The sequence below is a fragment of the Cryptomeria japonica genome, chromosome 1, assembly GCF_030272615.1.
Source record: "Cryptomeria japonica chromosome 1, Sugi_1.0, whole genome shotgun sequence".
Taxonomy (NCBI): domain Eukaryota; kingdom Viridiplantae; phylum Streptophyta; class Pinopsida; order Cupressales; family Cupressaceae; genus Cryptomeria; species Cryptomeria japonica.
This window is the reverse complement of record NC_081405.1, coordinates 682191051-682335229: the sequence shown is the minus strand read 5'-3', so window position 1 is coordinate 682335229 and position 144179 is coordinate 682191051. Positions and strand designations below refer to the sequence as shown.

At 36.7% G+C, this 144179-nt stretch overlaps 4 protein-coding genes across 12 annotated transcripts; 2 read left to right on the top strand and 2 right to left on the bottom strand.

Moving 5' to 3' along the window:
* Positions 1–13951: 13951 nt before the first annotated feature.
* LOC131044851 (uncharacterized) lies at positions 13952–16519 on the bottom strand. Of its 5 annotated transcripts, none has more exons than XM_059207738.1 (9): positions 16178–16519; positions 15559–15633; positions 15434–15470; positions 15223–15273; positions 15031–15114; positions 14778–14838; positions 14641–14678; positions 14247–14312; positions 13952–14071 (listed from the first exon to the last, which is right to left on the bottom strand). In XM_059207738.1, exons 2-9 carry the CDS (start codon positions 15585–15587, stop codon positions 14060–14062), a joined length of 378 nt encoding a protein of 125 aa, XP_059063721.1. In that variant the 5' UTR covers positions 15588–15633; positions 16178–16519; the 3' UTR covers positions 13952–14059. The 5 variants fall into 5 exon arrangements, with proteins under 5 accessions (XP_059063721.1, XP_059063707.1, XP_059063709.1 ...); XM_059207724.1 differs by having other exon boundaries at positions 13952–14155; positions 16178–16518; XM_059207726.1 differs by having other exon boundaries at positions 13952–14155; positions 14641–14675; positions 16178–16518.
* A 19729-nt stretch (positions 16520–36248) lies between these two features.
* LOC131044837 (pentatricopeptide repeat-containing protein At3g48250, chloroplastic-like) lies at positions 36249–36932 on the top strand. Its single transcript, XM_057978284.2, has one exon. The coding sequence runs from the start codon at positions 36249–36251 to the stop codon at positions 36930–36932; it is 684 nt and encodes a 227-aa protein (XP_057834267.2).
* A 1664-nt stretch (positions 36933–38596) lies between these two features.
* Positions 38597–40706, top strand: LOC131057874 (DNA-directed RNA polymerase subunit beta-like). Its single transcript, XM_057992010.2, has one exon. It carries the CDS (start codon positions 38597–38599, stop codon positions 40658–40660), a length of 2064 nt encoding a protein of 687 aa, XP_057847993.2. The 3' UTR covers positions 40661–40706.
* A 17595-nt stretch (positions 40707–58301) lies between these two features.
* LOC131044847 (uncharacterized) lies at positions 58302–141482 on the bottom strand. Of its 5 annotated transcripts, none has more exons than XM_057978300.2 (7): positions 140983–141482; positions 127625–127705; positions 103076–103151; positions 102317–102526; positions 69207–69374; positions 59099–59149; positions 58302–58747 (listed from the first exon to the last, which is right to left on the bottom strand). In XM_057978300.2, the coding sequence occupies exons 1-7, from the start codon at positions 141375–141377 to the stop codon at positions 58679–58681; spliced, it is 1050 nt and encodes a 349-aa protein (XP_057834283.2). In that variant the 5' UTR covers positions 141378–141482; the 3' UTR covers positions 58302–58678. The 5 variants fall into 5 exon arrangements, with proteins under 5 accessions (XP_057834283.2, XP_057834284.2, XP_057834286.2 ...); XM_057978301.2 differs by having other exon boundaries at positions 103076–103130; XM_057978303.2 differs by lacking the exon at positions 102317–102526.
* Positions 141483–144179: the final 2697 nt, after the last annotated feature.

The window sequence follows — 144179 nt, the reverse complement described above, 5'->3', positions numbered from 1 at the left end:
GAGGAAGGAGAGGAGGATGACACAGATAGAGATGATGACAAGGATGCGGGCAAGGAGGAGGATGACGAGGAGGAGGAGGATAGAGATGACGAGGAGGAATCAGATGCAGCTCCCCACCATTTTGGGGATGATACCATAGCCTTGGATCCTCCTCATATTCCTCAAAAGGGGGAACACGAGGTGATATGGAGACCTGCACCCATCGTGCACAGATCATTCGAGCGTGGGGAGCCTAGCAGTTCCCAGTCATAGATGCTACCATATCACGATCCCTACTGGCGCGAGGGAGATCCAAGTATAGTAGGTTTATATTGATTGATTAATGTTTTGATGATATAGAATGGTATTAATACAAAATCTTTTCTACTGCTACAGCTAATGTGCAGGAGTGGCACTCCTTGATCCAGCAAGCAGTGATAGATATTTCCACGAGGGCATAGATCCCTAGTTCCTCACAGGTTGCTTATAGGCCTCAGGGGAACGTGGGTCGGCATGAGGACTTATTTTCCCCATTTTGAGTACAGGTGGAAATATGGAGGGAGAGAGAGAGAGTTCTATCAGAGAACCTTCAGCAGGCACAGCGTGACCTAGTAGCAGCTCAGGCCGAGGCTACCTTGTATCGCACGATCCTTATGGATAGGGATCGTAGGAGTTCCTCTCGGAGTCATTCACGGTCTATATCACGCTATACACCTATGGGTCCACCTTCACGGCCGGATTAGGAGGGAGCGTCTAGTCATCACTCTCCAACCACTAGCCCTAGGGATAGGAGATGATCTCATGATGTAGGATAGGTCACATTTTGGATGTATAGTGACCTACTTTTGTATCATACGAGTCACATATATATATATATACACATGCTTCTCTTTGTCTCAAACGTGTTATCTTTTAATGCCTAAAACAACGTATGTTTTGCTTAAAGTTAATACATTTGGTAGATGTACATGTATGTTCTGAATTTAATTTCCATGTGATTGATTTCTCAATGCTCCATGATTAAATTGATACATGTGTGACTTAATTAAAAAAATTTAATCAAGTACTACATTGATGATAGGGAAGAAATATGTGTTAAGCCTAAGAATCATATAAGTAATGTGATTTAATTTAAACACAACATGATACAATTCTACTTAACACATAAAGACATTATATAATATGCCAACATAATGAAAATGTAAATCTTTTACAATTTACATAAATGAATTCAAGACAAACTAGAGAGTAAAGAAACACGCTTGTCAGGAACAAAGCAATATAGATTAAACAACATATCATTTAATTCTAATTGCTCTAACAAAGATATGCTAACATATTATCCAATTTTGAAGAAGTGAAAAGGAAATAGATGAATGATAAGGAATGAGGAATTAAGCATAGTATCTATGTAAGTGCATAGCGTTTATAGGTTCTTTAAGAGGCGTACCATCTACATCCGCTATTTTGTAAGCACCTGATCCATAATCTTCAATAACAATATACGGTCCGAGCCAATTAGGACTAAATTTTCCTTTTTCTTCAGGTAAGGCATTCACATTGCGCTGATTCTCATAGAGAACTAAGTCACCTACTGAGAAGGAACGTTGAATAAACTTATCATTATAGCTTCGTTGTAGAGTTTTGTGATACACTTGAATATGCTCAAGAGCATTTATACGCTGCTCATCAAGCATCTCAAGCTGTTGAAGTCTTTGCTCTCTATAAGAGTCATCATCTACTATACCTTTGAGAGAAACTCTAAGTGATGGAATCTCTAATTCTAAAGGCATAATAGCATCAGCACCATAAACAAGATTATAAGGGGTAGTTCCGGTAGCAATTCGTACACTCGTTCGGTAGGCCCAAAGAGCATAGATTAGCTGAGTACTCCAATCCTTACCATGCTTATTCACGGTTTTGCGAAGAATTTGTTCAATTATCTTATTGGATGATTCGGCTTGACCATTTGATTGAGGATAGTATGGTGTAGAAAATCGATGTTTGATATGATATTTCTCAAGGAGTTTCTTCACGTGTTTGTTCTTAAATGATGTCCCATTATCTGAGATTATAGTGGAAGGTATCCCGAATCGAGAAATAATGTTTTCTAGAAGAAATCGACAAATCACGTCAGCAGTAGTAGAGCGAAGAGGAACAACTTCTACCCACTTTGTAAAGTAATCTGTTGCGGTTATAATGAAAGTATGTCCTTGAGATGAAGGAGGAGAGATTTTACTGATGAGATCCAGCCCCCATGCAGAGAAAGGCCAAGAGGCTACCTAAGAACGGAGTTCTTGGGCAGGAGCATGAATCAGATTATTGTGTTGTTGACATTGATGACATTTCTTAACAAATGAAAAAGAATCCTTCTGCATAGTTTGCCAATAATATCCCATACGAAGCAATCTTTGAACCAAGGATTTGCCTCCAAAATGCCCCCCACAGGCACCTGAATGTGCCTCTTCAAGAGCAACAGGGATTTTCGATTTGTTATGACAACGAAGGAGAAGACCGTTATAACCCCTTCGGTAAAGAACATTATAAAGAATGATATATCTAGCAGACAACTTGCGGATTCTAGCCCTAGTGTTTCTATTGGTGGAATCAGGAAAGGTACCATCGGTCAAGTATCTTACGATATGTGAATACCAGTCATCTGAGTCTATAAAGTCGCAACATGTCACCAAGCTAGAATTATCTACAATAGCTGGAGAAATAAGGTTGTGAATAACAAATTTAAGATCAACCATAGGGTCCTATAAAGATACAAGAGAAGCCACACATGCCATTGCGTCCGCATGTCGATTATCTTTTCGAGGAACAGGTTCCATGGTATAAGAACCGAATTTTTGTAACAAAGAGATAGCAAGGTCTTTATATTGTGATAGTTTGTCTTGTCTTGCTTGATATAGTCCTGTTACTTTTCTTATAATTAATTGAGAATCTCCATAAATATGTATGTGCTTTACATTCAGAGCCAAGGCTGCCTTTATTCCTGCTATAAGAGCCTCATACTCGGCAATGTTATTGGTACATAGGAAATTGAGACGATAAGATAAGGGAATGGATTTCTTTGTAGGAGAAATCAGAACAACACCTGCCTCCGATCTCGTACGACACTTAGAGCCATCAAAGTACAGCTCCCAAGTTTCATCTTTCTTTGTACACATAATGAAGTCGTCAGGAAAAGACTCAGGGTTAGGGAAGGAGAAAGGTGAAGGGGCCTCAACTAAGTGATCGGTCAACGCTTGGCCTTTAATTGCTTTTTGTGAAACAAATTTAAGGTCAAATTCGGTTAACATCATAACCCACTTAGCTAGGCGCCCTGATAAATCAGTTTTAGAGAAAAGATGCTTCAGAGGATCAAACTTTACCATGACGTGGACTTCTGAATTCAAAAGATAATGTCTCAATTTCTGAGTCGCAAACACCAAGGCCAAGCATTGTCTTTCTATCACAGAATATCGAGTCTCATAATCGAGTAAGGTTCGACTTATATAATAAACCGGACACTCTTTACCATCTTTATCATGTTGTGCCAATAATGCTGCGAGAGCATGAGAGGAAGCAGCTATATAAAGAAGGAAGGGTTTAGAAAGTTCGCCAAGTTGAAGGATAGGGGGATTAGCCAAAGATACTTTTAAATCTTCAAATGCTTGCTGACAATCTTCATTCCATTGAAAAGTGATATTCTTTTTGAGAAGTTGAGTAAAAGGAAAAGTACGATCCGCAAGTTGTGATACGAACCTACGAATAGCCTGAATCTTTCCTTGTAAGCTTTTGAGTTGAGACACATTTCTAGGAGGTGGCATGTTGACAATAGCATCTATTTTCTTAGTGTCCACCTCAATCCCACGATGCGAAACTATGAATCCTAATAGTTTTCCACTATCCACACCAAAAACACATTTTCGGGGATTCAAGCGCATGTGATATTTACGAATTCTTTCAAAGATTTGACGAAGGATCTTAATATGTTCTATACGGAGAATGGATTTGGCTAAAACATCATCAACATAATCTTCTAAAATCTTATGCATATAATCATGAAAGATAAGGGTCATCGCTCGTTGATAAGTTGCGCCTACGTTTTTAAGTCCAAAAGGCATCATCACCCAACAAAACGTACCCCAAGGAGTGGTGAAAGCAGTTTTGAATTGATCTTGAGGATTAATGAAAATTTGATTGTATCCTGAAAAACCGTCCATGAAGGATAACAAAGCATGTCCTGCTGTAGAATCAACTATCATGTCAATGTTTGGGAGAGGGAAATCATCTTTTAAAGAAGCCTTATTTAAATCTCGAAAGTCGGTACACATTCTTATCTTATTATCTGATTTAGCCACAGCGACAATATTCGAAATCCACGGGGAATAATCAATAGGGCGGATAAATCCAGCCTCCAATAATTTTTCAATCTCAGCCTTAACAAGCAAAGCTACCTTAGGATTCATTTTTTGAATCTTTTGTTTCACAGGCTTAGCATCGGGAACTAAGACAATATTATGAGTAACAATCTTAGGATCTATACTAGGCATGTCAGAATATGTCCAAGCAAAGATCTCAGGGAATTCATGCAATAAATCTGCATATTGTTTTTGTTCTTCTTCATCCGAACATTTCCCAATTCTAATAACTTTTTCTTCATTGCAAGGATCCATCTTAACATCAATGGTGTCACTTATAAGAAGATTAATTTGTTGAGGAGTATCCTTTAACTAAGGGAATTCTTTCACAATCTCATCATTATCAATCTCTTTTCCAAAATAAGCTTCAGTGTTCAAACAATAAGGAAGTCCCCTATTGTGATGATAACGAGGGAGAGTATCATATGCTCCTAAAAACTCAGCTAAAGCATCGTCGGTAGGAAAGACATCCAAAGTGTAGGCACATGAAGGATCCCCATCAATATACTTAGGGTGTCTCATTGGTAGAGATGTAGAAATAGTATTAACACTAATACATGGTCTCTTAGAAGCTTTAGTGCGCTTGTAAGGATTAAAACCAAGTCTAAAGGTCACATCATAAAGATTATTCTCTAGAGGAACCTTTATCCCTTGTTCGTGAGCACCACAACCATTTCCATGATACACATGCTTAGCTAGAATATGAAAACCACGGCCATAACGATCAGCCATTTCAGAAAGAGAAGGTGGTTTTTCATAAGACAAAGAATCAAATCCTTCAGAATTAGAGGTTTGAGGAGAAGAAGTTTGAGAGGCGGCCACAAAATTATTGCTCATAGGTTCAGGTAAGATTGATTGATTTTTAGTCTCTTCCTTCTTTTCAACTTTAAGCTCTCTAGAAGGGACCCTATACTCACCTACAAAGGTGGGATTAAAATCAAGAGATCCCTAGTCGTCTTCTACGAGAACCTTTTCAGGATCAAGAGCCTTTTCATGTGTCGATTCAAGTTGAGAAGAATCTTTTTCAGGAACTTCAGGCTCATCCAAAGAACTTTGATTATCAGAGGGTGATGATTCATCCATAGGTAAAGAGTCATCACTAGAAGAGGAAGGCTTAGAAGAACTCCCTTTGGAAGTAGATGTTTGCAAACAAGCTTGAAACTTAGTATCACCTATCAAGGTATATGTCTTATTGTTATAGATAAATTTAACTTGTCTATGCAATGTAGAGGGGACAGCTTGCATACTGTGAATCCAAGGTCTCCCTAATAACAAGTTGTATGTTAGATTTCCTGACATAACATGGATAGGAGTAGGCAAAGTAACAGGTCCCACCGTGATGGGTAAGGTGATAATACCTAATGAAGACATAGCCACATTATCAAAGCCTCGAATGGGACGAGAGTCAGGCTCAATAAGGGATGTATCCACATTCATCTTATGCAATAGATTAATGCTACACACATTAAGGCCAAAGCCATTATCTACCAGTGCTCGTCTTATAGCAGTGTCTTTTATGATAACCACAATCATCAAGGGATCATATTGATGTTGAATTTCACTAGTAGGCAACTCGTCTTGAGTAAACACAATTTGAGCTTTAGGATTCATCGCAGAGTTAACTAAAGATACTATATTGCTAGATGCATTAGGTGGAGGAACATTCAAATCTTTCAAGGCATCTTGTAACATTCCATGATAAGCAGAGGAAGTTTGGATCAAATCCCAAAGGGAAATCTTAGCAGGGGTAGCTTTAAGTTGTTCTATGAGATCATATTCCTTGCCAAGAACTTGTGAAATACGTGGAGCTTGCGGAAGGGTTGGTTGAGGATTAGGAAGAGAAACTAGAGTTACAGGAGGAGGATAAGGCTGCCTATTATTTCTAGTATGATAAGTATGGGCAACCGCATGATAACTCTCTCTGGTTAATTGCTTGGCATAACTATAAGGACTTATAGGTTTCCTTCCTTGCACAGTGATGATAGGTTTATTCGGAGTAAGAAAGGAATCATGACCATACCCTCCTTGGACAGTAAGGAGAGGTGATTTAGGAGAAGGATAAGCACCTTGGACTTCAAGGAGAGGCTCATTATGCTCATTCAGGTTTATCATGTTAACTAATTTAGAAGTTTTGTTCTTGTTTAAAGATTTTGATAAAGCCACAAAGTCATCAAGAGCATCATCCAACAAAGCATGATCATATCGATTAAAAGGTTTATCTTTTGATTCAAAAGGAGACATCTCTTCATAGAGGGGTCCATTGAAAACAACCATGTTACTAGATTCAGTGGAAGAGTTGATAGAAATGTACCCTTGAGAGGAATCATTCAACTTATCTTTCTCATCACAACGAAATGGCATAGTAACAAGGTTTATGAGTCTTTGGTAAAATGAAGGTTTGGTATCTTTAGGGTTCAAAAAATCATCTAAAGCTTCATCTAATTCATCTTGGCTATACTCATAATCAACATAATTGCATACATCATCATGGATATGAACATCTTGTAAATAGAAATCTGACATTTTGAAATAATGAAGGCATAAAACTTAAACATACAATGCAAAGAAACAAAGAAACACACCTTTCCCTTTTTTTTTTTCTTTTTTTTTGAAAATGAAACTTAAATGAAACACACTAAATCTAGATCTAGATCTAACAAATGCAATGCAAGAGAAAGCAATAATAAGATTCACGTCGGGTTCACCAAAATGTGTAGGAGAAAAGGCGAGACTAGGCTAACATGTCCTAATCCTACCTTTTGACACACATTGTGGAATACGAAATAGCCTAGAGGTATCACACAATTGGCTACTTCTTTTTGTGAAAGAGAGAGCCACGGGCTACCTATTAGGATTTCTATTCCTTTGTTGTAATTGAAAGATAAAATGATGCAAGTTCAATCCCTAACCCCAAAGTGCAAGTATGAACTAATAACAAGATTGCAGAATTGAACTTAAACTATGGAAAGTTGTAAACACAGGGAGAAGACAAGAATGCAAATGCATACCTGGAGTCAAAATCTGAGTAAGAATGTTTGGGACGGGGGCACGGGCGCCACTGTCCTGATTCTGCCCCTGAAACTGCTCCTGAAACTGTTGTTTTGCAACCTGGAAAGCTGTCCAAACTACTGAAAACTTGTTGTCTGACAGGGGGACCAGGGCGCCCAGCGCCTTTGTCCCAGGGACCAGGGCACCCAGCGCCCCTGTCTTGGCAGGACTAGGGTGCCCCACGCCCCTGTCCTGGTCTTCTGTTCTGAAACTTGGTGTATGGTTCGGTCTCCGTCTGCTTCTCCCGGATCTGCAACTTGCGGTGTCGTCTGAATCCCGAAATCTGCACTTATATCTGAAAAGGTGTTTTGGACGGCTATATAGGGTTTTGCCTTAGTCAAACCCCCCCTTTGGTGATTTCCACCTCCACGAATAGCCAAGTTGTATTGTAAAAGTAATGTGTGTGCAGATCTTGTGTGTGTGCAAGATCCTAAAATGCAAGTAAGCAAACTAGAGCAACCTAGAAAGTAAACCCTAATTGCTTGTAAATGATAATGTAAATGCTCCAAATCAAGATGCAAAGTGATCTAAAGCATGTACGCAAGTGATATAATGAAGCTTATGCAAAGACATGAAAACAATATGAAATCATACCCAACCCCAAGGGAGGGGTACAAGCCAATCTTCAGTCGTTGATCCCCTATTACTCTTCAATGTCTTCCAAGACCTAAGTGGATGAATGAAATTGATGAATGCTTGATGGATGAATGTTGAATGTTGCTGAAGTCTTTAAAGATCTGCTCTTTTACTGCATATGAGGTTCCTGAAACCAAAAATCCGGATCCTTTCAAATGAAGAAAGAGAGCTCTTATGTATGAAACCCTAGGTCCTAATTCCAACTTTTGGCTGACCTAGAGATTGAATCTCCCCCCAATTTCTTGGGGTTAAGCTTTATTTTATGATTGGATCGTGCTCCTAAAATTTCGGGAAAAATGTCCGGGACCGTGTGCACTCTGGGCGCCACGGTCCCCACAACTTTTCACCAAATTTTCAAGGCCGTCGGATATGATGATTTTAGAGCGAATCCCAAAGTTACAGGTGATTTCGAGATGTTTTGACCCCCAAAATCAAGCCCCCAAGCTCAGAATAGGACCTAATTAGGGTTTTTGATTAAATGATGTATTGGAGGAATAAAATGAAAGGGGCACACTTTAATGAAAAGGGCCCAACTTTATGATGTGGAAGATGATGAAATAGAACCTTAGACCTAATTAATTTGATTAATTAAGTGCTAAAGGGGAAATGCAATGCAAAATGCCAAATGCGCCAAGGCGGGTGCTAAACTAGGTGTGAAATTGTACTGCTTTAGCAAGTGCGTACAATTTATGACGTTACACTATTCTCCTTAGGTTTTCCACCAAATTGTGATTACGACCTTTCATACATTGATATTGCTATTCAACATCAATTGAATCTAATTTTATCATTTTGACATCAATGACAACTCCTTCACACCTTTGACATCAATGACAATATTTCCAACATTCTCCTCCTTTGTCATTGATGACAACATATTCTTTCTCATCTCTTCTAAATCCCCCCCTTTCTATTTCTCTAACTCTTAGACATCAATGGAAAAGGGATGTCCATTAATTTTTTTCTTACAAATGAGTCATTGGAAACATATATTCTCATACTTACATTCAACACAATAAGAATATGCTTCTCCCCCTATCAAAGATTCTCTAATGTTCCCCCTTGTTATTTAATGCTTCTCTTTCTTGAGTATTTTTCTTCTTCTCAGATCTTAAAAAATAATCAAGAACTTGTTCTATTATGTATGCATCTTACAAGATGGAAAGTTTCACAAAGAATCTCCCCCTTTTTGTAATGCTTCTTGACATTGATAGCATCAATCCCTATTCTTGTAACTCTCCAAACTTTTCAATCTTATCATGAGAATGTGATCGCATGCTTCATGTGTATGGTTAGAGGTATGCATCCTCTCATCTTGAACATTTCCAACCAATTATGTATATATCAAGTTATTGCTATTCCTTGATACCAATATTTTATGATACCAATTCATTTTTATTATTAGTATGAATTTATTTTAGTAGATCAATCAATTATTTGACCATACCCTTATTCCTATTCATCAATAACATCTTTAAAATGATTTATATTCCTCCTTTTTGTTCTTCATAAGAGCCTTCGTGTAGTTTCTTTCTTTTCCATCTTCTCTTTGTGAAGAGTCTGCATCCTTAGAGCTGGTAGGCTCTTTTGAATGATCTTTACTAAAACCAAGATTAGTTTTGATATGAATAGATCTTTGAAAGTTGATAAGTTCATTCAATTGTTTGGAGCTTTTATCAAGCTTTAAACATTGATCTAATTCTTTCATTGTGTTTCCCAATTCATTTCTTAAGGAGTCAACTTCAAGTTTTAATCTATCACAATCTAATTCCTTTTCCTTGAATCGATCTCTCATTACATCCTTAGTTCGTTTGGCCTCTTCTAGTTGTACTTTCAAATATTCAATTATTTCATTTGATTCTTCTTGAGTTTTACAAATTTTTTGAATTTGTACATTTTGTTTTGCAATCCTTTTCTTGATCTTTTCATTTTCCTTGTAAGCATAATGAAGTTCTTCCATGAGATCGACATCATCTTCTTCACTACATGCTACTTCTTCTTCTTCTTCTTCTTCTTCTTCTTCTTCTTCTTCTTCTTCTTCTTCTTCTTCTTCTTCTTCTTCTTCTTCTTCTTCATATGTCATGGATCCTTCTTTGAGTTTTTCACCAAAATGGGCTTCTTTTGCATTTGATTCATTGCTCGAGCTATTGCTTAGACTGTCTTCTTCTAGCTCTATTTCAAGATTCTCTTCCTCTTTTATCTTCTCCTTTATTTCACTCACAAGGTCATCTCCATTTGTCACAACATCATTTTCTATTGCCATGTGTATTCCAAGTGTCACATCTTCACATTTGTTGGCTCCTATAGATATTATCACATGCAATTAGATATTATCACATGCAATTAGATATTATCACATGCAATTGGTGCATTGCCATCAATACTCTGCTTGGTATTACCTTTTCCTTTATTTCCTTTTCTTTTTCCCATATGTGCTTATATGATCTACCTTCAAGCAGTTAGGCTTTATAGAAGGAATCCGCTCTAATACCAATTGAAGGACACATAGTTATACTGAGAGGCGAGGAGGGGTGAATTAGTATATCAATAAGTTTTACCAATTTAAACTTCATCAATCACAATAACATTATTTTTAACTTTCAAAAATCATGCACTTAAGTAGAAAACAATAACAAAATGTTTACGTGGAAACCCTAATGGGAAAAACCACGACAAATTAATGCTTTTATATACTTCTTCTTTTACGATGTTTATAAGCACCAACCTACTAGAGGCACCAACCCCTAAGATTGTTTGTGAGCACCAGCCCACTGGAAGCACCAACTCCCACTTCTGAATTTGTAGTCACCAACTCCCACAACTGAACACCAACTTAGCAAGAGACACCAATATCTTATTAGCAAGCGCCAACCTACAAACTCTTCGATGGATGATATTGTTCTCCATTCCTACTAATTTGATTGAAACTTCTAGTCTTTGACTGATGTGTATCTTTCCTTACAAACCTGATCCAAGCTTATTATTTCTTCACAAATCTGATCACAACTCAAGCAATAAACTTTCCTCACTAATCTCTATCATGCACTTCTTTTTTTCACAAATCTGATGACTATCATGTACTTCTTTTTTTCACAAATCTGATGACTATCATGTACTTCTTGTTTTCACAAATTTCTTCATTCACAAACCTCTTATAATCAACTACATGTATGTGTAATTTTTGTCTTCGAGGAGCATACACATGACCATACACTTGCATATATCCTCTTCTAAATTTGGTGCAATATCTTCATCAATCAGTCCTCTATAATCTAGTATAACATAGGATTTCAAATAACATATACATAGTAACTCACTTCATATCACACTTTACCTTACTCTCAAATGAATTTGGATATGCCTTATATATAACTTTATATTCAAAGGACATACTCCTTTTGATGGAGGAGACATGTCTTTATATTTTTAATTGAAGCTTTTCAAAAAATTGCACCCTTCTATACTAAATCCAATCTCGCTTTATTGATTAGTTTGTGCCAATTCAAACATCGCAACTTTAGACTATTAATACATTGATTATATGAAATCGCACCCTTTCCTCTATTAACAAGGGCTGCAGGGCTGCGTAGTTCCTGTCGAGTACTGCAAAGGTGGTTGTGTAGTAGTTTTGTTTTAAAAAGCGTAGCCTTGAAGGTTTGTTCATGCATATAACTATCTGAAACAAAAATATGAGCCATTTCCTGAGCCTTTGGTGTACACGGCTATGAATAGTTTTGCAACGTGTTAAATGGAAGCAGTCATTATTTCACAATAAAACTGAACATAATCAAATCACTAATGACAAATTTAAGGAAACTTCAAAATCTTAGCGAACAATTATCAAACACTAAATCTTGTTCATACGGTATTAAATATTTATTTCCATGTCGAAAGGCTTATTATGGACCTCGGTTTGAAAATGTAGCTTATTATGGACCTCGGTTTGAAAATGTAGCACGGGCTTAGGTTCATTGAATTTGGTTTAGAATGAATGGTTGTAGCCTGTAACTATATTCTACTCTACAATCATGGACTAGTATGATATGTAAGCAAATACTTGTATCTGTAGAAGTTAATGTGCAAAGCCTCTAACACTAATTTCAAGAGCTTTCATGAGTAGTGGCATTGGAAAGAGCAAAAACCAGTGTGTTGATTCATAAATGTGTATTTGTTTGTCATATATACATAATTATCTATGAAGCTTTAAATAAGTCCATTCCATCTTCCCCTACAATAGGAGCCAATCTGACTAAATATTAGCCACCATTAGCATGCCCATGTCCATGTGAATAAGATTCCCCTGGACCCACAAAATTTGTCCAAGGTGATTATTCTTCCTAGGTTGTGTTTTGGAATATTTGTAACCTGCAATACTTGTCCAGGGAAATTATACTGTCCAGGACTTGAGGGATGTGGTTCATGCAAGCCCTTACCTGGTGGTTCCAAGAGGAAAGCATATTGAAATTTCTGTGTAACTAAAACTATGCCTTCCACAAAAATTATTGCGGTTCCTCCTATCTACCGGCTTGCAAGATTGTGGGCCTATTGACAGATAATTATATTTAAAATAACAATGATCCATAAGTAAATTGCAATCTGATATAAAACAAATGCACATTTATTCTGTCCAGGACTTGAGGTGTGTGAATCATGCAAGCCCTTATTCAGTAGTCCCATTGAGGAGTGTGTAACTAAACTATGGTTCCATAGAAATTACCGCATTTCTTCATATCAAGAGGTTTTCCAGGATTGTGGACATATTGACAAATAATTATTTTTAAAATAACAATTATCCATAAGTAAATTGTGATCTGATACAGAACGAATACACATTCCCTGCAACACCTGTTAACCTATTGCTCCACCTACAGTATTTTGAAATTTAAAAAAACAAACATGATTGAACCTCTCCCCTCCACCTACAGTATTTTGAAATTTAAAAAAACAAACATGATTGAACCTCTCCCCTCCACTGCCTCTGTCTTTCTTCCCCTAAGTTTAATAAAAGGGCATCCTTGCCTCTGTCTTTCTTCCCCTAAGTTTAATAAAAGGGCATCCTTGTTAATGAAATACAAGCCCAAGGAATTTTATGCTTTCTTCCCCTAAATTTAATAAAAGGGCATCCTTGTTAATGAAATACAAGCCCAAGGAATTTTATGCTTTCTTTCATGTTTCAGACTCCTCATTGTCATATATGTTTCCCTTTTTATTTGAACACCTCCTCATTGTCATATATGTTTCCCTTTTTATTTGAACACCTTACCATGTTTCAGACTCCTCAGACTCCTCATTGTCATATATGTTTCCCTTTTTATTTGAACACCTTACCGTCTTGAATACAAATCTTGCATTCCAACTAACTTAGCATTCCAACTAACTTAGCACCTATACTGCGTTTTAGCATTTAAATTTAAGTATGAATAAAAGAAATTTCACATGTGTTGCTGAATTATTAGGCATGAAATAACAGAACCAAAGTTATGTAATCACCTTCTATTTAATAATTTAACTAAATGATTTAGCTCCTACATCTTTGCAAAAGGCAATTACATGACATCCTAAATACCAGTTCACTGTCTAATTCATAAATAAAATTCAAGAGTAACAAGCAGTCAGGCATTTACTATATTTTACAATAGTACAAATAGGAAAAAGCACTAAATCTATTTATAGACTTTCTAAATTTTATGTGCATAAGTTACAAATACTTTATTTTCGCAATATTGAAAGATTTCTATATGACAAGCTAGAACATAACAAGTCATCAGATGGACAACCACACTGTTCTCATTCCAAATTACTGTCCCAATATGGAGAAAAATAGATTAATAGTTAGAACTGAGAACCAAGCATCAGAACCGAAAATGAAAATTGACAGATTTTCAAAAAGAAATGCCATTTTCCATAAGTAATCTTTAATTCTTTATAGCTGAGTTTCAGAAGCAAAAGCAATAAATGCATCTGGTTAGTGCTAAGTAGTGGTTGTCTCATCTCAGCCTCTTTTGTGCCCATTCAACATAATCATCCAAAAGCAAAGGCCATGCATCAAATGAATCATAAATATCAAAGGTTGGACAATTGATCTGTATCAAAACTTAAAAAGACATTAACAATCATCATAAATATAAATTATCTAAAAAGTTAAAAACAATCACATGTGCATATCAAGCATACCTTATTAAAAAGGCTTAGAAAACACTGCCAGTGGTCAAGAATAATGGCTTTACAATCCTCCTGGTTCTAAAAACATGAACAAACTTCAGTAAAAAAAAACAACTGCAGACAAATCACAAGAAAAATGAAAGCAAACTTCAAGATACAAGATACAAGATTAAAAACGATGCATTGAAATAATGTTACTTCAGTCAAAAAGCAGACTGGAGACAAATCACATGAAATAATGCATTGAAATAATGTTACTTCAGTCAAAAAGCAGACTGGAGACAAATCACATGAAATATGAAAGCAAACTTCAAGATACAAGATGAAAAGTAATGCATTTCAAATAATGTTATTGAGCTTTGACGTGCTCTCTGTATTTGAGAGACGCCCAGCTTTAGCAACTCACACAGACACTTTCTATGTCCAGATATTTTTGTCCATCTTCTGTATGATAAAACATGTTGCAAAAAGGTTATGAAAACAAAGAAAACTAAACTGAATATTTGAATGAGATGAGACACTGAAAAATTAGGAAGTAAATACCTGTCAAACAGTACTGGAAAGAGCAAGTATAAAAGTCCCAGAAGTTTTGGGAACGCATAACCTTAACAATGTTCAATACAGTAAAATAATCAGAGTGGGAACAAAAGATATTACTCCACTTAAGGAATGGGCCAGATTCAACATTTTCACATGCCTATATATATGACTTCCTATGTGATCTCATATACATATTTGACATTCTTGGAAGGTTTGTAAATTCAGAAAGAGTTTCTTAAACACAAAACCCCTTCACCTCTTGCTCTAATGCAGGAAGTGAATTCTTCAACTTATCAATGGTATTGACTTTCAATGATTGAAGGCCTCTGTGCCACTCCTCCTGTAGCAAGACAAACAATAAGATATAATTTGGAAAGGCTTGTAAAGAATAACTACAGTTGACATATGCATGTACATGGTAGTATACTTAATCAAATAGAAAACATACCAAAGCAAAATATCCCTGCCGTGCAGCTCGCATCTTCTTGAAAAATATAAACTTTGCTCATCAGAATTCAGATGCCAAATATTATTAAAATTACAACATTGGTAAATCCAAATACATTTGTCTTACCAAGCAAGCATTAGGAGTTTGACATCCATTATCTCAATTTTTAGATCCGTACATGGTAGTATACTTAATCAAATAGAAAACATACCAAAGTAAAATATCCCTGCCGTGCAGCTCGCATCTTCCTGAAAATATAAACTTTGCTCATCAGAATTCAGATGCCAAATATCATTAAAATTACAACAATGGTAAATACAAATACATTTGTCTTACCAAGCAAGCATTAGGAGTTTGACATCCATTATCTCAACTTTCAGATCCGTGCACAATCATCCTATTGTTCCAGGGCTGCTATCCATGTTTCAAAAGTCAGATTATTTAAAGAAACATTAATGATACAATGCATGTTACTAAATGCAAGCTTAAGACCTGTTCACGTGTTGATCTCTAACAATAAGAAATTTGTTGAAGGTAACAACATAATAAGGTCTATGGGATTATAAGGTGCTATCTCATCAGCAGACCCAAGAAAGGATAGGATAGCAAATGGGGAGGAAAATGGTGATCTGGAAGAGCTTATAGCATTTGTTTAACTCAACAGTTCTAAGGCCCAATTGATACTGTATGATGATTATTTTTGGTTTGATTAGATATAGCATGTATGTCTTATTAGTATTTCAAAAACAGTTATGTGCCATTATGCACATACGATTAAGGTAGAAATGTCACGATTAGGATAAAATGGTCAGAAATAAATTGCAAATTGATTGTTCTTTCTTGTGTAAGCAGAATTGTCAATATACAAACCCAAGAAGGCTATATGATCTACAAAGCAAACTAGCAGATACAGATTGAGGCCCGCAGAGTAGATTTAAAAGAAAGGCATACTCACCTTGGGCAGAAGCCAAACCATGCATATTGGTCTCTTAATTTGTTGAAGTGCTCTAGGGGTTTGGCCGCAGTCCCTGAAAGTATAAACCTTGTTTGAATGCTCTCGATTCTTGGCCACTGTCATTGAAAGTTTATTTGAAACGTATTTGCCCTTTTTCTTCGATGCTCTATCTTTTAACTTCATACTAGACTGCACATTTGTTTCATAGAAGAAAACATCTGTATGCATTCTTTGCTCCCACGTACTGTTCAAATGTAGGACACTTGTCTTTGAAACACGACGACAATCTGTTATGCACTGCCCAGGACCTCGCAGAATGTGCGTTGTTATACACTGCCCATGACCTCACAGAATGTGTGTTCTCTTGTGTTGGGTTCTGGGAATGTAGAGCCAGCCTTCGTCAACACCAATCACAGACTGGCAAAATAATGCACATCGATATTTTAGGTAAGAAAACTGCAAGTTGCTCATAGCACATAGTGTAATATGAATTTATGCAAGAAATTCTCCCAATTTGATTGGCTGAAAGAAAACAGATTAATCAAGCTTTAAATTTAAGTATACCAATAGTTCCATGCCGGGCAGGAACTAATAATTTTAATTATATTGTTGATTTTGTTTGCAAACAAGACATGTTTATAATGATATTTGTTTGTTTCGTTATTTTTGTAAAATGTATATGCTATCGTTGTTTATATATATATAAACATACATATATACATACACATATATATGTGTATGTATATATACACACATACATATATACATACACATATACATACATATATATACATACACACACATACACACACACACACACATATATATGAATGTATATATGTGTATATATGTGTGTGTGTGTATGTATGTATGTATGTATATACATGTTTGTACATATTTACATACATGTATATATGTACACACCTATAACATTATTATCATATCAATATTATTGATAGATTGTTGTCATCTAGATCGATTTTGTAGTCACCATTGTAAGCGATGAATGATAATCATTATTTTCAAGTAATCATCATATTCTCAATTTCTTTCTTTACTTTATTAACCTTTTAATACAATCGTTATCTTTTATAATAAATTTCACTTCTACTTTGCTCCTTTATTAATAGAGTCAATATCTTTATATTATTGCACCCATAGATATTTTTAACAAATTGCATCTCATAAGCTTGAATTGCTCCTTGACATAAGTTCGTAGAACTTCAATCTGAATTGTTCCTCTTAGTTGCATTTAGCGATGCATTTCTTAACTATAACTATATTTCAGAAGTATTAATTAAATCGACATAATAATCATTGTTTGTCTTTAATATGATTGTTGCATATTAGATCAATGTGTAATCATAAATAAAGTCGACTTATCTCATAATCAAGTTGGTTGTCTTCAAACTGTTCATAAAGTGATTGCATTCTGTGGAATCGTTCTTTCTTAAGTATATTTACTGACTCTTCCTTATCAAAGTGCACCTTTGTATGCACTATGAAGTCGACCACACTGGTGTACATGTATTATGTCGACCACTACCTGAATTCAACATCCATGCTATGTGTATTGTTGTCCATATCATCTCAAACTATGTTGAGCATAAGTTAAACTTCTGACAAAATTAAGGAATCATTATCATTAGTTATTATGTCTTCAACATAAGCTATGCTTTATGCTTTCTCTTATTTCTTTGTCATGAACCTATGATTAATGTTCAAATCTTTAATTTGAACTTATTCTTCTCTATCAATCTCAACTACAATGAGTGATCAAGCTATTCTCCTTATGTATTCTACCAAATAATGATTACAATCTTTTGAATACAATGATAAATTGTTATTTGACATCAATTGAATCAAACTTTCTCATTTTGACATCAATGACAATATTTCCAACAATCTCCCCATTTGTCATTGATGACAACATATTCTTTCTCAACTCTTCTAACTCTCCCCCATTCATTTCTCTCCCTCTTTGACATTAATGGCAAAGGGATATCCATTAAATTTGTGTTCAACAATGAGTCATGAAAAACATTCATTCTCATATTTACATTCAACATAATAAGAATATGTGTCTCCCCCTGTTAGAGATTCTCTAATGCTCCTCTTTCTTGACTATTTTGCATCTTCTAATCCTATCTTCAAAAATAATCAAGAACTTGTTCTACTATAAATGCATCTTACAAAATTGAAAATTTCACAAAGAATCTCCCCCTTTTTGTAATGCTTCTTAACATTGATAGCATCAATCTCTATTCTTGTAACTCTCCCAACTCTTCAAACTTATTATGAGCTCATGATTGCCTAGTTCATGTGCATGGTTAGAGGTACGCATCCTCTCATCTTGAACATTTCCAACCAATTATGTAGATACCAAGTTATTTCTATTCCTTGATACCAATATTTTATGATACCAAATCATTGTTATTCTTAACTTATGATACCAAATCATTGTTATTCTTAACATGAGCAAGTTTTACCAATTTAAACTTTATCAATCACAATAACATTATTTTTAACTTTCAACAATCATGCGCTTAAGAAGAACACAATAATACAATGTTTATGTGGAAAGCCTAATGGGAAAAACCACAAAAAATTAACACTTTTATATATTTCTTCTTTTTCAATGTTTGTAGGCACCAACCCCTAAGATTGTTTGTGAGAACCCATTGGAAGCACCAACTCCCACTTCTAAATTTGTAGGTATCAACCAATTGGAAGCACCAGCACCCACAACTAAGCAACCGATACTTTTTAGGTTCAGTTAGGTTCCTTTCTTGTAATTTTGCTTTGGAGCTTGTAGACAATGTTTTGTTGAGGATATGTAGAAGGGAAAATCATATCATAAATAATTAGAGCCTTTGTCAAAACTTATAATGAAATGGAATATGGATTTAATGGTGAAATTGTTTCCTCTATGATATGTTGATTCTTTTGAAGTTATGAAGCTCAAGCAATTCTTTGTTATTTCAAAATTATGAGTTTATCTTATAATTATATTTTGGTGTTTAACTTTATTCCAAGGGAAAAACTAACATGTTTTTGGATCAAAATATGGGAATGTAACATAGTCATTTAGAATTTAATTGTAGATGTTGTGGGAGATTTGATGTAATGTACTACATTTATTAAGCCCATAGGTTTTATATTTTGCATGAAACAATTGTTCTCGATTTGCTGGACTAGATTCTATAGCCTTGATAAGGCATTGATCAGTGAAGTTTTAAGTAGAATTGCAATGATCTCAATAAAATTATAAAATAAAAAAATAATCTTTAGTTTCATGTTCTATTTTGTTATAGTAGTTTAGGGTTTGGTGTTCCTTGGTTTTGAGAAGAATTAACATCCATGAGATCTAGCTGGGAGTGGATTTTACAATGAAAATGGACTACAAGAAAAGGAATGTACATTTGGCTAAAACAATATTCAAGGGTTTAAAGGTTGCATTGTTATAATATTGTTCAGGATTACCCTCCTTGGTCTGGTAGAGCCAAAAGTGTAGAAGGATAAAGCCTTAGGATTTAACCTTGTTCGTTGGCCATCAACTTGAAAATCCTTAAACATGAGGATAGCTAGCCTTTAGAGGGTTTCAAGGAGCTTGGTGAAAAAACACAAACAATGCCCTCAACATAACTCCCCAAGAAGAAATGCTATCCTTAAATTATTGGAGTGAAACAAGTAATCAAAATTTAGTTGCTCTTCCTTGCTCTCCCACTCTAGACATTTATTTTAAGTTTTAAGTTGTTTTTTTTTATAGAAATCAAAATATAATTCAAATATAATTATTTAACGATAAATAAAATTTTATTAAGACAATAAATATAAATTAAATTTTAATACGGCAATAAATATAAATTAAATGAATTCTATTAAAATCAATTATTATTTCTAATTTCATAAGAAGACTTAAATTATTAAAATAATATATTAACTTAATAAAACTAGTACTTACACCAATTCAGGTGTAATAGTTACGCTGATAGTGAGATATACTTTGAGTTGTATATTAGAGTGCTAAAGAGTCGCAAGAAATGAATATTCACATTTTTAGTAGTAATTGTTTAAAATATAAGTGATTTGATCTTTGACATTTAAAAGAACTTGAATATGAATGTACACAACTTAATTTATACCAATAAATTGTGCAAAATATTTTTGTTATTTGAAATGCTTTTACAATATATGTTTATAATAAATGCAAAAGACGTATTACATTGAATTCATTTGTTGCTATTTGCTCGAAGATGTCGAACAAATGCTTCAACAAATCTATTGATGGACACCCTTATGTTGCAGTCTAAAGATGTGATCATCACAATGATTGGTGTCCCCAAGAACTAATTTATTTGAAAATAATTATTTTTAATATTTTTGATAAATAGTAAATTATATTTTACATTTGAACACTATAATAAACCTTTTGAATTAATATTAGAAACTTGACCTAAAGCGAAATGATACCATTGTTAATAAAAATTCAACTTAATGTAAACCCAAATAAATAAATTTTACTCTCCATAATTAAGAAAAGGTTTATGGTCCCACTACAATATCACTAAATCAAACCAAACTCGATGGTGAATTAAAAAATACCATATTAACCTATATATAAAAGTTAATATGGTATTTTTTTATACCATATTAGAAGATGGGATTAATTTTGTTTGAGCCAAAGTTTTTTCATGTACTTGAATCTAGTGCATTACTATTCAAAGATAAATTTCTACAGTCTACGTTGCATTTTGGAAGTCTTTGGCCATAACACTATAATCATATTATATTTTTCTATCAAATCCACTAATTAATTGATTATGGAATTGTAGCCTATCTAATTAATTGAAATATACCTATAATACCTTGATTAGCTTACTACCTTCATATAATTATATGGCTCAATATTTTAGGTTTTTTTTTACTTTCACCTATCTATTTTTCATTAAATTTAGATGTCCTTATCAAAATTTCATTATTTTTTTTGCTAACTCCTTATCAAAGACATTGGGAGTAATATAATGATACTCTTTAATGGAGGTCATGGCTATTATTCTCATGTCCAAAATTTCAATGTTACAATTGTAACACATTTTTTTTATGGGACCTCTCTAAAGACTGATATTATTTAAGAAAAGATTTTAATTAATTATATAACATATTTTATATTTCTTATAACATATTTTATATTTCTTCATGGAACCACTGCTTAAAAATCAATCTTGAAATAACTCCATAAGACCCCAATCTTACAAATATTATTTCTCAATCTAGTAACTTTTCTATTATTAAAATTGATAAATTATTAAGCAATTTATATTATTTAAAAAATTATTAAATAAAAAACTCAAAAATATTTATTTTAAACAATTTAAATATCTCACAAAATTTTGAGAGTTAAATAAATTAAAAGAAATAGTTTTTAAATTATGTTGTTTTAGATACGTTCACATTCTTTGACTTTTTAATAAATTTTAAAATTGACCTAAAAACTATGTATTTAACTTTTTTATTACTATGTATTAACATTATTTTAAAGTTTTTAATAAATTAGAAAAAATATCTATGAGAGATGCAAATGATCAAAAAATTTATATAATTTGTTTATTTTGCTAAGTCTTGCTTAACTGAAAATTTGTACAAAATGCCACTACAATAATTTATCTCTTTTATATTATTTTATCAAAAACTTACATCTCTCTTAACTTCACTTATTTATGTCATTAATGACCACTCTTGATAACTTTACTCAATAACCTACTATACCTCTTTTAATTTAAATCCTAGTTTCATTTCACAATCTATTACCTATTTATCTTTTGCAACTTTGAAGATAGGTCTTCTATTAGTTTAAAACCCTAGTTTTATTTGATAATATGTTATTTATCCATTTCTGCAAAATTGAAGATAGGTCAATTTTTTAGGTTAAGTATTGTTTATAAAACAAACCAAAAGCAAAGACCCATTGCAATTCACAACATTTTAAAGATCTTTGAATGTCTATTTAAAGAATTCATAACAATTCAATGAGCCACTATTCACACATCCTCCTAAATTACTGCATACATAGTTGTTTTTACACTTCTATTAAACAAAAAATGTCTTATTTTTAATACTTCAATCTTCCAAACTAAGAAACAACATTTCATATAAAAGCATAACACAAAACCATTAAACAAAAAATAATTTCAAACCTTAAGCAAGAAAAGATTAGGCATGCCAAACCCTAAGCCAAAGTAGAAAATAAATCCAAGTCCATTGTGTAAGTTGTGTCAATCAAAACCTATTGAGATATAAATAGCATCAATAAATTTTAATGTATGAGTACTTTCAGTTTAGTTTATAATCAATAAGAAAAAAATATTATCAAGTAAATGTGAAGTGCGTTTAGTCTATTGAAGTGGAACTCCTAAAATAAATTCAACAACATAAGAAGCAATAAAATCTTAAATAAGGTAAAATTTGACTGACATAGTTGTAGAATGAAGTTCTAAATTGGGCATAGAGTATTTAAATTTCATAATGTATGTAACGTTCTATACTAATTATCTCAATTCTTGAGAGAGAGAGAGTAGGTGAGATGGAGTGAATAAAAGAAACATAGAGATAATGATATATAGATAGAGAGATAGAGAGAGAGAGAGAGAGAGAGAGAGTAGGTGAGATGGAGTGAATAAAAGAAACGTAGAGATAATGATATATAGATAGAGAGAGGGAGAGGTAGAGATGAGAATATAGAGATAGAGGGAGAAAGAAAGAGATAAAGGAGATAATAGAGATGAAGAGAGAGGGTGGGAAATAGAGATAGAGATAGAGATAGGAAGGGAGAAACAAGGAGTGTGTGTGAAAGTATGAGAGATATTGAGATAGAGATGGGGAGGAGTAACAAGGAGCGTGTGAGAAATATGTAGAGAGATAGATAGAGGATAGAGAAATAAAGAGATATAAAAAGAGGGAGTAACACACACACACACACACACACACACACACACATGCACAAAGAGGTAAAGAGTGATGGAAAGATAATATAATTGTTCTACAATAAATTAAAAAAAAATTTGTTCATCTGTAGTTGAAGTGGTATAGTTGCTTTTGATTAGATCATACCAGCGAAACCACATTTTTGAGTGCCTCATCTTCAGATATGTTTGGCAATTATTACACCCTTATATCCCCTTGTGTCGTCTATCTCGATCAACCATACTTAGGCAACACCTTATTTCTCCAATATCTAGGATTGCCAGTTGAGACTCCTTATCTCTCCATGGGACAACGTGCTCTCCTTACCTCTCCACTGGTTCTAACACAAAAGTTGGCACTCCACTACGTTGGGCTAGCCGACCACATCTTCTCTCTCCCTGAGCACCAATGATGGCATCCCTCCTCTCCTGCTCGATTGTGGCCACCATGAACTTGGGGCGCTCTACCTCTTGTTGCGCCAGGTCTACTTCACCTCCTTGGGGTGCGGAGCTACTTTGTAAGCAGTTGATCGACTGCGCCACTACTGCCTTGAGCACTCCTCCATGCAGAGGATTAGTGTGAGTTGAACTCACGAGCTTCTCAATGGGAGGCTCGTGACTTAACTATCACATTGCAGGGTCATCCTCACAATAAATTAAAATTTTAATAAGATATAAATTATAAATTAAATTAATTTAAATAATTTTTAATTATTATTTGTTATTTTTTTAAAAGACATTAATATTAAATAATAAATTTTAAACTTAAATTTAAAATAGAATAAACTAAATGCAAAGTCAAAATATATTAAAATCTAAATATTAATAAAGAGTAATAATTTAAAAATTTATAATAAATAATAGATATTTTTAAATGAAAAATAATTAAATAAAAGAAAACTATTTTTTAATTTATTAGAACTAAAATAATAATAAAACATGTACCTAAAAATATAATTAATAGATTACAAGCAATGTTACCATTAATTGACTTACAATCCAAATCCTAATCTTAAGATTTATTATATCTCAAATGATGCATTATGTAGTTAGTTAGGGTATGTTCTTGCATTATTTAGATCTTATCTTTGAATATTGTATTGTTCCTAATAACTGAACTATAATTTTGCTTATCATATCTCGAATGTTGCATTATGTAGTTAGTTAGGGTATGTTCTCACATTATTAGATTGGATCTTTGGATATAGTATTGTGTCTAATAATTTAACTATAATTGTGGTTTTTTCTCTTTTCAATTAGTTATGTGTGCACCTTGGACTAAAATTAAACCATAAAGTATTATAAGCATTATGATTAAAATTATTATAAATTTGGTATTAATAATAAATATTTTAAGTACTTTTCAATACAGTTCTATTTCTATGTGGGATTAAGTATTATTGGATCTAAAATTATTAATCAAATCACCACAATATGTTTTAAGCTTACTATTAACTCTAAAATTATAATGTTATAATTTTTAAGGTTCATAAACATTTATTATCTAATACAAAAAATTAAAATTGCAATCACACTTTGGTGTGTAATGGGTACATTGAATGGGAGTCAAAGATCGTTTAGGAAAAATTTTAGTGAATTGTTCAATGTGTAATTTTAATTGGTAGGAATTTTAAAAAATGATGATGTTCAGGAATATAACTAGGTTCTATTACTAACAAGATCATGTGTTATATATGTGTGTGTGTGTGTGTGTGTGTGTGTGTGTGTGTGTGTGTGTGTGTGTGTGTGTGGAGAGGGAGGGAGAGGAAAGGAGATAAGAGAGAGAAGTGTATATATGTGTGTGTGTGTGTGTGTGTGTGTGTGTGTGTGTGTGTGTGTGTGTGTGTGTGTGTGTGGAGAGGGAGGGAGAGGAAAGGAGATAAGAGAGAGAAGTGTATATATATGTGTGTGTGTGTGTGTGTGTGTGTGTGTGTGTGTGGAGAGGGAGGGAGAGGAAAGGAGATAAGAGAGAGAAGTAGAGAGATATGACGAGAGAGGGAGAAATAGGGATAAATAGAGGGAGAGATAAGGATAGAAAACATAGATAGAGCAATAAATATAACTTGGAAAATATTGAGAGAGAGGAAGAGAGGGGGGATAGGGGAGATGGAGACATAAAAAGATAAATATATGAGAACCGATATATAGAGAGTAGGAGCGATGGAGTGAATAAAAGAGAGATAGAGATAATGAGATATAGATAAATATAGAGAGGGAGAGATGGGAAGATAGATCTAGAGGCATAAAGAGAGAGATAATGCAGGTAATAGAGAGAAGAAGAGAGGGGGGGAGAGATATAGATAGACATAAATATAGAGATAGAGATAGGGAGGGAGAAACAAGGAGCATGTGTGAAAATGTGAGACACATTGAGATAGATATGGGTAGGAGTAAAAAGGATTATGTGAGTGAGAAAGAGAGATAGATAAATAAGGGATAGAGAAATAAAGAGATATAGAAAGAGAGAGTCACACACACACACACACACACACAAGGGGGGAGATAGAGAGGAAGAAGGAGAGGGGAATATAGAGAGATAAAGAGATGACAACATAAATTAAATAATTCAACGATGACTAATTATAATTTTAGAATAAATTTAAACTAAAATTTAGATTTAAAAGCAACTTTCTATTACAATTTTTAAATGATTAGTAAATTAAATATATCAAATACCAAATAGACATATATTAAATAAAAAATATTCTACTTTATTTAAAAAATCACTTTTAACAAGAAAAACAACTTAAAATAAAAAAATTAATTAATTGAGCTTGACAACTAAAGATGCATATAGAAAGTTTCGTAATTGTTTCAAAACCCTATAAATCATGGATCTTAGTAAAACTCATAAGAACCCTTGGACATAATAAAATAAAAAAATTATTTAAAAATAAATCAACAATGACTAATTATATAAATTTAGAATAAGTTAAAACAAACTAACTTTCAATTCTAATTTATTATTTTTGCATCATTTCATATTTGAATTTTTAAATGATTAGTAAATTAAATATATCAAATATCAAATAAATATATGTTAAAAACATTCTATTTTATTTTATTTTTAAACATATTTAATAAAAAATCAACTTCAAATAAAACATTTTCTATTTAATTATTCAAAACATTGTATTTGATCAAATGAAATTATTTATAAACAAAATTCTAACATTTACATTTCAAACGTGTCACATAGATTATACTAATTACGCCGATAGGCGTAACCTACAATGGCACCAAATAGAGATCACTAGATTTGTCAATGTAAGAAAAAAGAAGTGCTTCGTATTCCTATAGTTACGCATTTTAAAATCTCTGTATCCAAGAAGCCACCATGTCACACAGTTCTAACAACTACCTTAACACAATTTTTAGTTTCTTTTTCTTGAGTCGTTTCTCTTTGATGAAGGATATATTTGATTGACAGCGAGTTCCAATGAAACAATCTGGAATTAACGCATGGGAGTGGAGAATTTTAAAAGCTTGGCCGTTACAATTACATGGGTGTTTGTTTGAAGGTGGTGAACAAGATTGAGATATATATCAACTCCCATTCTAGATCTGCAATCGAATTTACCCATTCAATTTGAGACAAGAGAAGATCCAATACAGGTGAACAAATCCTATGTATTCTGAGAATAATTTGTTTTCATTACATTCTATGTATTCAAAAAGAAATTTGTTTGCATTCTGGATGCAGATCGAAATACAGGTTACATTGATAAGGTTGGCATCCTGTTATTGTTATTGTTAGCAGTCTACTTTGGAAACAGGTATGTGGTGGATGGCTTTCTCTGAACGTAGATAAGAATTGCAAAATCGTACTGTTAATCCCCAAAAATATTATAGCCGTTGTAGATTATCTCAATTACTTTTGCTATCTTGGTCATATATAAAGCATGATTTTCTCCATCTCCTACACAAGGAAAAATGATCCACGTGTATTGGTTTTTTATAGCATAACAGAGAAATCAGACCAACGCACAAATAATAAAAACACAGCCTGGGTAGAAAATGATCCGTATAGATTTCTGAGAGCACAATGATTAAATTAGACAACTGAGAAGATAAAACCTATTGAGGCTAAAGAAATGGTGTTTGTAGTCATATGTAAATGTAATATGCCAACACCAGGACATTCAAACATTAATATGAAGGCACTCAAATCCACATGTTTGCAAATATCTGATTGTTGGACATAGGATACTGGTTGTACACCTAGCATCTCTTAGGCACAGCTCAATTGAGGAATGAGGAATTCCTATCTAGCTTGGTAAAAAATTAAATGACCAGTAAGCTATATGTCTTTCTTCATAGTACATACAATCTTAGGCCCCACTAATGCTAACAATGTCATGAAAGATGAGTATTGTCCTTCAAAAGAAATTGTGGAAGTCTCACCAAGGATCCGATTCAGAGCATAAGATATTTTAAAGCATAGTTTCATCAGATTCCCAATGGACATACATCAGTTGTCTGTAGCAGGATAAAGGCCTAACCTCTGTGTACCAGTTGTCTGTAGCAGGATAAAGGCCTAACCTCTGTGTACCTCTGTGTACCTCTGTCTAGTTTCTTTTGGCTCAGGAACACCCGACTCCCATGTTTGGACAACTGATTATGTAAAGTGTATGAGCAATTTGTCATACCCCCTTCAATAACTGACTTTGAATCCCAAATACATCTTCAGAGTCGGCATTGCATACTTGATAGGCACTACTAGGGCTAGTTGGTTGGGGAATGAATGTGTTTGAAACCGTATCTCAAATATGTGTGTGAATGGGAGAGGGGCAATACTATTTCTTGACTTGACTGCCTTCAAATACGTTACGCCTTACCTTACATCCATATAGTCTTATATTATCCAACGGGAATTAAATAAGATGGAGCTATGCTTGGATGGGTTCACTGTGGCTCACTACACGCACTCTCTCCATTTCTTTATTGACTCATTGTTATGAGGTTTGAACTATGAACCTCTCATCTCCTATTTTTATGCATCACCAATAGACCAACCGACTTTCTTGGAATCTATTATTGGCGGTTTCTAATTAACTTCTACACTAAAGATAGTTCATTCTCCAAAATTATGGTTGAGCGGTTTTGAACCTCCGACCTTCTTTAGTCAGAGAACCAGTGATTGCAACTATGCCATGCGATATTTTTGGAGTAAATAGCGGGCTATCTTTGTTTTATCGTTGTAAAAGATCACCCATATAACTAAAAATTATCCGAACCACTATACTGTGAGATTTATCCGCGAGTTGATATAAACTAATTCGCTTTGTTAACACCAAAATCCATAAAAGTCCATTTTTAATAAGGATTGTTTTTGGCTATATTATTAAGCCAATGGGATATCATAGGATTTTGGGGTTTTATTTTTAAGAGATATAGTTTAAAAGTGGGAGATATGGGGATATTATCAAATATTATTGTTTTAACCCCATTTTAGCATGTAAAATTGTATAAAAGGGGGGGTGATTGTTGTAATGGAGGACATTGGAGATTGAAGAGTATTGATAGAAAATTGAAGATTAGAGAAGTGTGAGAGAATTTCTTCTAGAGATTTTGATAGTGAATTGTTTGACTCTGTGCATTGGGAGTTTGAATTCAAGCTTGTTGCACTTGGGAGAGGAATTTTGTAATTCATTATCTTTTGAGGAGACGTGAAATTTGTAACAGGTTGAAGACCTTGTAATCTTTTTCTGGAGCATAATCAAGGATCGGTCACTCTTTTGGAGAGGGACCTGGAGACGTAGCCATATTGGCGAACTCCGTTATCAACTTGTGTTTTGTCTTCTCCCTTCTTTCTCTCTTCTATTCAATTTATCGTTATTTGATTATTACATTTATTTAAGCAGTTTGAATCTAATTTCAAGACCTTGATTTAATCGTTGTATAAGTTAACATTACACGTGCAACAATCATAGATCCTAATATCAGATCACTCATTGTTGAATTCCTCATTGACCCAATCGAGGGAACTGCATCGTTCAATAAAATATTTTTTAACGTTACATATTAAAGTGCCCAATTACTGTGTCCAAACACATATTTAGTTTCATTCGAAGCAATTTGGTGCATTATATAGAGCTTGCAGTGCACATCACCATCTCATGTCATATGGTTGATAAAGAATATGAGGCATTTTATAGAATTTTAAAGTATTTTTTTAATTAAATATTATTGTTGTTATATTATTTTTTAAATGGTAGTTAAGAATTTTGTTCAATTTTTATTACACATAAATTATACTTCCAATGCATAATAGAAGATATTTCACTCTATTCATCTTAAAAGATATTAATGCCGTAATTTTGAATTGATCATGAGATGTCAAATTATTGGATGAAGTGTACTAAGGCTAGCTAAAATTTGAAGCATGATTTAAATTATAGTTCAACCTTAAGTAGCTAAAGAGATATTAATAGTTGGAGTGGAATTACCATTGAAGAGAAAATTGAAGTTATCAAACTTGTCTTACATTTTTATAGGATAAAACTCACAAAAAGAATAATCATGATCTAAAAAATACATATATGGTCCTATTGAATTAAATAACTAGAAGCCCTATTGGAGAAAAACAACAAACTAAAAAAATGCAAAAAAATGATGGAAATGCCTTAGTGCATACTATCGAACTATACTACTCATATATTGACCTCATTTCCATGTTGGATGACTGAGTATGAACAAATGATGGAACCTCTCAAACACATAACACAAAGCTATAAAGAAGAAACATGTAATTAAATACCCACATGGGATGAGGGAGAACAAACCATTCGAAAATAATTTGTGGGAGTAAAATGAGAAAATATGAGACATGAGAGAAATTATCAATATCTCTAATAGAAATAATCTCCTAGGTCTAATATATATGGGACAAGTTATAACCCTAAGCCTAATACTAATCCAATGGTTTGACAAATTATAACACAAATAGCACTAAACCAATTAAACATTCAACATAATTAAACCATAACCTTGAACCTAATCCAACCATAACTCAAACTACAAACCAAATGGAACCCTAACCCTAAACCAAATTGAACATTAAATTAAATTGAACTCTAACTGTAACACTAGAAAAAACTAAATTTTTACTATAAACTCAAATGTGTCATATACCAAATTGAATTTTAATAGTAAGCCAAACTAAATCTAAATCATAAACCAAATCATACCATAACTTTAGCACTAAATCAAATTGAACCCTATCCCTAAATGAAATTGAACCCTTTTCCTAACCCTAAAAAAAGTTGTGCCCTAACCCTAACACTAAACCAAATCAAATCCTAAAGATAAAATTAATCAATATTAAACCAAATTGAACCCTAACTCTATCCCTACCCTAACCTTAAACCAAATTAAATCCTAACCCTAACCCTATACCAAATTGAACCCTAAACATGACACTAAACCAAATTGAACCTTAACTCTAATCCTAACTCAAATAAAATCAAATCCTAACATCGAACTAATTATTTGAACCTTAAACATATACCAAATCGATCCCTAACTCTAATACTACAAACACTAACCCTATACCAAATTGAAATTTAATCCTAACCCTAACTCAAGTCAAATTGAGATTTAACACAAAACTAATTTGAACCTTGACCCTATACCAAATTGATTCCTAACTCTAATACTAGATACCCTAACCATATAGAAAATTGAACACTAAACCAAATTAAACCTTAACCCTAACCCAAATCAAATTGAGCCCTAACACAAAATTGATTTGAATCTTAACCCTAGACCAAATTGATCCCTAACCCTAATATTAGAAACCAATTTGAACTTTAATACTAGACCAAATTGATTCCTAACCCTAAATCAAATTGAACCCAAATCTTGAACCATGTTGAATCATATCTCCTAACACTTAATCAAACCCAACACTAACCCTAAAAAAAATTAAATTGTAACCCTAATAGTGAATAAAAGTGAATCATAACCCTAATCCTAATTTAAGTGTAACCTTAACGTTGAATGTGATTGAACCATAACACTAACTATAAATAAAATTTAACCCTAACACTATACCAAATTGAGTTCTACCCCTAACACTAAAATAAAGTACATTGTAATCTTAAATCAAATTGAACACTAACCCTAAACTAAACTAAACCCAAATCATAAATTAAATTAAATTAAATCCAAATCCTAAACCAAATCAAATTATAACTTTAACACTAAATCAAATCTAACCCTACCCCTAAATGTAATTACCCTAACACTAACTTTGATATAAACCCTAAAAAATAATTGCAACACTAACAAATACTAATCTTAACCATAAACTTAACCCTAACAATTATCGTTATTATAATCCTAGACCCTAACAATAATCCTAAACCTAAATCAAATCCTAACCTTTATCCTATATCCTAATTGTAACCTTAACCTTGAATGAAATTGAGCCATAACACTAATTATTAAAAAAATTGAACCTTAACCCTAGACCAAATTGAGCTCTACCCCTAACACTAAAATAAAATACATTGTAATCTTAAGTCAAATTAAACACTAACCCTAAATTAAACCGAGCCCAAATCATAAACTAAATCAAAATCAAATCCTAAACCAAATCAAACTCTAACTTTAACACTAAACCAAATCTAACCCTAACCCTAACTGTGATTATACTTACACTAACCCTAACTTTTATATAAACCTTAAACATAATTGTACCCTAACAGATACTGACCCTAACCACAAACTTAACCCTAACAATAATCCTTGTTGTAATCATAGACCATAACCCTAACCATAATCCTAGACCTAAACCAAATCATAACCTTAATGCTAAACTTAACCATGATATAAACCCTATCCATTATCATAACTCTAACACTAAACCCTAATCCTAATCATAACCCTAACCCTTACTGTAATTATGCTTACCCTCAACCTAACTTTGATATAAACCCTAAATATGATTGTAATCCTAACAGTAAACCCTAACCCTAACCATAAACTTAACCCTGGCCCTAACCATAACCATAAACTCAACCCTAACCCTACCCCTACCCCTAAACCTAACCCTAACCTTAACCCTAACCCTAACCCTAACAACAATTATAATTGTAATCCTAAATCTTAATTATAACCATAATCCTAAACTTAGACCTAATCCTAACCTTAATTCTAACCCTAACCATGATATAAACCCTAACCATTTTCACGACTCTAACAATAAACCCTAATCCTACCCCTAACCCTAACCCTTACTATAATTATGCTTACCCTAACCCTAACTTTGATATAAATCCTAAACATAATTGTAACCCTAACAGTAAACCCTAACCCTAACCATAAGCTTAACCCTAACCCTAACCATAAGCTTAACCCTAGCACTAAACCCTTACCCTTACCCTAATCCCAATAATCCTAAATCATAATCCTAACCATAACCCTAAACTTAAACCAAATCCTAACCTTGATGCTAACCATAACCATTATCATAGTTCTCTAACCCTAAACCCTAATCGCAATCACAACCCTAACCCTAATCCTTACCATAATGCTAACCATAATCCTAAACCCTCACCCTAACCATAATCCTAAACCTAAACCAAACCCTAACCTTAATACTAACCATAACCCTTACCCTAACAATGATGTAAACCTTAACCCTAACCTAACCATAACCTTAATACTGAAATATTATCCTACAATACTAACACTAATTGTAGTCTAATCTTAAAACCATAACCTAATGTTAACCCTAACCCTAATTGTCCTTGAATCATATTGATAATTAAACTATAACTTGAACTATATTTGAACCCCAACCATAACCAAAAAATTTATCATACAATAGTAACCTTAATTGTAATATAACATTAACCCTAATTGCGCCAAAACCATAATGTTAATTAAATTATACATTGAACGATATTTGAACCCTAACCATAACCTAAAAATTTATCCTACAATAGTAACATTAATCATAAAATAACATAAATTGTAATCCTAATTTAACCCCACCCTTACCCAAGCGTTATCCTACAATACTAACCCTAATTGTAGTGCAACCTTAAACCTAAACATAGTCCTACCTTAATCTAACCCTAAAATTAACTCTAACCTAACCTTAACCCTAAATCCTAACCCTAACCTTACACCTTAACTTTATTCATAACCCAAATCCAATCCCTAGCCCAAAACAAGACCTAACACTAACCATGATGTAAACACTAACCCTAACCATAATCTTAAGCCCTAACCCTAACCCTAACCATGATCTAATTTCAAACCCTAACCATTTTGCCTAACCCTAACCATGATGTAAACCCTAATTATAATCCTAACCCTATGATATAAACCCTAACCCTAGACATAATCCTAACCATAATCCTAAATCCTAAGCCTACCCATATGTAATCTTAACCCTAACCCTAACCCCAACTATGATGTAAACCCTAACTATAACCATAATCCTAACTATAATTATAAACCCTAAACCTAATCATAATTCTATTGCTAACACTAATCCTAACCCTTACTTAGCCATAATGCTAAACTGTAACCTCAACTATAATCCTTAACCACAACCCAAAAACCTAACCCTAGCCATAACCCAAAACCTATCCCTAACCCTAAACATGAACCTGAACATGACCATAGCCCAAACAATAACCCTAACCCTAACCATGATGTAAACCGTTATAATAATCATAATCCTAACCCTAAACATTAACCCAAACTATAACCATAACCCTAAATCTTAAGCCTAACCATAACCTTAACCCTAACCCTAACCATGATGTAAATTCAAGCCCTAACCATTAGCCTAATGTTAACAATGATGAAAACCCTGACTATAATCCTAACCCTAGCCCTCGACATAATCCAAACCATAACCATAAATCCTAAGCCTAACCACAATCTTAACCCTAACCCTAACCATGATGTAAATCCAAACCTTAACCATTAACATAACCCTAACAATGATCTGTAAACCCTAACTATAATACTAACCCTAACCCTAGACATAATCCTAACCATAACTCTAAATCCTTAGCATAACCACAATCTTAACCCCAACCTGAACCCTAACCATGATGTAAATCAAAACCCTAACCATTAACATGACCCTAACAATGACATAAACCCAAACTATAATCCTAACCCTAACCCTAACCCTAGCCCTATGATATAAACCCTAACCGTAGACATAATCCTAGCCATAATCTTAACCCTAACACTAACCCTAACCCTAACCATGATGTAAAGCCAAATCCTAACCATTAGCCTAACCGTCAAAATGATGTAAACCCTAGCTATAATCCTAAGCCTAACCCTTAACACTAACCCTAACCATATGATATAAACCCTAGCCCTAGACATAAATATATTTTCATAACACATTTTGTGCTACTATTTATTTGTAATATACACAATTCTCTAAGATGTTCGACATTCAATAATCATAAATCAAATTATAATCCTAACCCTACCCCTAATTATAATTTTAATCCTAACTCTAACTATAATTATGGTTACACTAATAATAAACCCTAACCATAACCATAAACTTCACCCTAACACTAAAGTCTAACCATAACCCTAACCATAATCCTAAACCTAAAACCCTAACCATTATAATAACCCTAACCCTAACCCTAGAACAATGATGTAAACCTTAACCCTAACACTAAGCCCCAACCCTAACCCTAACGCTACATTAAATAATCATAAATCAAATTATAATTCTAACCCTACCCCCAATTATAATTATAACCCTAACCCTTATTGTAATCCTTAAACCTAACCCTAACCATAATCCTAAACCTAAACCAAACCTAACCTTGATGCTAACTGTAACCATGATATAAACCCTAACCATTATCATAACCTTAACCCTGAAACCTAACCCTAATCATAACCCTAACCCTAACAATGATATAAACCTTGGTCTTGACCATAATAGTAGCCTTAGCCTTAACCCTGACCCTAACAACAATCCTAAATCCTAACTCTAACCATAATTCTAAACCTAAACCAAACCCTAACCGTGATGTGAACCCTAATCGTAGCTCTAACAATGATGTAAACCTTAGCCTTGACCATAATAGTGACCTTAACCCTAACCCTATATGTAACCATATTATTGACCATTAAATAATGTTTTATACTCTCATTAAATAAATTCTAATATATATCTTACATTTTAGTATATGTTTTAATCTTGCAACACATATATATTTATTAAAAATAGTCTAAATGGATATATAAAATTTCATAATAATATTATAATACTATAATATAATTCAATTCAAAAAGAAGATACTATATAATTATATAAAATGCACTAAGAGATATCCTTCTAGAGGTGCCTATTTCAATTTAGGGTATAAAATTGATTAAAAATAGGGGCCTCTAGAAAGATATCTCTCGACGTATTTTATATAGATTAAATTAAAATTTAAGATATATGTGCTAATATAAGATATATTATTAAAAAATATTTTGTTAAAAATATAATAAAAGATAGATTTTTTGTTTTATACAGATTTTTTCCTAGTTAGTAATATTAAAATGTATATTTTAAAATTTGTTTATTATAATTTTTTTTTTAAATTATATAAATTAAGTGTAGATTAGTTTTATATTAAGAATGCTATACAACAAACCTTTGTGAGATTGCTCCTCCTTGTTCTTTCTCTGAATCAATATAAACTCAACGTATTTGTACAATATTCTCCTCATATCATTCAGGCAAACCACAAAATCCTTCTGAAAATGATACAGTGCCTGACAAGGAGATTATTGAAGCCAAAGAGGGCTTTAATCACATTTTGATCCCCCATTATACACAAGCATTTGACATTGGTAAGCGCAACAAACCCGTTTCTCTCCTCAATTTCAAAAGCAGATATTTATGCAAAAGCCCAAATCAAATATTCTTGTAGTTTGCAAGAAAGATGGTACCTTCAAAGACCATTTTCATCAAACCCTCGCAAGTCAGGATGAAAGAAACAAGTAATACTGCTGAAGATAACAACTATGAAGATGAGAATTGTAAATTAATTTGCAAGGTTGTAAACCGATTTAAAAGGGAAACATATGATTCTATTCATCGGTGTCTAGCGATGGCTGGTAGATTTGATGATGCTTATGGAGTTATGAAGGCTATGGAGATGGCCGATTTTGTGGCAGATAACGGTACTTTTAGTCAACTTGTGTTTGGGCTCTGCAAGGATGGGACCTTGGATGAGGCTTGTCGAGTCTTGGATTGGATGAAAGAGCTGGGGTGCACTCCTAATCTCAAGACATGGAATATTTTGATTGATGGGCATTGTAAGGCCAGGGGGATAGATCAAGTGCTTAGTTATTTTGAGTTCCTGGTGGAAAGTGGTGGTTATGCCGACCGTGATGTTCTGGACGCTTTTGTCAAGACTCTCTGTAGTCAAAACAGAATAGAGGATGCCCACAATTTTTTGCGTAAAATGATAAATAAAGGCTTGAAGGTTTGGGCGGGCACATTAGAGGAATTGCTGCAGAAATTGATGAATGCAAAGGGGTTGCAAGATGCCTTAAAACTGCTAGATCTTATGGTGAAGCGGGGTTTTCCAGCCATCGTAGATCCTTTATATAATATTTTTGCTCAGTGTGGGACAGTGGACGGGGCTCTAGATTTCCTGAATAAGTTGACCAGAAACGTCCCTAAGTATGAGGCTGTTAAATTATACTCTAAAATGCTTAATGGATTTTGTGACGTAGGGAAAAAGGCCCAAGCTCAGATATTATTTTCCCGTTCCTTTCCTTATGTTTGAAAGGAAGCCTAAGTGTGGAATAACGCTTCCAAATGTTAAATCTAACACGAGAGATGATGCAGAGATTTCTTACAAACTTTTAAACAATTGCAAATTAGATAAATACATATAAAATCAGATTTCACAAATAAAACCACAACACCAGATTTATATGGGAAAACCTTTTCGAGAAAAAATCCACACTCCAAAAGCTAGACTCAATTGTATTATTCAGCAACAATAATAATTCCAATACAATGTACAAAGCCAATGCTCTTCAAGAGTAGTTACAACAGAGATTTCGAAAATAATTATAGCAGCATTACAATGCCTTCAACTTGTCTCATACAAAACTACCAAGGCATCAACATATTTATAGAACTCATCACAAAGTGATATGTGCACATGGTTTCCAAAACCAACTCCAAAGCACAAGAGGTAAGTTGTGTCACAAGCAACACCTTGCTAATCCAATGACACGTTGCACATAGCAACTTTTGAAGCAACAACACCTATCTCTTCCATAACTGTCATCTTGCCAAATGCAATGTAAGTACAACATAGAAGTTATCATGACCAAATAGGTGCCTTCCTTACCTCACACCACTTGTCAAAAGTGAACTCAAATCATAAATACAAATTGCCAAAATATAACTCTTCATGACTCTTCCACCGAACTAGAAATCGCCATAATCATAATAGGAAATTTTATCATAATCTCAACATAGCAACCTATGACACTAGTTCCCAAAAAAATATTAGGACTTCCAAAGTGGAATGAAAAATAAAACAAATAATTAAATTAGCATGTTTGGACTCTAAGGTTGAGACACCTTAATCCAAACAATGTTTAGCAGAATCCTTATCTTTTATTACTATTTCGATCTGGAGATACTCCAAGTGCAGCTCAGAAGACGAGAAAGACATAAATGCGAAGTTTGAAAATGTTAATGTACTAATCATTAGGGTTTCGAATACAAAATTAACAATTTAACAGTTTAATTGTCCATTTGGGCCTTACCATAGCGGAAATACTACAAAAAATGTAAATGTATTTATAGTACATCTGTAATTCATTTACAGAATAAGAATTTTATCCATTTACAGAATAAGAATTCTGTCGATTTTCAAATTCACATTGGAAAACTAAAAGAAAAGAAATAGTAAGAATGTTTTCTAGCAAAAAACCATTTTCTTATTTTTTTTCATATTGTATCAAATAGGAATAGTGTGGTAAAGGTAATTTAACTTATTACGTTGTAAAGTGAGATAAAAAAAATAGCGTAGAAAAGCTTTTTAGTAGGTTTCCTCCGAGCTTTATGAAGGTTCCATATCCGCATTTTTTTGTAACAAAAAATCGTTTCAATCGATTTTTATGAAAAGAATGACAAAAACAAAAATTCTCTGTTTTTTTGTTTTTGGCTTCTTTAACTGAGAAAGAGTAAAAAAGAGAGTAGTTGAGCATGGACGTAGCAAATGTGCCGAAAGTGCCCTATCAAGGGCCCGAAGAGGAGGAAGCAAACTGGGTCGAATTATATCACCGATTATTTTTTGGTAGATATATTATCCTAGCTAGACCACTCGAAAAACAACCGGCTGATCAAATCATGAAAAGTATGATTTATTTAAACCAAGAAGATCAAACAAAGGATTTTATGTTTTTTCTTCACTGTCGAGGTGGAGGAATGGTACAGGGAGTCGCTGTTTACGATACTATGCAATACGTAACAGGGGATGTATTTACAATAGGCGTCGGGTTAAATGCTTCAATGGGAGCTTTCCTTCTACACGGGGGGACGTTTACTAAACGGGTAATGACCCAAAACACATCAATTATGATCCACCAACCCCATATGTCTCCTTATGATCGTCGCGCCACTTCAATAGAATCAAGCTTCGATTCAGAGTATCTGGGCCTTTTGCGTTCGTATGTTGCGCGAACTTATTTAAGAAGAACAAAGCAAGATTTCGAACTAATTTGTTATCTATTAGAACGAGATATTTATATGACACCAGACCAAGCAGTAGAGTTTGGTCTTATCGACGAAATCGGCGTAGAAGGACTCGGTTTTTCAGATACATTAGATACATTGTTTATTCATGACGATGCTGATGCCCATGATAATAGTTTTGCGAATCGTGCTTTAATGGGTTCTAATATGCAGCGTCAAGCAGTTCCACTTGTTCAACCTGAGAAGTGTATTGTCGGAACTGGATTGGAGGGTCAAGCAGCTCTAGATTCAGGAAGTGTAGCTATAGCTAAGCAAGGGGGAAAAATAAAGTATATTGATGGTGAAAATATCACCATAACTTCATCTGTTGCTCGAAACAATATAGAAACAGAATTGATTCTATATCAACGTTCTAATAGCGATACTTGTATGCATCAAAAACCCCGAGTTCGCCAAGGGGAGTATGTAAAGAGGGGACAAATTATAGCAGACAGTGCAGCTACAGCAGGGGGAGAACTTTCTTTGGGAAAAAACATCTTAGTGGCCTATATGCCATGGGAAGGATACAATTTTGAAGATGCAATACTTATTAGTGAACGTCTGGTATATCAAGACATTTTTACTTCTTTCCAGATCGTAAGATACGAAATTGGAGTTTATTTTACGAACCAGGGCCCTGAAGTAATAACTAGAGAAATACCTCATTTAGATGCTTACTTACTTCGTCATCTGGACGAAAACGGCCTTGTAATGATAGGATCTTGGATAGAAACAGGTGATGTATTAGTAGGTAAATTGATACTGGAAGCAGAAGAAGACTCACTATTAAATACTCCAGAAGGAAAATTATTACAAGCTTTATTTGATATTAAGGCACCTACTGGAAAAGAAAATTGTTTTAGAGTCCCTAAAGGTGTAAAAGGTCGAGTTATCGATGTGAGATGCTTTCAGGAGTTCGAGGAAGACGATTATCTCGGCGATATTGTAGAAAAAGTTCATGTATATATTTTACAAAAACGTAAAATACAAGTAGGCGATAAAGTAGCTGGAAGGCATGGTAATAAAGGTATTATTTCAAAAATTTTGCCCAGGCAAGATATGCCTTATTTACAGAATGGAACACCAGTGGACATGGTATTAAATCCATTAGGGGTACCTTCACGAATGAATGTAGGACAGATCTTTGAATGTTTGCTTGGTTTAGCAGGAAAACTAATGAACAAACATTACAGACTAGCACCTTTTGACGAAAGGTACGAGCGAGAAGCTTCTAGAAAACTAGTCTTCTCTGAGCTTTATAAAGCTAGCGAGCAAACAGCTAATCCATGGGTATTTGAACCTGATCATCCTGGAAAACATAGATTAATTGATGGAAGAACAGGAAAGGTATTTGAACAACCTGTTACAATAGGAATAGCTTATATATCGAAATTGTGCCATCAAGTTGATGACAAAATTCATGCACGTTCCAGTGGACCTTATACACTGGTTACACAACAACCTCTCAAAGGAAAATCCCACCGAGGAGGGCAACGAGTAGGAGAAATGGAAGTTTGGGCTTTACAAGGTTTTGGTGTTGCTTATATCTTACACGAGATGCTTACTTTAAAATCTGACCATATGGATACTCGTGAAAAAATATTTGGTGCCATTTTCAACGGAGAACCAATGCCTAAACCTAGCACTCCTACAGAATCTTTCCGATTGCTCAGTAGAGAACTACGATCTTTAGCTCTAGAATTGAATCATACTATTCTATCTGAGATAGACTTTCAGATAGATAAGAAGGAAGTTTGATCAAAATGAATCAAAATTTATTTTTTATGAGTGACCAGGATAAACACGAACAACTTTCCTGAGTAAAGCTTTTATCAAACCTCAAAATACTCTAAGAGTTCATAAAAATTTTAGCAACCGCCCTTTCTACACCATAAGTCTGAGAAAATCAACATTACATCTTGGAACAAAATTTTAAAAATTTATCAAAATTGACAGATTCTGCAAGAAAATTTGTAACTTTTCCTTGAATGGAGCCACTCCTAGGATGATGACCCAGGGTGGGAGCTAGAATGTGTCGGAGCACACCCACCATGACCTCTACAACTGTGACCACACCCTCTTCCCCAACCCCTTCCTCTATCGTGACCTCAACCACTACCATGGGTACTCTATCCTCGGCCGCTTGGCCTGTCTGCAGATGAGCTGAGGTATTTCCATTTCAGATGGGGGCCTCTTCTTCTGTTTTAGGAATGAAAATGCCATTTAAGATAGCAAAGTCTCTAAATTGTTCCTCCTCATCTGAATCCTCAACAAAGTCTGCAGAAAACTTCCATTTGAGAAATGTGTGAGCAACAACAACATTTGCCCTATGTTTTATGAGGTTTGGACCCTTGAGATCTAAAAGAAAAGGGTAAAAGGTTAATGAGTCTTATGAATTTGAGACTAAAGCAAGATCCCCAATTGTGGAAGCCCCATCCCAAGGAGAGCATACCCTACAAATTTGCCCAAGCCACGCAACAGGTCCGGACCAAAAAGTTGGTTAACCAACTCTTTTACCTCAAGCTTGGGCAATTGATTATCCAAGAGAGAAGCCACAAACCTAGAAGAAATTTGAGTATTATCCCTATAATAATCGTTTATTTCAATATGACCCCTACCCAACACCATTTTGGCTGCCAAGATGACCAATTCATCTGAGGTGTGAAGGATCCTTTTCAATCTATGATCCGTGATTTCCTTAAAATTTGCTTATTTATTCGGGCTTGTTAAAGAGACCAGAAGTGTCAATGCCAAAGCATGAAATTGGGTCTGAAAAAGCTCTGATAATGATTTTGAAGTGCTAGCCATTATAAATGCAAGAGGATTTTTCGCTCACTCAGAACCAAAACGATCCTTTGGAAGAGAGAAATCGACTAGGCAGGAGAGAAAACAAGAAAAGAGAGGCAGCCAAATTGGAACACAAAATTGATGTGATTGATCTTATTAAATGTCGACCATCATTCCCGCAACCAACTTGCCACATTAAATTCATTTATCTTGAGGAAAAATGCCTATCAAATTAGAAGAACTTTGGATAAATCAATTGTCAAGTAGTTGATCACTGCCTTATTATTGGAAGTTTGGCAGACAGATTAATTACCTATAAACTTGCCAATAAGCATAGATGAAGATAGCCCCGCCATTTTGATCATCATTTTGATTCATTTTTTAGAAACTTTAAATGAAGAGGTGACGTGATTTCAAAACCTCAAAAAATTCTCAATGAGAGAGGGACAAGTTAAAAGGTTTTAGATCTCTCTAGATTTTCTCACATAATTCTATAGCTAGATTGATTACCTCCTACCTTATTTGAAATGACCAGGGTAATGAGACAACTCCACTACCAACTCCACATTCTGTGGGACCACATCCATATGCACAATTAGCTAGCGAGAATATTAATGACCGATATCCTTACAACTCAGCTACCAACTCCTCAATTCACAAGACCACATCCATGAGCACAATTAGTTGGCTCCAAGATTATTTTTTCTATAAGCCTCTGAAAGAGTAATCTCGAGAGTTCCTAAATTCAAATTCAAATTTTACATTAGAAAAATGCTTTTGCATGGGAGTGGTTGGGCAACCATAGTAACCATTGAAAATTTGAAATTCAAATTAGTAATGGCGGACAGGCAAACTCCTTAAAATATCAAACCTTGATGAGATAGAATAAATGAGGAGGTTAACCTTCAAATAATGAGAACCTACGATTTACATGGGAAGAAGGGAAATAATTATTCTTATGAATCATATATTCATCCACCCACCAACTAAGATCTATACCTTCTGCCACTGATTTTGAGAGTGAATCAACCTTTGAATTTCCTTCCCTATAAATATGCATGGAAGAGAAGTTTTCAATTCAGTCAAATATTAATAGAATATTTTGCAACATTGCCTGCAATCTCCAATTTGGGGTTCTAGCAAATTTGATTGTATTGATAACAATGGCAGAATCTCCTTTAATTTCAAGATTCTTGATGCCTCTCTTTAAACATTCAATAAGGCCCAAAAAAAGGGCATTGAATTCAGCAGCGTTATTAGTGTTAAGAGAGATGGGAATAGCAAATTTGCCTTTAAAAATTCCATTATGATCCCTAATAATGCATCAAACTCTAGAAGGACTTGGACTACCTTCAAAGCTCCATCAAAGTTTAGTTTTAACCATCCTATCTTTGGTGGAGTCCAAACTATAAATTTCTTTGATAGTCCTTCCCAAAAAATGGAGGAATTTAAATGACATTCCATCTAAATCTCATTTTGCCATCCCAATCTGTGAAATCCTTGTTGGAAGGAGAATTGAGAGATAGCGTGCAATTGATGTTCTCCACAATTGAGCTTTTTTTGGAATTGAAGACTGATTATGCTTTCCTTGCTTTATTATGAAAAATCCTCCTATTGCGCTCTTTCCAAATCTCCCGTAAAACACTAGAGGGACTGATTTCCCATAGAGTACGTAGAAGTCCATCTTTTGGTCTAATTGGCCAACTTTGAAAGAGGACAACAGTATCATTGGGAAGGGCAGTGATCCACCCTAACTTTGTGCATAGCCATCTCCAACATTTAGCTGAAAAAGGGCAATTGAGAAGGAGGTGATCTACTGACTTGTGAACTTTGCAAAGAACACATCTAGAAGGACCTTCAAAGCCCATTTTCTTGAATTTCTCTGTAGTTAATATTTTCTTTCTTGTTGCTAACCAAGCGAATACACCAACTTTTGGAATTAGTTTGCTGCTCCAGAATAGTTTTTGAGGGATTCCAAGGTCATTGTGCTCATTCTAATTCACGAGGAGATTATAACCTTCCTTGGCATTGTCTTGACCTAATTTGGAAGGAGTCCAAATCAATGAATCCTGACCATTTCTGAAGAACAGCTGCCTATTCTTGATAATATCTAGAAGGTAGTCAATTTCATTATGGGGAAGAGGGAGACCCTCAAAACTCTTCCAAGACCAACCAAAATTAGAACCTTCCTTAGTGAATATTAGATAATCTCTAATGTGGGAACCCCTATTTTGTTTTAACCATGCTCTTGTGGGTTGAATAGATATTAAATTGTCTAAGCTCGGATACCCACCCCGAGAATCCTCCCAAAATAAGCATGAAGAGCCATTATGAACATCCCAAGAAATATAATCAACTATTAGAAACCTACATTTGAGCATAAAATTCCAAATCCTAGATCCTTTAGGAGGATTTCTCACCCTCATGAAGTTGATTGGTACTCCATCCACTATATATTTAGCTTACATTAGTCTTACCCATCTAGCATTTGGATCCTTTGTCATTTTCCTTACAAGTTTAGCTCCGAGAGCCTAGTTTTGAAGAAGTTGGTTGCGAATCCCAAGTCCACCTGAAGCCTTTGGTTTGCAGATTTTATCCCAAGCTATTAAAGCTATTCTATGCCTCTCCTCCATGTTTTGCCCAAAAAAAGTCTCATTTTCTAAACAATGAAAGCATTCATCCCTGCAATTAATGCTAGATATGCCTTAGTTGTTTTGTATGAGACAAGTTGAAGACATTGTTATGCTATTGGAATTATTTTTTAAATCTCTATTGTAGCTACTCTTGAAGAGCATTGTCTCTGCATTGTATTATAACTATTTTGTTGTTGATAATGCAATTGAGTCTAGCTTTTGGAGTGTGGGTTTTTTTCTAGAAAAGGTTTTCCCACATATATTTGGTGTTGTGGTTTAGTTTGTGAAATCTGTTTTTATATGTGTATATCTAATTTGAAATTGTTTTAAAAGTTTGTAAGAAATTTATACATCGTCACTCTTGATAGATTTAGCATTTGGAAGTGTTATTCCATATTTTGACTTCCTTTCAATTGGTATCAAAGTCTGGCCAGCTTTATTATTGTTGTTGGGTTGACGGGTTTTTGGTGTTGATCTAGTTTTAGTGGGAGTTTTATAGTGGAAGATTTCATAACTTTGTTGCAGGTTAGATATGACAAGCACATTCAGCGGAATAGAAATGGATAAATATAATGGCAACAATTTTGAGTTGTGGAAAATCAAAATGGAGGACATGATCATGGATAGAGAACTATGGGTTGCGGTTTCTTCAACAAAACCCAAAAATACACCGCAAGATGAATGAGATAAAATGGATCAGAAAGCCAAGGGTTTGATAACTCTGTCTAGTTGATTCGGTGCTACTGAATGTCCATGAAGAGAAGACTACAGCTGCACTTTGGAAGAAGCTTGGTGATATTTATCAAGGAAAATCCTTGCTAAATAATGTATTCCTAAGAAAGAAATTGTATTCTCTGGGAGGAAGGAGGGTTCGTTGCATATCACCTGAATGCATTCAACATGCTAGTTGCTCAATTGAATTTTGTCAGTGACAAGATTGAAGACCAAGCTAAATGTATGTTTCTATTACGTTATTGGTCGGACTCATGGGATCACCTTGTGATGGTCATTGGAAGCACAACAACCACTTTCAAGATGGAGGATGTGGTTGGTTCGTTGTTATTTGAAGAGATGCGAAGAAATTTTTTTGAGATGGCTGAGGAGGCCCTAGTTTCTCATGGTAGAACAATGGAGAGAGGCAAGGAAAATGACAAAAAGAATAAATCAAAGTCTCCAAGAAGATCTAAGTCTCTTGGTAAAAATTCTAAGGCGAAATGTTGGAATTGCGGCAAATCCATTCATTTCTGAAAAGATTGTAAAGAGGAGAAGAATTAGAAAAAGAAGAATTCATTTGATTTTGATTCCAATAAATCCTCTCAAAATGATGCAGATGCTTTTGTCACTGCCTTGGCAACCCATGCATTAGAAGATGTATGTTTGATTGATTCGGGTTCTTTTTTCCACATGACCTCTCACAGGGATTGGTTCTCAAAGTACGAAGAAAAATAAGAGTTCCTCTGATTCCAATTCCGATAAATCCTCTCAAGATGATGCAAATGCTTTTGTTGCTACCTTGGCAACCCATTCATCAGAAGATATATGGTTGATTGACTTAGGTATTTTTTTCCACATGACCTCTCACATGGATTGCTTCTTTCCCTCATGACCTAAATTATGAGTCCCCCATGTTAAATCTAGATAGAGAGCATCATTCAGATCTCCTTGTTGTGGCTAGGAATGCAACTATTAATAATTTAGGATGCAAAGATTTTTTCTTCCATGAGATTAATGAGATCAATATCACTATCCATAGGGTTAAGAATAATCTAGAAAACATGAAGGATCCAAATTCAAATTGGTTGGAGATGGATGTAAGCAATATGGTTGCTTCCCTGCAAAAGTGGTTAAGGACATAGAACACATGAAGGAGAATTTTGGTGGGAGAATTATGAGACTGGAGATGAACTACAAAGGATCAATGCTAATTTAATAACCCTGGTCAACTTCGGCTATAAGGTTATAAATTCTAGTGCAGAAAGATTTAGAGTTATGACCAAGAAATTAGAGAGGGCTCGGGAGGAAAAAAAAATTCATTGACATTGATGTCATTGAGAAAGGAAAGTAAGCTACTAAGGAGGAGGTAAGAGGCCCTTGTAGTCGCACTAGGGTGAGTAATAAGAAGATGGTGGATCAAGTTGCACAAGATGTGAGAGATATGAAGAAGTTATCCATGAACCTTTCTCAATTTGGCTTGGAGGCAGTGGAAGCTTTAAAGAATTTGAATTAGCTACTTCTTGTTTTTGTTGTGTTATGTTTTACTTTGTTTTTTGTGTGGTCGGTTGGTTGTTTTCTTTTATGGTTTGCTAATGGTTGTCTGATGGTATCTTCTTGTAAATAGGGTTTGCAATATCTTCAAAACCTACTTGACCTCTTTAATAAAAACTTTTTTTAAAAAATACTAATACAAGAAATAATATTAAGAAATATTTGATTAAAAATAATAAAAAATAATTTTTTTTGTTTTATGTGTATTCATTTTTTTAATTAATAATATTAAAATATATGTTTTTATGATTAAAAGTTTTTTATTATGGTAAAAATAGGTTTTGAATGGACTTGAAATCCTTTAACAACAGGGTCTGAATCGATATAGCATCAAACAAAACTAACCAACAAGAGACGCTACCCAAAAGAAGGAACATTAAACTCGGCAATACAAAGACAAGAAAAAACACAGGCCAACGAAAAACCAAAACAAAGAACAAAGAACTACACCAAAGACTTCAGGGCTTCCGCCACCTCTGCTTCCAAAATGTTCATGTCTTAAGCCACTTTCTCGAGCTCCTAGATATCCTTGGGGGGGTCTCAGCCTTCTTTTCCAAGTTATCCCTTGTCTTCTTACTCGGCCCAAAAAGAATCATCCTTGCCTTTTTTTCGTATCAGCTTCCAGATCCACAATTAGTTTTTCCTGATAGGCACTCTCCACCTTGTCCACCATGATATTCATAGTATTTGCAGTCCGTTTGATAATTTTTTAGTTGTTTTTCATAATAGCTTGCAAAAAATCCTTGATTTTCTTCATTTCATCATTAATACCACAGACCTTTCTCTCATAATCCTTCTTGATTTTTTCAATTGCCTCCACAATCTTCTTCACGCAGTTTGCCATAGAGTTATTTTCCTCTTCAATCCATAGCTCCTTATTCTAACTTCATTGGTTCCCTCCATTAATTTAGAAGATCTCAAGTTTGCTATTCATAGCCCTTTTCTTTATGTTAAAATCCTTTATATATCATTTATCTATCTTTTATCATTGCGTGCAATTTATCTCTCATATCTTTAAATGTATCTATCACCTAGGTGCATTTAACTTATCATTTTTATCTACTTGCCATTGGGGTTTGCTTCCATTAATCGGAGTATAGTTTCTATTTGCAGTTTTATCCATTATCTTTTATCCAATCTATCTATTTGGCTATCCGTGGAGGTGGAAACACAAAAACAACGGTATGACTAAGGTAGGCCCCTATACAGCCCTAACATTTATCCTCGTCTTTGTGTGTGTGTGTAGGTGATGAACATGTTATGTGCAACCACAGGGGATTGTTGTGCCCTTTAAGTTGCATTATGTGTTATCTGGTCGTACAGACAACAGCACGTCACGCTGGCGTCTACACACTGCGTTGGCATCTAAAATCCGAGACCTTCCTAGTTCCCTGGTATAATTTATGCTTAGTTATGTTTCTCATTATTAGTTTAGATTTTCATATTTCATTGTTTATGCACTTTAATTGCTTATTTACTTCTCTACTAGTATAGTTTTATTTTATTGTTATCCCCTAGCTCACCCTTAGCGCCAGTTTAAGTGAGGTAGCGGCGGATTGATTTGCTCTCTAGGATTCATCATCTTAGAGATAGCACATCCCCTCTACAAAATGAACTGGGCCTTGCAAGAGAAAAGAATAAAAAATACAAAAAGAATATTGAGGAATCTGAAGCACTAATTATCAATCTCAATACTAAAATTGAAGAAGCAAAGAAGATAGAGGATACTTTGACAAAAATTCTAAGGGCCAAAGGAAAAGGATGTGAGCTACTTGAAGCTAGGATAATATGTAGAAAGGTCTAGCACTATGACATATGAGAAGAAATGCAAAGAAAAACTCAGTGATGTCTTTGTAAAAGATGAAGATGAAGGGAAAGAAGAAGAGAGAGAACCAATCAGTTGCAGAAAAGGACATGACAACTCACAAGAAAATCGAAAACAAGGAGACTAAGGGATTCATTGATGTCAATAGTAAGAAGAGAAGATTCAAAATATCACCTCATATCAAGCAACAACAAGCATTCAAGTTCAATCATTATTTTCCTGGCTACTATTTTTCTTGTAATATGTTTGGTCATAAGGCAGTAGAGTGTAGACTCAATATGAGAAGAAATACATTCATAAGTCAAAATCCATTTGTACCTCTTGTTGATTTCAATATAGTATGCTATAAATGTAGCAATCTTGGTCATATAGAAAAATTTTGTAGAAGTGGTATTAAGTCTCCCAAACAAGAATTCAAAATGAATACTCGTGAAAAAAGGAGAAAAAAAAACTAAATCTGATACAGATCAGAAGACAAAAACTAAGAGGGAATGGGAGGTGAAGAAGGAAGAGAAGAATGTAGAAAACTCTCTTCTTGTTCAGGCTGCTTTTCATGCACAAGATGAGAATGATACATGGTATGTTGACAACGGCTGCTCAAATCATATGACAGGTGATAAAAGTAAATTTCTCTCATTAAAAGAGAACTACAAAGGAACAATAAGATTTTGTTCAAATGAAACTGCTACCATAGTTGGAAAAGGATAAATCAGTTTTGATAATGGAAGGACAACACAAAATGTCTTCTATGTTGAAGGGCTCAGACACAATTTGCTAAGTGTCAGTCAGATGTGTGATAATGGACACAATGTGGTATTTCCTAAGAAAGGATGTGATATCAACAAAAATGAAAGATTAATTGTTGATGCACATAGAACTAATGGAAACTTATACATACTAAACAATCTCAAAGAAAAGAATGAACCTAAATGTCTCATGAGTCAAAAGGATGAAAGTTGGCTATGGCATAAATGGTTGGGACACATAAATTTTGACAATCTTGTCAAAATCAGTTCAAAGAAGATTGTAAGAGGTTTGCATGTTATTACAAAGCCATCAAACATTGTATGTAGCCATTGTAAAATTGGCAAGCAAACAAAAGTGATTTTCAAGACTAAAGAGCACTCAACTACAAGACCACTTGAGTTCATACACACTGATTTATGTGGACCCATGGGAACAAAAGGTTGGAATGGTGAAAGATATTTCATATTGTTCATAGATGACTTCACTAGAATGACTTGGGTGTGCTTCATGAAAGCAAAATCAAAAGCATTAGAAAAAATTAAAAATTTTAGTTCTATGGTTGAAAATGAGAAGAATCTATGATTGAAATGTTTAAGGTCTAACAAAGGTGGAGAATTCACATCAGAAGAATTTGATGATTATTGTGAAAAACATGGTATAAAAGGAATTTTTTTTGTAGCAAGAACACCACAACAAAATGGTGTGGTTGAAAGGAAAATAGATCAGTGCATGAAATGGCAAGAACCCTGTTGAATGAATCAAAAATAACTGATAGATTTTGGAAGGACGTTGTTCATACAGTTGTTCACATTCTAAACAGAGCACAATTGATACCAAACAGCTGCAAAACTCCATATGAGTTATGGATAGGAAGGATAGCTTCAGTTAGTCATTTTAGAATTTTTGAAAGTGCTACATAAAGCATGATGATGACAATCTTGGCAAATTTGATACTAGATTTGATGAAGTATATTTTGTTGGATATTACTCAAGAAGCAAGGCTTATATATGCTATAATATGAGGCTACGTAGAATTGTGGAAAGTATACATGTGAAGTTTGATGAAGATTTGCTTTGTACTTCAACATCTAGTAATGATTCAAATGAACTTGAACCAATTCATACTAAACCAATTTCTCAAGAACCAACAAAGATAGACACAAAGGCACCTTCAAAAATTGTACAAAGAGACCACCCAGAAGAATAGATTATAGGTCATAAAAACGCATGTGTGCAGACAAGGAGAAAGACTACATTGAGGACACAAGAAGTTTAACCCGAACATGAAACTCAACTAGAAAACCTTGTCCTACTTTCTTTGGTTGAACCCAAGAACTTTGGGTTGATGCTATGCAAGAAGAACTAAATCAAATCGAGAAGAATGAAACATGGGAGCTTGTCCCTAGACCTAAGGACAAGAAAGCGATTGGAACAAAATGGGTAGTCAAAAATAATTAAATGGAGAAGGGAAAGTTGTTAGGAACAAAGCTAGACTTGTATGCAAAGGTTATGTATAGGTTGAGTGCGTCAATTTTAAAGAAACACTTTCACCTGTGGCATGTTTAGAAGTAATCAAAATGTTTCTTGCATTCTCAGTCTACAAGAATTTTAAAGTATATCATATGGATGTAAAATATGCACTTCTAAATGGCAATCTTGAAGAAGTATACATCGAGCAACCAAAACGTTGGAGGTCAAAAAAATATCAGAATTTGGTAATGCAGATTGAAGAAAGCTATGTATGTACTAAAACAAGCTCCTAGAGCTTGGTATGCAAAACTGGATTCATACCTACAACAACAAGGGTTTAGAAAAGGTGTTGCAGATAGTAACTTGTACATTAGAACTAAAGAAGATCACCAATTGATTGTGGTTGTGTATGTTGATGACATAATCTTTGGGGGAAGTAGTGATGAGATGTGTAAAGTGTTTGTTGAAGCTATGCAAAAGGAACTTGAGATGTCCATGCTTGGTGAATTGTCATTCTTTCTTGGCTTGTAGATTACTCAAACTAACAAAGGTATTTTTATTTGCCAAACCAAGTATGTGAAAGAAATGTTAAAAAAGTTTCAGATGGAAGATTGCAATCCAACTGACACCCGTGGTAACAGGGTGTAAACTAAGCAAAAATGATGAATCTCCATTGACAAATCCGACAAGATATAGATCAATGATTGAAAGTTTGTTGTATCCAACTACTTCTAGGCCTGATATAATGCATGTTGTATGCATGGTTGCACGGTTTCACGGTGCTCCAAAGGAAACTCATGTAAAAGCAGTCACAAGGATTTTCAAGTATCTACAACATACAAAAGATTATGGTTTGTGTTACCCTAAACGAAAAGATTTTGATTTACATGCCTATACAGATGTTGATTGGGTGGGATGTGTTGATGATAGAAAGAGCACTAGTGGTGGTGCATTCTTTCTTGGAAGCAAGTTGGTTTCTTGGCACAACAAGAAACAAGATTGTGTGTCTTTGTCTACTGTAGAGGCAGAATATATAGTTGTTGCTCCATGTTGCACTCAGCTACTATGGATGAAACAAACCTTGAAGGACATCAAGGTAGAGTATGAAAAACCAATACCAATTCTTTGTGATAATACCAGTGTTATTAACATATCAAACAATCATGTGATGCATTCTAAAATGAAGCATATATCTATCAAGCATCATTTTTTGAGGGAAAAGGTTGCAGATCAAGAAGTTCGGCTAGAGTATGTGGCTACAAAGGATCAAGTTGCAAACATTTTTACAAAGCCACTTCCCAAGGAGACATTTGTGTTTGTAAGACACAAGTTGGGGGTTTTACCCCTATCTTCCTTATGAAGTATTCTTGCAAAGAGAGCTTTTTCGCAGGGGGAGCGTCTGGATTCTTCAAATTTTCCTTGCTGCAGAGTTTTAGTTCAAAGAGGCAGTATAGTGAGATGGAGCGTAGAGTTATGGCTTGTTTCCAACGACGAAGTAAGAAGGCGCCCTTTGCCATTGTTGTCAAAGGGGGGGAAGATGAGAATGGTTGAAATCAATGTCGACGAGGGAGATTGTTGGCATTGGATTGGCATTGATGTCAACATCCACTTGACAGAGAGTGAAGGAACGTTGTTGTGAAACCACGACGACAAGGGAAATGGCTTTCGTCATTTCGCAGGTATTCAACATAGAGAAAAGAACGTCATTGTGAAACTGCGATTTTGCCATTACGGAGTGAAGTCAAAGGTTTTTTGCTTTTTCACAAGAAGGGATTAAGTGGCCCCCATCCAACATGCGATACCACAATAAAGTAAGTGATGTCATTGTTTTGCAAATATGGACCCCACCACGATTAGATCATCTATGATATAGCGATGAATAAGTTCATGAGGAGAAGAGAAAGGAGTTTTCGCTATTTCATTGGTCAACACACAATGTTGACCAAGCCCTTGTGATATAGCAATGAAAAGGGAAGCTATCGCAGTTTCACATGTTTGACCATGTTGACCATCGGGCACTTTGTGATATTGCAATAAAAAGGGAAAAGGTGAAAGGTTGACGTGTTTGATGATGTGGCACGTCAAACCACCATAGTGGCAGCGTTGACCAAGTCTTTTTGGTCAAATCAAGCAAATCGACAGTCCAAGTTTAAAGATATTGAAGAGTTCAGTTTGGCGCGTTAATAAAGCTTCTGGAAACTTGAATTGTCAACTGTTTAAGTGTATTTTTAACGGTTACAAATTGGAGATGATAAGAACAAAGTGCAAACCGACCAAATGGACGATTCTAAAGCAACATAGAAAATTGTATAGATCATGTAATTAAGAATCGATGCAAACAATTTTCTGTTTGAATTGTGATGATCTATGATCTGGTCGACCTTATGGAGGTGAATGTAGAATATATGTATGTCAACAAAGGTTAGTGTGACAGTTGTTGATGAATGATGGACCAAAAAGAAGAGAGAGTTGCAGAGCTAAAAGAGAGTGAGCTAATTTTTCTGAAGAAGCAAAGCAGAACTACTAAAGGTTCATAATTATTCATTCTTTTACTTCAAGATTGTAGTCTTGCAGGTTAGTACAGGGAATTGGTGTCTCCTGAAGGTTGGCGCCTTCAAATCTAGTGATTGTAAAGGGATTGATGTCCATAAAATTTGGGGGATTGGTGTCTCCTAAAGGTTGGTGCTTTCAAACTCATTGTAATCATCTGAAACATTTGTAAGGTTAGATTTGGACAGTAGCTCCAAGCAACATTTTTCTCACCTTGGTTTTCTCATTCTAAGTTTTCCACGTATATCCTAGTGTTGTGTGATGTGTTATTAATGTTTTCATTCTTCTGCATTATATGTTTAATTTCCTGTGAAGTTTGAAAAGTGCTTTTGGTATACACTTATTCAACCCCCCCCACCTTCTCAATGTATTTGTGTGTTCAACATGTGTAATAATACAAAGATGAATTTACTATATCATATCTAATGAATGTGTGATCTTACAACTCTTTCAACTCTCTTGCATCTTGATGATGGATCACAAAGTGTGATTCGAAACATTGTTGGTTAAAAATTCTCACACAATCAAACCCAAAAACTACACAATATTTGAATGGATTGTGGAAATCTAATAGCTCTACATGATGTTTTTTCATTTCGAGATAGGTCTCACGATGACTATTATCACAAGCACTACCTATAAGGAAGTAAATTAAGGAACTAACTATTATCCTTTTAGAGATACTAAGTGTATCAATCCAATAGAACAATAAGTTTGTGTGTCTATTTAAGCATCTGGAAGCAAAATATAATCATACCTTACACAAAGAAGAAATCAAATGAATTCATTGAGTAAATATGTAATAATGCAAACATGCACAACTTGAATCATTGCATAAGAATACTATTAAGTAATTCCTCAACATTCTTTAATACTCACTAGAGCTATTGGCTTATTAAACTTGCATTATACTAGTGGAACTAAAAGTGCATGCTCTTCTAGAGTTTTACAGCATTGAATTATGAAGGGTACAAATCACCTACTTACAATGATTGATTATTGCCTTAGAAATTATCTAAGCAAACCTAGAAAGGATGGCTTGCTTATAATTATGAGTTGGTAAGATGACTATTATTTTTCTTGAAATATGGCTTATTGATGTGGGAGCATCCAATTCCATAAACAAATCTTACATCACTCAAAAATATTTTTTAATTTTCATTTTTTTTAATTTCAATAAGTTGTTTTGCATGTCTAATAATTAAATTTTAACATTTGATAATTAGTTTAGTTGGAGTTATTTATTCAACTCGACATGCCCATGAATCACTTGCAACCAAAACACCTATCACAAATGGAGATCAAGCAAAATAGATTTTCTCAACAATCTAAACATTGTATTCATGCACAAAACATTAATGAATACAATGAAATTTTATAAAAGCATAAAAATTAAACCCTAGATGTAAACCCTAGGACAAGATTAAAAGAGAGCTTGATAAGTGCCCACATCATAATGAATGATACATGTGCTAATCAAAGCTAAATATAATAAATAAAAAAAGCATTCCTAAGTTTAAAGAAAGCATAATAAAGTAACAAAGGACCAAATTAGATAAGTAGTTAGGTGATTTTCTAATTAATCTAACACCCCTTTTTAACTTAGGGAGAAGCTAAAAATCTAATGATGAATGCATAAATGCAAGAATAAATCAGTCTCAACAACAAGGCCTAATTAGGTACCAATGTATAAGCCAATGCAATCTCTCACAAATAGAGAAAAGGAGAAAATCCTAGTGGAAGATCTCTAAAATAGAGAAAAAGAAAAAAAAATTAAAAATAGAAAAGGTACATGCCACTAAGCATGAAGGACTCAATGTGTCCCCCTATGTACTAAATTGATCAAATAATTACAATCAATTTGCCCCTCGTAAAAATTATATGACGTGAGTTTATGGGCTTAGCAATCCCTAATAGTTAGATGATTGTGTTGAAGATCCCATTTTAGTTTCACAAGATATATAAGTGGAATAATATCAAGAAAAATGGCATAAACATTGCATTTTAATGAACACATTTATTATTTATTTGTATTTCTTTAATATTTTATCCTCAAATGGAAAAAAGGTTGTCCCACTTTTAGCTCACTTTTCGCAACATATAGATTATTTTGTAATGTGTTTATAAAGTAAGAGTGTCTAATGTCATTATGACATTTAAAGAGCATCTTATGACATTGTGAGGTATGGTGATTACTTATAACAAAGTCTTTGACATATATGTCCCCCCTTAAGATGTTGACCCTATGTTGATGTCTCAAGGTAGAAAAGAACAAGGATAAACACCTTCATCACCAAGGAGATATTCTTTAGGCAACAATGTACATACACTCCAAGCTAAAGGGTACACAACTCTTTTGAGCAAGGAAGAGATAGTTGTAAAAGAAATATTTGGCAACAATTGTAAAAGGATTCTTTTGAGGGTAGCATGATTGAAAAAGGAGGGAGAGATCTTTGCAAAAAGATATCTACCTCCAAAAAGAGATATCTTTAATAGATTTGACATATCTAAAGAGGGGAAGGAGATTAAGAATACATGTCTTCCCAATTGATAGGAATAAGTGGATTCTTAGTGAAGGATTGCACACTTTCTATCAATAAGGAGAGATCGTTTATAAAGACATATTGTTTCAAGGAGGAGTAGGTCCTAATCAAGGAACATACATGTACTCACATGAAGGATAGTTCTATGCAAAAAAGGACACTAAGTTATAAAAGATGCAACTCAACAAAGGAAAAGTGAATCTTGAGAATGAATGAATGATTGAAAAACTACTCTTGTCCCCCAAGTGTAGAGACAAGAATAAATAGACTACTATGTTGCTCACTGAGTTGCCAATAGGTAAGCTAGTAATGTCACATGGTGAGAAGAAACATAATAGGAACTTAAATGTTACATAAAAGAAATAAGATGAGAGTCAAACTCATTGTCATCTATAATTTAAATGATACAGATTGCAATAAGTTGTTGACTTTTAGCCTCCAAGTCATGACATTCATTGGTGGAATGGCCATGGATTTGATGATACTTGCAAAAAGAAGGATTGGCTTGATTTTGCTTTTGAATCCTTCTTTGATTATTCAAAGGGAGAGTAATCAAGTTGGCTTTAAGAAGCTCATACAAAATACTCTTGTTGTGATGAAAACTTGAAAAAAGAAGACATTCACTAGACAATGGGGGAGGGGGTTTCGACAAAGGAGGTTGACAACCGAACCTTCTTTGAAAAAGTGTGACACAAGGATCCTTCGAGGATCTATATTTAAATTGAAGGACCTTGTATTCATTGAAGTATCATAGTGTGAAAGGAAGATATGCATCCTACTTCATCTTCAATATTATCATGAGTGGGATCAACCTTGATTATATGGATTTCATTGTTATGTAGATAACAATGTATATAATACCTCTGTATATAATACCTCTCTCTCTCTCTCTCTCTCTCTCTCTCTCTCTCTCTCTCTCTCTCACACACACTCACACACACACACACACACACATATATAATAGCAAAAGTAATACCATTTACTAGTGCATCAACTGACATCTCCAAACATGGAAAATGCCCAAAAAAGGTACCATCCTCGAATTCCTCCTCATTGCCTTTTAACATCAAGTATACCCTTCATGACTTAAATGGAGGTGAACAAAGTTTATATAGCTCTCTTCCAACAATGTAAATATTTGCTTATCAATCATTTACAATGATAAAAAGGACAATTGGTCCTCCAAAACCACATGAGACGTCAACTAGAATGCCTTAATCTATAGAGAATAAATCATCAACACCTCCACAATAGGCAAGAAGCCATTGAAGAGATTATTTCTAATAAACTAAACAAATGAAATTCACTTCAAACAATTCAACAAAAGGCACAAGAACGAGCAGCAAAGAAGCACCAAATGATCCTTTAGATCAGCACCTTTAAGGTGAGGGCATCCCAAAGGCCACCCCTCGTAGCATCTCAATGTAAAGCACATCCCAAAGAGCATATCTGTTAATTCAACACACTGGAGCCAACTCCACCAAGCCATTGACAAAATCAGAGCAAGTCATTCAAGAAACTACGTGACACGTCCCTTTTCTACGAATCAAAGCCACCATCAAACTTGATATTGCTGATTATGAACTAAATGCTGATTGCATAGCTTTCATTTGCTAAACCAAATCAACGATCTGTGATTCCAAGTCTCCTTGTTTTGCAATGTTCTATAACATATCTTCTATACACAAGCCTAGCTATCTGCTGTTTAGTTTTATGGTATCACTTTTGGCTTGCTTTGTTTCCATGTGAAAACTCGACTTAATTAGGCCTTCAAACCTGGACGCTTTTGTTGTCAAGAATAAAGGATATTTGCAATGTTTAATATTTCCTCCGTATTCTACTCTTTTCGGAAAAAACACTTGGAAGGATTTTACCGCTGTTCATTTAATATGGACTCTTAAAAAGTCATCTGTTCATATACTAACTAAAATCCACATATCCCACTGAGAAGCGCTTGCCTTCTACATAACTTTCTGAACACTACGATTGATATTTTATTCAGTAAAAATCAGAAGTTTCTGGAAGTTTAACTTACCGCAAAAAAATTTGTGAACAATACCTTTCATTTTTTATGTTCAAGTAATCAATATAACAGCTAAAAACAAACATTTAAATGTGAGTCCACAATGTCAACTTATCAGGCAAAATCTATGAAAAGATATGCAGCAGTTAAAATGTCAATAGTATTGCACTTAATATCAACACCCCTCGAAATTTATTTTTTGGTGTCTTGATTTTTTTATCAAGCTATTTTCTGTTACAAAATGGCAAAAGATAGTGCAAATATAAGAAGCGTCACACTTCACATCCAAGTTGATCGTGGACATTGATAGATAGCATGCAAGAAATGAAAAAAGAAAGTAAAATACAAGCAACAATGCACAAAGACCATGCCATCATGAATAGCATCAAAATTGACTTCGTGAGTCTATTGAGTGTATCGATAGTGAGCAGGAATTCAAAAGAATGAATAATACCACATGCAACAATGCGCAATTGCATTATACTTTCACCGCATTATACTTTCACCAATCACAGAAACACAAACATAGACGACTTTTAGATTGGTGGTCACATCATGAAGGTACATAGTTTGACTGCATTATGTTCAAAATATTCATATACAAATAGATAGTACGCAAGTTTTCAAAATTACAATGCACAAAGGTCAAGCCAACATGAGTAATATCATTATTGACTTCCGAATTTCAGCTTCATGAGCACTAAAAGGTAGCGTGCAGGGATTCAAAAAAATAAAAAATACAACAATTCACAACTATACTCACACTAATTACCGAAACACAAGCATAACCCATCATTTTTAAACTAAAGCTCACATCATGAAGGTAGACAATTTGACAAGTCTAACTGCTTCTTTTAACTCAAAATATATTTACGCTCAAAATACAAGGATATACAAGTAGCAATTTGCATCGGACATGACCTACTGTCATAATTAGTCCATGCTCCAACTATTCTCAAAATTTAAACTCCAAACGTCCTCCTTGCTAACTGCATGTTGATCCTGCAAAACACAGAAACAGGCCAGGCAGAAAGCAATATTGCCAGATGTGACATCATATACCTAAATAACATTTTATAGCCGACCAAGATATATCATCCTTTCAAAAGTTATATCCTGCTTCAAAAACCTTTACAAAGTACAAGGACCAAGCAGGACATATTGATAAACTGCCATATTGACGTACAGAACAAGATGTGATCAATGGGATTCTTTTCATGGGCACTGATCATTCACGAATATTGAGTTTTATCTTCCAAAAATAAACCTTTGGAGTTAGGACAACTGCTTACTGCCTCACTCTGTAGTCATTTCTTGTGATTCAAAAGCTACATTAGAATTTAATCTCCATACCTGATCATCAATGGCATCTTGAATAACTTTATTTATTGCAGACTCTCCCACCTAAATGAAAGTATATCCAGATAATCAAGATATTTTGGCATTTCAAAAACAGGAAAAAAACAAGTTATATAATAAAAAATTGCATCATGATCAACAAAATAGATGATATACCGAATTTAATATCAACAGTCGAGAAAATAACATCCAGTTTCTAGAAACTTTGGAATAAGCATGTATTTCCAAACGATCATTAAATATATATATCACAAAATGTACAAAACTAAATAATGAATACACAATTTATAACACACTAAACAGCTGATAATTGATAAATTATAACAATTAAACAACACCAATTGTCAAATCATAAACGTTATCATTTGAATATATAATAGATAGCATCCACTTACTAGAAACTTGGGAATTAGCGTCTTGCCAAAGGGTTGTCATAAAATCTATGAAATTAAATGATAAATTATTAAATACAGAATTGAGAACAAGCTACACAGCTGATAATTGGTAAGTGATATCAATTAAACAATACCAATTGTCAAAATCATATATGTTATCATTTTAATATCTAATAAGCGAAAATCAAAATACATTACAAATGATCTGAAAACTGAAAGCACCAACTAGAATTTACAAGTGAGAAGCATCAAAATGACAAAATGAGAATGTTATAATAGCCACAGAGTTATAACAACAATTAATTAATTAATTAGTTAGATACAATTGATAATTTAATTAGTTAAACAGATTCATATATTTTGCTTTGGTGAAATTAACTAATCAAGATGGTTATCAAATTAAGATCATTATATACATACATATAATTGGTTTGTGAAATGAGATTTAATTGAAATAATATTAATAATTAAGGTTTTGGTAAAGCTAATGTATAATAGATATTAGAGACTATGGATGGGGTTGATTACCCTTGTCTTGTAAAACAAACCTTGAACCATTAAATTAGGTGTGTAATGATCATAAATTTAATACAATTATTTTTTTTAAAGAAACTGCACACAAAGATTGAACAAATAAGAATACAGTAATAAAAACATTGCCAAATGGTTGGAGGAAAGTGGACAGGTGAATGAGGGAGGGAAATGTAGCCCATCCTGTTCAATGCTAAAGTCACACTCCGTTGTATGTTCGAACAGCACCATTACACTAATCCAGAGTGATTTAGTTTAAATACATTTCTCAGTCTTGAGCAATGGGCAGGATGAATGGAGTGGTACCATGAGCGAGGCATCTGAAACAGAGAGGGATGTTTTGTTGTTGTTTCTCATTTGAAGCAACTAGACAAAACCAGCAGTGGATCTAAGGAGGACATTGTGAGAATTCTTTCTACTGGCAGGAATGCCGAGAGGGTTTAGCATTTAAGGCATGTTCTTGTCATTTTCAAATTCCCTATCATTGACATTAGATATGTACTTTAAGTTGAAGGATGAGTATGCTGGTTTATTATAATAAACTATATATATTTTGTGGTAAAGTTCTTGCCAATATGCCAGAAAATAGATATCTACTTGTTCTTCTTATCTCCATGAGGTGTAGATAGCATTTCTCCTATAGTTTCTTCACATATGCATAATAGATGAATTATTCTCTAATTTTTATAGAAATCCATAATCCCATCACAAACAGGCATTGATTCCATTTGCCATGTTCCGTGCCATTTAACACTTTTATTTGCCAATTGTGGACTGCAATTCCCACTTATGATAATATTGACCAAGTGTTTGCAAAATATCAAGAATTTATGTACAAAAGCAACAATCTAGCAGTCCTCGTTGAATTGTCATAGTCCTTTTCTCCCAACCTTAACAGTATATTGATAGAAAAATGTCTGTACTATTGCTCCTTACAGCCTGCGCTTGAAATCCTTCATCCAAAGAAAAATATGGCTTGTGCATCTGTTTATAATCTATATAGATTCGCTGTATGGAATCTAATAACTGGGGATTGGAGAGTATATTGTTGTTTAGGTTAATAAAACAATAAATATAAATTGAAAAAGAGCACGTAATTTACTTTGGATCAGTTTACATTCTCTGTTTAAATTTTAAACATTTTATCATGTAGCTATTATGTAATTAGTTTAAAATCAATTTTTAAAATTTTGTTACTTCATGGAGCAAACTATTTTGTTAGTTAACTTGTTGGCTTCTGGTTAGTTGTTCATGTTTAGTTGTAACTTGTAACCAATCCCAATGGCTTTGTTTTAACTGACAATAGTTGGCCCCATTTATATTGAATAGTCATAGACGATGAAAGCATCTATCTTGGCTTGGGCTTCCCTAATCTGCATGTATGTAAGAAAACGCTATTGAATAAAAGATTCTATTGTGTTATATTCTGTAATTCTATCTAGTATGCAGTGTTATTTTCTCTTATCGGATGCAATTGATAACTTAGCTAGATAATAGTAAACATATCATTGATAGGTTTATTAGAATCGGTGACTCTATGTCAAGAAAAAAGCAATTATCCAAGCTTATAGTCGCCATTGACTAGCTTTGAGTCTATATTAAAAAGAGCAAAGTGAAAGTTACTCATATATGGCAAGGCACAACTTTACACCCATTTTTTATTTTAAAAACGAGTGGGAAGAGAAAACAACTATGAGAAAAATGGTGGTTTATCAAAATGTATAAAATTGAAAGCTTTCCTGATGACATCTCTAAATGCATATTTGTTGCAAGTCTAAAAACACGCGAAAGTGTGTGATCTGTGTCTGAATTAAGAGACATGTGCAAGCTTATTATTTAAGGGAGCCTAAAGCAAAGAAATAAATCCAAAAGTTCTTGGCGATGATAAAGAAGAAACTAATTGCATTTAATAAGTTCTTGACCATTTTTTCCATGGCAATGCTTCTTATCAGATTTTTAGTTAATTAAACATGGATAATATGATATAAGACATGACAAAGACAAGCATATTCAAGATTATAGATAGGTCGCTCCCTACAATAAAGTTAGGCATAAAAGTGGAAAGGAAACCCATGGAAAAGGAGCTAGACATGCAATAAGACCCAAATGTATCCATTGAGTGACAAAATTATGGTGCTTCAATGGTAGAGGCATTGCCTTGAAAATATTTAGACATTGACTAGGAGATTAAATACTTCCAAGTTCTCTCTAAAAATGTATGTGAGAAAGATCACAGACAAATAATAGACCCAACACAAGCCCCACCAAAAAACAGGCCCTAAGGTCAAATAATATATATACAAATTTGCAACCTATGTCATATCCCTTTCTCAAGCACAAGTTTGCGGATGATCCTTAGCCTAATTCTGTAATTTTCCTATGGGCTAATGGGATGGTAAAAAGGGAAAACTAAATAAATAATTAAATATTTAAGTTGTCAAAAAGTATAAATTAAAAGACAACTTATATTTAATTATTTAAAAAATTGAGTGTCACTAGTCTCATAGTACTCGTAAGTACAAAAAGGTGATAAAAAGAAAGCTTGAATTTAGAACTTTGAGGAAAACAGGCCCAAAAACAAATTAAATTATTAATATTATTTTATTTCCTTAAAATAAAGTTATAAATATGAGTGTTTTTTGAAAAAGATTACATACTTTTTTAAACAATCATAATCTCCAAGAATGAATGCCCCTTCTGTTTTTATGAACTGTTGGAATTTATTAATTTCCCCTGGGGCTCCCTAGTGTTACCACCTACCTGTCAGGAACAGCCTGCAGAAGATTGACATTGGGATCTCATCCCCCAAATTGCCCTTGACTTGCAGTAGCATTCTGCAGTGAAAATAATTTGGTAGGTCAATTTGAATTTTGAATTTGTGTGGGATTTTTTTATGAGGACAGCAGAAGACAAAGAGAGAATGTCAACGGACAAGTCGGTTGGAAGAATTTTTTTTGTGAACAGCAGTTCTAGGTGAATATTTTGTAGCAGCAGCAGCTGAGTGTTTTGAAATGAGCAGCACATAGCTCTAGGAAGCTTATGATTGGGCACAGCTCTAGATAGTTGCAAGTATTTGTAATCAATATTTTGTAATTAATTTTTGTTATTTTGTAAAACTCCTTTTCAGATTTAATAGTAGAAAGAATTTGCATGGTTCCAGCACTCTTTTAATTTGAGTTTTATTTGTATTCCCAGTCTAATTGAAATCTAAGCAGCAGTCTCTTCTGTTTGGTCTGTGTGTGCCTATTTGGGCATTTTAATTTCTCACAATTGGTATCAGAGCTAGTTAACCCTGAGTCCACAGTGACTTGGACATTTTTTCTTGGGTATTGTAATTTATTATGTAGGAAACATGGCAGGAGAAAATGGAAAGAGTTGGTAGCAGACACAGTGCTTTCATGGACAAAGTTATGATGTCTGACCTAAAAATGGTTCCAAATGATTTCCGAGAGCTTGTGGTCAGTGATTTTGTGATATAACTGACTCGGCCCAGTTGGCAGCCCTCACAAACAACCAGATATCCAAATGAAGGAGACAAGGAGGACAGATGCAAAAGCCCTCATTTTGATTGAAGCAACCTTGACAGAGGCAATATTTCCCAGAATAGCAGTAGCTAAATATGCAAAGGAAGCTTGGGAAATCCTCCAAACAAACTACAAAGGGACTCATAAAGTCCTATTGGTGAAGCTCCAGATACTTCGAAAAGATTTTTTGACTCCACAAACGAAGGACAGTGTATCCATTTCAGATTTTCACACAAGAGTCTCTGGTTTGTTAAACCAGTTGAGGACAAATGGTGAAACCATGGAAGAGCAGAGGATTGTAGAGCAAATCCTCCTAAGTCTGCCCTCTAAATTTGATGTAATAGTGATTGCCATTGAAGAGGCCAAGGAACTCTCTACATTGATGGTGGATGAGTTGATGGGTTCTCTTCAAACCCATGAGCAACGCCTAAAAATGTCTACAACTTTTTCCCAAGAACAAGCTTTAAAAGCTCTAACCAATGCAAGAGGTAGAGGGGCAGGTAGAAACAATTCTGGACGAAGCTCAAGAGGCAACGGTCATGGCAACTCTAGCCGTGGAGAATCTGGAGGAGATAGCTTGGGACAAGCTCACAGTCATGATAGAGCAAGTAGCTCTCGTTCTAGCTCCGAACAAGCCAAGCCAAACAACAACTCGAATTAGAGGTATTATAAGAGCAATGTTGAGTGTTATTATTATCATAAGTTTGGACATTATGCAAGTGAATGCTAGAAAAAGCAACATAATTAGTCCAAACAAAGTACAAATGTGGCTGATGAGAATATAGCTGAAAGTAATCAGTCCACAACCTTCATCATGTGCAACATTGGTGAAGAAGGCAGCTCTGAAGTATGGTATTTGGACTATGGTTTCAACGACATGAGTGGTAATGAAAGTTTTTTTTTCTTTCATTGATAAAAATGTCAAGTTTGAGATTAAAATAGGGAACAATGGTATAGTTTTAACTCTAGGCAAAGGATCTATTATGATTTGCACCAAGCAAGGTGAAAAGAAGGAAATATAAAATGTCTATTTTGCCCCTAGTATTAAGCACAATCTCATGAGTGTGGGATAGCTGATCCAAAATGGTTACAAAGCGTTGATGGAGAAGGGTGAATTTGACATCTTTAATGTAGTCAACATACAATAACTATTGTTATGTTTGATAATATTGGTTATCCGGCAATGTATTATTTGTCCAAATTAAGTTGTTGTCACTCTTGGGTAGTTATATGTGTCAATTGATTGATTGTTGTGTTCCTCTTGGCAACCATCAATTCCTTTGATTATGTTGTGTACCATCAAGGAAGGTAGTATGGTATAGTCAAATGAAATGGAATCCTTCGCTGACCATCTATGGTCTTCTCTATAATAATTTCATGAGCAAATAAAGACATATTTTATCCTGTATCTAGTATGCATTGTCATGTGCAAATAAAGATATATTTTACTCATGTATCTGGTATGCATCGTTATTTGTATTATTATTTCTTGTATTTAATTTATTAGATATAGCAATAAACATTTGGCGTCGTTGCCTTGAATGAAGTCGGGTCAGATTTGAGTGATTCATGCCCTTCAATCCGAATAAAGCCAAGAAAAGGCCACAAGGTGGTCAAGACCAAGCGATTAGGCGATCTTTAAGGATTGTAGAACAAAGAGAACAAATTAGTTTACAAGAAACACTTGAGCAAAATCCAATCGGACGAGCAAACCATCCATCTACACAATCAACGTTGAATGAGGAGTAAGAAGAGGGAAATCCTGAACTCATAGACATATTCCACTGTGTATCAATCTCAAAGGAATCGAGAATTGGAGGATCCAAACTACAGACCCCCAGACAGACGGAGCACAATACTTGGAGTGTTGGGGACACTTGAGGTAGACGTGTAGAGGACGCACGCATGGTCGAGAGTGTTGGGAAAGCACCGAAACATAGTAGTTGAAATAGTCCGCCCAGGTCCAATACATGAGAGTAAGCATGCGAGAAAGATGGTGACTCCTCCGACAAGTTCGAATGTGGATTGACAGAAATCGCCGAAGTTCACAGGGAAAGGGTCAAAAGATCCTACGTGACACTGCAAGACATGTGAGACCATCTAAATAGCAAGCGGCCAGGAGGACAAGGACTATTGGCTGAGTGTGTTTCCAACAACGCTACAAGGTATAGCCATCGATTTATTCACAAAATAAGATGCTTCATCCACAATCTTTTGGGAGGTGCCAAAGAAGGCATTTGAAACCGACGGGACGATAATGAGACCGTTGCCGAAATTTACAACATGAAACAAAGGAAAGATGAGAAAGTACGAGCTTACAATCGTCAGCTCAAGGAGTTTCTAAGTAAGATGGAGAACCAACCAACCAACCAACAAGTTGAAGAGGTGGTCCATGGAGGGACCGATCCCCTGATTGCGCAAGAAGATGAAAGTAGTGCCTTTGTCCTCATATGCCAATGCCCACAATCAAGTGATGGACATCGAGAGTGAAAACAAAACATCCTCTTGAGGGAAGACGAAGATTGATGATGATGAGAGCACTGAAGGTAGTAGCGACAAAAAATCTAAAACAACTTAGACCCTACAATGGGATATGATGAGAATGATGAAAATATTGAAGGCAGAGAAAGGAACCAGTAAAGAGACTAATGAGCTATGGTCTAGTGAGTGCAAAATTGAGGGGCACATGAAAGGTAATTGTCCTAGAAAAATGTCTGTGATATTTGTCAGGTGATGGGTTATTAAGTAAAGGAGTGTCCATATAATTTGAAGACTAGAAGTACACAAGTACTCTTCACATAGGGAGAGTCTACTCCATTGAAACCATAGGTGGTTACGGAAATCATCAAGAAGGGTGCAATCAAATAAAATACAACTCCAGGGGATGTCCTATCATACAATGCCAACAATGTAGCGAATGGGGACACTTTGTGAGACTGCCAAAATAAGAAAGACAACATCTTATTATTGTGCAAATGGTATGGACCAGGTTACCATGAAGATGCCAACTACCTAAAGCAAAAGGGCTTTAAACGTTGGAAGTGGAGGAACAAGATGAGGCAATTCTGGCAAATACGAGAGCACAGACGAAAAATGTGATGTACTCAAATACTTGTACAGAGAAGGAACAACTCTGAAAAGCCAGAGCAAAAGTAGAACATGAGCTAGTGAAGGAACAAATAACCTCCAACGGAACTGCAAGTACGCCATTGCGATCGGAGTCAAAGAAGAACATAGTTCAGCGTTACAGACAACTATACCCATCAAGGTGATAGACCACCTTCAAACTAGGTTGCAGCTGAAAGTGGCAATTACCACATGGTCAGTGATGACAAAGTCAACTAGAAACAATGTAAACCACAAGAGGGACCGGTGGTCCGGTAGGGAAACCAGCATGTGATCCAATATTGCTAACGGTGAGCATCAAGAGGAAGTCAGCCGTCGTCGAGATGGAAATTATGGGGAGGAAATTGACAAACACCATGTCAATGAAGGCTCAAGTGTAAACGTACTACCAAAAGGCACTTGGAAATGCCTCAAAAGACCAACACTCTAGTTGTCGACCTTCAAGTTGGTAGGTGCCAACCAGCATGGAACATGCTATTGGGCATGCTACTGGCGCAAAAAGTAATGACTGGGACACAACACGTTCTCTTGGACTTTGTCATCATCCCATTGCAAAAGAAGGCATGCGATGCACTCCTTGGCAAGGAATGGTTGATTGCTACCAAGGCATATCACAATTGAAAGAAGAACACACACTCAATCAAGAGTAAAGGAAGTACGTCATTGACCTGAGAAATCAAGTGGTGAGCAAGGAGTTGACATCCTTTGAATCAGAGTTTGAAGACGAAGAGTTGAGTATGGACGAAGAAAGGCATGGAACCAAACAATGAAGGTCTGCTCGAAATAGAAGATTGTTTTAAAGACGAGACGAATTCCCTAAATGGATTATTTCATGGGAAAATGGAGGACTACAAGGTATTTCCATCAACGTGTTATCTTCTCGAAGCTAAGCAATCGATAAAAAGTGATTTTATAAAGTTGGATAGTTCATATGTGCGAAATTATAGGTCACAAAAGACCACAATTACAACATCCGACTATGTACAAGAATGCAAAATTATAGATGGCACAAGCAAAGTATGACGACATATAAAGGTTATAGGCCCTGTGCGATGTGGACATAGATTATGCACAGTAGCACCATTGTATATCACATGACATTTTCATTCACAGCTGCATACCGTACAGTTCCAAGTAGAGTACAAACTTCAAAAAAAATCGCTAGTAACTTTCAAGGCAAGGGAGTATGGCTTCATGCACAACCATTAAGGACTGAGGCTAGGAAAAACTTATTAGTACCTACATTCTTCCACACATGGCAACAATATTCTCCCTACATTCCTCCTCCCGTACGGCTTGATAATAGTGTGCAATACTTTCTGACAAATTCTTATGTACGGCATGGCAGTGTTTGGTTCAGGGTATAAAAGCACCATCAAGTACAACATCTTTTTCCCTCCCCATACGGCTCCATCTTGGTAACTTCCGTGCATGGAATTTCTTGCTCCACTGCATACAACAAGGAATCCTTAGTAGCGTATGAAGTCCACACCACGTATGGCAAAGAAAGTTTGCCATTGAGATCGTACAACATCAAAGCCCTCCACACCACATAAAGCTCAGAAACACTGTAAGGCTTCCTTGGTCAAATATTACCGTACGACATCATAGATTGCATCAAGTATAGTATTCTCACAATACAACCAGCATCCCTACGAGTAGCAGTTGTCTCATTGGTTCAAACAACAAGGCTTGTTGAATTGGTATAGGAAGCACTCTAGGTATAGCAAGTGAGCAATTTCCCCATACCGCAAGCAATATCTTACCTTGTACGACAGTCCTGGCAACATTGGCAATGTTTAGTACGACAACATATCTTTAGGCAAGTCTTGGTTGTATGGCAGACTTAGCAGAATTTTTATGTACAGCTTTTATGTCATTACTGGCAGAGTAAGGCACAACTTATCATACGAATTCCAAGGCAGTTGGGATGAGTTGATGATAATTTTGACATGAAATATCTACTTTTTGGCTTCATCAGCATTGTTTTTAGCATCTTAAAAACCACGAGAAAATGATGTGCACTTGTGTGCTTCTGCCCTTCGACCCCATCTAACTTTAATTTCTATTGAAGTTAAACAAATACAATCAGCTTTTAAAGAGAAAATGACTATTTATATAGTCAAGTGGATAAGCCAAGCTGTTATGCTGAATGTCATGATCTAAATTCTTTCAGATGTAACTGCAATAGACTGATAAACTTAACATATTAACATATGCATTTTAGAATATATGCCCTAATACTGTTCAATTTCATACAGAAAACACTTCCCTTGATAATAAGAACAAATCATACAAATCTGCACATAAAAATAACGGATATAACCTTCTAGGAGTGACTATCATAAAAATGAAGCGTAATAAGCAATCATTAAAATATGCTCCTGCAAAAAGCCTACCAAAACATTTTACTGGTTCAAGACTTTATTGCAGGTTTTTACCAGGAGTATGTTCTAATAATTATAAAATTTCTAAGTTAAAAAAATCTTATCATAATAAGTAAGTCACTTCACAAAAGAAACCTACCTTAACCCCAATAGCAACTGCTGTTTTCAACTTCAATAGTTTACCTAACTGCTCTGAACCAGATCCATGGTTTTCAACAGAAAATAAAGGTACACCCCTGCTAGAAGCTAAGCCGGGAAAATGACTGACAAGCGCACGAGGATGGCAATCTACTGCAATCAGCACTGCCTACAAGAAATAAAGATACCGTGATATTAGTATTCCAACAAGCTTGATATAATAGTCCCTTTCAAAAGATGATCTGGATCACATCCAATTGCTCCATTAAAATAAATTCCACACTTTTAAAGGTAAAAAATACAAACCCCCATTCATTCTCTCTCACACAGATTTAAATCATAATATATTTATCACTTGAAGGATTTTTATATATTCTGTTTAAAGTCATCTTTGTCTGAAGTGATAATTTGATCCATCAACAAACTAGAAAAATGAGAGAAAAAGATTAATACAAAAACTCTATCAAAAGCTGATACCAATACTATGACAACCATTTAAAACGTTGACAACAAATACATTTCAATAATAAAACATAATTAAGAAGCCCCTAAAAGAAGTCAGACACCAATTATTGCCGTGAAATATTGCAATACTAACATCACTCAATATTAGTTAGAATTTAGAAACAATACAATGCAATTTGTCATTAGATTAACATCCTCCCTTCAATAGATATCTTCACAATCCCCAAAATATATCTCAAACCAAAAAACAAAGGCAGTTGTAAAGGCCTCAGATGCCCACAATGCAGTAAAGTCTTCTAGTAGTCCAGCAGAAAAATAAAATTATAATCGACTATCAAACATAATGATGGAACCTTGTGCTTTTCTACACCATAAAAAATTGCATTATTGGCTAATTCTAAAACACTCTTTATCACAACTTAACATTATAGGCTGCTCTTGTCAACATTTCAGCTAATCAAGAATTACTCTAACTAAACTTCCCCCCGTCCAGCAGTCACAACACCTCTGTGCTCCTTTTTATAGCAGAAAGTGCAATAAACCAAGCAACATTGCCTAAACTAACGTAACAAGCGAAATCAAAAGTGGACACACCTATCAATCTGATACAATGCCAAACAGAATCAATTTAGCCAGCAAAGTAACTTTGACCTGTAAAGAACATATGTAAGAACCCCTGCTTATTCTGCCCTTAATTTTCAGTTCTGATGGTTTGGCATTTTGTCAAACACTTGGCATGCAAACCTCTGAATTCTGATTTTCTGGGTTTGATATGAATTTTTGAGTTTGTTGTTTCAATTTTGGATTTATGGTGTTGCAATTACGTGTACGAAATAAAAGAGAACATAACAAACAACTTAACAATACCAAAGGAACCCTTCATAGGTAAAATATGAGGTCTGATTACAAATAACTCAAGTATTTATCAGATTGTAACAGCAAGTACAAACCCTAAGTATTTGAGTGTTTAACAATTACAACATACCCGGATGAAGCATAACTCCAATAACAATGAGATGAGCAACGTAAAAGACCATATGATGATGAAACAAACTCAAATCTAGACTCCAACAAGTCTGAGATTTCTGTAATTAACTGGAAGGTCTGAAACACAATGCTGATTGCAAATTTGGTGATGCCAAACTCTCCAAAATCTCCTCCAAACCCTAGCACAACTTAGCAATGAAAATACTAACAAATCCTTGCTCAAACAAATCTAAACCTGCTGCAAACACTGTTCACATCACTGTAGCAGCATTATTCATGTCACTGTAGCAGTGCTGTTCAAGTTATTGTTCACGGCACTGCTCATATCACTGCAAATAAGCCCCAAAATGAATTTTGAACGAATCATTTGTGTCCAACACACGAATTCCCAAGGGTTTTCGCCCTTGAAAATGGCTGTCACCGTCACACCAACAACTATGGAGAAATTCAAATATCAAATGATTACATAACATATCTCTTGAGAAGGACGAGACTCCTTTATGAAGACTTCCCAAACCGTTGGTGAACCTCCACTCTCAATGTGGGTTAAAATCTCACTTTTATTTTTCGTTATCCCAATAGTACACCCACCTTGCAAAAATGGCTGAAAAGCATCAGAATCGAAATCTAACGGCACAAGAGTGATCCCAATGATGAAAGATGATAAACGATCCCGACTAGATGACTTACTAAAAATAGACGCACTCTCCAAGAATCTTGGAGCCCAAACCGGAAGCTAAAAATAACATCTGAAAGCGTCATTTAACTCCTCTAAACCATCCGAGCTCATTGGAAATACCAAAACACCTCTTGGATCATGCTAAAACAAACTCAAAATGTCAGCGACAACTGCACTGCTAGAGAATCTGAAAACAAGGACATTACAACATATGTATGTGTATAGTGTAATCTATCATAAATGATGCAGAAGGAATACAAGCATCAGCTCTTTTTCTTTCTACAAGGAAAAAAATAATGACAAATAAAACTCCATGAGATGGCTCTAGACACAGCCAGCAAGGGGCAATGTAGGAGGATATTACAATGAAACCTAGAGCAGTGAAAAGCAGATACAACTTGGGAAATTTTCTAAAAAGACAAACTAATTCACAGTCTGAAAACAAAGAAGCATAAATTGAGAAAAAACCACAACCAATCACAATTTTCCCAATTTGCTAATGGTCCCAGATTTTTCCCTCTAAAACATAATTAAACTTGCCTCCAAAGATGTAATGTCCCAGATTAAATTAATTAAGTAATTCAATCAGTTTTCAGCAAAGGATATATATTGAGGAACTAGATTCTCTTTCCAAAACCCTTGGATATTCAGATTTGAGAACTATTAGGAATTTCTCAATTAAATTCAACAATTTGCCAATCAAGTAAACAAAAATTTCAACCAAACTTCACAAAAATGAAACTGAAACTTCATCCAACTGAAATTTAATTTTTCAAACTGATTCCCAGTATGGAATACATCATATTTGCTGTCATAAATCAGATATCAACAGCAAGATACTTCTGCTACAAATTAACCCAAAACAGTGAGCAAATACTAAGCCTGAAATGTATGGCAAGCTCATAAAATTTTAGGAAAAATTTCCCAAACTTCAAACCAACTTAATCAATGAAAAAATATCATGAAAAAACATAAAATAAACAGAAAACCCCTGGCCTTCAAGCTACCATGAACTTCTACAACACATACAAACTCAACACTAAAGAAATCCTTAACAAATCAGCACAATGACACCCCTTGAAATGAAATTATTCAATGACAATCCTTGACTCGACTTCCGTCTTAAATCACCTAGTAATCCTCTAACTCTCGTCGTTAGATCACCTAGAAACTTTCAAACTCTCATTCTAAAGTGTCCTTCTCCACTGGTTCATCAGCTACTGAAGAATCCTCAAGGTGCTCCATTCGAGCCCTGGATGTATTATTTTATAAATGAAATAATGAACGGAGTGAAGATGATAGACTGGGCTCGAATGATAAGTGACAACTTGGATAGCCAGCTGAAGAATTTGGACGCGAATAGGACCTTCTTCATGAGCTCGTACCTATTCTATTCCCTGGCTAGAACCTACAGATACAGAGGTCTCACCTGCAGAGGGGAAGTCGGTAACAAAGAAAATCAGTTTCCAATCTATGACTGTTATCCCCAGCTTCACATGGAAGAAAAGTTCCATTTCAAAAGGGTGAATGACACATTCCTCATACACATCACACGGACGGTGCAAGGTGGACTACATCAGAGACTCTCTCAAGAGTCTATGGACTTCATCGGTAGATTCGGATATTGGTATATCCAATACCCGAAGTTTACTTACATTAGAATTCAAGGGTTTACCGGATCTCCCTATAAGCTTCCAGCTTACCCTACCAACCGAGTTGTGCTACTTGAGGTTGTGAGGCAATTGGAGGGATATATGGCAATTCAAAGAGATAAGCAGAAGAAGGTAGGAACCTCCTCTCCCACGATTGGGAATGGACTGGAAACGTGTCTGTCGTCACAAGCCACTGCCACTGCTAAGAAGGAGTTGGCTTGGTACCCCTTTTAGCAATACAAGGCGAGGAAGAATTTTGATCCATTCCACAAAATAAAAAGGATCGAAGGGATCACATTTGAGCACAGAGTTGATTTAGAAGATTATTGGGCTAACGCAACCGATAGTTTCGAGATCAAGAAGAGATTTTAGTCGAGGATTCCCTTGAACATGGTAAGAGCAACGAAGGTGTTTAGAGTTGCTGACCAAGTAGAAGACAGCCTTGAGCTTCAGCAGCCAGGTTTTGAAAAGATGAAGAATGAACCACTAGCCTTGATAGATTGGTCAGAGGAAGAAAAATCAGATTTGGTAGACCTCGTGAGGTCAGTGGTCGAATATTCTAAATGGTGGACCTCTAAAAGGACGAAACCATTGAAGTCTACAGGTATGGCCCTAACCTACGACTTGATGGGAGTAAATGACTCGCTTTCCACCAACCCTTGCATCTCTGTAGGCAATGCTCGGAATCCAGAGAGTGTTGGGTCTCGGAAGAGGAAGGAGTTAGTTGGAAGCTCTGGAAAGGCCATAGGAAAGAAGGTTGTAAGGGAGAGAAGGGAGTCCAGCGAAGGTCATTCCATCCTGAGTGCCGCATTTGCCGTGCCTGATCAGAATGCAGTAGAGGAGCAGGAGATGGACATATATATGGTAAATAATGAAGTGAGAGTGTCGTCTCCTTCAATTGAGGAAATAATGAAAACAGTTGTCCAAAGTCCGAACAGAGAGCAAATTTTAAATGCAGCTACAGAAGTTGAAACGCCTGCATCTCCAGTAGTCTTCTTGGATGGTATAGCTACTAGACCAGGAGGGACAGATGATGGGTTTGATCAAAATACCGTAGAGCAGTTGACCATTCCTGATTGACTGAGAGAAAGGATAAGGGCTAAGGTCCCTAAGGAAGCCCATTCTGAAGAGAACACAGCAGCATTTCTGGAGAAGGTGAATGAGCCAGTCATAGCCAAGCCACCCAAGCCAACCAGAAAGTTCTCTTTGATTCAGAGGGATAGTGCAGGATTCAGGACAGTTCAGATAGTTGTGCCAAAGGAAGGAAAAACTCGGGACAATATTGCCCCGGAGGATTATAAGATCACCACTATAGAATTGGGTAAGCCTACCCAAGACCAAGAAGTCCAGTACTTCAACGACTCTTGTAACGCCCTCAAGGCGAGTTTAGCTCAAGAAAGAGAGAAGAGAAAGAAGGTTGAGGAAGAAAATCAGCAATGAAGTATGTTCTCCATCTTACTAGGCCACTCAACCATGAGATACCAGTCACCCCTCCACAGCCTCTTCAGCAGGAGTCAATGAAGAATTACAAGGATATGAAGGGCACATTCACACAAGCCAAGGAGTGGATTTCAGATGCTTCAACACGTGCTGATATACTTGTGGAAAATTTAGTATCAGCACATGAGTCGGCCTCTTCGTTGGTCAGTCGTATTCAGGACCTAGCTACCAATTGAGAAGATGTGGAGGAAATTCAAGATGAAATACTTCCACATCTGAAGGCTATCTGAGGCTTGTTGAAGAGAAGTTTGGTGGATGCAGGCGTCATACAGGCTGGGGATAGGTATGACTTCAACACCTAGTATTATGCTTTGGTCACCCATATTGAAGTTTTGAAGAAATCCGAGACTAAGTGCTTTGAAACAGAGGAGAGTGTCATGGAAATTTTGAGTAAGGTGTTTCATGTAGCGTCAGAGATCTGGAAGAAAGAGAGTATAAGGGAGAAGCATTTGCAGGCAGAGAACCTGAGAGCCAAGATTCAGTCGAGCTTCTTCAAAGACTCGAGGATGATTGACAAGGGCAATCTTTCAAGGGTTGCAAATTTTCTCTTCATTGATGAGAACTTTCTTGCCCAAGCAATTGAGTGGGAAAGCATCCTCGCCACATGTACCGATGATGTGGACATCATCGACTTCCAGATTAGCAGCTTGCCAAGTGTCACTATGGAGGAGTTCAGGCTTATCGTGTCCAGGTACATCGAATCTGTGAAAGGGGAAACTGGACGCACCTCAGTAAGAATAACAGCTATGCCACATGTCACTTTCTCATTCTTTCAAACTAATAGTTTTAGGAAACCCTAATTAGGGTTTGTAGCTTTCAATCTGGGCCCTTGATCGCTGTTTGATCTCGGCCGTTCATTTATTTCTGAAAACTATATAAGGTTACCTCCTCTCATTTGGAGAGTGTGAGGTTTTTGACATATTGTTGCGTGAAGGTCATTTTCGAATAATATATTGCATGTGTGCTTTCTCTTAAGGCTTTGTAATCCCTATTGTTTGAATGATTAGCATGGTTTCAATTTCCTCAACACTTCGTTAGAGTTAATTTAGATTTGCTTCCATGTTATTAGAATTGAATGAAGGATTTGATAAGTGTTAATTGATGGTGTATCTCCGCTCATACTTTTCGTGAATGGATGATTTCCATTTCACTGTGCAAAGTTTGTCTGAGCCCATCCTCTGTGCATCCCAACATCTCGATCATAAGCACAACCCATTGAAGATTGCACCGGCTTTGTGTAGTTGTCCATAGTGTGGCGAAGCAAAGTTTGGTTTCCCGAGAGCACCCAATTAATACCATCTCCAGAGTTCGTAGGATTAGATTAGCTTTCTCAAACCCTGTCTCTTTTCTCCTTTTTGAAAATTTAAATCCCAGAAAATCTAAAAAAAAAAAGAGAGCTTAAAATTGCTAAATCCGTCTAAAGTCCAACAGTTCAGAAGACATTTGTTAACGTAAGTCCCCCTTGAGATTCTCAGCATGCACTACCCAAGAAGCTATTTCACTAAAGTCGCTTGTTCGCACATATAGACCTTGGAATCAATAGTGATTTTTCAGGAGAGAATAGAATAGCTTCTAGTATCCTATTCTAACGTTTGGTAGATGATAAAACAAACACCAACATGTCCATCTGCCTATATTTATCCATATTCATTGGACCTCTGGTGAATGTGTTCTGCCGATGCTAATATTGACTTCCATATTGGTATTGATATTGTGGAGGCACTTGGTAGTTCTGATAATAGTTTGTATTATTCTGATAATTCTGATAGTTCCAGCAAAATTGTAAGGGGGATTAAAATATCTAGATTTATATGAATTATAGCTTGTCCCTCCCTGGCTCATAGCTACACTAGTTCCACAGGGTATGGACATCGAGGTTGAATAGGTAGAGCTGCTAACATGAGCAGAGGTCATTGGCATGGTGTATTGATTGTATTGTGTGGCATATGGGGTGGATGTAGTCATTAGCAAGTATGAAAAATTGCTAGTCATAGGCATGGTCTAATGTAACTGAGTAGAGACATGGGATACTGGTTGTGTGGATAAGCGAGCAACTTCTTGGGCTACTTCATCCCTCCTCTATAATAACATCAACCCTCTTTTTTCCTTCTCCAACATATCAATTTCATTTTGTAGGTCTTGTTCCATGGATCCTTGTTTTTGACTGCTAGATGAAGATGACTTATTAATAGAACTTCCAGGTGTGGAAAATCCTAGAGGAGGCCTAAAAAAGATTTGCACGCTTTTATCTCCTTTTTGATGCTGATGCGCCATGTTCCCTTGTGCTTGATTCAAAATCATCTCATTGTATTGACTTTAAGTGTTTCGTTTTGCTTCTGTCTGGAAGTCATGTTCATTAGTGAGTGGATCAATGTATTGGGTAACATACAATTTGTTCTTGTCTCTGAGAAGCTACATTTGATTTGTTACCATTTGATTATGAGTTTTGTTTTTCCTTCTATTACTTTTTGGTTCCAATTCTCTGTGTTTGACTGAACGATCCTTGTGTAATGATCTCCTACCACACATTCAAGGCTATATATGTCTGAGACTTTAAATGTGTACAATCAAAGTAGCCACCCTTTTAGGGATTTTGTTCTTTTTCACGACAGAGTCACTTAATGGTTTTAATCACACTTTTTTTTAGAGTAAAATTTTCCAAGTTCTTCCCCTACAAAGTCCTTCAAATGAAAGTTATCTATGTTCTCCGCAGCGGAGTCGCCAATTATATCTCTGGCAGTAATAAGATAGCTGAAAGGCACTAATCAAATCTCATATTGTGATTGTTTTATTACCAAAATTGTAGATTACCAAACACTAAGAGAATGTCAAACTCTATGATCAAGCTCAATATATACTCAATATAATTTGTTGGAGCTCAATATAATTTTTTGGAGCTCATAAATTGCAGATTACCAAACTATAAGAGAATGCCAAACTCTATGATCAAGATAGGTAGTCAATTTTGGCCAACTAGTGGAATGAACCTTCAAGGTTGCTAATTCCCTGCTTCTTTTGGTTCTGCTAAACCAAGGTAGGTATACCTTCTCACCAAGTATCTTTACCTTATGATTCTTAAGCAGATTATTGTACAAAACTATCCTAAGGTCAATCTCAATTGGCATTAAAGATTTGATATGACCTACTACCTCTATCCTTACTTCTTACTTCAAAACTTAAAATGAAAGCTTATTAACTGTGATTCTAGGATTATATATTTATGATTAAGACCAATGCCTTCTTTGCCTATTTGGGCTCAGAGTCTTGTGAATTTCCTTTCTTATATTCTCCTTGTTAGACAGTAAAATTACCATCCACTGTTAATCCTTCCACACTTAATGATTCAATTTCACTATGATAATTACCATACATGCAATTTTAATCACTATGATAATTACCATAATTACCTCTATTTGTAATCTATAATTGTTATGAAATTGAACTTCTGTAATGTACAAAATTCTTGGTACCACAAAAACTTGAGTTGGTGCTTAAAGGTTTTGGATTGAAAATTTGAATTGTTGGTACACTTATAGATAGGGGTTTGGCAACTTCTTAGGGTTGGTGCCCTTAGACATTGTAATTGGAGTATAGATTGTTAGGCTGGATTAGGGCAATAGATCCTAGCAGTGTTCTCACCGTGGTTTTTTCCATCCTGGATTTCCACGTAAATCTTGTGTATTATCTTTATTGTGCATCACTTTTATCATTATGTCTTTTGGTTTTCAGGTTGAAGCTTGTTAAAAGTTTAAATTGTTTAAGAAAGATTGAAGTTTTGTTTACTACTATTTCACACCCCCCCCCCCCCTCAGTAGTAATCCTGTGTTCTACAGTTTGGACAAACTACGTGGCTAGTCGCGACGGATACTAAGAGTTACAATGTTCTTGTGAGTCGAAATGAATGCATTTGCACACACTTGGGTAATCAAAGACTAAGTGCCTTTATCTGGTTTAGGATTCTTCTTCCACCTTGAGTATGCTTCCTAATCTCTTGATAAGTTGGGTTGAATTTTCTGGAGGTTCTAAGTGTGTACTGGGTCTTTATCTTTGAAATGTTCAGGAATATTTATTGGAGGTGGCACTAGATGTTGTGACCTTTTCACACATCACCCGATAGCAAATGGGGACCCCCACTTTTTTGCTTTTTTAGGGTGGATACTTTTCTTAGATTGCCTTGGTTTAGAAGTAGTTTCCTAGTTTTAGCCTTTGCTTATGAGAAGGTGTCATGTCAAAATACAAAAGGGTGTTAAAATTGCAAGGAAATGATCCTAAGTGTCAAGTCACTTTAACATGTCAATTTGTCCTCATGAACATTAAACTTACACTTTCCCTTTAAATTTGAGCAAAAATGATTAAAAATGTTGCAAGTTGAAGTCAGAGGATTTCACATTATGAAGTAGGAACTACATCATGGGATCTCAAAGCCAAAGAACAAATAGTTCAAGGGGAATTCCCTGACATAAGGATGAAATGCAAAGTATCACAAGGAATTCCAAACATCATGAAGAATGTTCAAGAGTTTATCAAGTCTACAATGCAAGTTGAGGTGGCTTCCCAATCACCATTCATCCAATCAAAGGGTTCCAAGTCAGCATTCATTAAAGGAGGAAATAAGTGACACATGGCGCTACATCAAATATTATTTATGTTACCTATTCTCATCTCTCATTGGCCAATGTAATGGTGGTTGTAACAAACCCTAATTAGGGTTTTATCTTGTAATCTCGGCCACTGATCTTATATCAATCTGAGTCGTTCATTGTAAATGGGACTTCTATAAAAAGGCTCAGCTCTCTAATTTGAAAAGGTTAATGCTAAAAGAGAAGAAGAATAGTTACCAAGGCGATTAGGAGTTAGAAGTTAGAGTAGAAGTAGATTAGGAGAGAAGGTATAGATTGTTGCCAAGATCTTGTTGCAAGAGACATTGTTTTTCATTGAAGTAACGATGAATTTTGTATGTTGATTCAACATGTTGCATGGTCTCTACTTCTCATTTTCTTCAATGCTAGCTAATTGAATAAAAGATTTTGTGGATGATTAATGGTGAAATTTGCATATCCATACTACTAGCAGTTTGTTGATTGTAAACTTACCTTGCGTGGTCAACTAGAATCCATATTCAAGCTTAACTTCAATTGCTATTTACACATTGATATGCATTGCCTTGATGGTGTCTATATTGTTGGTGGAAATTTGAACATCATATATTTAAATACCTTAAAAGATTGCACTAGCTTTGTGGAGTTGTTCATTGATGTCAAAGCAAAGTGTAGTAGAGTCTCACCAAGTCATTCACCACATCCTACATTCCTAGGAGAAGATTAGTCTTCCTAAACCCTTCCCCTTTTGTCCTTTTTTCAATTTAAGTTAGTTTAGGAGAGAAAGCATCACAAGATTGCAATATCGGATGATCAGGTTCCACCAACATTCAAGCATTCATGTACAACATAAGTCCCTTTGGATTACCAACAAAGACATTCCCAATTGAGCTTATCCACACATCAAGACCCAATATTAGGAACCTTGGAGTCTTCCAATTGATTGCATAGTTTAGCATTTGGGAAGATTTGTTCAAGAGAGGATAAGATATATTGGTATTTAATTCTATATTTGAGGTAAATAAAAAACACATCAACAAGATGGAAAAATAAAGACAAAAGATGAAAGGTTAAGTAAATCTAAGCTAATATCTACGAATGTAAGAAATGATTGTTGACTTAGTGAAACCAAACCAAGCTTTGCTTCACCATGAGGAAACAACTACACAAAGATGGTGCAATCTCCTAAGGGTGCGCGACCGGTTTTCATATCACTTATGCACATCAACACCATGAACAATGAACATAAAGCAATTGAAGTTAATTTTGAATTGAGTTCAATCTAACCATGCACTGCAACTTGCAATCAACAAATCACAAATGGTATTAGCATCTACGCTTCACCAGTAATCAACAATAAGTTCTTCCATTCAACTAATCAACTCCACATGAACAAATCTAAACTTTTAGAAGTAGAAACCATGCAATATGCCGAAACAACACACAAAATCCACCATATCTTCAATGAAATCATATGTTTATTCCAATCATAGCTTTGGCAACGATCTTTACCCTCTCCTCCTACTCTACTATACTTGCTAACTGTCAACTATCTATCAACTATTCACATTTACAAATGAGAAGACTGAGCCTTATATAGAGGTCTCAATTACAAATGAATGGCTCCGATTGATTTGAAATCAATGGCCGAGATTACATGATGAAACCCTAACTAAGGTTCGTTGCAACTATCCTCTCATTGACCAATGAGAAAATTACATTTACTTGATTTAATGTCCTTCTTGGACCAACAAGAAATAGGTTGTAATTTATTTCCTTCTTTGACAAAGTTCAAGGAATCTGGACATGTTGACCTTGGACTTCTTGATTGGTGGATGAAAATGAGTTGGCTCCTCCTCAGCTACTTGTACACCATGTAGACTTGTTACCTCATCACAAGCAATATCTCTTGATACTCAACATCATCATGTGGCTTTTGACTGATTGTGATGGTTCATATTCCCAAGTTGCATCATCTTCTAACTTTGATTAACTCTTCTCAAACTATATGCTTGAGAGATGTGTTCCTTGCTGTTCATCTTCTTCTTTCATCACCTTCTTGATGTCACTGCTTGATTTTCGTGTGTGGTCATTGCAAGTGTACCCTCCATCCACATTTGTTACTTGTGCATGATGTCCCTGACCAGGATTACTTCCTTGTTGTATTGACCTTAATCTTGGATTATTCAAGATTGTTGTAAAATTCCCTCGTTCATAATGGTGATGTCTTTCATCTTCATCTGCTATCTACCTTCTTTCACATGTTGATCTTAACTTCTTTATTGCATTATAGAGTCCTTTCATCCATTGAGTCATGATGTTCAATCCTTTCATCAGGTTGTAGAGTCATCCTTTGCCTTGAGCATTCTTCTTGTTGAAGTTCTTCATCCTCATGTAGTGGAGATACCCTTCTTCCTTTAAAGCCTTTTTCATGATGGAGTCCTTCAGGATGTTGATTCACCTCCTTGTGCATCCATGTGAAGTTCTCTCAATGCATTAAACCTGAAGGACAAAGAGATTTTTCATCAAAACATTAAGGGATAAATGAGAGTAAAACTAACACTTAGTGATTCACTCCTCCTAAAACCCCTCCCAATCTGGAACTTGAATTTTCAAATCTGGAAATTTGACCCTAAAAAGGTTTGATTTGCAATGTGAATTAGGTCTGCCCAAATTCACACCACAGACTGCAGATTTCACATCAAATCAGGCATATTAAAATGGTGAAAATGTCTCCAAAATTGCACTAAATCAGGCTTTAACAAGTTCACAGTAGGTCTGATAAAGAATTCACTCTATTATTTAATGAAATTCACCTTCAATTGTAAGGAAATTGATAAGAATATGTTTGAATTCTGCTGGTAGAATTCGATCTGCTCCTGCTCCTTAATCAATTATTGATTGAACTGCAAATTGGTGTTTGAAATGAATGATTTGTCCTCCAAATCAGGCCTATTAAAATGGTGAAAACGTCTCCAAAATTGCACTAAATCAGGCTTTAACAAGTTCACACTAGGTCTGATAAAGAATTCACTCTATTATTTAATGAAATTCACCTTCAATTGAAAGGAAATTGATAAGAATATGTTTGAATTCTACTGGTAGAATTCACTCTGCTCCTGCTCCTTATTCAATTATTGATTGAACTGCAAATTGGTGTTTGAAATGAATGATTTGTCCTACCCTTTACATGCTTCTTTACTACTTAATTCACTTCAAATCAATTAACTTGGCTGGCTTGATCATTATTTGTTTTGCATTTTAATTTTTTGAATTCCTTCCACAAAGTGGCCAACTTAAGAATTCAATTCCCTTGGGCGGGTTTAAGGGGTCCTAAAGAACACATCATAAGTGCATTTTGGGTGGGTGTCAAGGAGAGTGCTAGGCAGTATTCCAAGGTTTACAAGGACTGAAACAAGGCTAAATCATTTGATTTGATTTTATCTTTTTCCAAATCAGGTAGTCGGGGTAAAAACCAGTGTGCACACATAAATGAATGTTGAGCAGCCTAACCTTAAGCACAATCCATCTTCACACACAAATTTAATTATCTCTGCTCTGCATATGCGAATCAGATCTGATTTTAGGTCAACATGTGATGCGAATGTCTGATTTTCTGATCTGCACTTCAAAATTTTGAAGATTCTTTCTCAAAGGTAGGATTGAGGAATCCTAAAGGACAAATTTGAGCATGATCTCTCGAGGGGTATAAGGACTGCTGGAAGGGTGGATTTAAGGTAGGGATAGGGACAAACCCTAGGTGCAATCCCTTGTGAAGTGAGGACAAGAAGGTGAAGGCAGGATTAATTGATAGGGATGGACAAAATGCTATGCAGATTTGAGGTGATGGCAGGAACTGATATGTGATGTGTTGAGCGGTGATTTGGGGTAGTGAGGGATAAGGACAAATATCCTAGGCGGGAATTTGGAGTGGTAAAGGACTAATCAAGAGCACAATTCTTTGGTGAGGAAGGATAAATTTACTAATGTTGGGCGCTAATTCATGTGTCCTAAGGATTATAGAGCATTGGATCATGGTTGAGGTAGATCGACAAGTGCTAAAACATGATGTGCAAGGATTCAAGAGTGCTAACACATGGTTATCCTATTTTGATGAGCGCTAAGATTGGTGAATCATAGAACATGGAAGCACTAAGACAGTTATTAAGGAATTGAAGGTGCTAATTTAAATGTTCAAACGATTGATATGGCCACTAGGATTGGTAAGTCAAGGATTTCCACAAGCTTGGATGGTAAAGTAAAGGACAAGTACTAGTCGGCATTCCAAGATGCAAAGGGAGTAATCCCTAGGCACTAATTGATGACGCACAACGACAAGGAACTAGCATAAGGCGCAAATGAGATAGTGCCAAGGACAAATGAATGGGCGCAAATGAGGGGAGTACATGGACTACGTGTTGTGACCTAATCACACATCACCCCATCCCAGATAGGGACCCCCTAGCTTTTTCGGCCCTTCCGGTCGCTTGGTCTTGGTTTTTGTGGGTGTGTTGGTGGCAATCTCTTCAATCTCTCCGCTTTGCGGATGTTCGGGGGAGAGACTATTGTCAGAGATTGTTGCTAAGAGTTTTTTGAAGCAAACACTTAATACATTGTTCCTTTGTTGGTGTGTTCTTGTGTTGTTTTGGAGCTCGCATGGTCTCATTCTCTTCATAGACTAGATTTGCTTTCATGTTGTTAGACGAACTGGATTTGATAGGATCGCTTGTTGCAAAATTCATGCTCATACTTTTGGTGTGCAGCTGATTGTTGCATACTGTGCAAAGTTAGCCTGAGCCTCCATTATATGTGTATGTTTAACTTCGATTATCAGAAGAGCTTGTTCGATTTGATGGTTTCTCTTGATGACTTGAAAATCTTTAACACACCCCCTAAAGATTGCACCGCCTTCGTGTAGTTGTGCATTGCTGGCAAAGCGAAGCGTGGTTGGATTTTGCGCAAGTTATCCCGTCTCCTTGTTCATAGGATTAGATTACTTTTAGTATAGTTTTTCTCTACCCTATTCCTATTTACTTTCTGCATAAATGAAAACCTAAAAGCTCTAAAACCAGAACTTTCATTGCAAATCATCCGTACAAAAATCCTTGAGCTTGCATAAGTTTTCTTCAACACACATAAGGCCCCCTTGGGTTATCAGCAAACCCATCAAACAACTGAGTCACATCCACGCACTAAAGGAACCTTGGAATTAGCCGTTTGAACTTTAAGCAATCCTAGCATACGAACTAATCTTGATCAAGAGAGGATAAGGTGACCGTTGGTGACTTTATTTTGTGTTAGACGCAGTCATAAAAACACGTCAACACTACGGACTAGCACAAGCAAACCTCCCTATTAGACAAGGGCAAATGTTGAGCACAAGTGAGGATCAACCAAGGACAAAAAACGCATTCCACCCCTCAATACAAGATTGAATTCCATCCTTAAAATTTCCAAACATAGACAAGGATTCTTAAAAAAATTCTTCTTATTGCCATCCTGTCAAGGTTGGAAAAGCTGACCTTGACAAGGAATTTCCCTTGTGTAGGCCTCACATCCTTGAATTTGACATCTTTTTGCAATTTTGACAACATTGAAAACGTTTTACAACATTGACAACTTTCTCACTCTAAGACAACATTTGACAATTTAAACGCCCCACCATGGAATTAGGACTTGAAACATGAATCCCTAACTCGATCACACCTTAAGGACAAACCTTGCATTCTAACTCACTTCAAGGATGAATTGACACACTTAAGCTAGACCAACAAGACTAAAACCCTCTCACAAGCAAAAGGCTAAAAGACTAAAAACTGTTGCCAAACTAAGACAACTAAGCTAAAACACTATGCTAACAAGCAAAAGTAGGGGTCCCCATTTGCAAAGGGGCAATGTGTGAAAATGACACAACAGTCCTGTGTTGACAATATTTGAAGAGGATCCTTGACTATCTCCATGCATTGAGTGGCTCAAGTTTCTTGAATATGCATCTGTATTCTTTTCATCTCCATCCTACTTGGTACTCTATTTGAAATGCCTTGAAGTAACACCTCCTTCCCATTATCTTGGAAACTTCATCTTTTGAAAATCTTGATAGTATCCACCAAGAGAATGTAATCATTGAATGCCCAAAACCATATCCATATTGCCCATGCCTACCACATAGAAATTATCCTTAACTTGCAGGATTTCTTCTCTGTTATGTAGTTTGCATTGTTCCTGTTATTTTGCAATTTTAAAAATAAAATGATAAAAAGAGTTTCAAATTTGATATTTTATTTAACAAGGGGCAATACAGGCAGGCAAGATTGTTGAACTTTGATACCAATTGTAATGTCCCTTTTTTAAGTTTTCCTTAATTTCTTTTAAGCATAATAAACTCTAGCTAATCAGAATTGAATAATTAATTATAAGTAAAAATTTAACTTTGAAAATGCAACTTAATAACTTATTCAATAATTTATATTAAATAATAGAATAAATTTTAGAAAATGTAGAACATATCCTCTTAGTTCTGTTGTAAATCTTTCTCTGATTTGCAGTGATTTATATTCAATAAAAATGCCAAAATGTCTCTCAAGTCTGCCTAAGTTACGGGTTTTCCTTCACTAACTCAGTTATCAGAATTAAGGGATTTTGTCCTTAATTTTGCACATAGAAGTGTTTTGTCCTCAGGCTGTTAGAAACTTGGTTCATACTCCACAAGGGGAAAAAATAATAAAAGATACCTTCACATCTCGATGCCCTCTTCTTCTTGAGTTATCCTTCTTACATACACCCTTCTCTTCAATAGTCATAACCTTTCATATACCTTTTCATTATGTTGATTATTATTTAATCTTTTATTTGGGGAAATCACAGGTGTATGACTAATGAATGATAAATATTAATTTATCTTTAATCTTATGATGTTCTTCACTAGCTTATATTATGCTTGGCTCTGCTGACGCCTATCTTCAGTTATTTAAGATCAGCGATTAATATCATTTCAAGACCCACAAAATTTTATGGGCATCAAATAAACTTTAGTTTACAATCTTAAAGTTCAGGCACAGAAATCACACAGACCAACCCTTGTGATTAAGAATGCCATTAGACAAACCTAAGACCTTTCACGTGCCATTTCCTATAATGCAACTCTACTCTCCCATACCACTCTGCTATCATTTACATCACTCTCCCACATACCTTTGGGTATATAGAAAAGTGAGGTATATCAAAAGGTTTGGGATATCGAGAGGTTTGGTACATTGAGATAATTGTTCTATCGTACCATCACTTTGGTATAATGGGTAGTTTGGCATTGGGGATCTATGTATATTAAAAAACAAAAGTGATAAAGTTGGAGCAATAAAGGTTTCTTCTAGGAATGATAAGAAAAAAGTTATAACCTTAAAACATATGAAAGATTGAATTCAAATATCTATGTAGATTGGTCACCATGCTATGTTAGAGGTAATTTGCATGGACGTATTGAACATGTCTCGAGTACAATCAAGGTGAAATGCAATTTTTGCTTAAATGATATCAATGGAAGCGTATATCTCTCCAAATGGCCTTTGGGCAAAGAAACCAAGACATGATACCATTGTTTGCAATAAATGCCCTACAAATGCCACATATTGAGCAAAACAAGCTCTTCAAGCAATTTCTAATTGTAAGGCTAAAAAGGCAAGAACTAGGACAAAAGTGGCTTCTAATTCTACAAATGGTAACGACAACCCTTTGGATAAGGCAGTTAGTGCACAATAGTCTTTGATGGAGTCTTTGTCAACACCTACTTCAATAGCATGCAGCCCAAACACAAACGGAGAAAACATTAATTCTTTCTTTGCACCTTAAGCTACACCAATTTTCAAAAACCACTTTGGAGAGTACAAGATGGAGAACAAAGATATATGAACAAGCAAAGAAGGCGATTGCAAATTTCTAGTTCTACCCTACCTATCATTCCATGTTGCCAAGTCTCCATATTGGCAAGGTATGGTGGATGCTACTGCAGTTGTACTTCCCAGGTTCAAGGCCCCATCATATGAGACAGTATAGGTTAGAATGCTCAATAATGCAATACAAGATGTTATGGGTCTTTTTCAAGGACATCGATTATAGCAAGAAAAGACTAGATGTACCATAATGATAGATGGGTGGACAAATATAAAGAACCAAATTATCATCAACTTCCTTGTCTCTTTTGATATTGGCATAATCATTTTGAAATAAATGAATACATCAAATAGGATTGAATTTGTGATTGCAATGTTTGAATTGTTTGAAAAGGTGCTCATGGATGTAGGGTTACCAAATGTGGTTTAATTTATTACACAAAATGTTGATTTGTTGATTGCGATATTGTTTTGAGACTCCTATTGGATGAGTATCACTTTGTGTTTTTATAGCCTATATGCAACATATTGCCTTGATCTAACCCTAGAAGACACTAGAAAACATCCATGAGTTCAAGGGGTATTGCATAAGGCTTGCACTGCTACCAAGTTCATCTACAATCACAAAAGGGTATTGTGTATAATGCACTTCTTCACAAAGGAAAAGAAGTTGTTTCCCTTTCAACCATGGGTAACAAGATTGGCTATGCAATTCCTTACATTACAAACTCTTTGCTAGCAAATAATGAATTTGAAGTGAATGTTCAATTTGAATGACTAAATGGAATTTGGCTTCACAAATTGAGCGAATGGCAAAACAATGGCAAAGTGTTTTTTCTTTACAAGTTGTTTACTCCCAAACGAAACTAGTTTAGATTACGCAAAGTAAACAATAAATAGAAATCACATCATGCAGTAACATAGCAATATCAACACTATAATATGACCAAAAAGATATATCATTTAATTCAAAATGTAATGTCTACAATCAATGCTAGTTTCCAAGACAACCATGAAATATATAGTACCTAGTGGTTGGTTAAGATTACCAACCATCGGCAACTACCAACAACTGCTTGGAAACAAATGTCATTACATGTAATGTCCCCACTTTGAAATAGAATTCAATAATAAATGATAATAATAAAATTAAAACATTAAAAATTAAATTAAAGTATAAAATAATATAATTCAATATGATTAATTAAAAAATAATTAAGTTAATGAAAAGTCAAAAGACATGAAAGGAAAAGTTGCGACTCCCTCAACAATGAGATATAAAAGGGAGAAGAAAACATCATTTGAGAGGAGGGGGATAGTTTGGAAATGAGAAGTGCAGATCTGATTTAAATAATAAGTGCAGAGCTGATTATGAAAGGCTGTGTCCCTTTCAAAGGGTAGAAATAACGAAGAGTTGCACTCTTTCAAAGGGTGCTAATGGTGAAAGGGTGTCTCTTGCCAAAGGGCATACATGATGAAGAGGTGTGACCTTTCCCTCAAATTGAGAGATATAAAGGGAAGGAATCAAAAGCATCTAGTGACATCACCATTGATCAGATCAGATCAGAATTGTTATCAAGTTACAGGCAGTAACATTTGTGTTCTTGGTGGTATGCATGGGGATGTGCTTAATATGTATGCTTAGTATATGAAGCCTGATAAATATGTTATGCAGAATCTAATAATAATATTGCTATAAACTGCAATATGTATGACAGTCAAACTTAATTTCATATATATTTATAATACATGAGAAGTTAGTGTACTTATAGTCTAAATCATGTTATTACTGTCAGTATTTAAGAAGATGGGGATGAGATGTTCCAAAGAGGGGCAGTCTAAATCCAAGCAATAGGTTAAGTCCCAAGATAGGGTGGGGATCAGCGACCATAAGCCTTGAGGGTATAGACCCAAGATAGGTAAGGGCTTGGATCTGTAAACTTTGAGGGAGCCTATTGTAGTTGGTCTCTAAGCACTTTGGTAACATACGTAAACCCTTCTCCCTTGAAACTGAAGTAGTAACTGGGTCTGATATCTATATTAATATGATATTAATCATCGAATGAGGAAAATAAACTAAGTTACCGGTTCCGGTTCGGATTCGGGTTCGGATTTGGGTACGGGTTCGCGGATTTGGCAAAAAAAAAAAAAATTTGGGTACGGGTACGGGTTCGCGGATTTGGCAAAAAAAAAAAAAATTTGGGTACGGGTACGGGTTCGTCCGTACATATATATATATATATTTTAATTTTTTTTAATATATATATATATATATATATGTTCAAACTTCAAACATCAAAATTATATATGTTCACAGTTCAAACATACAAATATGAAACATCAAACATACAATGTAACTTTCCCATACAATGATACATAGATGATAACAGATAAATCATAAATCAATAAATCATAAATCCATAATTGCCAATGCCAATAAATATTCTGATATTGATATATCATAAATCATAAATGTAATATCATATTCATAATTTGCAAAAAAGATAATATTCAAGTTTCAAGTTTCAAAATGTGAAAATGTCATGACACAATAAAGTATAAAGTTAAACATTCAAATTACAAGCCATATATGGGATTTAAATTCCATATTCATCTTCATCTGAAGCATCCAACCCAAGCTCATGGTCATCAAGTGGTTCAAATTCAGCATCAATTGAACCAATATCAAATGGAATGCCACTCCCACTAGCTATGTCTCTCTCAAATTCCATAACCGCCTCGTCTATAGAGACTTGGCAAAGTTGTGCAACTGTAGCATCTAAATCAGCACACTCAGGGGCTAGATCCCAATTCCTTGTTACACCCTCACTATATTCAGGGTCCTTATGTGACAACAAACGAAGGTTGGAGTGTACGTAGACCAAATCCTCAGCTTTCTTTGCACCCAAACGATTACGTTTGACTGAGTGGATGAAGGAGTATGTACTCCAATTCCGCTCAGCTGAAGAAGAACTTGCAACCTGTTAAAAGTTAAAACATAATTAGAAATTTACAAATTAAAATTATAAAATAAAAAAATGATAGCATCAAATGGAATTGGAAAACTATAAAAATAAAAAATAAAAAGATACATACCTGGGAGTTAAGTTTAATTGCAAGAGGCTGCAAGTAAATGGAGCCTTGACCATGTACATACCACCACTCATCAGCATCCATCCCATATCTAGCATTAAGAGCTACAACATCATGATTTTTTGCAGATACAAATTGGCCAAACTCCCTCATGACAATATTTCTTGTCTCCTCATCTTGATATATCTTTTTAAAGGCAGCCCTATAGCCAGAAGCAACCTCTGCATCTCTATATGGTGGCACCCTCCTTGGTGTTGCAAGCATCTCTGCACTATAAAATTTTGGCGTCAAAGCAAATGCTAAGAGATGTAAGGGGGTGGTCATCTTGTTCCAACGGTCAACAACAATTTTCTGCACAACTTTGAAAAATGTTTCCGTTGGGTCATTTTCTTTTCTATTTTTTACTTCTTTTATTTTTTCCACCATGCAATCCATGCCATCATAAATCTCGCCCAAACATGGGCGATCAGTATCAGCATACCTGATCATGCTCATGATGGGCTCAGTGAAATTCAAAACATATTCCACATCATCCCACCATTTCTCACTAAGGATCAATGCTCTTACTTTTAGAGCTCTTTCTGTGTGGGACTGCTTCCATACACTCCACAAGCTGTTGATGACCATAGAACTCAAGGCGTCTCGCACCTTCAGAAGTCGTCTTAAGACGAGCGTGTGAGATGCAAATCGTGTTTCAGCAACCTAACATGACATAACAAAATACACAACATATATCAAATGCAAGTCTATAAAAAATACAAATTTAAAACTAAAAAATTAAAAAATAAAATTTAAAATTAGTAATTATAAATTACCTTCAACAACTCCAACTTGGAGAAGGTCCTGAAAATGGCTTGTGACATATGATGATTAGTCACAAACATTTGAATCTCCTCGCCCTCCGCATATAGTTTTTTCACCCAATCAATTTGTGTGCCAAGCTTTTGCATGATTAAATTGAGTGAGTGTACTGCGCATGGTGTCCAAAAGATGTGACCATATGTAGCCTCCACTATAGTCCCTGCTGCTCTACAATTTTTAGCATTGTCAGTTACAACTTGGACAACATTTTGAGGCCCCACCATGTCAATGCATTCTATCAAGATATTGGCAATGAAACTTGCATCTTTCACTTGCCCCTCACAATCCACTGCTTTCAAAAACATTGCCCCTTTAGGACACACTGCTATAACATTGATCAATGGCCTATTTTTACAATCTTTCCATCCATCAGAAACAATGGTCACACCTGTTTCCTGCCATGTATCTTTGATGACCTTCAACTGTAACTCTATGGATGCTTTCTCCTTTGCCAATAAGGTAGTTCTCACCTTTTCATACCCTGGACAAACATAATCAGAAGGTGTATTGCAAAGAGTATGCACCATGTCCCGAAAGTAAGGTGATCTAACAAGGTTGAAAGGAAGCCCATTGCCATAAAGGCAACGTGCAATTTTGGAATCTGCAATCTCTCTCAGTTCATTTTTGAAGGCAAAATCCAATGGGCCTCTTTTCCGTGAAGCCACAACATTCTGATTCTCTACTGCATCAACTGGTGGGTTTTGCATGAAAGGATGTGAACCAGCTGGTCTTGTGGAGCCCATGCTACTAGAAGGCCTCTTAGACATTGAGCTTTGATGGACAAGAGGATGATCAGTCTTTGCTTTGCCACTTCTCCTATCAGCTTCCTCTTGTTCTCTAATATATCCCAAAACTAGAGCTTTTGGCAGCCCCTTGCCATCTGATCCCTTACAAAATTTTATTCCACGCCCAGGGATGAAACAAAGGTGGCCTTTCACTCGATAGTATGAGCTGGTATACTCAGTGCCACAATGGTTGCATTGCCAAACAAAACCCCCACCACCAGACACTGGCTTGATCATTGTTGTATAATGCCAAAGTGGTGAATCTTGATCAATTTTAAAGGGGGTATTTTCATTTCGGACATTTGCAACTGAACTAGAGCTTGCACTTGCACTTCCAGTTCCAGCCATTATGTATGATTATATGAATAGTGCACCTAAAATGAAAAGAGAATGCACAACATTATTGAAAAAAATTATTAAAATTTTGGTATTATAACCCCATACTATGCATACAAAGTGTAAAAAAATATACAAGACTTCTTTAAAAAAAATTAAAAAAACTTTAAAAAACTTTAAAAAAAAATTTAAAAATTTGAAAAAAACTTGGAAAAATTCTTGAAAACTTGAAAAAAATTCAGATTCACTTACCTTTAATGGCTAAATCTTTCTTCTCCAGTGATTCCTATGCCTTTGATGCGTGTCTCACACCTTCGTAGTCATCACCTTCGAAGAAAAATACAAAAACTAAGAACCCTGATTGTAGAGAAAAAATCTTCAAAAATGCAAGTAGAATAGGTTGAATGCATGTTTTGATGCATGAAATGCATTATAGAGGGGCGGATTAGGGTTTAGATGTATTTAAAAGATTAAAAATATTGTTTTTTTATTGTTTTTAAATGCTTTCTAACCCGTGGGCCCCGTTTTTGGGAACCCACAGGCTTGGGTTCACCCGGGTCCTCCTAGGTTCGCCCTGGGTCCCCCCCGGGTCCTGCCCAGGCGGCTGGGTTCCCTGTGGGTCCTCCACAGGGAACCCAGCCGCCTGGGCAGGACCCGAGGGGGACCCAGGGCGAACCGGACCAGGGCCAGGACCGGGCACGGACCAAGACCAGGACCCAGGCAAAAAAGGGGAGAACCGGTATTATAGAAAATAAATAAGCACTTGTTAATAACTAATTGAAGAATATCAATCAATTTTAATAGGTTGAAATAGATCAGGTAGGGGACATTACATTACATCACCAACTAAACCATACTTAACTAAAAGCATATTTTATGAACGCAGCAAAACTGTCGACTACACAAGTTTTTGGGGTGTGGTTGACTAGACTATTGAATTTTTAGAACCTCAAATTGAAACTAGTGGATGAGGAAAAATCCCCCGTGGTGTTATTTGTATAAGGCCATGGATAGGGCCAACAAGGTGATGAGGGGTAGGATGGAAAAAAACCAAGATAAGTACATTCCACTATGAGAAATAATTAACAGGAGATTGGATCGATGCACTCCCTCTCCATGCCACTGAAGACTATTTGAATCTAGCATTGTTCTATGGCCCCTCATTCTAATATAATATTGGAATCACAAAAGACCTTCTCAAATGGATGGAGAAAACGTTTCCTGCCCCAACAACGTTGGATGCCATTATGGCATAGCTATCAATATACAAGCAAGCATGTATGAAGTCTAGTCTAACATTACCAATAAATCTCTACATGTAAGAAGTCTAGTCTAACATTGTAAGAATCTAATAGTTACAAAAAAATGTCCAAACTAACTTATTAGAAATCTTGGGTTTCTTTTTGTAGGCATTTTATTCTATGTTCTATGACATTTTCGGCATAAGAAAGCTGGAAATATGGAAACATGTTTCTGATATGGCAAAGATGGGAGGCCACTTTTTGATGATGGCAGCACACAAATAAATAATAAAGTTCAAAATATAAAAAAGTATAATGACACTTAGAAGTCAAAACAAGTACAGCAGTACATGAAAGTAAAAAACTTCATTGATTCTAAGTGCCGTCGTACATTAAAGTTAAGATTCATGGATTCAAGTACAGCATCAACAGTAATTTCATTGTTTTTATTATAAAGTTATAAATAATTATAGTATCACACAAGTGTACAAGGGAAGAACTGACACTGTTTAAACATAAGAAGATTAATCATGCTTGAAAGAAAGCAGTCTACATTCAGGCAAAAGAAAGTACTGAAATAAGGATGACAAGATAATTTCAGAGAAGGAAGAACAGTCCAATAAACAGACTTTCACAAAAATTAAAATTCATATGCATTCTTTAGAGGCTTTTGTACAAATATTATTATGCTTACACTAGAACTACAGGTTGTAATTAAAACTTTCATGAATCCCATCATATAAAAAGTTAAAAACTGAACTTCAAGACAGAGTAAAAAGTAAATGAAAAGAAAAATTTCTAAGAATTTTGTAGACATCCATTTCAAGGAAGACATCAAAATGGAACTCAGATTGCAGAAAAAGGGTGGCTGTCTTTACCTCCAAGAGGTACTAAAATTTGTTCTAAGGAAGCTTTACATAATTGATAATAGAGAATTGATCCCAGAAAATTTGAAGTGTCACGAGAAAAGAAGATGAGATAATAACCAAAAAAGAATAAAAGAAACAGTCAAATTATAATCTATCATACATAAAACAAAAGAGAAAACAAGCTTGTTAGTGGCCAGTCTTAAAGAGGACTTAGTGTTTGAGAGGATATAGGGTATGGAAGAACAGTATCTGAGTTGCTCATTTCACTTCCATATAGGAAATAGAAGTTCCATGGCATCTACATGCAAATAAAATTTGTCTGTACCAATAAAACAATCCATATATTCAGTATAGTCAGCATGTGACCTAAACATTAAATTATACCATTCATAAGACAAGATACAATTGTTTAAATAAAAGCCATCAAGTACAAAAGTATATCAACAGTTGCAACAGGAAACTGTGAGTAAGAGGTGCAGTCTAAGGTAAGAAACAAGCAAGAATTTTTGTAGGCAGGTGAAAATGAGGGCATTCAGAACCACAGCAAGGAGGGAAGGTGATGCAGGAGCATCCATGGTGGTAGAAGAATCAAACTTGAATTTGGCATGTTCAACCTCAAATTTGAAATTTTCATTCTTGGGGTGTAGATTCTTGGAGTTACAACTTGTGACAACTCACAAATTCACTCCTAAGAGATAGCTGTTCAAATGGGCACCCAAGAATGAGTAGTTGAATGGTTTCTATTTTGGGGTCCTGTTGAGTGAAGTTGATGGCATAGTGGACTCTTCTTCTTAGCATGCAGGCGGGTGGAAGTGACAAACCATCCAGAAGCTTTGAAGGTAATTCCTAAGTTGGGAAGATGCCTTTCCCTTGTTGGTTTTGGTGACTATGGTGGTTAAAGGCAAGTTCCGACATTCATTTTAGGATTCCCATTTTCTGATTTTTGGTGAGTTTGAGGGGAAGAAAAAAATTGTTTTGAAGAGATAGTAGATTTGGAGATGGAGAAGTATGATTATGGATACACTTCGGACTTCAGATATGAAGCCATGTTAAATCTTGTTGCAGGTTGAAGGTTAAGAAGCCAGTTTTGCAGCAGGATGCATTAGGGGAAGAAGTGTTTTGGCTTGTAATTTCTTCTACTTATTGCGACTGATTTTATCAATTTTGTATCTGATTTTGGAGTGTGAGTTGAAGCCTATAAGTCTGTAATGCAATTTATTGAAGATTTACTGTGCAATTTGTTCATTTCCTGAACATCTGGATAAGATTAATGAGAAGTGGTTTGCTAATTTTTTGCATTTACTTGCATATTTGAGTTGCGTTTTGTATGTGTTTTGCGTTAGGAGGATACCCATATCAGATTTTAAGTCAAATTGTTATATGATTTGCATGTTTGGTTTGAAAGGGTTATCAGTCCTGTTTGCCCTCTCGGGTGAATAACTTAAGGCATAAAGAACATAATGCAGAACAATGCCGTAATTATCCGACAAAGTATAAGAGATATTCTATTCATAAAAAAGTGTATGTTACAAGTTACATTCCGAAGTATATAAGGGTACCGAGGGGGTGCGAGCGCCAACCGTCGCACCGCAACTACCACCCCTCGGTTGCCGACTAACCAAAACAATTACACAATTAACTAATCTTATTCCCGTGTACAATAATGCCGCCAACAAGTCCCTCTTTATCAGAAGGGTATTCAAGCGAATATCACAGAAGGAGACAATGTCAAACCAGTCACACCCAATGAGCCAAATGGAGGATGCAAAATCACACTGGAGATGAGACAAAGACAGCTGGCAACAGGATTGCAGAAGGGCTCACATAAGCAGATATTGTGAGCCAGTAAAAGGTAGATAAGGTGAAAAACAAGGGTTTGCTAAAGTGGCAGGGCATAGAGAAGAGGGTTGAAAATAGAAAGATATAAGTTGCAAATATGTCTGTTTTGGAATTTGGAAATGACATGTTAGAGATGGGGCATTACAAGGAAATGGGGTTGATAGGCAGGTTCAGCTCTCATTGGCACTCTCCCCTGCACTGAAAAATTGGATATTGCAGATATGGCAGCCTTTTCGGTAGCCCCACTAGTCACAGACCCCTGTCCTGAAGGTTTCTTTGTGACGGTATGCAGCTCTTTGAGGAAAGAACAAGATTTGGAGAAGGGACTCTGGTTTTGGGACTCTAATACTATGTAACTAGAACCCTAGTATCCCAATTTCAACCTATTTTCTAAAAAAATTAGGGTCTCTCCTATATGGGTAAGACTTCAGACTCTCTCTCTTCATTTTTGGATGCATTCTACTTTGAAAACTATAGGAGATTCGCTTGACAAGTTTATCTCCCTTTCTCAAGATACCCACAAGGACACACTTACAGCTTCAACAAGGATTCTTGTTGAGATGGACATCTCACAAGGTCTTCCAGATGATATTGATCTCAAAGTAGGAAAAGATATATGAAATCAGTCTATAGATTATGACAAATACACTTTTAAATTCTGGAATTGTTTTCAGGTATCACAAAAAGACGAGGAATGTTTGAAACCCACATAGGACTTTGAGGATGGTGTATGGTGAAAAAAAGATAATCTGCAACATCATTTGGTTGGCTACTTGTTAGTATCAGCATCAAATAGCCTAGGAGCAGCAGACTCAAAAAATGGAAGAGATGCAAGCATTGGATGAGCACTGTTCTAGTATGCAGTACATCACGAAAAGGGTAACAAAGGTAACTATGGAACAGCTCCAGAAGGATGCAGATTCTCCTCAAGATGCATGGCTTAGGACAGGTAATGGTGAGATGATAAATGAAGAGAATTTGATTCTATTAGCTCTTTCATAAGCTAATTCCAAAGACTGTTTGGAAGTGCCAGGTGACTGTTGTGACGTTTTCACACATCGCCCCATTGCAAATGGGGACCCATGTTTTTTTGCTCATTCTGTTCGTTTTCGCTTTGCTTTTCTAGGGTTTTGTTAGTTTGTTAGTTGTCTGGATTTAGGGTCAAGCCTTAGGGTTCTAATTACCGTCTTTTCGGACCAAAATCCAGTCAGTTTTGAGAGCTTTTGAGCTTCCTTTTCTAGGATGCAAATTTTGAATGCAATGAATTCGCCAGAATGGTCTAATTTTCAATTGGAATGTTGATGCAGAGCTTAAATTTGTCTAAGTGTTGATGATGAAATGTGAATTTTTGTCCAATTGAATATTTTTGACCAAATTTTGACTTTTTTGATTTTTGATCCTGGGCATTGGAATTGATTTGTTTTCGCCTTGTGAAGTGTTAAAATGTGAAAAATCATGTTATTTTGGCCTGTAGGAGCAAAATCGCTCCTGTCCCTCAGTGAAGGACGGGAGCTCGTTTTCAAATATTTTACTATTCCTGCAGGGTCAAGATGAATTACGGATTGGAAGTGATGGAGAAAGGCGAGATCTTTCCATTGAATATAAATTGAAGATTTTCATGAGCACAGAAATGCCTCCAGGGGAAAAATCGCTCCTGTCCCTCAGTGAAGGACCGGAGCTTAAAATCAAATATTGCTTTGTCCTTGCAGGATTTTAGCATCTCGACGATGTGAAAAGGTCCAAAGAGGTACATTTTATCAAATGAATATAACTTGAAGTGCTGTCGGGGAGATCACATGGATAAGCAAGTCCGGCTTGAGTGAGGTCCTGATCCTGAAATTTGGCTAAGTCTGGAATGTCCTGATCCTGAAATTTGACTAAGTCTGGAAACTGAAAAACCTCCAAAAACTAGATTTTGCAATATAACTCCTGGAGGTCTGAAACCACTCTCAAACATCCTGAAAGTATATATGGAATATAACTTAAAGTATAAGATCACTTATACTTAAATGTTATATTCCATTAAAATTGTCCTGATTGAGAGTGCGAAAAGTCAAATTTCGCTCGTGTCCTTCTCCAAGGGTCCAGAGCGAAATGCGCTCGTGTCCCTCTCCAAGGGACCAAGGCGAATCGCTCGTGTCCCTCACCAAGGGACCAGAGCGAAAATGCTTAGTTGAGCCATTCCTGACCTTGTTTGGACGAATCGAGACATCAAAGGCATGGTGAAGGACGAAATGAGCATGATAGAGCATCCAGACTTGATCAAAAACAACGAAATGATGAAGTTTTTGCCTAGAGGGTCAAATTCGCTCCTGTCCCTCACTGAAGGACCAGAGCGAAATTCTTCATAAGGTACGATCTGGGCAAAGATCAAGCAAATTTTATGTTCGAAGGCAAGAAAGGAGGTCAATCGAACCCGTTGAAGACAAATTGAAGATTATCAAACGTCAACAAAGGACCAAAATGCTTAAGTTCGCTCCTGTCCCTCAGGAAGGGACCAGAGCGATTTTTGTTGTAGATGATTTTCTCGCCAAATTTCAACCGATCTCAAGGCATGAATGAATGAAAGGAGGCATTGCGAATCCGTTGAATATAATTTTCGAAGGTGATGAAGTGAAATGAGGCCCACAAGAGCAAAATCGCTCCTGTCCCTCTCCAAGGGACCAGGGCGAGGTACCTTGTAGCTCTCGTCCCTCTCCCAGGGACCAGAGCGATTTCCTTCATTATGCAAAATCCAGACAAGGGTCAAAGCAAGTTTACGTTCAAAAACAAGGGAAAACATGAGATGAACGCATTGAATATAAATCGAAGATTTTTGGGACGTCCATACCAGTGTTAAATGCCTAGTTCGCTCCTGTCCCTCAGGAAGGGACCAGAGCGATTTTTGTTATAATTGCTTGTCTGGCCAAGTTACAGACGATGTCAAGGCATGGACGAATAGAGTAGAGCGTGACGAATCCATTGAATATAAATTTGGAAGGTGACAAAGTGAAATAAAGGTCACAAAAGGAAGATCGCTCCTGTCCCTCTCCAAGGGACCAGGGCGATACAGTGGTGATGTTGCTTCTCATGCGAGTGCAAGGTCGTTCCTCCCTAAGTTCAAGACCGATCCAAGTCAGGACAAGGCGGCGAGGGACATTTCAAGGCGTCTTTAGCAAGCACAAACATTAAAAGGTCGTCACAATGATGAAATTCGCATCCTAGGACATAGATCGCTCCTGTCCCTCTCCAAGGGACCAGGGCGATGTTAGATGCATTGGTCATTTTGTGCAAGATTTACGTAAGAACAAGATTTCATAAGGTAATGCAAGGTCTAAGGCATCGTTTGAAGATAACATACAAGAGTTTTGAACGTCCAAACATTGCTAATCAAGGTAAAAAGCTCACATCGCTCCTGTCCTCTGGACAAGGACCAGGGCGATGAACATCCAAAGACACTCATGAACGCATGCAAGGCAATCAAATTCGAAGAGCTCATCATGATGATTAATGTTGAACGTGGAGATGAAGGAGTTGAACGTGAAAAATGCAAAAATCAAGACAAAATCATGGATCGCTCCTGTCCCTCTCCAAGGGACCAGGGCGATGAGGTACGTCCCTCTCATTTTCATAGTTTTGGCGCCAAATAAGCAATTCAAATTTTCCTTAAATGCTAAGTTCGATAAAAAATTGAAAATCCTATTTAATTTGGCATTTAATGTGGCGTTGATCTTTTATTAATTATTTTGCCTTTATTAAAAATCGAAATTTGCAAATTAAAAACGTAAGGCATTAATAATTAATTAATTAATTAATAAAAATCGAATTTGAAGCGCTACAAAGGGAGGTCGGCCTTGCTAAATCATTTAAAAATCATTTAAAAAATTGTTTTATATCCTCAAGTCGGCCTAAGGGATAAATGCAATCCAAGCGCTATATATGGGGAGTGGAAGATTTCATTTTCACATCATCATTTTATCCTTCTACATGCGAATTAAGGAAGACAAGGGAGAAGTGCGATTTGGAGTTTACTAATAAAGGTGGTGCGATATCTTGGAGACTTCGTTGGAGCGAATTTGTCAAGGATTGAAGACCACGTCAAAGGTGCGAGACTAGGAGGATTTGTTAAGGCGAACTTGAAGATCCATTTGAGCGAATTGTCAAAGAGGCAAGACTTGAAGATCACGTTGAAATCCAAAGGTGGCGAAATTGATCTTTTGAGGAGATAACATTGAAGACTATTTATACCTCAATTTCGCCTAGGCGAATTTTATTCATTTTGCATTTTAGAGTTAAGCTCTCAAGTAAGGTATGGCAAGATCTCTTGTTTTAATTTCGAATTTTGATTGTCATTGCCTTAATTTTGAAATTTTGTTTTTCCTTAGCTCAGTCATTTTTAGGAAATGATTAATAAAGGACTTATCATTAAGTTTCCTAAAATTTGCTCTCTAATTTATGTTATGTATTGCAAAATCATGGTATTAATTTTGAAATGTTGTGTAGGCATCAAATGGAGGTCTCTTCAAGGAAAATCAAGCCGGATCCAGGACGGTCTTCGCCGGGACGGTCTTAGCCAGGACATGGGCGACCTCTTTCAATCCAACGTTCCAAGGCGAGGTACATCATCCTGCACATCAAGGACAAAAGGAGTTAGAACAAGAGTTAATTAAAGATAGCCTCTCAACGACATCAAATTGAATATCTAGCAAGCTTCAAGTGTCAGATGAGGTGGCATCCCAGTCATCACTCCTCCAGTCAGTGAAGTCCACCTCAGCATGTCCAGATTCAATGTACTTAACTCATGGAAGGTGGCACAAACTTCGATGTACCTACCCCGGCTATCCATTGGTCGATTTTTCTAGAAGGGACATGTGTCCAAGCAATACAATTTTATCATTGGTCAAGCATTAAATGTTATGTAATGGTTGTAACAAACCCTAATTAGGGTTTTCATTGTAAAATCTTGGCCATTGATCTTGAATTGATCTAAGCCATCAAATTGTATTGTGGGCACTATATAAGCCCAGGCATTTCATTTTGTAAGAGCAATTAGAGAGAATTAGAGAGAGATAGTTAGAAATAGTTGAAAGTAGTTAGTAGTTAGAGAGTAGAATAGGAGGACAAGGCAAGAAATTGTTGCCATTGATTGTAAACAAACTCCATTTTCATTGAAGTAATGGTGAAATATGTCGTTTTTCTTGCAATTTGCATGGTTTCTTGTTGAGTCTTCAATCTTAGATGGTAGATGATTAAATGAATGGAGGGAATGTGATTGATTGATGGTGGAATTCGTACATCCATACTACTAGCAATTTGTTGATTGCAAACTTGCCTTGTGTAGTCGACTGGAATCGTTCAGCTTAAGCTCAATTTCAATTTGTCGCCTCTGCATTGATATGCATCAACTTGGATGGTATCTATGCCTGCGGTGATAATTTGAACATCATAAAGCTCCCCTTAGAAGATTGCACTAGTCTTGTGTAGATGTTCCATTGATGTCAAAACAAGATCTAGTTAGAGTTTTGTCAAAGATCAATCATTGCTCCTACATTCTTAGTATTAGGATTAGATCCTCTCTTCGCCCTTATCCTTTTTCCATTTTTTTTAATCTAAGTTAGTAAGAGCTTGTGTCCAGCAAAGCAGATCGGAAGTTCAATGTAAGTCCCCTTGTGATTCCAGCAAATCACATCATACCACTGGAGCTTGTCCACACGTGGAGACCCCACTAAAAGAACCTTGGAGTCTACCTAACTGATCCTTTACGCGAATCTTCAGCAGTTAGAGACTATTTTCTCAAGAGAGGATAAGATGCCTTTAGGTATTTTATTCTGTGTATGATTGTGTACAAAATACACGTCAACAGTGACTTAGAGCAAGAACCTTGCCTGAAGAAGATTTTACATTAGAAGTTGGGGCTTATGGTGAGACGATTCAAATGAAGAAACAGTTATCTCTGCTAGAAAATATGAATGGACAATAGTTTCAAATTGCAAAAACAAATAATAAAAATATATGCCACTGAAAATGGTGCTGCAATCACATTTCAAACAAAAGCAACAAAGGATTGGCAGTGGCATTAGCAGAGGTATTATTTTAGCAGGATAAATTTGATATATGTAATTATGGTGAAATTTTGGGGTAAGAGTTGGGTCTATTCTAGTAACTGCATTATATATGCCTGCTGTCAGTTTACAATTTCTATGTTTGATTTCAGTTGTTCTGTGCTCTTATTTTTCAAGGGCGGGAGCCCCTATAGATCCCTTGCTACTTTATCTATATAAAAAAAACTATAACAGCTGTCCGATTCAAAATATACAACAGCATAGGAGATAACTACTGACTTGAAGGAGCACCCTTTGTCCTCGAATTTCAGTCTCCCTGCAAATGACATCTTTGTTAGGTACACTTTCTTCATGCCCTCTTTCAATGTTAGAAAAAGGATCCTGTGGAGACTGGAAATCTGATATATAGCTCTCAAGAATTGTGTTAGACGCAACAGGCATTCTCTCCAGCGTTCGAGTGACCTCATTGATTCCCACAGAAAAATGTTGCTGCTTACCACATAAATACATGAATCAGCCGACTTGCAACCACTTCATTCACACCAAGACTACCCCTATTTATTGATGTTAAAACAACAGTAAGCTAATAAAATTATAAAGAAAACAAACTACAGAGATAGGACGTATGTAAATTTTGGAAATACATAAGTAAATATGGCAAAAGAAACATTAAATATTCTATGCATGCCTGAACATTCAAATGAAAAAATTGATGAGGAATCTATACAAAATAGTAAAACAACCAAATGAAAAAACTAGAGCATTCTAATTAGCAACTAGCAAATAATTTATTAGGATATATAATATATTATAATTTATCAGTATGATCACTTATTCAAGTTTTTATTTTTAGCTCCAGAAATTCATATGATGAAAAGGCCTAGGTTTTGAGAAATAATATAACCAACATATTAAACGTATTGAAGATTATAATGTTCTTGCCAAAAACATAATACTAGATGAATTAAATTGCTAAGTTGTACATGCTAAAAATATTACCTGCAAGATTTAAGAAAGTCATCATTCTACAATATTTACCTTCATCCATATTTTGTACATCTTCCCTTTGGGTTGTCCCATAGCTTCAATGGATCTGCAGCAACTCACATTTCCACTAAAAGTTTCAAATTAAAAAGAAACAACAGACAATTACTACAAGGAGATAGGAAGAAAATACGTGCACATATACATTAACCATGAACATACACAAAGCAATCAAGGACATGAGCTTGGAATGCTAACAAAATAGAAAAAGGTTAAATGGATGAATCCAGACCCAAGCAGGCTTTAAGAAAACACCAAATCAAATGTTTAAAGCCCTCCCAATTCCCACAAAATGAGCAATTGAGATTTAGACCCCCAAGTGCACCAATGGAGATCCCAAAGGCAAGCCTTGATAAAGAACACACCAAGCAAAATGAGTCAGCTTAGGCTGAAGAATGGCTTTCTGAACTGTCTAAAACCTAAGACTCCAGGTTTATGGAGTGGAATGAAGAGATCATCTCTTATTCAGCTTAGCAAATAGGAAGAGAGACAATTATATCCCTCGCAAGGAGTGTACCTGCAGAAAGGAGTGACAAGACACAACTTCAAATTTTTCCACCAACTCTTTTTCTTGGCATAATGTGCGCTTAGGGGATTGACCAAGATTACCTTCCAAGCTCACCTAGATTTCACATGTTTTTCAAGTGTAAAACGTATCTCAATTTGGAAAGTCAGTCATCATTTCCAACGTACATTTGCAAATTGAAGCCTAGGCCAACAAGGTGGCACTAGAAGTGGCACATTTACAAGTTCTCAATCACTGTCGCAATGTGCCTTGCACTATGGCAAGTGACCCTACTCGGACACAATCTTTCCCACTAAGCTAGAGAAGAGTAGGAAGTAGCCATTCATGTTAGTACTCCCAAGGCAGCACTGAGAGAGTTTTGCCTCCAACAAAAAGTGTTGGTTGATCTCTGCCTCCTCAAGGGGCCACCCCTTCTTGACATCTTCAGTGACATGAATGAGGGCCTCTTTCATGCAATAACGATAAATTCCCATTCCTAGCACTTGTGATTTCTCCTTGAAATATCCCTATCCAGGAATTTCTGATCAAACCTGCAAATTTCTGAATTTTTGCTTTGCAGGCATTTTGTCAAACAGTTTGCAGCTAATATGTTATGAATTATTTTCTGAATGCAAACATTTAGAGCACCAGTAACTATAATTCTAGCTCATACAACAATCATAGAATTATCACACTATTATAAAATACATTCTATCAAAGACACCCATTTATTAAGCTGACAATGATTACAATGAGCAATAGAGATTTTTGTTTCTGAAAAACCAAAGCATGGGGATGAAGAATACTTGATTTTTAACCTCCAAAATATTGCCAAATATACTTGAACAAGATACCACTTGCTTCTGACCAAAGATAAACTCTATGCTGGGAGCTATTCATTGCAAAAGACATTCACAGCCCTTTACATATGTGAAATTGGATACCAAACACTGCTACAGCTTCTGTATAACTGATTTTTGGATTTAAGTTGGATATGCTGTGTGTCAACCTCATATAGCAGACTACTTTGGAATCCTCGCACCATTCCTACAAAGATTGTGACTTCTTTATGCATGGATAAACATATACAATGCCCAGCTTGTTTTCCTGGAAGTGAATTGACCATCTTTTCCGACTGCTGTAATAAACTAGAGCTGCTAACTTTCTTCATGTCTCCTTTTTCTCCCTATATGCAGCTTTGAGAGTGGCATCTTTTTTATTATTTGACTTGCAGCTACCTTTGCACCTGCTCCATGTCACCTTAAGTATCCCACAACTTATTATCCTCTCTTTCGTTGAGTTTTGTAAGGGGCGGCTAAGTATTTGGGACCCACAACTTCATTTAGTGTTGCATCCAACCAAAAGAAAATCCACAATTCTTTTTATTAATATTTGTTGAATATCAGATACTCCCGAGTCAATATATTGGCTTCTCACGTCCTCACTTTCCCACCTGGCTATGGCACAATTCCTTTCTTAAATAGCCATGTGATTTGGAAAGGGCTTTTATCCTTCTTTTGACTCACGGCAAACCTTTAATCATACTCATGTCCTCTATTTTAGCCTCCACGCTACTCCTTCAAGAAAATTGTTGTGTTGTAAACACACACACCCCATTCCAAATGGGGACCCCCACTTTTTCGCTTTCTAGCTTACTGTTTTTGCTTAGTTGCTTAGCTTGCTAATAATTTTGTAGTATTTAGCCTTTGTTTCTGAGAAGGGCTTTTGTCTTGTTAGTCTGGGAAAGAAGTGTGTTGATCCTTGAAATGGAATAGAGTGTCAAGTAGGTAGGATCAAGTTTCAAGTCCAAAATCCATGAATAAATGTCAGGATTGAGAAGTTGTCAAAAATGAAAAAAAATGTTGCAAAAAATGTTGTCAAGGAAAATCGATGAGGAAAGGGTTGTCAATATCATCGGGACAAGTAGGCAGGGATTTGAGACTTTGGAAATGCTAAAGTATGAAAAATGATGAAAACCTATCATGTCCCCTCTTTAGCTCTGTCTAGCAGAGACATGTGAGTTAGCCTATTATGGAGTCTTGTAGGTTGGCAATGGTGGATAGAGACTCAGTCAGGATATTTAGTGTTTGGATTTGGTGTTTCTGGCAGTCATAGACCAGTTTGGAGCAGTTCCTTGATTTTAGGAGGCAGTTCCTCATTTTAGGAGGCAATTCCTACTTTTTAGGAGGTTGTGACAGCGTCCAGGGTTGGGGTTCCATGAGACCATTCCTTGGTTTCAATTTCAGGAGATTTGGGTGTGTTTCCTAGTTTCTAGGAGCATCCCTAGATTTTAGGGATGAGACTGCCAGTTGATCCATGATTTCCGACATCAGTCACAGACAAGTGACAGGTTCCGTTTCAAACTTTTGGAGTCATTTGAGCCTTCTGCAGCTATTTGGGTTATATTTTTAATATATTTAAATATTTCCTAAGTTAGCGTTTAATTAATTAAATAAGGCTATGTTTATAGCCATTTTGGAGTAATAAGGGGTTTTTGGCTTCATCTAGATGCATATGCCCATGTGTTATAGCTCGTTGGAAAGGTCTTGAACTTTTCTAAATGTTTCCCATTTGTCAGGAATCCTTTTGATGAACGAAATTCTTTTATTTAAAAAAAGTGGCGTTTTCTCTATACTTGGCGACTAAAAATGAGAATTAAGACTTTATAAGCCTAAGCGCACTTTTCATACACTTTTAGGGTTCGAGCTAGAGGGAAGGAGTTATAAGGAGATGGTAACCTAATTATCAAGTATCTTTTACACATTTTCATCTTTGATTTGGAGAATTTGCTCTGGAGAGCGATTCAGCATCTGGGACGAAAACCCCAAGGTCTTGCCTGTCTAGGACGTAGCCCCCAGCACAGTGGTTATTTGGTTCTTGCATTCAGTTTTCAGTGCCTTAGAGTTGGTACGACATCTTTTATAGAGGATTCAGTGGACAGAGTTAGGGTTCAGTGTGGAGATTGGGGTTTCCAGCTTGGCATCACCTAACAGCCGTACGGCTGTACTTTGCAGCCATTTCTCTTCCCACCTGGAGCTATGTAAGAGCTTTGGACGTTTGCGGCAGCCTCCTTATTTATTACAGTATTCACTCTTCATCCAGGTTGGACTCATTGCTTATTGTAATCTTCCTGGAATTGTTTGGAATCACTATCTGGATAATTATTTGATTTAAATAATCAGAAATCTGCTTGGTACGATTCTAATTTGGCTGTGTATGAACAATTATTTCCAATACTCTTTTCATGTACTTGTTCTTCAATTATTACTTGCTGAAAAACTATCAAAACATAAAAAGAATTCAACCTTCTGCAACTTCTGTCCATTTCTGGAAGATTATAGTAAGAAACAGGAAATTCAATTAAAAATAATTAAAAGACTTACAGCAGATCAGCGAAGGGATCCATCAGGGATCTTTCAAAACCCAAGGATATGTTCACTTGACAAGTCAAGGTCAGATTTTCTAACCTTGATGGGAAAGAAAATAAGGAAAATTTTGTATGAATCCTTGGACAATCCTAATGTGAGGTATGGAGTTCAAAGTTCAAATGTTAAAAGTCCTTGTTAGAGGAAGGGAATTCCAAAATTACGATGTATAATCCAAGGTTTAACTGGGGATTCTCTCTCAAAGTTCAAATTTTCCTTTGCATTTCATGGAGAATCCTTGGCAAGGTATGATTTGTGCTCAACAGTCTTTGTCACCTTTTGAAATGCGCTCAATGTAGTCCCTTTCTAACCTTGATATGCGCCCTTGAATGTCCTTGTTCATCATGGATTTCCACCTCACTTAGTCCCTAGACACCTTGCAAATGCACTCACCCTTTCACTTTTGTCCTTGAGCAACATGGATTAGCGCTCATGTTTGTCCCTAGCCTCACCTTATATGCACCCTATGTTTGTCCTTAACCATATCTCAAGTGTGCCCTTCATTTGTCCTTGACAATGTAGGATTAGGGCCCTCCATTTGTCCATGCTCAATGTGGGATTGCGCCCTTCCTAGTCCCTAGTCCATGCACACACCAAATTTGCACGTTCCTTTGTCCTTGTGCAACATGAAAATGCGCCTAGGGCTGTCCTTGGAAACATGGGAATTCCGCCCTAGTTGTCCTGATTCACCTTCAAAACCTACCTATCTAGTCCTTGACCACTATCAAACCCCACCCTTAGTCCTTATGCAAGGTAGAAATCCACCTAAGTGTCCTCCTTCACCTTGAGAACCTGCTGGAAAATTTACCTGGAGCAGAAAATTTGCAGGTCTAAAGAAGAGCAGAATGAATATCACATAGCAAATTAGAATCTGCTTGAGAAAAGTGAATATTCATCCTTTATATATACCCTTTCAAACACAAAGAACAAACCTAGGCCGACCTCAAGGTGAGATGTAGAGCAAAAGAAACCAAGGGCCAATTTGGTCAAATGTTTAAAACCCCCTCAATGCGTGAGAGATGTGTAAAAACATATTAAGTGATGTTGACGGGAATAATCATTATGTTATGTTGGTATATTATGTTTATGTTGTCGTCGGTAATAATGAGTTACGGCGGTCAGTTAGTTAGCCGACGGGTAGGTAGTTGGAGTCGCGACGGTTGTGTCGCACCCCTTCGGCTGTCATATATTGTACCACCTCCGGGTGTTGGAGGACATGTAATGGGGACGACAGAATATAATATGAACATCTCTTGACATTAATGGAAAGCTTATTCTGGTACTTCTTTGGTATTTGCATTGTGCATTGCTGTTCAGTTTCTGTATTCTTCCTGTTTACCCAGTGAGGTAAACATTTGGCGCCGCTGCCTAGACGAACTCGAAACGGAAGACACGGATGGCGCACAGACCCAATGGGCCTACCCGTTGCTGAAATAAACCCAGAAGTCGACGATGCCCAAACAGAACTCTACGTAGGAGAAGACACCTACCGTGAGAACCGACGACAGCAAATCTTACGAGAATTTCATGAGCGCCAGGATGACGGACATAGGGAAGACCGACGAAGGACAAATAATCCTTAAATTGTGAAGGGAGAGAAATAAAGAACACTGTTAGAAGCAGAAGAATTATGTTGATTGTATACAAAAGAATGAATTAATAAAGACGTGTTGTGTTTTGGTTTATGTGTTGTGAAACATGAAATTGTACCACAATTAATGCCCAATTTATTGAATAAAGACAGAAATAAGAAATTAGAAACCGACGAGTGGGAGGCTGCGCAGAAGGCTTTGATTCTGGAACAACGTGTAGAACGTAGACGGAGGCTGAGGCAACTTGCCGAAGGACGACCTGCCGAAGGGTTGCTCGAAGGGAACCAAGGAGGTGTCACGGAAGGTGCAGAAGCCGAGGGGAATTTCTACGCGTCGCCAAACTACGGTAGAGCGAGAAGCCTCGAAGAGTTTCTGGAGGAAACTAGGTTACGGAGAGAACTAGTTGAAGAGACTCGAGATCGGTTCAAAAACTTATCTCTCACGCCACAGAGGGAGGATCACCGAAGGGAGCCGGGCACGAGTGACGGCGAAGGGGGAGCTAACCGCACGGTAGTCACTCTCACGCCACAAAGGGAGGATCACCGAAGGGAGCCGGGCACGGGTGACGGCGAAGGGGAAGCTAACCGCACGATAGGTACAAGGCAGAACACCGTACCTTTGGTCACCACCACAAGAGACATCAGCGGCATCGGAGGGAGCAGCGCCGGAGGGCAGACACGGCCACAACCACCTCCAAGTGGACGACTTCCATCAATGGCGACCAAACAGAAGTTGCCCAAATTCAACGGGGATAGCAAGGATGATCCCGCACGGCATTGCCGTACTTGCGAAACCATCTGGACAGCCAACGGGGTGACTGACCAAGATGAATGGATGAAGCAGTTCCCCGCCACACTGAGACGAGTGGCTATTGACTGGTATTCAGACTTGGATAAAACCGGGGTAACTACGTGGGATGAATTGAAGAAAGCATTCGAGAAGGAATTTCGGCTTCTCCGAGATGATAATGAGATAGTCTCCGAAATCTATGGAACAAAGCAAGGAAAGAAGGAGACCGTACGGGCGTATGGCCGCCGACTGAAGGAATTAGTCGGAAAGATGGAAAGCCAACCGGCTGATGGCTTAAAGAAGCGGTGGTTTGTCGAGGGTTTGAACCCTAAGCTACGACGAAAGATGAAAATTGTGCCTCCGACATCCTACGATGATGCATACAACCGGGCCATGGACTTGGAAAGTGAAAATAAGACGGCCAAAAAGAAGAAGAATAGATCTTCATCATCCTCTGAAGATGATACGTCGGAAGAAGAGAGTAGCAGTGATGAGAAGCCGAAGAAGAAAGTCACGGCCCTTCAGAAGGATATGGAACGGATGTTAAAAGAGTTTAAGACAATGAAGGGGACCACAAGCAAGGATGATGAATTGTGGTGCACGGATTGTAAGGAGAGCGGCCACACAAAGGGTGCCTGTCCCAAGAAGGCATTCTGTGACATCTGCCAGATCATGGGACATTCTACGAAGGAATGCCCATACAATCTGAAGGCATGTAACCAGCAAGTGCTCTTTGCCCAGGAGCAGCCCTCCACATCGGATTCAAACAATAATGCATCTTCCGGAGGCTACCGAGGAAACCGACAAGGCGGACGGGGGAATAATAATAATTCCACTAGAAACAGGGTCCAATACGATGCGAAGGGACGCCCGATTATCCAATGTAGGGCCTGTAATCAGTGGGGGCACTTCGCCCGTGATTGCACGAAGGAAGCCACCCCTCAGCACCTCTGCCGTTGGTGTGGGCCAGGCGACCATGAGGACGCAAATTGCCCACAGGCAGGGGTTAATCTCCTCAACATTGAGAAGGCTGAGAAGACTGGTGAGAAAGAAGTACTGGCGATCACCCGCGCCCAGATGAAAAAAACCACTTATCCCGACCCCCGTATGGAGAAGGAGAGATTACGGGAGGCAAAGGCCAATATTGAACGTGAGATGACGACCGAACGACGAGACAACGAGGTGGCAAGTACATCATCCCGTACGGAAGCGGAAAATAACATCATTGGGCAAATCTTGCAGATGGAGGTGTCAATAAAGGTAAAAGACCTTCTAGACTCTATGCCACAATTGAGGACTGCCATCCTCACCAATGTGCAAAGCACCGCAGCGTCGAGTGCCCCACAGGTACGGGTTCCCGCCACCGCATCGTCGAGTGCACCACAGGTAGGGGTTCCCGCCACCGCTTCGAAGAGTACACCACAGGTGGAGATTTCCGTCAGCCCTTCGACTGACCCGATGTTACTAGCCTTGAGCAGTGGTAGACACCCAGCTGTGGTAAAAATGGGTATCCGTGGGACCATTCTGAAGGACACCATTGTGGACGGTGGATCTGGGGTGAATGTACTACCAGAAGAAACATGGAAGCGGCTGGGGAAGCCCACCCTATGGCCACCCACATTCAACCTGGTGGGAGCGGACCAACACGGCATTAAGCCACTCGGCCTGTTGATGGCCCAGCAAGTGACGATTGGTACGCAACCATTCTTGTTAGATTTCGTGGTTATTTCCTCGAAGAAGAAAGGCTATGACACCATCCTGGGGAGAACGTGGTCGATCAACGCGAGGGTAAACCACAACTGGAAGAAAAATACCCTTTCCATGGAGAAGGGAGGGCGGAAATATACCATTGACCTACACACCCAAGATGTCAGCGAAGAGCTCGCCTCTTCAGACTCGGACTCAGAGGATTCTAATAAAGGGGAAGGGGGTCCCGATGAAAGCAAGGGCAAGAACGCGATGGAACCGAATAGTGAAGGGGTGCTAGAATTGGAGGGATGTTCTGAAGATGAGGTATGCTCGACTAACGGGCTCTTCCACTGGCAAATGGAGGATTACGAAATGTTCCAAAGCTACAGGCTCGAAGTAGAGGAACCAAAGCAACCAACAGAGGTGTACCTGCCAGAATATAGAGAATATTGGAAGAGAGAATATTGGAAGGGAGACGCCCCAAACCCTAGCGGCATAAATAATCCGAAGAGTATCGGCAACGATTGGAACCCTGTATGGAAGACCGCAGTCTTCAAAATCTTTATTATCCTTCTTCTTCTTATGTACGGGAAGGAGGTCGTGGTCCCTATAGAATTTGTGGTTCCAGGTCTTCCGATGGCCATTGAAAATAGACTTGCCACCAACGGGCCCAAATTGAAACCCTATCACGCGAAGCGCGCAGGGGACCCGAGAGGCCGGACGGACACCCGAGAGCCCGAAGGGGGACCCGAGAGGATGGAAGGGGACCTAAGAGGCCGGGCAAGCAACTCGAGAGGCATGGGACAAAAGCAGGAGACTTTTGGGCGAGAAAAACCGAGAAGGATGAAGGGCGATCCCAGAGACAGGGGACCCGAGCCGAAGACTCTCTAGACAACTTCAAAAAAAAAAAAAATCGCACGGTCGTACGACAGCGACCGTACAGTCAAAAAAAAAAAGAAAAAAAAAGAAAAAGAAGGGGAAAATGGCCACCGTACAGTGGGACCAAGGTGACAAGGTGACACCACCGTGCGGTGGAAGCACCGACGGTGGCACCACCGTGCGGTGGCATCACCGACGGCGGAACCACCATGCAGTGGAAGCACCGACGGTGGCACCACCGTGCGGCGGAACCACCGTGCGGTGGAAGCACCGACGGTGGCACCACCGTGCGGTGGGAGCCACCGAAGGCGGTCACCAAGCCAAGACATCAAAGACGCCGCACAACACCACCGCGACGAAGAATAAAACAACCCCGCACACCGCCATCACCGCACAGCAAGGGGTAAAGGGAAGAAGACGCCGAACACCACACCAGCACGCCACCACGTGATGCGAAGGGTAAAGCACAGGCCGACCGCCTCAGGTAGACCAAGCAGCCGCACGATCGGAGGTGCCAATGCTGTTGTTGACCATATAGGGAGGTTGTATGGCCGGGGTGCCATCGGGGACATTACAGTGCCTATAAATTAAAAAAAAAAAAAAAACGACGACGGATTGAAAAATGATTCGATGACATCTGGAGCCTGGACACTGAAAATATTGGAGTGTAGAAGAAGGGTTTTGACATCATAAAATATCACAGAAATGATGCGCGCCATGGACCCCGCGAGGGGCACTGCCCTTCGACCCCGCAGGGGCGCTGCCCCTCGACCCCGCTGGGGGCGTTGCCCCCAGACCCCCAGTTTATTTTTGAGCTACAGAATACCATGGGAAGTGTTGCGGTTGTCCGTATTGTGAGAAAGAAGCCTGTAGCTAAGCATTGGTGGGGAAGCCATAAGCCGTAGAGGGAGACGGATTTGGAGGTTGGGAACAAACAGAGTTTGAGGGAAGGCATTGCAAGTCCGCGCAGTTGTATGACACCAGGGAGTTATTCAGTTCAGTTTTTAGCCTTTGGGGAGTGTGATGGAGGATTTGAGGTGTCTCCTAGCATTTGTGCCAGCGGATTGTGGCCACCTCCAGGCATGACTGGCACGCTTTGAGGAACTCGGAGTATGTCTCGGCTGGACGTGAGGTTGCCTTGGTGGATGCGCAGAGGGCTCGGGAGGAGCTGACCACCAGGTTGGAGGCAATAGTCGCGTGAGACTTAGTTCAGCGTACCCAGGAGTTGGATGCCGAGAGAGCAGCACGGGTGGCTATCGAGGACAAATTGGCTAGGGAGACAGAATCATTTGAGTAGCAGTTGGTGGAAGCTGAGACTGAAAAACGTGTTTTGCAGACAAGTTTGGGTTAGGCCCAGGAGAACTATGATGGCAAAGGAAGCAATATTGGTGAAATCCGCACTTGAGCATCAGATGGTAGCAGAAAAGGGTTTTCAGGCGAGGATGCAGCAAGTGTATAAGATCCGGGCCCGACTGGCGTCAGTAGTTCCTGCCGTTCATCTCTATTTTATATTAAGTCGTCGGAGTCGACTTCTTTTCTTGGGGGGGATGATGTTGACGGGAATAATCATTATGTTATGTTGGTATATTATGTTTATGTTGTCGTCGGTAATAATGAGTTACGGCGGTCAGTTAGTTAGCCGACGGGTAGGTAGTTGGAGTCGCGACGGTTGTGTCGCACCCCTTCGGCTGTCATATATTGTACCACCTCCGGGTGTTGGAGGACATGTAATGGGGACGACAGAATATAATATGAACATCTCTTGACATTAATGGAAAGCTTATTCTGGTACTTCTTTGGTATTTGCATTGTGCATTGTTGTTCAGTTTCTGTATTCTTCCTGTTTACCCAGTGAGGTAAACAAGTGAAACATGAAGACGACTTAGTACATTAAGCATCAATGAAATGTGTGGAAAGAGTAAACAATTTAGAGTTTGCAAAATGAAGCGTGTCAAGTGATAATACAAGGCCAACCTCCTTTGCTGAAAAGTGAGAGCTCCTATAAGTAGAGGATGGAATCATCACTTCCTCATTCGATTGGATGCTCTTTAAGCAAATCAATGAACAAAGCAGCAAATTTTTCTAAGGAGGTGCAAATTCCACAATTCAAAGCCCATTCAAAATCAATTAAGGAGCACAGACAAACGAATTCCATCGGATCATAAGTAAATCACAGCAGACTTGAGCAAATGTCCAACAGTTTGATGCGAATTTGGATAAGGAAATCAGATATAAGTCATGGTGTTGAGAGAAAGAGAGAAAAGGGGGTGAATTATGAGGGAAAAATCATCATTTCATATGCAGATCTGACTCGTTTTTCACCGATTTTATGCATTCCCAGATCTGGATTATCATTTCCAGAATTCCTAAATGTCATTTCCAGATCTTTTAGTGGCTTTGTGAAGTGCTTTTCATGAATTGTTAAAGTTATTAGTGATATTCCACAAACATTTTGAGGACTGAGTTTATATCAATTAGAAATGCAAGAAGTCAATCATTTTCATTTATGTGTTTGGGAATTAACTTAGGGTTTCATCTATTACCATGATCCAATGTGTTTTGTTTTGGTCTTTTCAGGTTTGATGCAAAGAATGAGGCGCATAGAGCATCAAAAGAGGGACTTCCCAACATGAAAGAGGAAAAAGGAAAGACAAGCTTGAGGGTGGACAACATCAAGATTTACACTTCATCAAAACATTCAAGGTCATTACATGGAATGAAGCAAGGAAGATGAAGCATGTTTCAACAACACACAAGGCGAGGGATTTCCAAGTGAAAGGTGGAAATGCGAAAGAAGATACCTCAACAATGCAAAGGACGAGATTAACAATTTCAAGAAGAATCCAAGAAGATCACCAAAGAAAGATTACTTTACAAGTTGATTGCAATGACCTTGGATTTAATACAAGATCACCATGAAGGACTCTACAACAATGACAAGGATGAGAGAATCAAGGTCAACAACATTCAAGATATTTCATGAAGTCAAAAACTACAACAAGGAAATCAAAGTCAAGAATGTCCAAGAAAGAAGAATTTCAAGATTCGAAGGATGAGAATGGAAAGGCGAAATAGGGGCATCACAAGAAGAAGGGTTCCAAATATGAAGTGAAAGTGAAATGTGATCAAGGATATGTAGTCGGCAAAACTGCCATAATAATAAATAATGTTTTGTTACTACAATGTTTTGATTAGTATAATTGACAGTGTAATTGGTTTCAAGAGGTTGTGGTAGTTGCCAACGGTTGGCAATCTTAACCAACCACCAGACACTACATATACTCTCACTGTTGTATCAAGAGATATTAATGATTGTACACGTTACACTTTGATAATAAAGAAAATATCTTTCTGCCATATGTTTTGTTGAGTATTGTTAATTGGCATTATTTTTGTTAATTGGTAGTGCTCGATTAACCACGGGCAAACCATCAGATCTGTTGCCTTCCCAACCATAGACGATAAACTCTTATCGTCACCCCTGAGCACACTACATATGTTTTCCCAATTGATTGATGATCAAATAAATATGATAACACTGCATATATATCAGCCTTGGATGAGGAGACACGTCTCTTACATGAGGGTCGGCTCACATTGTTTAAACAAATATTAATCACATTTTATATTTAATATAGATCATGGTCGGCTCTATGAGTATATTTAATATATACTTATTTTATTTTCTTCAAGTCGGTCTGAGAAGGATACCGACCGAAGCTACAATAACATCAACACTCCCTCTTAGCTAGGGAGGAATCCTTCTCGATATCTTAGTCACATAGTGACATCCACCATGGCTACTCCAAAGGGTGGATCCATCATGGCTACTCCCATGAATGGAAATGCAAATGAACACAACCACCATGACTAATCCCAGAGGGTGGGTCCATCATGACTACTCTCATGAATGGAGATGCAAAAGAACACAAGTGCTCATCACAAAGTCACTCAACGTGATGTCGTCATCTCATCATGACGTTCACCATGGCTACTCCCAAAGGGTGAATAAAACAAGTGCTAAGTCATGGAGTCTCTCACATGACATCCACCATGGCTACCCCCATAGGGTGGAACAAGGGCTTTCACCTCAAACTTCTCTTGCAAAGAAGAATGCACTAACAAGGGCTTGCACCTCAAACTTCTCCCTCATGGAAAAGAATGCATTAACAAGGGCTTGCACCTCAAATTTCTCCCTCACAGAGAAGAATGCATTAACAAGGGCTTGCACCTTAAACTTCTCCCTCACAGAGAACAATGCATTAACAAAGGCTTGCACCTCAAACTTCTCCCTCACAGATAAGAATGCATTAAGCAGATCTTCATGATGATGTGGCTCCTTCCGAAACAGATATCAACCTTCTAGCCTCCTCGTCCAAGGTTGCTTCTGATGAAGTGTCGAACTCCCTCTGAATTTGATATCAACCTTCTAACCTCCTTGTCCAAGGTTGCCTCTGATGAATTGTCAGAATTCCTCCAAATTTTGATTCCTCCTCTTTGAAGAAATGTCTTCAGCCACCAACTCAGTCTCATGGCAGCAAGCATCAAGTTCTTCCTTCCTTGAATGCAATCTCTTATGCTTCTTGATCCATCCTGAAAGCATTTCAAAGAGATTAATAATAGTTCATCTGATGAACCAATGTTATTGCATGAATTTATACTCTACATAAAATTCATGATCATTAATCAAAGGTACAAACAACAAAGAAATACTTATCTCTTTATTGTTGGTACACCATAGTGCTAGACCTGTAGTTGTGACTCATCTTTGCCACCTTCAGTGTTGCCATCCCATGCAACCAACGTCATATATTCCAGATCAAACACAATTTAACAAGGAATGGGGATGGATGCATCTACAACACTTTCTCTCATCTCATAACCGGCCTTCCAAACATCATCTACAAATCTCCTATTTGTCGGTTGCTCTGCAAAGAACGGCCAGCATATCATGGGCACCCCCAAGCTTATGCTTTCAATTGTCAAGTTCCATCTACTCACTCCTTCATTTTCTCCACAAACTCATCAAGCAACACCCATCAGCTGACTTGAAGTGCAAAGTCCTTCTTGACGAAACCTCGCCTTGCTCCAGCCATCTTTCACATGAAATTGGTGGAATAAACTTTGTTTCAGATCTGCGACTTGTTCTAAAGCAAACTGATATATCAATGTCTTTGCACTTGATCAGATAACCTCTAAATCTGAATGTGCCTTCAATACCAACCTCCAATTTTTGTCAAATCGCTAAGGTAGATTAGATAACCTCCCTCTAATTCAATTTTATACCAGCTCCTTCACTGCTGTGCCAAAACCGACGCCTCATGCTATGATGTTGAATGGTCAAATGTAACAGTATTTATATCACTGTTCTTTGAAATGAGTTCCCTATGACGCAACCTTTCAATATCGCCTTAGACACAAATTGATCAATTGGCATCAATAACCAAATCGCCCGTAAGGTTGAGTGGCTGATTATAATGTAGTCTCTTCACTGTGGACAAGGGATGAATTCGTTGGCTCTAAACAAGATCACTAAGTGTCAAAATTACAATTGTTTTCAGTCACTTATTTACCACTGAATATCGCATTATAATCTGATCAAGATCTTCTTCACTGTGGCTCTGATACCATGTTAATTGGTAGTGCTCGATTAACCCCAGGCAAACCATCAGATCTGTTCCCTTCCCAACCATAGACGATAAACTCTTATCGTCACCCCCCATCACAATAAATATATTTTCCCAATTGATTGATGATCAAATAAATGTGATAACACTTCATATATATCTGCCTTAGATGAGGAGACACGTCTCTTACATGAGGGTCGGCTCACATTGTTTAAACAAATATTAATCACATTTTATATTTAATATATATCATGGTCGGCTCTATGAGTATATTTAATATATACTCATTTTATTTTCTTCAACTCGGTCTGAGAAGGATACCAACCTGTTGATGTGTTTTTTTAGGCACATGCGAACACGGAATAAAATACCCAAGAGTATCTTATCCTCTCTTGAACAAAATCTCTCAAATGCTGGAGATAAGCTTAAGGATCACTTGAGAAGACTCCAAGGTTCATGAATGTAAGGTCACTACGTGTGGATAAGCTCATTGGTTTGATGTGATTATGCTGGAATCACAAGGGGACTTACATTTGAATGCCTAAATGCTTAATTTGCTGGAACTTAGATCATCTGATGTTACAATATGATGATGCTTTTGATTCTAAACTAACTTGAGTTTGAAAAAATGGCAAAAGACGAAGGGTTGAGAGAATCTATTCTAATCCTAAGAATGTAGGAAGATGAGTGAATGATTAGATGGAATCCTACCAAGCGAGGTCTCACCATCAAAATGAACAATTTGACACAAGCTCAGTGCAATCTTCTAAGGACGATTCTAAGATGTTCGAATCAATACCATTAAACATTGAGCAATGAGTGTAGAACGATTAAGCTCATAACATTCCAATTGACCACACAAGGCACTCTTACAAGCAGCAAGAGGCTAGTGGTATGGATTAGGCGGATTTCACATAAATATATTCAACAAATTCCTCCACTCAATCTAATTACATGAAAGCAAATTCCTACCGTACGGTTTTGTTTTGTTTTTTTAATATTTTTTATTTTTTATTTTTTTCATACGGTTGCTTGCCGTATGGGCGTACGGTTGTCTGTCGTAAGGGTTTTTTTTATTTATTTTTTTTCTCATTTTTTCTTTTAATTTTTTATTTATTATTTCTTCAGGAGGATTCGAGGTTGGTTGATCGCCTCTGCTCATGATACAGTTTTAATTTCGACCCATTGGTGCTGCCTGCAACCTCCCATCCATCCAGTGTCTACAACTTCACTGCCCCGTTCTCTACCACCTCGCGGACTTTATATGGTCCTAACCATCGTACCTTGAATTTGCCTGGTTTAATCTCATTACACCCATTATATTTCAGTACCAGTTGTCCTGGAGCAAACCTCATTCGCTTTAAAAGCTTGTCGTGCCACAGCTTCCTCCTTTGTTGGGTTGCCTCCGTAGCCCATTGGGCCATCATTCTTTTCTCATCTAGCTTGTTCAAGACATACAATCCAAGCTCTCCATGTCCCCCAGTCTGTTCTCGATTGCAATGCGAAGGCTTGGTGCCATGAATTCCACTGGCACAACAGCTTCCTGCCCGTACATGAGTTGGAACAGAATTTGGCCGGTGGTCACCTTGTAGGTTGTGCGGTAGGCCCACAAGACCGAAGGTAATTTTTCTTCCCAATCTTCTCCCTCGACACCGCAAGACTTGTAAATTACCCCCACGCGAATCTTGTTGGTAGCCTCGGCCTACCCATTGGCTCGCGAGTAATAGGGGTTGGACAATGAATGAAAAATTTTAAATTCGGTAGTGAGGAGTTTGATGACATGGTTCACAAAATGTCCACCCCTATCGCTGGTCAACTACATAGGGATACCATACCGTGTAATGATTTGCTCATAAATCAATCTTGTTGTACTTACGGCCGAGTTGTCAGGCAAGGCCCACGCTTCAACCCACTTGGTTAAATATTTTGTGGCTACCACAATGTAGTGACACCTCCTGGTGCAGTTGGCCTTGAGTGGCCTAATACAATCCAACCCCCAGCGCTCGAATAGTTCCTGAGCATGAGAAGGGTTGAGGGGCATGAAATCCCTTTTCAACGCCTTCCCCGCTCTCCGACACGTATCACAACCTACTACCCATTCTCTGGCATCGTTGTACAATGTGGGCCACCATAGGCCTGCCAGCAACACCTTTCTTGTCGTAGTGTTTGGTCCCATATGGCCTCCCGTTGACCCCTCATTTGCCTCCCTCGGAACACTTGGCACCTCTTCCTCCATCACACACCGACGTAACACCTGGTCGGGTCCCATTTTATACAACAATCCATTAATCAACTGAAACGTGCGGCTTCTCAACACGAGTTTTCTTTGTTCTCCCGATGGCATACCTTGGGGGAATACGAAGGTGGAGATATATTCCCTGATGGCAGTATACCATGCTGGCAATACTATGATCTTGAATAAGTGAGCATCTAGAAAATCGTCATTCACCCCCTCTAGCAACTCTCTGGACCTAATCTGGGACAACTGGTCAACAATGACATGGCTCTTGCCTAGTCGTACAACTATTGTGAACGTGAACCCCTGAAGGAGCAGTAGCCACCTACTTATCCTGCCTTGGATGATGGGTTTGTTTACCAAGTACATCAAAGCCTAGTGATCCACATAGAAGGTGAAGGGCGTTGCCAGCAAGTAGTGCCAAAAATTTTGTACGGCATAGACCATTCTGAGGGCTTCCCTCTCAGTGGTACTACGGCTTTCGACATCAACCGACTGGCAAAATAGATGGGATGATCCAACCCATGTCGCCCTTCTTGCGCCAGTGTAGCCCCAATTGCATAGTTCGAGGCATCCAAGTGTACGTGGAATTCTCGATCCCAGTTTGGATAGGCCAGAATGAGTGCTGCCACCAGTCTCCTCTTGAGTTCCTCGAATGCTTCCCCTTGTGCCGATTCCCATATGTACGATTCGCCCTTCCTTGTCAATTTGTCCAGTGGAAAGGAGAGTTGGGCAAAGTTCTTGATGAACTTCTAGTAGTATCCAATGTGTCCCAAGAAGGACTTGACTCCCATCACATCAATGGGCGACTCCATTTCTACAATTACCCGTACCTTATCCGGGTCAGTTTTCAGTCCAGCTTTACAAACGATATGGCCCAACAACTTCCCTTGTGGTACCATGAATCTGCATTTCCGTGGATTTAAGGCGAGCCTGGCCCTTCAGCATCTCTCCATGCACTCTCTTAGCACCACCAAGTGAGCGTCTTCGCTACTGAAAATCGACCAGTCATCCAAAAAGGCTTTAAAATTTCCCACAGACATCTATCGAAGATGTGAAGGACTATCCTCTGGAAGGTCGTGGGAGCATTGCACAACCCAAACGGCATCCGGTTGTACACATAGACTCCGTCCTTCACCACAAAGGTGGTCTTCAAATTGTCCTCCTCAACTATCGAAATCTAGTTGTATCCCGAAAAGCCGTCCAGAAATGAGTACATTTCATGGCCAGCCACCTCCTCGAGGATGTTGTCTATGAAAGGTATAGGAAATGGATCCTTGATGGTGACTGCATTGAAGCACCGAAAATCCACGCAGATGCGGATTTGGTTGGCCTCCTTCTTCAGTGAGATCACAATCGGCGAGACCCAATCACTCGTCTCCACCCGAAATATGATGCCGGCCTCCAGCATCCGTTCGATCTCTTTGTTCACTTTGGCAGCATAGTTCTTATTCATTCGGTACAGCCTCTTCCATACCGGTTGGGCTCCCGGGACCAATGGTATCAGATGGACGCACATTTCTAGCGGGACCCCCTTCAGATCCTTGTAGGACCAAGCGAATATGTGCTTGTATTACATGAAGATTTTGAATGATGCGGCCTTCAACACCGGACTCCAATCGTCGCCTACCCAGATATTTCGAGGGTGGCAGTATCTCCTAAGTTTGTCTCCTTCACAATGGGGTCTTCGTACTGCATTGGTATGTCCTCTGAAAATTTGTACGCCGAGACATCATTTACTTTGCCGTCTCCCTCCTTATACTTCGTGTACTATGGCGGGAACTCCTCCTTCTCACCTGGCTCATCCTCAATCTGCAGCATGTGACAAGCAGGGTGAAACACTTCATAGTCTTCCATTTGCCAGTAGAAGAGTCCATTCAATGAGGAAGTGTCATCTTCTGAGCATCCACCGAGTTCAAGTACCCCTTCGTCGTTTGGTTCCCTCTCGTCTTTACCTTCATAGGAATCCCACTCCCATCTATTTGAGTCCTCTGAATCAAAGTCAGATGATGCGAGTTCCTCACCGACAACCTGGGTCCTTAGGTCAATGATGTACTTCCGCCCCCCTTTCTCCATGGAAAGGGTGTTCTTCTTCCAATTGTGGTTCACCGTTGCTGTAACCAGCCACCCTCTCCCTAAGATGGTGTCATGCCCCTTCTTCTTCAATGGGATTACCACAAAATCAGGTAGGAAGGGTTGTGTGTCGATGTCATATCTCTCCTTCTCGAGCTTCGTGTTGGTCTGTTCCTACCAAGTTGAACGTGGGTGGCCATAGTGTTGGCTTCTCGAGCTTCGTCCATGATGGTGTCTTTGAGGATAGCTTCGAGAATTCCCATCTCTACTACCGCAGGATGCCGACCACTATTTAAGGCCAACAACATTGGGTCAGTCGAGGGGCTGACTGGAACTTCCGCCCGTGTCACACCCGAAGGTGCCTGTGCAGTGGTTTGTACGGAACTAAAAATGGCGGTTCTGTTGTGGCATTGTGTCTAGAAGGTCCTTCACCCTTATCGACACCTCCATCTGTAGTACTTGCCCAATTATGTTATTTTCGGCTTCAGTACGGGATGATGTACTCACCACCTCTTTGTTTCATCATTTTGTCGTCATCTCACGCTCAATGTTGGCTTTTGCCTCCCGTAATCTCTCCTCCTCTGTACGGGGGTCGAGATAAGTGGTCTTTTTGGTCTAAGCACGGGTGATTGCCAGTACTTCTTTATCACCAATATTCTCAATGTTGAGGAGGCTAACCCCTGGCTTGGGGCAATTTGTCTCATTGCGGTCTCCAAGACCACACCATTTGCACAAGTGTTGGGGTGCCTCCTCTTTCTGGCAATCCCGCGCAAAGTGTCCCCACTGGTTGCATGCCTGACAATGAATCATCGGCCATCCCTTGGCATCATACTGCATTCGACTCCGATTATTGCTATTATTATTGTTGCCTCTTCCTCCCCTTCGGTAACTTTTGTAACCACCAGATGATGTCGTGGTGTTGGCTTGAGGCTGTGATGTGCCTGTTGTCGCTGACGGCTGCTCCTGGGTGAACAGCACTTGGTTCCCGCGTGTCTTTATGTTGTAGGGACATTCTTTGGTAGAGTGTCCTGACACTTGGCAAATATCGCAAAAGGCCTTTTTTGGACAAGAGACTTTTGTGTGACCTTCCTCCTTACATTTTGCGCACCATACTTCCTCATTTTTGCTGGTGTTGCTTTCCTTCATGCTCTTGAATTCCTTCATCATGCAATGCATATCCTTTTGAAGGGCTTGCACCTTTTTACTCGACCCCTCGTCGCTGCTACTTCCGTCAGAGGAGTCCTCCTCTTCAGAGGATCTGTCTTTCTTTCACCTGGATGTCTTCCCTTCTCTCTCCAGGTCCATTGCCCGGTTATAGGCATCGTCGTAGGATGTGGGGGGTACAATTTTCATTTTCCTTCTAAGTGACGATTTTAAGCCCTCCACAAACCACCTTTTCTTCAACCCATCGTCGGGCTGGTTATCCATTCTTCCCAACAATTCCTTGAGGCGTCGGCTATATGCTCAAATGGTCTCACTTTTCCCTTGCTTGGTGCTCAGGATTTCTGCTACGATTTCATTATCATCTCTGAGGAGTCGAAACTCCTTTTCGAAGGCTATGTGCAATTCATCCCAAGTTGTCAGTTGGGTTTTGTCAGCATCCAAGTACCAATCGGTGGCTACTCCTCGTAGGGTGGCAAGGAATTGCACCACCCATTCCGCCCTATCGGCCACGCCATTGACTGACCAGATTGTTTAACATGTACGGCAATGCCATACGGGGTCTTCTTTCCCATCTCCAGTGAACTTCGGCATTTTTTGCCGATTCGCCATTACATTTCTTGGCGGTGGCCCAATCTACCCTCCGAAACTCGAATTTGACCCTCTAGGAACTCCTCCAGACACTGGTCCTCCCGAAGGTACTCCGTCAAGATTTGGTTCGTTGGGTCCCACCAAGTTGCTCTGACTACCAGGGTGTGATGAGCTTGCCCCAAACAGATTGCTTCTACTACCGTGACCTTGTGTCCTCCCGACACCTTCAGCCGCACCGGTATCCTCAGCCTCTCTCTTCTCGGTCTCTATCTCCTCTTCCCTCCTGGTCTCGGCACCTCTGTATGGCATGTACGGCTCTACCGTACTCCCGTCACCGATCTCCTCCAATGTTAGGGAAAGGTCCCCCAACCATTTCCTGGTGGTTTCTATTAGTGTGGAAACTTGGCCCTCGCCAGAGCCATTACTGCCATTTTCGTCGCTTTCTTCCTCGGCAATCCTCTTGAATCTTCTTCGTTCTACTTGTTGCTCGAGAATTAATGCTCGTTGAGCGGCCTCAGAGTCCCCTATGTATTCCTTCTTATTTTTGTCCTTATTTAGCAGATTGGACATTAATTCATCCCTGGTATACAATGTATGTCACTACAGTGGGGGTGTTCTTGTTTATTCTCCTTCGCCTGTACACAATTCAGGGATTATTTACCCCTTGCTCGGTTTCATTGCGCTCCTCCTCTTGGCACTTGTGAAAATCCCGTAGGATTTGCTGGCGTCGGTTCTCCCAATAGGTGTCTTCCCTGCGGTTTTGAAGAGCCAAAAATGCTTGTGCCAGAAGGTTGGGCAAGTTGTTCATCAAACAATTTACCGTTGGGCTTACACCAAGCGCACTCCACACAGCATCCTTTGGAACATCCTCGGTGGTGGCTTCCCTTCGTACGTGTGTTTCAATCGCCACCTAGAGGATGCAGGAGAAATCTTTCATAAGTGCTATTTCTCCCTCGAATAGTTCTTCAGACTCTTCGTCAGGGTTACTGCTCGTCCCTTCGGCCAATGGTTGTCCCATTATCCAGGTGCCATGTAGTATATTCCCGTGCTCTGGATAAATTTCGGCAACGGTGCCAGATGTTTACCCTCTAGGTAAACAGTTTAGAACATACAGATAGAATGCTTAACGAAAGACAATAATACCATAGATACTAGATAAGATCAAGAAAATATAAGAAATACTATTCCATTCATAATCATGTCTATCATTACAAGTTACCTTCCATGGTATATAAAGGTACCGAGGGGATGCGAGGGGCAACTGTCGCACCCGTAACTACCATCCCTCGGTTACCTTACTAACAAAGTAAAGTACTACCTAATTAACTATGGTTTTATTCCCGTACAATATTACTGCCAACAGCTTGTTGAAATAACAAATTTCACCATAACTTCAATGAAAAGAATATCTCATTTACAAGTCATACCAACAATTTTTCCTTCTCTTAATCTATTCTAACTCTAATTGCTATCCTATTCTCTCCTAACTATTAGCTATCAACTATTCTCCAACTATTAACCTTTACAAATGAAGAGTCTAAGTTTTTATAGAGAGCTCATTTACAACAAATGGCTAGCTAGGATTGATTGTCCATCAATGGCCAGGATTCTACAATGAAAACACTAATTAGGGTTTGTTACAACAAACTCTCCTTAGCCAATGAGAAAATTACATTCCATGAATGTGGACCAATAGATATCAGGGGTAGGTGCCTCGAAGTTTGTGCCATCACTGGTGAGTCAGGTACATTGAATCAAGACTTGCTGATGTGGAACTTCATTGATTAGTGGAGATGATTGGGACGCCATCTAGGATGCCACTTCAATTTGCACCTTTGTAGGCTTGATTTGATTGATCTCTTCAACATTCTCTAGTTCACTCAAAGTAGTGGTGATAGGAGTATTAATGTAGCTAAGTCTTTCTTCTATCCTTGCTTGCTTGCCTTGAGTGACTGTATGATTTCTTCATACCTTCAGGGTGTGATGAGAATTGAGATTCCTCTTAGGTATTTTGTGCTTGTAAATGAAGCGTTCCCTTTACATGCTGGTGTAGATATCTTCCTTGCAACTCAATCTTGATGTTGACATTTTCTCTTTAAGACGCTTAATTTGATCTTCCTCCAACGTGATTCTCTCCATTTCTTTCTTCATTTTCTGCAAAATAAACAAATAAGCATCAACACATATGATATATAGCCTTTTCATACTTCTATTTTGACCTGATCTCTCATTCTGATTTCATATGATTTTTCACTAAATCTGATCAAAGGACTGACAATAATCAGTGAATTCAATGTTCTGCTCTTGATTCTTTTAATCAGGGACGTTTTAATTTGAAGTGATGTTGAAATGAGGATTTCACACTTACCTTTATAGGCACCTAAGGTGAATGAATGTGTCTTTTACCCTAAGGCCGCCTTTGTCATGAATTAAATTAAATCAAGAACTTACCTTGGCCGACTTACCTCTAGATTGACTTTGAATTTGTTTTAGGCGCTAAGGTCATGTATTAGTTAATTTTGAAAACATCATATGAACTTTGCTCCATTGTGTCAACTCATGAAGTGCACTTCACTCTATGTCCTTGCTAGGGACAGGGACCTAAAACATAGATTTCGCTCTTTGACCTTTGAGAGAACAAGGCCTAAATAAGATTTTTTGCGTCTAACACAATTTGCTGGCTGACCTTTATAAAGCATGTTCTCATTCAACTTACTGCATGTTATTTGAGCAGACAAGGCCAAGATAAGTGTTTCGCTTTACGTCCTTAACAAGGACAGGCCCTAAAGATGAATTTCGCTCTATGTCCAAGGTAAGGACGAGACCTATAACAAACTTCGCTCACCAACCCTCCTAAGGACAAGACTTAAAGTGAGGTTCTCTCACCGTCCTTGGCAAGGACAAGACATATTTAACAGTTCGCTCTCTGTCCTCTCTAAGGACAAGCTCAAAAATGATCAAGTTCGCTCTATGACCGGCCTAAGGACAGGCCCTATAATCAAATCCACTTAGTGATCGGCTTAAGGATAAGTTCAAGATATAGATTCGTTGTAAACTCTTTCCAGGTTCGCTCAATGGCCGGCCTAAGGACAGGTCCTATAATGCATAGTTCGCTCCAGGATGACCTTCCCAAAGACAAGCTGAAATCGCTCTATCTCCTTTGTGAGGACAGCCTTCAAGACATAAGTCGCTCTAGGACCAGTTCAAGGACAAGTTTTAAAGTGCAGTTCACTCTTTAGACCAAGGTAAGGCAGGCTTCAAAACATAATTCACTCCATGACCTTGACGAGGATGAGGTCTGAAACAGATCGCTCCAAGACTTCTATAGGAACAAGGCTTGAAAGATGTTTTCGTTCCAAGCTAATGCAAGATTCATGATCAAATGAAGAGGCTCGTTCCATGCCCTTTATGAAAAATTTGCTCCATAACCTTGCTAGGAACAAGACCCAAAGATAAAATTCGCTCCATAACCTTGCTAGGGTAATTTCTTTTGCAATATTATCCAATTCAGAGGTTGGTGAAACAATTTGGCCTCCAGCAACTGGTAAATACACCTCTTAGAGAAGTGTCCCCAATTGACCTCTAAACATGGGTATCCTAAATAGTGTGGATTGTTGTTTAAGCCCTAACCTCACCAGCTCAAAGTCAAAAACTAAATGAGAAAAAACTAAAACTATAAAACAACTATGTGCCATAAGATTGTCTAAAGTAAGCCAAAACAATGTTCTAATCACAGTGATCATAGAAAGATCTCTAGGTATCTTCATATAATATAGATAGGTATGTATTTCTTCTTCTTCTTTTATTCTAGAAACAAAAAATACTACATAGAACTCATCTCCTATATCCACTTGTAAAACCTTCAACATAAAAAATTAGTATGGGAAGAAAACTCAAGTTCCAAAGTACATCTTTAACCCTAAAAGCCCATATTTTCCACCAAATAAAGTGAACAAACACAAATACTAAAGCATACCTAGAAAGTTTTTCAAGCAGCTCATCAAGACATTTATCTTTGACATAAAAAATCCCCTTCAACTGCTCCTTGAATATTTCCCTGCAGCAACCATTCCAAATATTTCAGCACAAAGTCCATTAATGACAGAAACCTGCTGACAGAGTACTCTAAATAACAGTGCCCAAATTAATAATATTGAAAACAGGACTTAGATGAAACAGAATTGATTGCATATTTCTCTACAGAAACTTTTTCAGTTCTTCACCATTGGGGTAAACAAGAACGTACCGACAGAATACACCATATCACCAATAAATAAAATTTTGAAAACGGAGCATATATAAGATGGACTGATTGAACAATTCCATGCAGAAACTATTTCAAACTGATTAATAAAGATTCGGTAGCTGAGAAAGGATTTCAAACTGACAGGTTTGAAGGACTTGATGTGACAGTTGCTGGCAGATTTATAATCCTCTACAAAAAGAAAATTATTCATCTCAGTGTACTCATAGAGCAGTATAAGGTGTGTAATGACTTTTATATAGTTGATTTGGAACTTAGTTTTGGATATTTCATGGTTGTACTCCCTTGGACAAATCACTCCAAACTTTCAAACTTCGGAATCTACATTCCATTCTTAAGGAAAGGAGGTAACATTTAAGGGACTTCCTAATGGACAAAGTAACCAAATTACCACAAATAGTATGGACGCATCCACCTACAATCAACCACTCATATCTATAAACACTCTTTGCGCAGATTGGTCAATTCACAATAGAGTGGACAAGCGGAAATCAATTGAAACAAAATAGGATTTTCAAGAACTTATAAAAGCTTTGCAAAAGATTAATATACAAATAGAGAGCCAATTTGAGGAGGTCAGCCAAACACATTGAGTGGATGGACACACAAAACTCCAACGTTGATTTGGGATCCTAGTAGCCCCACAAAGATTTGGTCAAGTGGAGAGGAAAATTTGGAACATCCTAGTTGTACCTGCTTGAGAATAAGAAACCTTGGGAAGGGCGTTAATGACCCCTTTTCAAAAAGACGACACGTAGAAACCCAAATGCACATCATTCATTTCACATGAGCCTTTGGATCATAATGTCATAAAAGGGGCTACTTAAGTGTTATTATAAAATGTTATTATAATAGAGAGGGCCTCAAGTAAAGTAAACTATAAAATATGGTCTCTTGTAATTAAAGTTTATTTTAAATAATTCCTCTCAAATATCAATCAAGGGTCATAAATGAAATTTGAAAGAGTTATGTCTTTCGGAGGAAAACTCTATTTAAGAGAGGACAAGCAAGGAGGAAGCATATTGATCAACCACTCTATTTTTTATTTTCTTTAACCTTGATGGAGCAATGGACTTTAGTTCAATTTAACCTAAGGACAAAAACCCTCTAGGTTTAGAATTTGGGGACGAAAACCCACAATTCCTTGGAGTGATTTCACATTGAGATCACCAAAGGGCATGATTGATATTATTTAATATCACAATCACATAGTTATTCTTCAAATTGGAGTGTCACATCCAAGATTTGGCTACAACGAACCTGCAAGATGGATTGTGGCCATTTTGGGCATGTTGGGGGGTCGATTTCAAGATCAAATTCAGCACTCTTTCATTCCCAAACAGGCTGTATCAATTCAGCAGTGAAAGGCAGCAGCTTTGAGGCAATTTTGGAATGCGTCCAAGTGGAAAGTGCAACAAATTTTCAAGGATGGATCACTGCTATAAGCTCTAGCGAAATTGACAATTGAAGAGTAGATTTTAAGGTGAAATCGACGACAAATTAAGCCACTGAGATTCTAGGGTTACTAGTGGAATTCTTTAAAAATCCCAAGAGGTTCATCTACTATTTGAGTGTCCTCACTTAGGGTTGCACCTCCTATTGGAGCGCCATCTTCCTAGGTAGAGTTTAGTGAATTTGTGCAAAATAAGAAAAATTTCAAGGGGATATTTATAGGGAAGGTGTTGACAAGGTTACAAGTCAACTGTTGAAATGGGTATGCTAAAGTTGAGAGTGACTTCTCTCCTCCAATCTTCTATAGAGATCTACTCATCCTCATCATAAAGATATGTATTTTGGCCTCTAATTCCTATCACTTTTAGGAACAATTCAAAACCATATGCACTTGGATGGAGCTCCAAGGGCAATAGAGTAGGTGGGAAGCATATGTGGTGGAAAGGGAAGATGAGGCAATAAGAAAAGCGAGATGGAGGGAGGTATGAAGGTGGTGCAATGAGTTGTCTTGTGGTTTTTTGTGTCTAGCTTTAAGAAAATATTATGGTAATTTGTGCCTTTTGGTTTTATACCATTTTCTTGTTTGTTAGAATGTAATAGTGTTGCATTTTTAGGAGAAACTAGTAATAAAGGTATTCTGTAATAATTGGAGGGCTCATATCATTCTTGGTCTTCTATGGCAATATTGTATGAAAACTAGGTTTATGCCATGGTGAGGAACCCAATAGAAACCCTAGCCAATTTTAAAAAAATAAATCAAACACATGAATGAGGTGATCACCAAAATTATTCCAAAATTATTAACCACCTAGTAATTAATGCACGAGCATGGCATTCTCATAATATCTTAAGCTATGGACATAATTTATTTGGCAAACATCAATCCAATATGAGGCAAGTTTTCTTTGCTATAATCCTTTGACAAGACTACAACCATTGTACATTCCCAATGCCTACAAGTTAGCATTTGTTATTTACATATTGTGAAGACTCGCCTAATGTTTTCCTCATTGTATGCCTTCCAAAATCATCTTATTGATTTGAAGTTTGAATATTTTACACATTCATTAGCTAACAATAATTTTGAGACTATTTACAAGGTGCTGGGTGAAAATTTTGTAAACTCGGTGAGACTTACAAAATGTGGGTTTTCACCACAGTGTGTGAGACAATACCTCTCATAAGGCAAGGTATAATCTCTCCTATTTATAAGGGAAGGCTCCCCCTTTCTGCTGCAATCTCTATTTACTCTTAATCTACCTGCTAACTTCACACTATTTTTAGGATGAAACAATAACTTAGTCCTCTTTGAACAAGTATTGCTTTGATTCTCTATTTAGAGCAGAGCAACAAAATAATTCTAACTTGCAATAATCTTAAAAATCTATGCTAAATGGAAGCAAAGTGCCCATGAAAGTGCAAAGTCTTTCGTTGCTTCCTTTTTTGAAAATGACTTAAGGGATGGGCCTTTTGTATACAAAGAGCTCAAAGTCTCCTTCAAACACTCAAGTCCTATCGACCACTATAACCCAAATATTGATATACTATAAGCACAAAGTCTCCCAAATATATCATAAAGCTTTCTACTCTAACAAGATAACTCAACCAAGCACAAAGACTTCACCTTGTTATCCACTTAATTCAAACTTTTTTAGTAAGATATCATAACACAAAGTCTACAATATTTTACTTTATCTTTTTTAACTCAAATACTTTTCACAAAGCAAGATTTAACCTCAAAGAAAGTAGAAAAGAATGACATAAGAACATTCCCTCACGCAATAAAGTAGTCCCAAGACAAAGATTGGATGCAATTTCTTTTCTTCTTTGATTAAACTTTCTTGAATACACTACAAGCTCAAAGTCTTAGATAGCTTTTCAATTCTGCAGAGTTTCGACGTATATTGGCCAAAAAGATCCTTATTACAAAAAAATCTCTCATATATATAGAAGAGGGATAATGCACAAAAATAGGAAAAATTACAACTAATTGTGACTAAGTCAAAAGTAGAAACCTATTTAACTTAGGACATATGCAGTCCTATACTAAGTCACCAGGTTCAAATTTGAATTCGAGTTCGGCAACCATAAAATTCGGATGAAGTTCGGCAAGGATAAAAATTTGAAAAAAAAATCGACATTAAATTCACCTTATATAATTTATTTAGTTTTAAATATAAGTAATATATTCACAAAATTATAATTTATAAATATAAAGTTTAAAATAATATTATATTTAAGTTGATAAGTTTAAAAATTAAATTTAGATATTTAAATATGTTTAACTATTACTAAATATTAATATTAAAAAAAATAAACAAATAAACTAAAATAATATTAAGTTTAAATATATTAAATGTTAATATAAATAAAATAATATTAATCTTATAACGAATGTAAATTATTAAAATATAAAATATATGTTTTAAAAAATTTGAACTATAGTAAAGAAAACTACATATAAGAAACTTAAAAATCCTTGGATGAAGTCGCGACGGGAGAGAGGGCAAACAAATGAAAGCTAAGCGACGATCGATGAGAACGAATGAAAGCTAAGCGACGATCGATGAGAACGAATGAAAGCCAGGCGACCATTGCGACTTCGAGCGGACTCCTCTCACCCATTGTTTTTCTGTAATCCCGAGCAGACTTACATTCGACGGCGTGCTTAATGCTATGTGATAGAAAACGGCAATCACATTCGACGGCGTGCTTAATGCTATGTGGTACACTAAACAATCACCGTTAAAGGTACATTCTGTCTGGAAGCATCTTGACAGCATGGTACATTCTGTCGAATTTCACATTGGCAATAGTCTCGACGGCCTGGTACATTCTGTCTGCAAGCACTAAATTGGAGTGGTAAAAAAACCTTGAAAAAATAATATGCCCTATAACTGTTTGAATATGAGAAGAATTTTAACAAACTTTAAGTCATGTTTTGAAGTTCACCAAATTTCAAACTTCATAGTTGAAATTTGGCAAACTTTGTGACATAGGTCCTATATGTGTACTAGTGCATACATAGAATGACACTTGAGGTGTCGATTGAAATAACAAAATGCCACTATAGTGGAGATGCATAAAAATGACTAAGTGTCCAGAGAGGCAGAGACACATCTATATTATGATCATCCTTCTTCAAAAAAATCTTCGTATTGTTGCTAGGTAGCCTGTATTTCAAAATCATCTAGTATTTGCAATGTTTGACGCCACTGAGGATGAGAAGAAGAGCGAATAGGCTTCTTGGACTTCATTGTCTTTTCCCTAGAGATGGTTCTGACATTTGTACAAGAATGGCATTGCAGCATAGAAAAATCATCAATCCTTGAGAAGAACAATCACCAACCATCTTGATCATTTGAACTGAACAGGCTCATGTATGTGTTGAGTTTGGTGCCATTTGGTTCACAAAAACCCTCATTTAATCATAGCAGATTAAGAGCAAATTGGGTCTACGACCCCAAGTTACATGTGGGTGCATTTAGTGTAATTCAAGTTCATAGACCCAATTTACACTAAGCGGCTAAGTGTAGATCAAATGTGTAGTTTGGGTTCTCTTGTGACATATTCACACATTGCCCCATTGCAAATGGGGACCCCTCCTTCTTGCTTTCTAGATTAGTTTCCTAGGCTTAGTTGTTTAGGCTTTGTGCTATTAATCTTTGCATTGGAGAGTTTCTAGAGAGCTCTTTGGGATAGGATGGTCTCTTTAGGCTAAAGTGAGTAAAATGGGTAGCACAGGATGAGTGAATTTAGATTTCCGTTTTTGAAAGCCCCCCCTTGGTTAGGCCTGGGGACTCGTTTCTAGGGTTGAGTCTCGATTGGGTTTGAGGAAGATCAACTTGAATTCACTTTTGAAAGCGAATTGAGACACATTTGAACTTGAAGTTTTAAGTAAGTAAGGACAAAGAATTTGAGCATGAATGCCAAATTCGCTCCTGACCCTTCCAAAGGGACATGAGCGAATTCTCTTAGGATCCTCCCTTGGTCTTAGCTTAGACCATTACCCTTGCTTCTTAGCCCTAATCAAAGAAGGTGTGACCTATCCATACCTTGTGGATGAGTTGAAACAAGTTTAAATCGCAAAGCATTAAGAATTTGAGTAAAAACATCAAATTCACTCCTGACCCTTCCAAAGGGTTAGGAGCGAATTTCATAAGAAGGTCATGTACCTCTCTAGGGTACACAAGCGAATTCCTAAAACTTGATGTTTAACCTCAACTTTTGAGCAAAGGCACCTCCTTAAGGCGACTTCTTAGCATGATCTTAGGCCAAGGCAACTTGGATAAAGATGAAGATAGAGTGTTTGAATGAGATCCAAGCTATATCCCCCAAATTCGCTCCTGACCCTTCCAAGGGTACAGGAGCAAAATCCTTAGAAAGGCCTAATTTCTCACCAAAAGCATTGAGTGGACATCGCTTTGAGGGCAAATGGACTTGATTGAGATGGAGGAAGGACCCAAAAGCTAAGTCTAAGAGCAAAGTTGAAGAAAATGATGAGAGTTTGAGTGCAAATAGCTTTTTCGCTCCTATACCTCTCAAAGGGTCCAGAGAGAATTCTCTTGAAACCTCCTTTTGCTCCCAATTTACATCAAGCCTAGCATTGATTGAGGTTGATTGAACTTAGAGGCATCCTTAGACATGCATTTGAGTAAGTTGTGGTCACAAAGTATGAAGAATTTGTGCAAAAATGCAAAATTCGCTTCTGACCCTTCCAAAGGGTCCAAAGCGAATTGTTATGCGTCCATTGTTTATACATTAACTTGAATGGCGATTAGTGTTTGATGGTGATGATTTGAACATCTTCAAAATTCCCTTAGAAGATTGCACTGAGCTAGTGTCGAATTGTTCAGTTTGATGGTGAGACCTAGCCCAGTAGGACTCTACCTAGTCATTCATCTATATTTTTACATTCTAGGCCCTAGAATAGATTCTCTAAACCCTATGCTTTTGATATTTCTTTATCTCCCTATGAGTAGAAAGGGCTCAAGTTCCAGTAGATTAAGCGTTCAGGCAATCAAATGTAAGTCCCTTTGTGAATCCAGCATAATCACATCATACCACAAGAGCTTATCCACACGTAGAGACCCTACATATAAGAACCTTGGAGTTATTTCGATTGATCCTTAGGCAAATCTTCAGCATTCGAATAACTTTGTTCAAGGGAGGTTAAGATACTTAAGGTAAATCAAAATAGAAATACTGAGAAGGGGGGGCGAGTGAATCAGTATTTCAAAACCTTTTAAAAATTAGCTGAGCTAAACCAATAAACACTAAGCGAACACAAGATTTATCTCGTGGAAAACCCTTTCGGGTAAAAAACCATTGCATCAAAAGCTTTCATAAAATCAAAAGGGCACCAACCCAATTACAACAGTGAGCAGCAACTCACATAAAGAGCACCAACTCTGAACAAAAGAGGCACCGACCTCATAAAGAGCTCCGACCCTATCAATAACACAGAGGCTCCAACCTCTTAATAGAAAAAATAAAACTAAACTTATAACCTCTCAGACTTCAAACTTTAACATATATATCAAACTGTAAATTTCTTGTAAAACTGAGAGGAATGATTCACAAACACCTTTTCTCTTCCAAAACTTTCGATAAATTACATTGAAATCACCTATGATATCTTCAATACAAATTGAACAAGATTTCAGAACATGAGTTTTGGATCAATCGCCTAGCAATCAAATATTCTTGCATATGTATCTCGATTCTCTATATATCATCTTCATAAAAATCTGAAACAAAAACTCTGCATGTTACTCTTCAAGAAAAACTCTGCGTGTTATTCTACTCTGTGACCCAGAAAGTTGTCAAAAATAGTCCTCATGTCAATCTTCTTTCCTTTAGAAATCTTCTCTTAGGCTCATATCCCCATGCCTAACACTTTCAAATGAATCGAACTTTTTACTTATAAAGAACACTAACCTTCCAACAAACAAGCTCTTACTTTATCTGAAGAATACTTTAGAAAAAACCTATTTCTCAGACCGGTAACCTCTTACGCACAGTCCAGAAATTAATCATTTAAACTCTGCACAAACTGAAACTGCTTTTGCACACACAAGGAATATGAAACTGCTTTTGCACATACAGAAAATGATCAACAAACAAGCACAGCTGTCAAATCTGAAGAAGTCGAAACAGTCAAGAATATACTCTGCATAACACGCAAACGGTAGAGACTGCATTTCTGACCAACCACCAAAAAATCTCTGTCAATGTCAATGATTGCTAAAGGCAAAAAGAACAGTTACAAAACAGAGCCAACCGATCATGAAGACAAGTAGTAGCCTTGACATCCACTGACACGTCTACATAACACGCAAATGGCAGAGACTGCACTTTTGACCAACCACCAGAAATTCTTTGTCAATGTCAATAAAACGCCAAAGACAAGTGGCAGCCTTGACATCCACTGGAGCACATCTGCATAACATGAAACAGCAGAGCCTACACTTCTAACCACCTGGCTACAAACAAATTGCACATACACTAACAACATATCCCACAAATATCAACAAACAAAACAAACTTCAACCAGCAAAATGTGGAGACATGTACACTTGGCATCCTAGAAACTTCTTCGATCAAATAAGAGGCACATCAAAGACAGCCAACCGTTGACATCAATGACAGAAAACAATTAACATAAACATCATGATAATATTCATGACAATCCCATACATATCCATCAAAAAGTTTCAAATTATTTTCCTTTACTTACTCTAATCCAAACTGAGCAAGCTCAACTCATTCATATGATATTATGATTTCAATTGGATCACTTTTTATTGTACATCATCTTTATTAATAAGAACTTCCTCTTTAAGATTATGACAATGATTGAATTGGCTGAATTTGTGAGTAGCATGCAGTTTGACACTCTTGTTACCTTAGGACACTATTCTTTATTTTAATAACAATATACACATTCTTCTCCAATAATGAACTCAATGCCCATGTAAATATATGATATATCTAACATCCCTTTATTCAAGATTCTCAATCAAATGAGATCAATAATATCCACACTTAAATTTCATAACCAATCACTTCAAGTAATCATCATTGATGATAGTAAGACATTCTTCTTAAGATTTATTCCCAAAATCACATAATAAAGTGAATTATAGTTTCAAGTAAACCATATCTAGTGCAAGATGCCAAGTTGAGTATAGTCATCCAACTCATCCACACTCAAGCAAATTTCAAGAATCCATTTGAAAGCCTTATTAGCTATCAAATCACCTTGATAAATTATGTGTTTTATCATCACTATAGTAATCATTTATCACTTAATTACTTCAAACTAAGTACAGTTCAATCTTCTTAATTCTAGGTTCAATGTTGGGACTTCAATAAAAGTTTTTTCAAATTCAAACATGACTCCAACTTGATTTATTTTGTTGTGTACTTGTTCATTGCTTAACACTTATGTCAAGTTCATGTACAAATGAGATTAGAGTATGCAAAACCCTAGACACAACCTATTCACCCAAATCCACCTGCTTGGATTGCCTACATATTCCACCCAAGGAATCAAGGTTGTGTAGTTATATATAGAATTTCAAGTCCAATTGGTCCATATTAACCGAACTCCATTTTTTAATCTCATGTATCATGAGACAATTTCTAGGTCATTGTTTTAGGAGGTAAAATTCCATAGTTTTCCATAACCATCCCCCAGTACAAGAAAATATAAACTTAATATCAAAATCAACCACTCAACCCATGTATCTTAGGGCACTTAACATACTTTAGTTGCCTTTAATTTTAGTACTTAAGTCATGTTCACTTGGTAAGATAAGTAAGCAAGATAACATTAGAATTGGGCCTTCATATAAGTAAGAAAAGTTAAGTGCAGCCATATTGAGATTAACTAACATCTACACCACATGCTTATAGAAATGAAAGGAAAGCAAATATGTATTTCTCTCTTTCCAACAAATAACTATATTCCATATCTCAGATATCAATTTGTTATCTTCCTTGTAAGCCAAACAATCCTTTAAATGTTCAAACTCAAGCTACATTGTTTATAATACTGTCAAACCAATCTAGAGTTTCAAATTTTTATTTTGTAAATGCATTACAATAAATGTTCCCAAAAGTTATGAGATGCCACAATTATAATCTCCAATCCTAGTTTCAACACAATGACCTTTTTAGGCGTACAGAAATAAAAAATAAACTTCATCTAAAGTCTCCTAATGTCTATATGCATCCTCATTTAGGCCTCCCAAACAAGGCACATGTCCCATATGAGAGACAAGTATTGAGGGTTAGTGAACAAGTCTCCTAGTAATGATGGATTTAAAGTAGGATCCCATATAGTGTCTTGGCTGGTGAATTTGATGGATCCAACTACAATAAATAATTTTCCAAATGGCTCCATATTTTCTCTTGTTTCCACCATAATAATTCAATATGGCCTCCTTGGCTTTTTCCATGGTCTGATAGAGATAAACCAACTCATAAATTTGTAATTTATCTTGAGTATCTCTTATGTGTTCTTGGCAAACACATCATCAATGACTGTCCTCACAACCTTCTCCCCTTCTCCCATACGGCAATATGGAGACTCAATCCACCAACTAGCCACAAACATCTAAACGAGAGAAGGTACTTCGCCTATAATGCTTTGAAATGTAATGAACTTAGTGGCAAATTGTGTGACCCTCAATCATATAAGCTCGTTTTCCTTTAGCATGTGCTCTCATCAAGTTAAGCACCCAAGCATAGCTCTACATAAAAGTTGTGATGTTTTTAGCTTTTTCATCCACAATTTCCGCCCATCCAATGTTCCCAATGTCCTCAAATGTTAATTCAATCCACTAGACAGCACAAGGGATCAAAAATATGGTGGGATGCCTCTCTTGAAGAAGTCTCCCTACAACTACACATGTGGCTACTTTGTAAATAACAACTTGAACAACATTCCCCACACCTAATTCCTAGACAATCGCCTCTAGCAAATTTCACAAAATATCTACTTTCTTAACTTCGTGGAAGGCATCTGAGGACTTCAAGAACACCATGTGCCACCAAAAAGCTATCTAGGTAACTAATTATAATTGCCCATCCATTTCATAAAATGATACAACATTCTATCCACCATATTCTATTATAATTTATGATCTTTTATGTAATGTCCCCGGTATAATTAAATAATTTTAATTATTGTATGGCCCTAAATTTAATAATAAAATCTATCAGGCCCCCCTTTTCAATTTTATTAGTTAAATTATGTTTGTGTCGGCCCATTTGTAACCCTTCGGGAACTTTCCCGGAGCCCATATTTATGGCCGAGTCTGTCATTGTTGTAGATATGTGAATTTGGTATTTTTCTTTGTATGTGTGAATTCTTGTTGGAGTTATGTTATCCACCATTTCGGAGATGAAAGACCCTCCCTACTTGGTATCCGCAGTTTCGGTCGGATTCATCCCTCACCCTATTCTGCTTTTGTTTAGAGTGTGCAATCTGTTGTGCGGATCTTATCAATATAATTTATCTTTGTATGTGTGAATCTTCATCTAAGTCTCTTGTGTCTGGCATAACAATAATTCATTCCACACCTCTGTGCAACATCAAACTAACAAAGTATCCGGAGCGCTCTGAGGGCAGAACTCGGCGGGTATTCATCCACTGTACGGACCCCTATCGTACACCCCATACAGCCGAACAACATCTATCAGCGGGTATTCACCCACCGTATGGCCACTACCGTACACCTCATACGACCGAACAACATCTACCGTACACTCACCCAATACTCACCGTACAGTCAGGGAGGGTATACCGTACGGTCATCACCGTATGTGGAGGAGTATTGACATCACAAGGAGCACACGTACAATCATCACCGTACGAGGAGTAGTGTCTGAAGGCACCGTACGGCATAGGGAACATTACATTTTACTATTGGTAACATACTTTTTACTACTTCCTCTAATAATGACCCACTAAAATTATGCAGAATTGGTGTCTTAAGCCCTACATTAGCAATCCCAATATGGGTTACTTGCCACATAAATGGTTTATTATAACAGTTACCAAAAACTTCCAACAAACATCCTTGACTCATGGTGCTTCTCTCGCGTCCAAGCAATACCTTCAAGAGAAGGTTGTACACTGAGAACGTTGCAAGGAATGAAGAAGGTAGGGGAATTAATACAGGTTGAACCAAAGGTAGCCATAGCATTTATCACTAATGTGACTACTTCGTTCATACTCTTCCATAAAATTTTCTTCTCCTTGCAGCTAGACAATCGTCATTCATTTTTTGTTGCACTTCTTCCTTCACTTTTCTACATAAATTAACATCTCGATTAATGATTCAATAAAGGTAACATTTCAATCAAACAATGCCTCCTCTAATATTAAACATACAATAATTGAAGGTCACCATACCCTTGATTGCACCCATTATGTCATTCTGTCATGTGGGGTCTTTTCCACCTTACATAAATCTTGTCTTGCACACAGTAAAGAATTTATACCAGCATAGTTTTGAAATAGAAAAGGTACAAAACAAAGAATTAAAGACTCAAGCAAAAACCTATCAAATCACACTTCAACTATCAACAATTCCTTCCAATCACTTTACATAGCTAAGCTACAAATTTCTTAAGATAAAAATGATTATCAAAATCAGTTTTGTAGAGTTTTATTCGTTTTTTTGCACCAGTCATTCTCTCTCTATTGGACTCATCAAGTCCAAGTAAGCCACTAAATAACTTGCAAGTCACTCGAAAAAATTTCATTGGACCTGGGTCATAAGTTGTGAGCAAGTTTCTCACCTTGCTAAAACACACACAACTCCAGTAAGCAGTCATAAAATTTTCGAACACTGCTCCGATCAGACAAGGTTAGGAGCAAATCCTAGGCAGGTTTGACCTTAAAGATGCCCCTCGGTTATGGCAGCTATGCTGACCCAATGTCCCATCCAGGCTTGAAAAGGAGCAAACACCAACAAGTACGAATTCCAGCTTGCCTCACAAACAGCCAGCTTAAATTACCCACTAGTTATATGAGGTTGGGTGGAAACCCAGAGCAAATTCAGCAGATTAGATACTAGTATAGCAGCAAGCCAATGGAGACCTATTATACATGCGCCCACTCCAATGGAGACCTATTATACATGCGCCCACTACTAACTGGTTGCTTGTTCTCCAAGTATAAATTCTGTAATGTTAAAAAATATTCTAGAAATTTAAAATTTTAAGTGAAGATCATGAAAAAGTAACTTAAGAAAATATATTAAGTTTTGAGAAAAAAAAAAGAACAGAACAGATCATTTTAACCAAAGATTTCCACAGGAAGATATTGTTGTCAAAGCTTAACTTGATAACCTACTTACAGATTTCTATCCAGCGTATCTTTAGCAAGTAACAATTTATTCTCACAGATAAAAAGATTTGCATAACAAATTCAAAAGTGAAAAAATAAAAGCATGACTCATAAAAATTTTAGAATTAAATAAATAATAAAATACCGAAAATTTGTTAAAATTAAAAGCATAAGGGCTTACCAAGGAAGTGGCGATTGAAAAATAACAATAATGATTCATTTTAGGGATTTTAAAAAAAAACAGGAAAAGCACCTGATAGTTTTACTTTTGAAACCCCTGTTCCTCTTCTTCTTATTCTTCGTCACGGACTCTAATGGTGAAACAGTTTCCGGTTTCTCCTCTAAACCACTGGGTTTCTGCTTCTTCTTCTTCTTCTTTTTCTTCTTGACAGAATCGAGTGGCAAAGTAGGTTCTAGTTTCTGGTTTTCATTATTTGCAGGGAAATTAACTAGGCCAACATCCTGTGCTGAAGAGCAGCTAGGGGTTTCTGTAAAGACAGAATCCGAGGTATTCGGCTTCTTGAGATGCAAGGGAATTAAATCGGCCTGGTTTGATTTTCGTTTTTCAGTAGTACTCTTCTTTCCCATTGTCGAAGAATTTTTTGGTTTTTTCGCCCGCGTAACTATACTCGATTTTTGAAAAAACATATACGTTTATAAAAGGGGACATTTCTTTGATACTTACAAACTCAAACGTTGCAACGGGATCATAAGGGATGCAGGTCGCAGATTTCAAATGGTGAAATTCGCATTTTCATGATAATTTTTATGTAATTTAAAATTTATTTTGATGTGATTATATATTGATATATGACATATTGATTTTAAATAATAATTTTAATATTTTTTTATATATTTAATTGCATTTTTATTTTATTATATATTTCAATACATTTGATTATATCATTATTTTATCTATATATTTTCTCACAAGTTTCTTATATTTATCAACTTTTGATTTCAATATCTATTTTTTTATTTTTAGATTGCATATTTCTTGTTTAAGTCATCTTTGTGATGTGATGTATACGAGCAATCTTCTACAAGAGAAATTTGATCCAAAATTTAAATTATTGACTTTCACCCTTTCTTTATAGTCATTGGGAATCAAATTGATACAAGTTTGTGCATTGATATTGAAATCCTTTCATTTCATCATTAATTCACCATCTCATTATCATTCAAAAGTCAATAGCATTTTCAATAGGAATATTTCAACTTCTTACACTAAAAAGAATAGTACTTACATCAAATTTTGCATTTAGGACATTATATGTTTGATTGTCGTTTGCTAACGCTTGCCCAAAGCTATAAAGTTGCTCTTTCAAGGGGGTTCACTAAGAATAAGTTGATCTGCAAAATCTGACAACTTCCTTGTAATGTTCCTAAATTTAAAAAATGCCCAATTTTGTCCTTATTCTTAAATGTGTAATGTCCCTTTTTATGGAATGCTCGAGTTTTACCCTGAATTAATGTTCTCAATCAATAAGGGATGGTTTTAAAAAAGAATACCTTTATCTTTTAAGGGAAATATAGTTTTGTCGGTCCCTTTATTATTTTCGGTTCTGACTAAAATACTTCCCCTTTTTTATTCTTTTTTCATTCAAATCAAGAATGTAGATACAAATTTGTATAAGAATATTATTAGGCCTCATATATTAAGCATGCATATTAATCACATCCCCATGCATACCACGAAAGAACAAGGCATGTTACTACCTATAACTTAATTAACAATTCCGATCTGACCAATCTTGTTGAGTATTAATATCTCCTACGTTATCCCTCTCAAACCCTTCCCGATCCTTGCCTTATGAATACCTTTCACATATCCCTTGTGAGAGGTAGTATCTCTTGGAAGAGACATCCTTTATAATGGACACAACCTTTGGTCAATTAAACAAACCTTATTAAATTAATACAAGTCATGCCCTTTTATCTTATGTGCTTTATATGAGTTGTTGACTTTAATCAATGATTCCTAACAAATATTTAATAATTGCTGCCAATGTCTTTCTAATTTAAATGCCTTAGTTGTCTTAGCAATCCCAAATAAAGTTGTGATTAACTACGCAAGGCATGACATGGTGATATTTTGTCTTTAGAACATGTAAATCAATTTAAAGGAAAAGGTAGGCAAATATTTTTGTCCCTTCTAAACATGGGTCCCTTTTACAAAAGTGTACGGCTAGCAACATAGAAAAATAATGCACCAACTGATACCATTGTATTAATATTAAACTGCAGTGAATATTTTAGGATATAATGCCTTAAAATGAATCACTAGAAAACATAATGAAATAATATATATTATTTTTAAAGGCAATTCCACACAAGAGTACTTGATAGATAAAGATATCCGAATTCAGAAATCTTTACTTCATGCACTTTTGATCATTCATTGTTTTAAATTTTTATTATATTCATCTATATTTTAATTTAATTTTTAACATTTTAATTTTATTATTATTATTTATTATTAAATTGTATTTCAAAGTGGGGACATTACACTCCCTAAGATATTTTTTAATATTGTTAATCCTTGTGCACCTTGGACAACAATGATCAAGACAAAAGGAGGTTGCAAAAGTGCACAATAAACCAAATCAAATTTGTGTGTTACATGTCAAATCCATAGAACTTGGGATTAACCTATGGTGTGTGGGATTTATCTACTAAATTGACCTAGTTCAAATTTCATCATTCTACTTCCAATACATATAAGAAGTTACAATTTTGACTTACAATTCAAAAGTTATGATTAAAATAGCAAAGAACTATCTATCAACAACCAAAATCAGCCAAGTTATTTATTTCTATTATTTTCATATTTTAAAGTTCTAGTAAATGATCTATCCCAATTCTACATAAGAATAATTGGTTGCCTTATTTAGAAAATTCTACTTTTGTTTTAGAAGCCATTCTTTTATATAAACATTAAAGAAAATCAAATAAAACTTCCATAACTAATCTATAAGACTAGTGCTAACTAGAAAAGATTTACACAATTTGTAAAAAGAAATAAAACCCACAACTCATTACATAATTTTTACACTAAAATCTCCTTTTGAAAAAACCCAATAGAAAAACTTTGAACTAATTATGGTGCAACAACAACAATTGTTGCAATATAATCGTAGGCTCAAACCTTCAAATGACATAACACCAAAAATTTTGAAGATATTCTTACAACATAATAGTATCTATTAATGCAAATGATAAATTTGAGATTCTTCTGAGATTTTAGATAAGTTAAAAAAATATTTATTTATCATAGGAAAATGGTGATAGAATGATTGATCTAATTGAATAAATGTGATGTATTCAATTAAAATTGATATTTTAAAATAAGGGTTGAATTAATTGCTTAATTAAATAAATAAACATAATTTATTTAATTAATATTAAAAAAATCTATTATTAATAATCAAGACCTATTTAATAATATTT

What these genes read in the sequence shown, in the direction of transcription:
- LOC131044851 (XM_059207724.1), bottom strand. Translation starts at nt 15,587, where the DNA reads ATGGATGTCAAACTCCTAATGCTTGCTTG. An exon ending in GGCAGGGATATTTTACTTTG is followed by an intron (nt 15,274 to 15,433) that starts GTATGTTTTCTA and finishes TGATGAGCAAAG; the next exon opens with TTTATATTTTTCAAGAAGAT. An exon ending in TTCTAAGCCTTTTTAATAAG is followed by an intron (nt 14,156 to 14,246) that starts GTATGCTTGATA and finishes GTTTTGATACAG; the next exon opens with ATCAATTGTCCAACCTTTGA.
- LOC131044837 (XM_057978284.2), top strand. Translation starts at nt 36,249, where the DNA reads ATGGCTGGTAGATTTGATGATGCTTATGGAGTTATGAAGGCTATGGAG.
- LOC131057874 (XM_057992010.2), top strand. Translation starts at nt 38,597, where the DNA reads ATGGTACAGGGAGTCGCTGTTTACGATACTATGCAATACGTAACAGGG.
- LOC131044847 (XM_057978300.2), bottom strand. Translation starts at nt 141,377, where the DNA reads ATGTTTTTTCAAAAATCGAGTATAGTTACGCGGGCGAAAAAACCAAAA. An exon ending in TGTACAAAATATGGATGAAG is followed by an intron (nt 102,527 to 103,075) that starts GTAAATATTGTA and finishes TGTGGTAAGCAG; the next exon opens with CAACATTTTTCTGTGGGAAT. An exon ending in GACAAAGGGTGCTCCTTCAA is followed by an intron (nt 69,375 to 102,316) that starts GTCAGTAGTTAT and finishes TATTTCTTGTAG; the next exon opens with GCAGTGCTGATTGCAGTAGA.